General features: G+C 36.1%; 5 protein-coding genes, 1 non-coding gene and 2 pseudogenes across 8 annotated transcripts; 3 read left to right on the forward strand and 5 right to left on the reverse strand.

Moving 5' to 3' along the window:
- The first annotated feature begins 12,832 nt into the window (after positions 1 to 12,832).
- On the forward strand, positions 12,833 to 17,680 carry LOC124640889 (UDP-glucosyltransferase 2-like). Of its 2 annotated transcripts, none has more exons than XM_047178847.1 (9): positions 12,833 to 12,973; positions 13,721 to 13,876; positions 14,534 to 14,621; positions 15,199 to 15,391; positions 15,548 to 15,745; positions 15,989 to 16,208; positions 16,428 to 16,647; positions 16,832 to 17,051; positions 17,326 to 17,680. In XM_047178847.1, the coding sequence occupies exons 2-9, from the start codon at positions 13,724 to 13,726 to the stop codon at positions 17,597 to 17,599; spliced, it is 1,566 nt and encodes a 521-aa protein (XP_047034803.1). In that variant the 5' UTR covers positions 12,833 to 12,973; positions 13,721 to 13,723; the 3' UTR covers positions 17,600 to 17,680. The 2 variants fall into 2 exon arrangements, with proteins under 2 accessions (XP_047034803.1, XP_047034802.1); XM_047178846.1 differs by having other exon boundaries at positions 12,895 to 13,072.
- An 8,948-nt stretch (positions 17,681 to 26,628) lies between these two features.
- Positions 26,629 to 30,301, forward strand: LOC124640956 (annotated as a pseudogene).
- Positions 30,302 to 31,783: 1,482 nt separating this feature from the next.
- LOC124640755 (UDP-glucosyltransferase 2-like) lies at positions 31,784 to 38,408 on the forward strand. The gene is made up of 9 exons (XM_047178668.1): positions 31,784 to 31,877; positions 34,785 to 34,937; positions 35,120 to 35,207; positions 35,442 to 35,634; positions 36,375 to 36,572; positions 36,672 to 36,891; positions 36,980 to 37,199; positions 37,303 to 37,522; positions 37,838 to 38,408. Exons 2-9 carry the CDS (start codon positions 34,788 to 34,790, stop codon positions 38,136 to 38,138), a joined length of 1,590 nt encoding a protein of 529 aa, XP_047034624.1. The 5' UTR covers positions 31,784 to 31,877; positions 34,785 to 34,787; the 3' UTR covers positions 38,139 to 38,408.
- A 38-nt stretch (positions 38,409 to 38,446) lies between these two features.
- Positions 38,447 to 38,565, reverse strand: LOC124641072. Its single transcript, XR_006985628.1, has one exon. It is a non-coding gene; the product is annotated as a 5S ribosomal RNA (ribosomal RNA).
- Positions 38,566 to 44,904: 6,339 nt separating this feature from the next.
- Positions 44,905 to 52,611, reverse strand: LOC124640529 (UDP-glucosyltransferase 2-like). Of its 2 annotated transcripts, none has more exons than XM_047178308.1 (9): positions 52,443 to 52,611; positions 52,177 to 52,332; positions 49,558 to 49,645; positions 48,683 to 48,875; positions 48,275 to 48,472; positions 47,367 to 47,586; positions 47,012 to 47,231; positions 46,187 to 46,406; positions 44,905 to 45,925 (listed from the first exon to the last, which is right to left on the reverse strand). In XM_047178308.1, exons 2-9 carry the CDS (start codon positions 52,327 to 52,329, stop codon positions 45,655 to 45,657), a joined length of 1,563 nt encoding a protein of 520 aa, XP_047034264.1. In that variant the 5' UTR covers positions 52,330 to 52,332; positions 52,443 to 52,611; the 3' UTR covers positions 44,905 to 45,654. The 2 variants fall into 2 exon arrangements, with proteins under 2 accessions (XP_047034264.1, XP_047034266.1); XM_047178310.1 differs by having other exon boundaries at positions 52,538 to 52,554.
- Positions 52,612 to 59,262: 6,651 nt separating this feature from the next.
- Positions 59,263 to 64,001, reverse strand: LOC124640530 (UDP-glucosyltransferase 2-like). Its single transcript, XM_047178311.1, has 8 exons — positions 63,735 to 64,001; positions 62,543 to 62,633; positions 62,096 to 62,291; positions 61,660 to 61,854; positions 61,229 to 61,451; positions 60,525 to 60,744; positions 60,078 to 60,297; positions 59,263 to 59,769 (listed from the first exon to the last, which is right to left on the reverse strand). The coding sequence occupies exons 1-8, from the start codon at positions 63,879 to 63,881 to the stop codon at positions 59,502 to 59,504; spliced, it is 1,560 nt and encodes a 519-aa protein (XP_047034267.1). The 5' UTR covers positions 63,882 to 64,001; the 3' UTR covers positions 59,263 to 59,501.
- Positions 64,002 to 67,778: 3,777 nt separating this feature from the next.
- LOC124640531 (UDP-glucosyltransferase 2-like) lies at positions 67,779 to 79,629 on the reverse strand. Its single transcript, XM_047178312.1, has 9 exons — positions 79,472 to 79,629; positions 75,714 to 75,869; positions 74,030 to 74,114; positions 72,774 to 72,966; positions 72,191 to 72,388; positions 71,660 to 71,879; positions 70,379 to 70,598; positions 69,574 to 69,793; positions 67,779 to 68,790 (listed from the first exon to the last, which is right to left on the reverse strand). The coding sequence occupies exons 2-9, from the start codon at positions 75,864 to 75,866 to the stop codon at positions 68,526 to 68,528; spliced, it is 1,554 nt and encodes a 517-aa protein (XP_047034268.1). The 5' UTR covers positions 75,867 to 75,869; positions 79,472 to 79,629; the 3' UTR covers positions 67,779 to 68,525.
- A 6,878-nt stretch (positions 79,630 to 86,507) lies between these two features.
- Positions 86,508 to 90,746, reverse strand: LOC124640532 (annotated as a pseudogene).
- Positions 90,747 to 130,683: the final 39,937 nt, after the last annotated feature.

Raw genomic sequence — 130,683 nt, forward strand, 5'->3', positions numbered from 1 at the left:
GTATATAACAAAGTTCATAAGAGAGTATATAATAAAGTACACAAAAGAGTATATAATAAAGTACATAAGAGAGTATGTAATAAAGTACATAAGAGAGTATATAATAAAGTACATAAGAGAGTATATAATAAAGTTCATAAGAGAGTATATAATAAAGTACATAAGAGAGAATATAACAAAGTACATAAGAGAGTATATAATAAAGTACATATGTGAGTTCATAAGAGAGTATGTAATAAAGTATATAACAAAGTTCATAAGCGAGTATATAATAAATACATAAGAGAGTATATAATAAAGTACACAAAAGAGTATATAATAAAGTTCATAAGAAAGTATGTAATAGGTACATAAGAGAGTATATAATAAAATACATAAGAGAGTACATAATAAAGTACACAAAAGAGTATATAATAAAGTACACAAAAGAGTATATAATAAAGTACATAAGAGAGTATGTAATAAAGTACATAAGAGAGTATATAATAAAGTACATAAGAGAGTATATAATAAAGTACATAGGAGAGTATATAATAAAGTTCATAAGAGAGTATATAATAAAGTACATAAGAGAGTACTTAAGAGAGAATATAACAAAGTACATAAGAGAGTATATAATAAAGTACATATGTGAGTTCATAAGAGAGTATGTAATAAAGTATATAACAAAGTTCATAAGAGAGTATATAATAAAGTACACAAAAGAGTATATAATAAAGTACATAAGAGAGTATGTAATAAAGTACATAAGAGAGTATTTAATAAAGTACATAAGAGAGTATATAATAAAGTACATAGGAGAGTATATAATAAAGTACACAAAAGAGTATATAATAAAGTACATAAAAGAGTGTATAATAAAGTACATAAGAGAGTATGTAATAAAGTTCATAAGAGAGTATATAATAAAGTACATAAGAGAGTATGTAACAAAGTTCATAAGCGAGTATATAATAAAATACATAAGAGAGTATATAATAAAGTACACAAAAGAGTATATAATAAAGTACACAAAAGAGTATATAATAAAGTACATAAGAAAGTATGTAATAGGTACATAAGAGAGTATATAATAAAGTACACAAAATAGTACATAATAAAGTACACAAAAGAGTATATAATAGAGTATACAAAAGAGTATATAATAAAGTACATAAGAGAGTATGTAATAAAGTACATAAGAGAGTATATAATAAAGTACATAAGAGAGTATATAATAAAGTACATAGGAGAGTATATAATAAAGTTCATAAGAGAGTATATAATAAAGTACATAAGAGAGTACTTAAGAGAGAATATAACAAAGTACATAAGAGAGTATATAATAAAGTACATATGTGAGTTCATAAGAGAGTATGTAATAAAGTATATAACAAAGTTCATAAGAGAGTATATAATAAAGTACATAAGAGAGTATGTAACAAAGTTCATAAGCGAGTATATAATAAAATACATAAGAGAGTATATAATAAAGTACACAAAAGAGTATATAATAAAGTACATAAAAGAGTGTATAATAAAGTACATAAGAGAGTATGTAATAAAGTACATAAGAGAGTATATAATAAAGTACATAAGAGAGTATATAACAAAGTATATAAGAGAGTGTATAATAAAGTACATGAGAGACTATATAATAAAGTATATAAGAGAGCATATAATAAAGTACATAAGAGAGTATATAACAAAGTTCATAAGAGAGTATATAATAAAATACATAAGAGAGTATATAATAAAGTACACAAGAGAGTATATAATAAAGTACATAAGAAAGTATGTAATAACGTACATAAGAGAGTATATAATAAAGTACATAAGAGAGTATTTAATAAAGTGCATAAGAGAGCATATAATAAAGTACATAAGAGAGTATTAACAAAGTTCATAAGAGAGTATGTAATAAAGTACATAAGAGAGTATATAACAAAGTATATAAGAGAGTATATAACAAAGTACATAAGAGAGTATATAACAAAGTATATAAGAGAGTTCATAAGAGAGTATGTAATAAAGTACATAGGAGAGTATATAATAAAGTTCATAAGAGAGTATATAACAAAGTACATAAGAGACTATATAACAAAGTATATAAGTGAGTTCATAAGAGAGTATATAATAAAGTACATAGGAGAGTATATAATAAAGTTCATAAGAGAGTATATAATATAGTACATAAGAGAGTATATAACAAAGTTCATAAGCGAGTATATAATAAAATACATAAGAGAGTATATAATAAAGTACACAAAAGAGTATATAATAAAGTACATAAGAAAGTATGTAATAAAGTACATAAGAAAGTATGTAATAACGTACATAAGAGAGTATATAATAAAGTACATAAGAGAGTATATAACAAAGTATATAAGAGAGTATATAACAAAGTACATAAGAGAGTATATAATAAAGTACATAAGTGAGTATATAATAAAGTACATAAGTGAGTACATAAGAGAGTATGTAATAAAGTATATAACAAAGTTCATAAGAGAGTATATAATAAAGTACACAAAAGAGTATATAATAAAGTACATAAGAGAGTATGTAATAAAGTACATAAGAGAGTATATAATAAAGTACATAAGAGAGTATATAATAAAGTACATAAGAGAGTACTTAAGAGAGAATATAACAAAGTACATAAGAGAGTATATAATAAAGTACATAAGTGAGTTCATAAGAGAGTATGTAATAAAGTATATAACAAAGTTCATAAGCGAGTATATAATAAATACATAAGAGAGTATATAATAAAGTACACAAAAGAGTATATAATAAAGTTCATAAGAAAGTATGTAATAGGTACATAAGAGAGTATATAATAAAATACATAAGAGAGTACATAATAAAGTACACAAAAGAGTATATAATAAAGTACACAAAAGAGTATATAATAAAGTACATAAGAGAGTATATAATAAAGTACATAGGAGAGTATATAATAAAGTTCATAAGAGAGTATATAATAAAGTACATAAGAGAGTACTTAAGAGAGAATATAACAAAGTACATAAGAGAGTATATAATAAAGTACATATGTGAGTTCATAAGAGAGTATGTAATAAAGTATATAACAAAGTTCATAAGAGAGTATATAACAAAGTACATAAGAGAGTATGTAACAAAGTTCATAAGCGAGTATATAATAAAATACATAAGAGAGTATATAATAAAGTACACAAAAGAGTATATAATAAAGTACATAAAAGAGTGTATAATAAAGTACATAAGAGAGTATGTAATAAAGTACATAAGAGAGTATATAATAAAGTACATAAGAGAGTATATAATAAAGTACATAAGAGAGTATATAATAAAGTACATAAAAGAGTATATAATAAAGTACATAAGAGAGTATGTAATAAAGTACATAAGAGAGTATATAATAAAGTACATAAGAGAGTATATAATAAAGTACATAGGAGAGTATATAATAAAGTTCATAAGAGAGTATATAATAAAGTACATAAGAGAGTATGTAATAAAGTACATAAGAGAGTATATAATAAAGTACATAGGAGAGTATATAATAAAGTTCATAAGAGAGTATATAATAAAGTACATAAGAGAGTACTTAAGAGAGAATATAACAAAGTACATAAGAGAGTATATAATAAAGTACATATGTGAGTTCATAAGAGAGTATGTAATAAAGTATATAACAAAGTTCATAAGAGAGTATATAATAAAGTACATAAGAGAGTATGTAACAAAGTTCATAAGCGAGTATATAATAAAATACATAAGAGAGTATATAATAAAGTACACAAAAGAGTATATAATAAAGTACATAAAAGAGTGTATAATAAAGTACATAAGAGAGTATATAATAAAGTTCATAAGAGAGTATATAATAAAGTACATAAGAGAGTATGTAACAAAGTTCATAAGCGAGTATATAATAAAATACATAAGAGAGTATATAATAAAGTACACAAAAGAGTATATAATAAAGTACACAAAAGAGTATATAATAAAGTACATAAGAAAGTATGTAATAGGTACATAAGAGAGCATATAATAAAGTACACAAAATAGTACATAATAAAGTACACAAAAGAGTATATAATAAAGTACACAAAAGAGTATATAATAAAGTACATAAGAGAGTATGTAATAAAGTACATAAGAGAGTATATAATAAAGTACATAAGAGAGTATATAATAAAGTACATAGGAGAGTATATAATAAAGTTCATAAGAGAGTATATAATAAAGTACATAAGAGAGTACTTAAGAGAGAATATAACAAAGTACATAAGAGAGTATATAATAAAGTACATATGTGAGTTCATAAGAGAGTATGTAATAAAGTATATAAGAGAGTATTTAATAAAGTATATAAGTGAGTTCATAAGAGAGTATATAATAAAGTACACAAAATAGTACATAATAAAGTACACAAAAGAGTATATAATAAAGTATACAAAAGAGTATATAATAAAGTACATAAGAGAGTATGTAATAAAGTACATAAGAGAGTATATAATAAAGTACATAAGAGAGTATATAATAAAGTACATAGGAGAGTATATAATAAAGTTCATAAGAGAGTATATAATAAAGTACATAAGAGAGTACTTAAGAGAGAATATAACAAAGTACATAAGAGAGTATATAATAAAGTACATATGTGAGTTCATAAGAGAGTATGTAATAAAGTATATAACAAAGTTCATAAGAGAGTATATAATAAAGTACATAAGAAAGTATGTAATAACGTACATAAGAGAGTATATAATAAAGTACATAAGAGAGTATTTAATAAAGTGCATAAGAGAGCATATAATAAAGTACATAAGAGAGTATTAACAAAGTTCATAAGAGAGTATGTAATAAAGTACATAAGAGAGTATATAACAAAGTATATAAGAGAGTATATAACAAAGTATATAAGAGAGTTCATAAGAGAGTATATAATAAAATACATAAGAGAGTATATAATAAAGTACATAAGAGAGTATATAATAAAGTATATAACAAAGTACATAAGAGACTATATAACAAAGTATATAAGTGAGTTCATAAGAGAGTATATAATAAAGTACATAGGAGAGTATATAATAAAGTTCATAAGAGAGTATATAATATAGTACATAAGAGAGTATATAATAAAGTACATAAGAGAGTATTTAATAAAGTGCATAAGAGAGCATATAATAAAGTACATAAGAGAGTATTTAATAAAGTATATAAGAGAGTATATAACAAAGTATATAAGTGAGTTCATAAGAGAGTGTATAATAAAGTACACAAAAGAGTATATAATAAAGTACATAAGAAAGTATGTAATAAAGTACATAAGAGAGTATGTAATAAAATACATAAGAGAGCATATAATAAAGTACATAAGAGAGTATTTAATAAAGTATATAAGAGAGTATATAACAAAGTATATAAGTGAGTTCATAAGAGAGTGTATAATAAAGTACATAAGAGACTATATAATAAAGTATATAAGAGAGCATATAATAAAGTACATAAGAGAGTATATAACAAAGTTCATAAGAGAGTATATAATATAATACATAAGAGAGTATATAATAAAGTACACAAGAGAGTATATAATAAAGTATATAGGAAGGTATATAATAACGTACATAAGAGAGTATATAATAAAGTACATAAGAGAGTATTTAATAAAGTGCATAAGAGAGTATATAACAAAGTACACACATCATCAGCCTATCGCAGTCCACTGCTGGACATAGGCCTCTCCAAGTGCACGCCACTGAGATCGATTTTCGGCTTCTCGCATCCAGCTCCTGCCTGCCGTCTTGCGCAAGTCATCACTCCACCGTGCCTGAGGACGTCCTACACTACGTTTGCCGAGGCGTGGTCTCCACTCTAGAACTCGTTTACCCCAACGGTTATCGGTTCTTCGGCTAATATGGTCAGCCCACTGCCACTTCAGCTTGCTGATTCGGTGGGCTATGTCGATGACCTTGGTTCTCTGACGGATTACCTCATTTCTGATGCGATCCCTCAGACAAATGCCGAGCATAGCTCTTTCATAGCCCGTATCATAGCCCGCTGAGCGACTTTAAACTTGTGGACCAGCCGTACCGTCAGTGTCCACGTTTCGACTCCGTAAGTCATGACAGGTAGGACGCACTGATTGAAGACTTTTGTCTTTAGGCACTGTGGGATCGACGATGTTAGGACTCGACGTAGCTTCCCAAATGCAGCCCAACCCAACTGAATTCTCCTATTCACCTCGTCCTCAAAGTTGTTTTTACCTAACTGCAATGTCTGCCAGAGGTATACATATTTCCGAACAACTTCGAGAACGGCGCCGTGTATCGCAATCGGTTCCGGTAGAACATGTTCATTGAACATGACCTTGGTTTTGTCCAAGTTCATCCGTAGGCCGATGCGTAGAAAAGATTCAGCCAGGTCGTTCAGCATCTGTTGTAGGTCCTGCAGCGTTTCTGCCATGATGACGATTACGTCAGCAAATCGCAAGTGAGAGATGTGTTCGCCATTGATGTTGATGCCACGTCCTTTCCAGTTCAGCGTCTTGAACATATCCTCCATTGCATTAGTGAACAGTTTCGGGGAAATAACATCCTCTTGTCTCACTCCTCGATGCAACGGTATGGGCCTTGTTTGCTGATTCTGTACTTGGACGGACATTGTAGTGGCTTCGTAGAGACATCTCATCACTTGGATGTATCGCCAATCTACTTGACAACGCTGCAGGGACTCCAGAACAGACCAGATTTCAACCGAGTCAAAGGCCTTCTCATAGTCCACAAATGCTAGACACAGGGGCTGATTATACTCTTCGGTCTTCTGTATAATCTGCCACACTGTGGATGTGGTCTATGGTGCCGTATCCGCTCCGAAACCCAGCCTGCTCCAGTGGTTGGAATTCGTCGAGTCTTCGCGCAAGTCGGTTCGTGATCACTCTTGAGAACGGCTTATATACGTGCCTTAGGAGGGAAATGGGTCGATGGTTCTTCAGCTGGGTTTTGTCTCCCTTTTTGAAGAACAGGACGACAACACTCCTACTCCACGCCTCTGGAGTTCTCCCTTCAAACAGGACGGCATTAAAAAGCTTCTGGAGCTCCCCTAGTACGGGCTTACCTCCCGCTTTTAATAGCTCTGTTGTAATGCTATCCTCGTCAGGGGCTTTTCCATTTTTGAGCTGTCTCAGAGCAATCTCGATTTCGCCACTGCTGACTTCTGGCAGGTCTTCGGTGAAATGGCGTGTTAATGTGGCTCTAGAATCCTCATTTCCGGGATCAGGTCGAGATGCATGCGATGCGTATAACCGGCCATAGAAATTTTCCACTTCCGAAAGGACTGCCCGCACCGAAGAAACGACTTCTCCACTTGTTGTGGTCAGCTTCGTCAAGTGGCTTCTTCCAAGAGATTGTACGAACACCTTTGACCCCCGATTCAGCTCAATTGCTCTTTCAATGTCAAGAGTATTGGAGCACCGGAGGTCGCGTCGTACGTGCTTTTTGATCTCTTGGTTTAGAGCCCGCTTAGCTGACGAAGGGACAGGCGGGTTTTCACGTCGTTTCTTCATAAGCCCTAATGTCTCTTCCGAAAGCTTTGATTTCTTGCCCTTACGCTGCATGTTACAGAATCTCGAACCTTCCTCCCTGAGGATCCGAACCACATCTTCGTGGTTCTGGTTAACGTCTGTTGTGGTTTCCACGGGGGCAAATCGGTTCTCCAAATTTGACTGGAACGTTTCAGATCCTGTCATGGCTTGGAGCAGTGTTGGTCGGAGCCTGGCCTTCATCAGACGGAAACGTTCGGCCTTGAAGTTGATATTCAGAGAGCCTCGGACAAGTCGGTGATCGCTACCGGTATTAAACCTATTGATCACGGAGACGTCTCTGAATATGTGCTTCTTGTTCGTCATGATGAAGTCAATCTCATTTTTAGTCATAGTGTCGGGGCTTTGCCACGTCCACTTCCTTTTGGGGCTGCTTTTTGAAAAAAAAGTTCATCAAAAAGAGCCCCTCGCGTTCGAGGAAATTGACGAGCATTTTCCCCCTATGATTCCTTCCTTCCAAATCCATGGGATCCTACTGCCGATTCGCCGCAAATCTGTACCCCCACTTTAGCGTTAAAGTCCCCCATGACAACGGTGTAATGGGTCTTTGTAGTGAAGTGGAGGGCCCTTGATATATCATCAAACATATCCTCCACTTCATCGTCTGAATGTGTCGAGGTCGGTGCGTACACTTGCACTACCTTGAGGCTATACCTGTCGATGAGCTTTATGATAAGGTACGCTACCCTGTTCGACACACTAGACACCTCCACAACGTTATCAGCTAGGGACTTATTAACCAGAAACCCAACGCCACCTTGGGATTGTTGGTCTCCCTCTCGGAAGTACATTAGGTGACCTGATCCGAGGGTTATGGCGTCCTCCCCCCCTCTTCGAACTTCACATAACCCTAATATATGCCACCTAATCTTCCCAAGTTCCACCTCGAGTTGCGCCAGATGCGAGTCAAGCCGTAGCGTGCGGCCGTTGTATTTCGCAAGAGTCAGTTTAGTTTGGTGGCCTCCCGTAACCCGGAGATTCTTCGCACCCCCTGTCCCGCCGTAACCGCGGTCGCCACCGTGACCGGGAATAGCGGGACTGCCGGGAACTAGGGGCCGTGGCTTTCTCGTTCTGCACATGAGGAATTTAACCTACTGCTATCACGCTGGCCAGACGGGTTGATAGAGGGTTTTTTCCGAGTTTTCCTTCTCTCGCACTGGTGTTCGGGGCATTTTTTACTCCATTAGTCGACTTCTACGACACCCACTGGAAGAAGGGGTAGCGAGATATGTATTCTTAAGCCGTCGCTACACGGCTAGTACATAAGAGAGTATATAACAAAGTACACAAGTGAGTTCATAAGAGAGTATTTAATAAAGTATATAAGTGAGTTGATAAGAGTTTATATAACAAAGTATATAAGTGAGTTCATAAGAGAGTATATAACAAAGTACATAAGAGAGTATATAATAAAGTATATAAGTGAGTTCATAAGAGAGTATGTAATAAAGTAGATAAGAGAGTATATAATAAAGTACATAAGAGAGCATATAATAAAGTACATAAGAGAGTATATAATAAAGTACATAAGAGAATACATACGAGAGTTCGTATAGAGATAAGATAAGATAAAATAAGATAAACCCTTTATTTCTCTGACCATTTGTACAAAGTTTAAACTTACTTAAGAATAATAAAAACTGAAAATAATAAAAAGAAATAAGAATGTTTTATGTACACTTTGCAGCAACTGGATGGTCAGGCTGTCCTTCGACATAGGCCTCCCCTAATTGTTTCCAGGTGTCCCTGTCCCGAGCTAACTTTCCCCATCCCTTTGGCAGGTCATCTTCCCATCTTCTTTTTTGACGGCCTTGTTGTCTTTTCCCATTTCTAGGATACCGTTCTATTACATCCCTCGTCCATTTGTCTTTATTTGTTCTAATAATATGTCCAGTCCAACTCCATTTTAGTTTCTTTATTTTTTGTATGACATCATTTACTTTGGTTTTTTTCCTGATTTTTGTAAGGTTCCACCTATCTTTTAGTTTGATATTTAACATGCTTCTCTCCATACTGTGTTGACAAACGCTTAGTTTTTTGTTGTTTTTAGTTGTAGCTGGCCATGTTTGGCATCCATATGTAAGACAGGGAAGAATAGTTGAGTTAAATAATTTACTTTTCACTGCTATAGGGATTGATTTATTCTTGGTTATTTCTTTGAGAGACCAATAACGTTTCCATGTGTTACTGATTCTTCTGTCAATTTCTTTTGTATATTGGTCTTTAGTTGATATTATATAGCTGTCCTAGATACACATACTCATCAACATATTCAATTGTAGTTTCTCCCACATTTATATTATTTGTAGTGAATTAGTCATTAGTTTAGTTTTTTCGGAGTTCATTGACAAGCCGGCTTTGATGCTTTCTTGATCTAATTGATACATCATGACCTGAAGTGTCTCAGGGTTTTCAGCAAATAGCACTAAGTCATCGAGTTTCGAGTTCGTATAAGGTTCATTTAAATAATATAAGAAGTACATCAAACAGTACAAAAATAATAAGAGTATATGATAAAGTACATAAGAGAGTATATAATAAAGTACATAAGTGAGCATATAATAAAGTACATAAGAGAGCATATAATAAAGTACATAAGAGAGTATATAATAAAGTACATAAGATAATACATACGAGAGTTCGTATAAGGTTCATTTAAATAATATAAAGAGTACATCAAATAGTACAAAAATAATAAGAGTATATGATAAAGTACATAATTGAGTATATAAGAGAGCATATAATAAAGTATATAAGAGAGTATATAATAAAGTACATAAGAGAGCATATAATAAAGTACATAAGAGAGTATATAATAAAGTACATAAGAGAGTATATAATAAAGTACATAAGAGAGTACTGCCTATCTGACATCCTCAACCCGGTTACCCGGGCAAACCAATACCCCTTGGTTAGACTGGTGTCAGACTTACTGGCTTCTGACTACCCGTAACGACTGTAGTATTTAATGACAGCCGGCAGTCATTGGTGTCTAAAATATTATACTTAGAAAATACATCAAAACTTAAAAAAGTTGCATTGGTACTTGCCTGGCCTGGAATCAAACCGTCACTCATATTTGAGAGTTTGGTTCTTTACCCACTAGGCCATTACGACTTACCTTACCTTACCTTACTAAATAAAACTGCAAAATTTTGGACAACCTATGTACGCTTCATCGAGAAAATAAAATATCAATACCATGTAAACAAACAATTATCCAATCGTGGTCCACTTTAGTTCGGGACAGTGATGATAAATTGTCTGTCCCCAACAATTTGTCCTGGCTGTCAATTCTCTATAAAATATGGGATAGTGCGGGAATTCCATGTGCGGAACCCAGGTGGGTTTTAGGATTATTTTTCCTGACCCTTATCTTATGGTATTAGTTTGCAAATGTGGTAAGAATGTAATTAGAACAACATTTTTTTTAACTTATCCAAGATGGCTTACGTTTCGCAATGCTTCTGGGAAAGAATTGCCAGCTTACCGATAGAGTATCGACTGCTTCTTTGGTTGTTAGAGCGGCTACTGAGCTCGGCTTCTCGGGCTTAATTCCTGGCCCTAAACGCTCTGTAGGTTTTGAGAAACTTTTAGAAAACAACCCGGAGTATATATATGTATAAAGAGTTCCTAAAGGTCACACAAATTGAAGGAGTCGCTGTCAAAATTTCACACCCGAGGCTGTCAGGTGCATTTGAGGGAATTCGGAAACTTGGGCCTGTTAGGTGATTGAACTTACTCGAAGAAAGGATATATTTTCTAAACGTTTATCATAACAATTACATAGTTATTGACGCATTGCTGAATATAATTTTTACGCAATGAGTGTAGGTAGGTAAATTATTGATAGGCCTATGTTTAAAAACCGGATTATCATTACCATAATATTGTCCGTAAGTATGTTTATAATTTTTTGAAGTTATCAACATTGTTGTATAAATAAGAGATGCGCTAACTAACGATGACAGCACATTTATCATTTTATCACTTAATTAAACGAATATTTTAAAGAGATACTTACTTACAAATTTTTTGTTTGTCCCATAGATAGAGGTCCTTGTTTTTCCCGGCAGGTAAACCTGCATCCCAAGAGAACTGCTCAGCTGAATAAAGTTATCTTTAGTGTTCAAACGTTTTGAGCCTCGATATAGCCAACGATAGGCCACAGCCACAGGCCACGATCAATGATCGCCCATGGGCCTCGATAAATGGCTATCTAAAACTGAAAGAACTTTTTAAATCGGTCCAGTAAATCCTGACATTTGCGCGTTCAATCAAACGACCAAACTTCGAGTTATAACATGTAGACAGCAAATAGGTAGCTTCCGCTCATACTTATAAATGAATGATCTATTAATAGATTCAAATTATTGCACGACTGACAATACTATGATAATGTGTATTAGATTCCAGTGTGCTGTTTAGAGCGCAATCGTGAATTGGTTTATAAATCCGCAATTGATATGTCATCTCATCCTATATTCATGTACTGATCAAATAATGAGCATACTACCTTTTGCTCACGACTTCGTCCTGCGGAATTTAAACCAAAGGGCAAATACTAGGTCGAGAATTTTCAAAAATACATACTTAGGTCCATTTGCTGTGCGTGCAGCAGATGGGAGTATCAGACCCTAAACTAACTAAACCCACCCATGTCCCTATTTAACCCCTTCGTAGTCCAGGGTCACGGGAAGCCCTTTAGAACAATAATACAAGGATCTAGGTATGTCTATGAAGACGTGGTCTTAGCAGCACGAGCAGTACGTGATGTTAGTCTAAGACCATCATAGTCTAGCTTCCGCTAGACTTTTCTCCCACGTCCCGCAGGAATTACTACTTACTTGTATAAAAAGTAGCCTCCTACCTAGCCTTCTTCTACAACTAGCCCACCTAACAGTGAAAGAATTTTTCAAATCCGTCCAATACGACGCGCGTGTCTACGTTACGCAAGCGGTGTGGCCTGTCTCATACATTTCCATACATTACAACTCATGGTTACGCATACGCATCCGGTCTGCTCGAGCCTTAACCAGTTCGCTGTCCTTGATCTAGCCACTGACCGCCTAAATTGGACACACCAGTAATACGTATTTACAGTAGTAGCACAGTAGTACCGAATTCACAACACAAGTGGTTGCCTCCATTCGATACGCGAACTAAAAGTAATCTTTAAATAAGATAAAATCGTTTTGGAAATAGGTACAACTATATAATTACATCAGTCCGAGTTAGATTCTTATTAAGTAATCAGTTGATATAGGCTTTATCTTGTGTTTAATCTAGTGATAACTCAGTATTTGACGTATAAAATACTCAGATGGCTGTTCTATTATTCACAATATTGTTAGTGTCTGCAGTACTATGATTTTCAACTACAGTCAAAAGTGCTAGTTGGTAAGATATTAATGTTGTAATAATTTGAACAGCTGAGAACGTGGTTGTTTATTTTGTGATCAGTTTTATTTTGTGATCATTGTGTTGCAATTGTATTAGGTGAGTTATTTTGTTAATGAATTATTTAAATCATTAGTGGTATTCACGTCTTTTTCGGTAGTCAAACTTATTAATCAGTAATTGATAAATGTATTTACGTTACGTCAATGTTTAATTAACAATGGAAAACCAGATGGTTTTTCTATATTATTGCTACAAAAGAAACAAGAGGTTTTTCGTGAAATTAATTGATTTCAATTACAGGATTTATTTAGTTTATTTTCCTTAAATAAACGTGTACATATGTAATCATGACATTGTATTTCTATTTTTAAATGTCCGGTAAACACATAAGAATAGCAAAGATAATTATTGATCGAGTCATGTTTTAATAGTGATATAGGTATTTTGTATTTATATTATTCACTATTGTGATGTATAAGTAGGTAATACATAATTATTTTTTTGATGAAACTGAGAACATGTCATTTCATTTCATGTATTTTAATATTTGAGTTGAAAATTGAACGAGGAAATACATAGCAAGCAGTTGTTATAAGAAAACTGGCGTTATGTTTTCGGTGTACTCGGGGCTAAGCCTAAATATATCAGTTTAATAGGTGGACTTATTTTTGAGTGATACTAAAATTTCACACGATACCAGTAATTAAATAAAAATATATAAACAACAACTTTCCATTTTTCCAGAATATGGAGAAGATGAAAATATGCTGGGTGCTGTTCAGCATCATGCTGGCCATAGGTGACGCATCAAAGATCCTGGTGGTATACCCGTTTCCATCGAGGAGTCATGCCAATTTAGGAGATGGAATTGTGAGAAATATGCTCAAAGCTGGTCATGAGGTAAATGGTTCTTCTTAAAAAACCAGGAAACATTAGTAACTCCAAAACGCAAAGAAGGAAGTTTAAAATAAAATATCGCTGTTTGTTTGTTTATCTTTTACACAAAAACGACTGCATAGATTTATATAGATCAAAATTGACAGTTATATGCTAATGCATACATCAGAATAAAAAGGCTACTTTTGAGTAGGACGCCGGAAGCAGTTCAATTTTGAACGTTAAATTAGTTTGATAACCGAACATTTAGGTATTAGGTTCATATTTATATGTTTATTCAGATTATATACTAATCGCTTCCGATAACAAAATATCAGATATGAAATACCATAGCAAATTAGCTTAGTATTAGTATTACATTGACCTATTTTATTGGGATATCAACACATAAACCTTGTTTAGAACTTCCTGGTTGTACAAAAATCCATGGTGACTCAGAACAAGATAAAATAATCGAATTATCATAAACACCATGTTCTAATGATATCAGTACACCTAGTATTTACTTTTCATAAGAGCCTGCAAATCCTACTCGAAGGATGTCAAGAAACTTGGCAGTAATTTGTAGCGTCTATATCAGAATAACATAGATACATTTTATCTATGCGCGGGAAAAGTTTTAAAAATATGTATTCAAGAAGTGTCTCATTTTTCTTCCAGGTAACATACATCACACCATTTGAGTACAAGAATGCTCCCCCGACTCTTCGTCAGATCGATGTCAGCAATCTCATAGACCTCATGCCGAGTAAGTTTTCATTGTCCTTTTGACTTGAATTTCATCTGTGACCACAAATAAGACTGACTGAAAATGGCGTTCAGACCGATTCCCGACCACTGTTCTCTTGAACAGGAGCAGCCAGCTACGTAGGACATATACATATAATAGTCCACCAGCATTTGCACACAGGTGGACTTTATATTCCTTCTCTCTCAAAGCCCGATGGAACGGAAACTTCATAGTGTGAGGACGGTCTAGAGTAGGAACGTAATTCGTAGAATATAGATGAAGATTGATAGATGATTGAATAAAAGTGAATAAAGATCTAATTTTATTGTGAACGGAGAGGAATATGTTGTCGTGCTTTAGGATTTATATGACGAGAACGAGAACTGAGTTCACACGGAGAAGTCAAATTCGAAGCTTGATCTGATTTTGCAGGAGACCATCACTAGGAGTCAGTGTATTCAGTTTGACGATCTAGCAATTGCTATTTCTAGACCGTATCCAGCTAAAATATGATTGGGCTTAGAAATTGATGTCTTGAATGAACGTGTCGTTTGGCCTAAGAATTTGACAAATTATTGTTTTTATGCTATTTCAGAGGACTTGCTGACGATTAAAAAATTAATGGACGGAAACAACATCAGTTTAAACATAGCCTTCATGACTTATATGGTAACTGAGATATTTAAGGGTACGATTCTAAACGAAAACGTGCAGAAGATTTTGAACGACCCCAATGAAAAGTTTGACTTGGTCATAGCTGAGTGGATGATGAGTGAAATCCCTGCTGGGTAAGTCAAAAAAGGCAATTCCTGTCGATTCAAGTTCTAAATATATCCACTGAGAACTTTTAGGAATTAAATGTAATCTCAGAGAGTAAATGTCGATGATATTTAGTTTTGTATTCATTCTTAAAGCAGACTAAAGTAACTTATCCTTAATTTTAGAATTGGTGCAGTTTACGACTGTCCGTTCATTTGGATATCATCGGTGGAAATTCACTGGATACTCCTGCGGTTCATCGATCAGGTGCCGAACCCTGCGTTCACGGTGGACATCATGACCACATACACGCCACCACTGAACTTCATACAGAGAGCTATAGAACTGTGGAACCAAGTGAAACTTACAGTCTTGAATTACGTGTAAGTACATTTGCTATCAATTTTACGAGTTTCGTTGGCGTTGTCTCAAGCATCTAATTAAAGAGGTTTGGAGAAGAAAATGACTGTGTAGAAACCCTATTAATTTATAATTTTCCATATTAATTTATAGTTTTCCAGCCATCCTACTGATACTACTCGATGCGGCCTTAATTTTTTCCCTTTTCATGTTGTCTGTTTAATGAGAAATGGCTGTAGAATAACGAAATGTGTGTCTAATTTCAGAATATTAGACAGAATTCAAGACAATGTATACTCAACTCACATAGCTCCACTTGTTGAAAAGCGAGGAAGAAAAGCACCGACACTCGATGAGCTCAGATACAACGTTTCGATGATATTCTCCAACGCCTATGTGGACACTTCTAGCGCTTTATCTTTGCCACAGAGCCACAAGTATATTGGTGGTTACCATATTGACGAAAAAGTGAAACCTTTGCCCGAGGTATGAACTCTCTTTATTGAAGTAGTTATTTTTCCCAGATTATTTATTATTATTGACGAAAATAACTAAGAATAGAAACAATGTATGAGCTGCTTCTAAGTTTTTTCCGAAATCAATTTTAATAAATTATGAGTCCACTATACCCATAACTTGACGAGAACCTTACCTACTTGTCAATTTTTCATATTGTAAGTTCATACAAATGAAAATATTTTTTAGGACTTGCAAAAATTGATGGACGGAGCTAAGAATGGGGTGATCTACTTCAGCATGGGTTCAAACTTGAAGAGTGCAGACATGCCAGACGAGCTCAAGGCTAGTCTGGTGGAAATGTTTGGAAGCCTCCCATACACTGTGCTGTGGAAGTTTGAAGAGGTCTTGCCGAACCTGCCTTCAAATATTCACATCCTTAAATGGGCACCACAACAATCTATTCTTGGTGCGTTTGTAAACATTTTTTTTGAGTACTTTAAGTGTTTCGTGTTCTAGTTTTTTGAAGGTTCAATCTATCGACAACATATTCAGATTATGTCTGGCCTTGGGGTCTATAATTTAAGATGATAATACCTCTGTATTCTAATTCAGCTAATGTTGGTTGACTCATTAAACTTTTTTCTTTTCAGCTCACCCGAACCTTCGCGTGTTCATTACTCATGGTGGTCTCTTATCAACGACTGAGACTGTCCATTTTGGAGTACCGATCATTGGTATACCGGTCTTTGCAGACCAGTTCATCAATGTCCATAGAGCAGAAATAAGAGGCTTTGCGAAAAGGGTGGATCTGTCGTACACAATGGCTGGAGAGCTTAAAAAAGCTATACTTGAAGTTGTTACTGACAAAAGGTTGGTTCTTAAAGAGGGCGTTAATCAAACATGTTATAATTAAGAACTGTTCAGGCTGATATACTTTGTAATGAATAGGTATGGTTCACATAGAGAGAACCTGTCGTTTTGGGTCATGAGAGTATTTAGCTAAGTTCCTCATGAAAGGCTGGATTTTAAGCGTTATTGTTATTTTTTTACCTATCCTCAATTCTGTGGATCTTATTATAAAGTGTAGGTGCTTGAAAGTTAACGAAAACAGCCCATCACCTAATTATTTAATTTATAATTTCAGGTACGCCGAAAGGGCGAAGGAGTTGTCCGTCATCCATCACGATCGTCCTGTAAAACCGGGAGATGAGTTGATTCACTGGGTGAATCATGTGATTCGCACGCGAGGCGCCCGCCATCTCCGCTCTCCCGCGCTGGGCGTTCCATTCTACCAGAAAATGTTCTTGGACCTTGCCGTGGTCCTCACAATCGTTTTAACACTTTCATACATTCTGTTAAAACGTGCGTGGAGGTATTTCCGCTCTGGGAAGTCAAAAAGCTCGAAAAAAAATAATTAAGAATTAGTTTGTTATTTATTTTATAATATGTGTAAGAATTTTTAATGTTGTCAGCTGTTAATAAAAAAATATCAGTGAAAACTCTAGTTCTTTTCTTTTGTACCTTAATTCAAACTACTAGACACTTGAACTATTTAAGAAATATATTAATAGAGAATTGTTTAATTACTTGGAAAAATACGAAATACTTTGTGGAGAACAAAACAGGATTCAGACAGCATCGAACCATCAACATGGCTATGTTTGACTTTTCGAATAATATCATTATTATAGTAACAACGATATGACGAAACCCTATATGTGGTTTATTCGACGACATGACTCAGGCGATTGATTATGTCCATTACAATACGTTACTCAATAAATCAGAAATCTAATGGTATTAGAGGTAACGTTCACAATTAGGTCATATTTAGAAAATATAACACAAATTACGGAAGTTAGCCGTATAAATATTGTCGATAGGCAAGAGATAATCAGATCAAGATAACGTATTTTATTCGGTGTACCACAGGGAAGCGTTATGGGACCATTTTTGTGGATGACATGCCCTTATCCCTTGAACAGTCTATAACAATGTTTGCGGATGACAGCACAGTTACTATCCCTTGTAAAAAAAAATAAGTAAATATGAAAATGACATTAACAATTCACTTGAATCAATAATTAAATGGTTCGACAAAAATAACAAATATTATATAGGACGAGGGGCGTTTTGGCACCCTGTCCAACAGTGTTGATTATAGTGCCATTGCGTAGGTCTTGGCAAGGCAATTTTTTTTTACTACGACGACTAGTCCCAGATCCTTGTCCATTTCGTGTGACAACGACGAATAAAATGTGGAAAGTTCATAAATCATCAACATAGCTGTAAAACATTCTTAAATCCAACTGTAACCAATAAAACTGGTAAAGTAACTTGTCGTGTGTTATATTATTAACATCCACCATAATAGCATCCAGCATCTTACCCCTAGTTTCCCTTATGTGCTTACCCTATATATTCCCTTATGTACTGTCCTTATATGTATACTCCCTTATGTTATGTCCTCATATACTCCCTTATATACTCTCCCCATATACTCCCTTATGTACTTTCCCCATAGACTCCCTTATGTACATATCCCATGTACCCCCTTATGTACAGTCCTCATATACTCCCTTATGTACTTACCCCATATATTACCTTATGTACTAACCTCATATGCAGAAACATAATTACGTCCTTGAATATGGCACAAATACAAATCAACAACACCTTGTATGAGGTTAGTACGTACATACTTCCCCATATACTCCATTATGTACTGTCCTCATATGCTCCCTTATGTACTTACCCCATATACTCCCATATATACTTACCCCATATGCTCCCATATGTACTTACCCCATATGCTCCCTTATGTACTTACCCCCTAGACTCCCTTAATTTTTTTTTTACGACTAGTCCCAAATAAACTACTAACTAGTACTAACATAGTTTATAAGTATAATTGTTTCTAACACTATGAGTCATGTTGCTCGAAATAAATGTTTAAATAAATAAATCCTTGTCCATTTTGCGTGACATCGACGAATAGACGTATAATTTGCTGGTTTTCTTCATGTTGTACGATCATTTTCTTAAATAACTACTCGAGTAGAGTAATTATAAGTCTTGTTCTGCAGTAATTAAGGGATTTTGAATTATTTGAAATAATTCATAATTCATTACGCTTCGAGCAGAAAGCCTGTGGAATTTTCTTACTGTTGCAAAAAGCCGTTTCAAAGTCTTAAGTAAAATAACTTATTGAGCTCTTCCTTCCATTTCTTTGATATCAGAAAATAACCAATAAAGACACTTCGCACTGTTATGCCTCTTACAATCAAGCTAAGAATGTTTTATCGATAATGGAGTGTGCGTAGACAGTATTTATAGTTAGCGAATTTCGAAAAGTCATCTATTTTTTTAAACAGACCTCGTATGGACGCCTTAACAACGATATGATAAAATTGCAATCATATTTATGTTATTCTGATTATCCAGATACCAGTCTTCAGCGTTTGCTGTCGTTTTATATAGGTATGTTCTTATTTATTTTCATATAATAAGATTATTTAGTGCATGCAAGTGGTGATGTGGGAAGAAGTGCCATAACCATCGATCACCAATTACCAGATGCTGGCAGATGCTTTACCATGTTCTACCTTTATGGGTCCTACGGTGTCGGTCCACACCCCGAGTAAAGAATTGGGTGAAAAATGTGTCATGTTTTTCGTTTTTATGTAGGTATCAATTAATAGTTAATTAAATGAAAGACTTCCATTCAAAGGACAATGCCAGGGTCTGGGCTCATAGTTTGCCCAGCAATGGGAGTAGTTCCAGGGGGTTCCTTAGTGCACTCTGAACACGTAATGCAAATATTTTTGAAATCGCTCCCTGGGGTCCCGAGGAAAACCGGTTCAAATATTCTCCATGAAGAGTCACTTTACAAGGCCTGAGCCATTTGCCCAGTAGTAGGAGTGGTTGGAGTAGGTTCTTTACTCTTAACACGAAATTAAAATATTTTTGAAATCGGTCCCAGGGGTCCCGAGAAAAACCGGTTCAAATGTTCTCCTTAGATAGTCACTTAACAAAGTCTTTGGCATTTGCCCAGTAGTGGGAGTGGTTGGAATAGGTTCTTTAATTCACTCTTACCAAGAAATCAAAATATTTTTGAAATCGGTCCCAGGGGTCCCGAGAAATTAATCTGATAAGACTTTTCTGCCAAATAAGTCTTACTCATATGTATATTGTCAATCTCAATGCTCAGGATCTCGCTGTCAGGATCCAGTACTGGAAAATGTTGGAATGCGTTATTTTTTTTTACTGTGATTTTCAAATAAATTCTAAAAGCGTTGAATTCTAATAAGAACTGACAATGATTTTCTGAAAAAAAAGGCAATGACCACAATATTTTTTTGAATTTACGGTTTAAATCTACAAGGCGCCTGCGCTATGAGCTATCTTCTAGAAACATCTTATCAAGATGAATAAAATAAGCTCGAACATGAGGTAGTTAGTAGATACTGGATGGGCCTCGCTGGAGAAATTGCTGGCGTTACTGCAAACTCCGTTGAAGTCCCCGTTGAAACCCCGTGACCCTCAATGTAGGTGAAAAAGGCAAACTTACCTGGGAAACAGGGAAGTGGACAGGAAGGCAGTCTGCCGACGACGGGACACTCGAGATGCCGGCCGGCCAGCGGGACACTTTCTCTGCACTTGCTTCGTATTGTCTTTTCACGAGTCCGGGTGATCGAGGCACTAACAGACAGCACTTCTAGCGAGGCTTTTATGGGTTTTTCTTATTTTTATCGCGCGACGAGCCGCGGGCGATACCAATTTTTTGACTTTCCCAAAGAGAAGTGAAAAACAAAAGCGAAACCCGTCATGGCAGGAAGAATAAAAAAGATAGAAATGAGGATATGACCATGAAGTCTGAACATTTCCCCCCACTTGAAAGCCACATGGGTTTCACGGATAAGTCGAACGCAACGAAAGCTATGCTCGAAAAATATACGTTAAACTAAAACTTAACTTCTAAGAATGAGCAATACGACATGAAGTACTGAAATCGATATTGCTCAAGTTATATCTAGTAGAATATCTAATTAATTGCCAAAGAGCAGAGCTTGACGACAGGTTGTCGAAGCGTCTTGCCATTAGCAGCTCGGAGAGTAAAAACTCTAACAACATTATCGGCACCTGGGTGCACTTGTTCTATACGGGCCAGTCTCCAGAGCAAAGGTGGAAGATTTGGTTCGTTGACAATGAATAAATCATTAACTTTTAAATTAGGCGTGGTTTGGAACCATTTGTTCTTTTGTTGAAGTGTGTGAAGATAATCACGTTGCCAAGCTCGCCAAAAGGCGATTTGATGACAAGCTAAGCCATCGTATACTATAGTAGATTTATTTCTATAAAGTTCATTAACGAACTCTTTGAGACATTTATTCGCGCCTACGAAATTTATACGACAATCGGTTAGAACATAATAACACATATCGCGACGAGGAACAAATCCGATTATCCAGAATTTACATTGTATCAACGATCGCGATGTTCTAGGACCGCAGTGAAGATATTTTAAATTAAAATGTTCAAGTATCATTCGACATAGTGGACTTAACTTAGGTAAAAGAAGAGGGTGAAACGAAGATATGAGTAAGTTAACCTCATCAGTGCGTCTCCCCACTCGCAACAAATCTTCCTCATCTATAAACGGTGAAAAGTTTTGAATAGATTTGGAACATTGTTGCTTATTGTACACTTGATTGAATTCTGTTGTCATGTATTGACTTCGAGTATCCTTCACCAGAGTTCTCAATGACTTATTAAGTTCAGCGCTAGAACGAGGAGAAGTGTCCCAATTTTGTTTGGGACGTTTAAAATTAGAAATAATGCGAAAACACCAGGCTAAAGTTCCTTGATGTTTCATAAAATTGGAATGTCTAGAAATTAAAGTTGTATTTACATCTTGAACTTGACGAGAGTGTAAATTTTCTGTGATAACGATTTCACGATTAGCTGCATGCATTTTTAGTAAATGGGGATCAGTATTAGTCCAAGAGAGAGTAGTGCTACTATCAGAACAAGCACGAATAGTTTGAATAGGAATTTTATCCTTTAACAGATTATACATGTGAGATAGCACACGCGCTAGAAGCACCGCAGCGCTTAGCTCGAGCCTATTTACTGTAGACAGCTTTAAAGGAGCCACTCTAGACTTTCCTATCAATAGATGCATTACAGTAGAATTCGTACATGTAACAGCGCATAAATAAACGCAGCATCCATATCCTTTTGACGAACCGTCGCAAAATCCTACTAAGTAGATATCAATAAGATCAGGAGGTATGACTAGCCGCGGTAAGATTATACTTTTCAAACTTAATAAATTCGCGGCAGGCGAATGCCATTGTTTGGCTAAATATTGAGAAATAGCATCATCCCAAGATAAATAAGGCAAACTCGTTACTTCATAAGCAACTATGTTGAGCTCATATTCTACGAGAGCTTCGGTAGGACTGTCTCGCCATAAAATATGTTGATAGCACCTTTCTTCAGGCCTTATCAGAATCTGTCTGTGCATTTTACAAGCAGGAGAAAACTCAGCAGTAAACACGATTTTATAAAGGCGAAACTTAGTAACTAAATCGACTATATCGATTTAAAGTTTAGGTCCTACATGAACAATATTATTCAACGAGTAATTATTTGTAGTTCGACTACTGGCGTCGAAGACTACACGCAGTCGTGTCGTAGTACTTTCTAGACGCACGACGCAGTGATGCGGAATAAGGTACGGACCAGTAGACAAAGTATCAATAGGCTGCATATGTCCCAAGTCTTTGTATTGCTCCATGGAATCCTGATATTCCGTTTTTAACTCAGGTTGAGTACATAAACGTTTCTCTAGGTTGAGAAATCGATTTAAAGTGAGGCGATAAGAATCACAACGGGAAGGGGCATCATCCTTTAACATCAAAGGAACTACACACCTATACTCCGGAGTACGATATGTACCGGATTTATATATTTGTCCACAAACTTCGTGAACTTCGTCTTCAGGGCCGGAAATTCTACGTTTCGGCGGCTCCTCAGACTCCCAGAACCGTTGAACGGTATCGTCGAGCGCACTGGATGACGCGACGAGTGACGTAACGGATTGATCTGGTGTACGAGTTGACGTGTTATGAAGAAACTGACCTGTTATCACCCAGCCGAATACACTCGATAACGCGCAAGGTAACCCGGGACCGGGAGTGTAACGAGAGCCAGTATATATCTGGTCAAAACACTCAACTCCTAATAAAAGATCGATCGGACCCGATTTATAAAAATCGCAGTCGGCGAGATCTAAGTGTGCGAAATGATCCTTGACATACATCGGCAGCGATGACGAAGGCATCATTCCCGCAATCTTTGGTAAAACTACCAAAGAGATGTCAAACTGTGGTGACTCACTCAACCGAGGTATTATCGAACCAACAGTGTGACCCTTGATATTAACGAAATTTTGACCAAGCCCAGACACGGTTAAGTTGCATTTTCTAATCCGCAAACCTAATCTGCGTGCGCACTCATTTGTGATCAACGAATCCATCGACCCGCTGTCGATGAGCGCACGAGCATACTGCATGGAACCATCTGAGTGACGCAAGCGCACTACAGCAGTACCTAAGATCTTTGTACTCTTGAACGGTTCAGCTGTTGTAGATGAGCAGGTAAGCGTGGTGCTTGAACCCGCTCTCACAGTCACCTTTGAATCACCCGCCTGTGTTTCTTTACTTTGACGTTCGATATGCAGCAGTGTATTATGTCTCTCGTTACAAATATAGCAAGACAACTTTGATTTGCAGTTAACATTATCGTGACCAGGACGCAAACAGTTAGTACACAGACGCAAATCTTTAACTAATGTTCTGCGTTGATCAACCGACATTGAATGCATCTTTCCGCAACGGTACACAGAATGACTTTCATTGCAACAAACGCATATTATCTGGTCTGACTTGGTATTATTTGAGGTAGGTTGCTTAATATTTAAAGAAATTAATGACGTTCGATTCGGACGATCATGATTTTCGACCTTATTAATCCGAACGTTAGATTTATTAAAATTAGAAGAGCAAGCTAACGCGGGTGGCTGACTTACTTCCAGAACTTTTATATAATTTTGTAGATAAGCCAGAAAGTTATTGAACGTAGGAAGTTCGTCCTTATTCTCTAACTCGAACCTTCGCCTAGTGTCAAAGTCAAGAGGTCGAGACGCAATGTAAAATAAAATAAATTCACTTAAATCGTTAATATTTAGAGCACGAAGAGCATTGACACTTTCATACAGTGTATTGGTTAACTCGGATAGATTCGATAACGATGGTTTTTGAATTGGGGATAATTTAAATAATTTCTCTAAATAAGTTGTCGCGAGAATGCGCTTGCTGTCGAACCTATCGATGAGCGCGTTATATACTACAGCGTAATTCGCTGATGTAATAGGAACGCCTTTCGTGAGCGACAACGCACTGCCGGACAAACATGGAATTAGATAATGAAATTTTTCTATATCGGATAACGAGGCGTTATTATGCACTAATGGCTCGTAACTATCTTTAAACGTCTGCCAGTTTTCAATCTGGCCATCGAATTTTGGAATTTTCAACTTAGGCAGCTTTACAGCAGCAATCGATGATTGTGTACCAGATGCTACTGCCAGTGGCGCACACGAACTAGAGTCTAGCGAATCGGCAAACTCAACGGCCGCGTAATATAACTCGTCAAACGACACCAAAACGAGATTATCAATTACGAACTTCGGATTAATTTTTAATTGTATTTTATCAATTTCTTTACAGACTTCAACATAAGTATCGCGAATTTTTTCTATTGACTTATATCTGGCCTTGAAAGTAGATATTTTTGCTTTACTTTCTTGGCAACTTTTAACTAAGTCGTAAATAATTTGCATGTTCTTGAACGCATACTCGCGTTCTTTAATCAAAGATTTCAATTCTACTTCCATCTTGCTCAGAGACTACTGAATGAAGAAAGAAAAAGTTAACTGATTGGTTTATAGTTAAAATAAAATCCTTCGAGCACAACTGTCACTACGAACTACTTATAAGAGATCAACGGCGAATGCAGCAACAATACTCTTAGGTATAAGAAGTTTTGCGAGTGGAACAGATCGAAAACTCGATAGGAAATATTATTTTGAGAAAATATTACTAAGAAATATTAGTATTTACGAGATTTTGTGAGGAAATTCGTTCCTCACAGGAGGCACCAAAAGAAGAATGGATGGGCCTCGCTGGAGAAATTGCTGGCGTTACTGCAAACTCCGTTGAAGTCCCCGTTGAAACCCCGTGACCCTCAATGTAGGTGAAAAAGGCAAACTTACCTGGGAAACAGGGAAGTGGACAGGAAGGCAGTCTGCCGACGACGGGACACTCGAGATGCCGGCCGGCCAGCGGGACACTTTCTCTGCACTTGCTTCGTATTGTCTTTTCACGAGTCCGGGTGATCGAGGCACTAACAGACAGCACTTCTAGCGAGGCTTTTATGGGTTTTTCTTATTTTTATCGCGCGACGAGCCGCGGGCGATACCAATTTTTTGACTTTCCCAAAGAGAAGTGAAAAACAAAAGCGAAACCCGTCATGGCAGGAAGAATAAAAAAGATAGAAATGAGGATATGACCATGAAGTCTGAACAGATACCGTTGAGGAGTTCCCTCGTTTCTCTGTCGTCTCCATTGTCAGGTCAGATCTTAACCTTTACAGTTTTGTGGTGTCTGACACATATACCCGAATGACAAGGTTTTACTCGATATGTGTCTACAATTTTCGAGAGTCGCACCCGATTTTTTTAGAGATTCCATCACCAGACCCTGGGCCGGATGACAAAGGTGGTTCCTTTGTCATCCGGCCCAGGGTCTGGAAGGAGAAGAGTTGAGGAAGTAAGCCCTTTCAAACAATAAAATAATTGTTGAAATCGGTTGGTAAACAACGGAGTTATGCACGTTCAAACGTAAAAAGAATACAAATGAATTAAGAACCTCCTCCATTTTTGGAAGTCGGTTAAAAAAAAGTTGTCGTGTACAATACCTCGTATTTGTCAATAAATAATATAATTAATTTCATTTAAGGTAATAAAAGTGGAATAGTTAAGAGTTCGTAAGCTTATTTTATGTTATATTGAATAAGAGTCAAACCAGTTTTTCTCAGGACTCCCGGGATAGATTTCGAAATGCTTTGGTCTGGGACCTAATATAAGCCTATGGAACATAATACACTATGCAGTTACTGTGGGCAACACTTGAGCCCAACTTCCATGTAAAGAATAGCATTGTCCTTTCAATGTATGGATGTTACTCTTTCATCATCACAACTCCTTACTTATGAGATGAGAATTAGACCCCAGACGTGAGTGAAACCGCGGGCGGTAGTTTTTAGTAAGTTATCTGAAGATAGGCCTTATATGCAGTTTAATCTACTGATTACAGATTAAGACATAGTATATAATTCATATCTACGATGGTTACTATATCATTCACAATATTTGTTTTCTGCGCGTGAGTACCTATGCTGATATTTTACAACAATTAAATGAGATTGATAAGAAAATATACGAATATAAGTTTGTGCCTAAGTGCTGCATAATATTTTAGGAGCTGTTAACGTGAGTGTATTTTGTGATCAATTTTATTTTATGACCATCGTGTAGTTTTTGATTTGAAATTATATTCGGTGAGATGTTTCTTGAATTTGTTTAATGTTTGTTCGGGGGCATTAATGTAAAATTGCATTGCCTTGTTATCAAACTTTGTAACTTTAATTAAAGTAAACCACATCTTTTAAAAGCACGTTAATGAAGACTTAGATCTATATACTATTATGTTGCACTTACATGCAACTCCTGTTAGAAGGGATTCCTAATTGTCAGGGCTATCATTTGGCACAAGTTTCATGATTGGCTAGGAATGCCCATTCTAACTCAAGTAATTCTTTTAAATATCTTTTAATTGAAATATTCTCTTTATTTATTGATTTCATACTTATCTAAATTGTTCAACCACTTTTCATTATAGACCATGGACGAAAATATGCTGGTTGCTGTTCAGCATCATGCTGGCAATAGGTGATGCTTCAAAGATCCTGGTGGTGTACCCGCTTCCGTCCAGGAGTCATGCCAATCTAGGAGATGGAATTGTCAGGAATATGCTGAAAGCTGGTCATGAGGTAAATTATTATTTAGGGTAGTTTAATGTGTTAGGCCCTTATAAACCCCATGATTGCTTTTCGAGTAGATGTGTGCCACACACCACCTATTAGGATCATTAGAGCAAAAATTTATACCTCTAGACCCAGCAGCCAGTTATTTTATAATACATTTACGTTCGTATTATAAAATAAAATGGAAAATTTTCGAAATCAGCACTAGATTTTTTTTCATTTTAATACTATAAAATAACAATACGAAATTATGATACAATGACTATTGACTAATCACTCAAGATAGCAAAATATCAGACAGATAGTGTAATTATTATATTGTGATAAGCCACTCTGGTTGGTTATCATACTTGCATTAACCTTTTGCTTAGTATTGAAGTTGAATATTGTTTCTTTGTTGTCTTCCAGGTAACATACATCACACCATATGAGTACAAGAATGCTCCCCCGACTCTTCGTCAGATTGATGTCAGTAGTCTCTTGGACCTCTTGCCGAGTAAGTCTTCATTTCCAGTTTATCTCTAAGTTAAAAGTCAATTAAAGCTTTAGGCTTGAATAGCAACAAAGTCTAAGTCTTAGCAAAACAAAACTAAAGCATAAAACATTTCAAGGCAAACTCAATACCCTTATAAATTTATTGAAGATAAATGGACCTAATATGTGTCCGAGACCTCCCTAATACTTAGGAATAGAACCAACTGAGTCTAACAAACAATAAATTTATTCTATTCTAGAGGACTTGATGACGTTAAAATCATTGATGGAAGGAAACAATATGAGTTTAAATGCATTGTTCATGTCTTATATGATGACTGAGATGTCTAAGGCAATGATTCAAAACGAGAACGTGCAGAAGATATTGAGTGACCCCAACGAAAAGTTTGACTTGGTCATAGCTGAATTGGAATTTTAAGTACCTTCCTCGCAAATGGGCCGCATAGTGATTACCAATACGCATGTCTAGCACGGTGAGTATGGTCAGTTAGGAGTGGACTTCATCCAACACTCGACCTTTTTGATGTTGAAGCATTGTTGAAGACAATATTGTCAATTTACTGTCGATTTCAGTTTGAAATATGGTAATCGTTTTATCTGAAACAATCGACTTATTAATCGTTAATTACAGATTTGCTGCAGTTTACGACTGTCCATTGATTTGGATATCATCTGTGGAAATTCACTGGATGCTTCTGCAGTACATCGATCAGCCGTCAAACCCTGCGTTCACAGTTGACATCATGTCTCCATACACTCCTCCATTAAACTTTATTCAGAGAGCTTCGGAACTGTGGACCCAAATAAAACATATGGTTCTTAATTACTTGTACGTAAGCAAATATTTTTTCGTCGAAACTGAGTATTCGATTTTAAACTATATCCCTCTAATTAACCGTTACTGTTTAAAATAACTAATTCTGTTTCTACTTGCAGAATTTTGGACAGAATTCAAGACTATGTGTACTCATCTTACCTAGCTCCATTTGTTGAACAGCGAGGAAGGAAAGCACCAACACTCCATGAGCTCAGATACAACATTTCAATGATATTCTCCAACGCCTATGTGGACACTTCTAGCGCTTTATCTTTGCCACAGAACCACAAGTATATTGGTGGTTACCATATTGACGAAAAAGTGAAACCTTTGCCAGAGGTAAGTCATGAAAAATTATTATTACTGAGAATAGAAACAATTTACGGGCTACTTTCAAGATTTTCAGGAAATCTATCATAATAAATTACAAGCGAGATTACCTGGCTCAGTATTAAATTATTTTCATTCACCACTTCTAACATACAAATGAAAATATTGTTTCAGGACCTGCAGAAATTGATGGACGGAGCTAAGAATGGAGTGATCTACTTCAGCATGGGCTCAAACTTGAAGAGTGCAGACATGCCAGACGAGCTCAAGGCTAGCCTGGTGAAGATGTTTGGAAGCCTCAAGTACACAGTGCTGTGGAAATTTGAGGAGGTCTTGCCAAACCTGCCTTCAAATCTTCACATTATTAAATGGGCACCACAACAGTCTATTCTTGGTAAACAACTTATATTTTTGAAACACCTCAGTTGTCAGGATTTCATTTTGTTCGCCGTTTCCATCTATCGTATTCAAATTATGTAGACACTTTAAATACCCATTAATTATCACTTTAATTGAGTTATGATCATGGGAGAGTATACTGACCCCTTCAATTGGTTCACTCAATAAACCTCTTCGTTTTTCGTTTTCGTACCTTTTCGTTTTCGTTTCAGCTCACCCTAACCTTCGCGTTTTCATAACTCACGGTGGTCTCCTATCAACGACTGAGGCTGTCCACTTCGGAGTACCCATCATTGGTATACCGGTCTTCGGCGACCAGTTCGTGTTCGCGATTTATCGTACACAATGACTGAAGAGCTTAAGAAAACTATACTTGAAGTTGTCGATGACAAAAGGTTAGTACTTAACGAGGCTTTAATCATAGGTGCTATGCGACTTGTGAGGCATAAATGGCATGATATTTGTTTCAAAACCTCCTGGTTGTGGTTCATGAGAGCTAAAATAAAGCATTTATCCAGCTACATAATATTTTTTTAATTAATAATTTCAGGTACGCCGAGAAAGCGAAGGAGTTGGCCGTCATTCATCACGATCGTCCCGTGAAGCCGGGAGACGAGTTAATTCATTGGGTCAACCATGTCCTGCGTACGCGCGGCGCCCCTCACCTCCGCTCCCCTGCGCTGGGCGTTCCGTTCTACCAGAAAATGTTTTTGGACCTTGCGGTGGTCCTCACAATCATTTTAACACTTTCATATGTTTTGTTAAAGCGTGTGTGGAGGTATTACCGCTCTGGGAAGTCAAAAAGCTCGAAGAAGAATAATTAGGAATTAGTTTGTTATTTATTTTTTACCATATTATATAAGAATGTTTTATGTTATCAGGTGTTAATAAAAAATATCAATGAAAATTTTACTTATTTTCTGCAGGATCTTCAAAACTGTGACATATTTGGTTACTTATTTAGTTAGTATCGAAGGCATAATTGAACATGGCGCAGTCGGAAACAAACGACGTTTACATTGGTGCTAAGCCAGTGACTATATTAGCAGATAAAACAACGACGAGTATGACGCTTACCCAACCACCATCAGTATCGTTCGAAGGGGACCTGGCTTTTGGCTCGCTGAAAATTTCGATAGTTGGTTGCGACAAGTTGAAATATACATGGCCTCAAAAAAACGACTGAAACAATAGAACATTTGTTCGGATAAGAAGGCCAAGATTTTGCTAAACCCGAATTGTAAAGAAGATAATAAGTTATTGGTTTCTAAATTATTGTCCCATCCAGCCGCACTATCATCTTTCAGTGCGGACACGATTTGCTCTATTTCGATTTCATCCGTATCCAAAAGTTGCAACTACATCTCTTAAGAGAAATGTGATAACGTGTGACAGACTGATAATGATTGTCTTAGAAGTCCTATGTTATGTTAAAGAAATAGTTATTTAGATACATTATTAGGCGACGATAGGGCGGATGAGTTAGTGAACAGTAAACTTGATACGGGTTCCCGTAGCTTTGATCTGTGAGTTATGTAAGTTTTTAATGTTTCCAAATCTGTCCTGCTTTCTTCAATTCGTTTTTATCGTTCCTCGATTTTAACTATGAGTGATTGTTTAGCGTAATCACGCCTCTATAATTTAGATTCTGGTTAGTCGTACCTTTGCTTAGTACTTTTTACCCGCATATATTTTACAGCAGGCATATTCTTTATTTTCCCATGCATCGGAGAGCACGTAAATGTCGGTCCTGCCCCTGATCTCTCCCCGGTTACCGTCCCATCGGGCTATGAGAGTGAAGGAATAGTGAGCAAATGCTTGTGCACTATAATATGTCCTGCGCGGTTGGCTACTCTCCTTACATGAGAACAGCCGCCGTAGCCGATAATCGGCTAGGAGGACATCATCATCATCGTTACAGCAGGAGAGATCATTTCGTGATTTCCGATCTATTGATCAAAATGCTGCTTAAAATATAAGCACCTGACGTAATCTTAACCTTTCTGGCTATGATGGCTTTGGAAAGTTCAAACAATTCTTAAAGGTTATATTCGTTCGGGTACAGGTACTATTCGTAACAACTTGAAATTAAACGACTGGATAAATTTTGATGACATTCCTTATGAAAAAAGCCTGATTTAACTCAAGGATACTGGAACCTTTTATAAGTACCAAAATTATAACGAAAATCCATATATACCGAATCAACGCGAACAGTCTCGTGAACGAAAGCTAGTAGGCACGGATTATCATGCTAAGGTTATTTTGCGAATAAGATTAGATAAATATTGCAGGGCAATGCAAGGTGACTGATAATAAAAAAAATGTACTTCACCCACACAGTACGTAGATACCCATGTTTACTACAAAGTGCGAGAGAGATGATATAGGTACTCATGCAACCCGGCTTAACAACAGTACCTGATCATCACTGGCACAGTTGATATTAAGTCATGAAAGTGAAGTGGTGAAAGTACATAAAGGTAAAAATTTAAAAATTATTTTCTTTCATTTTTTTATTAAGTTTTATTTATTCAATATTTACAGTTACTATACATACAATACAGCCTTATTTTTTTTTTTATATGCGTATATGTGTATTAAATTAAGAAGTCGTGGTGGCCTAGTGGGCAAAGAACCAACCTCTCAAGTATAAGGGTGCGGGTTCGATTCCAGGTCAAGCAAGTACCAATGCAACTTTTCTAAGTTTGTATGTTCTTTCTAAGTATCTTAGACATCAATGACTGTGTTTCGGATGGCACGTTAAACTGTAGGTCCCGGCTGTCATTGAACATCCTTGGCAGACCTTACGGGTAGTCAGAAGCCAGTAAGTCTGACACCAGTCTAACCCAGGGGTATCTGGTTGCCTGGGAAACTGGGTTGAGGAGGTCAGATAGGCAGTCGCTTCTTGTAAAGCACTGGTACTCATCTACTCACTGGAATCCGGTTAGACTGGAAGCCGACCCCAACATAGTTGGGAAAAGGCTCGGAGGATGATGTGTATTAAATTAAGCTCCTACTTAGTTAAAATATTTACTTGAACGCAGTCACAGCCTAAGCCTACCTTTAGAATAAATAGAACAACAAGAAGACGACACTCATCGCCTTTTTAATGAGCTTGTTGCAGAAAATTCACTAAATATGAGTCACAAAAATATAAAAAATATATTAGAATAAACAAATTGATTCAAAAAATTAAGAGAGTGTGTCATAAACAAAAATCTACATATAAATTAAATAATTTACTTAAAAACAAGGTTAATTTAAAACAACAGTTAAATTTGGGCACTAATCAACTTTTGCAAAGTAGGCTAATGTATGACCAAGATACACAGGTTCTGCAACAGGAGATGCTTGATCTGCAGCGTGAGTTAACAAAAATTACACACAATTATGAGGCAGCCAAATATCAAATTAAGGCACATATTCTGGCTACCGATGAGCTGCTCCAGTTAGGTAGTAAAAATACCTATGGACCGTCTTGATTCTCTTAAAAACAAATATAACAACTGTACTTGTTCTCAACCAACAGTACAAGCTGACCTACAGTTAACACCGCCTAGTACTATGCAGTCAGCTGTGAACAGTGACACAATTAGGGATTGTAATCCCGCAGCTTATTAAATCCCGCGGGATTGATATGCGGGATTGACCAATCCCGCGCGGATCCCGCAGGATCCCGCAGTTTTTGATTTCATTTATTAAAACTACAGGTTTTTTATACAAATCAAGTTTTATTTTATAAAATCATATACTTATCTCACATATTGCAACAAAAGTATTTGTTTTCTAACAAAATATCAATAAAATTGTAATTACGGAAGCAAGAGTAATTATTTATCAAAGCAATCTTACTTAAAAGAACTTTAATTTTAAAGTTATTTATGTCTCACATAATGCAACAAAAGTATTTGTTTTCTAACAAAATACTAATTAAATTGTAATTAAGTAAGCAAGAGTAATTATTAATCAAGTCAGTCTTAAAAAAACTTAAATTTTAAATGTTGCATCAAAAGTTTTTAAATTCAGTCTTATCCACTACAATGACTAATTATCAAATTACAACTTCCTCTTATCTTTATGTTATTACTGCAAGTCACCTATGATGATACATACTGATAACTTTTGCGTGATCCGCGGATCCGCGATTTGAATGTGCGGGATCCAGCACTTAGATAGAGGGTGCGGGATCCCGCGGGAATGCTGGATCCCGTTTTGCGGGATTGCAATCCCTAGACACAATACCACCTCGTGTCGCTGTTCAGTGCAATATTCCACCATCAAGCATTTCACATAAACGTAGTTCAGGAAATCAAAACTCATCACAAATATTTTCTGATATATTTGGTCTAGGTTTTGGTAAATTAGTCTCTCAATACTGTAAAAGTAATATAATAAACAATTGTTCACCCGGTGCCAGCTACAATGAGATTATAGAAATAATTAAATTGACTAATCTTAATACCACTTCAACTGCCATTATGCTATTTGGAGATAGTCTAGCAGTCAAAAACAAAATATAATAGATTGAGTTCAATTAATGATAAAATTAAATAATGAAACAAATTGCAAGTTTATCATCTGTGCCTTACACTAGGAAGTGGTGAAAGGGGAGCGTTTTGGGGGTGCTGTCCTTTTGTATTATTTGACGTGAAAAAGAGCTAAAAACTAGTCTATTTTCAATAAACGTTTTTGACTTTGACTTTGAATTTAATAGATCAAGATCTCAGGGCCCCCAGACCTTACTTATTTTCTGATGGACAAAACATATACCTATGATAGATTAGTATAAGTGTGTATAGTGAACGAACACACGGCTACTGGAAGCGGGTGATACCGCGGTGACAAGAACTCTTCTCCTGGGTCTAAACTACCTCTCGGGATGAAGCAACAATGTATTATATAAATATATACTTAGATTATCAATTATCACTACACTTAAGAGTGGAATAGCTGAGTGCGACAACGTAAACATTGTGTAAATGAAGAGTTACAAAACGCTACAGCTAGCTACTTTGGAATAAATATGTTACACTAGCTTCTGTCAGCAACTTTGTACGTGTCACATTAAGATTTTGTGTTGGTAAAGAAATAACAACTCAACATCAGGTCAATGCCTAGTGCCTATTACACAAATGATGTGATGAAAAGATGGACACTGGACACATCATCCTCCCTTTCCCCAACTATGTTATGGTCGGCTTCAAGTCTAACCGAATGTAGCTGAGTACCAGTGCTTTACAAGAAGCGACTGCCCTGCTTGGCCTATTCAACCCAGATACCCGGGCAACCCAATACCCCTTGGTTAGACTGGCTTCTGACTAACCGTAACGACTGCATCAGCGTGTATACTTACTTATAATCTAAAATTACAACCAATATGTTTACAGACAATGGCAGCGGCTACATACTTTTTGCTGTTCATATTATTAAGTTCGTCGTGCGAGGCTTCTAAGATCCTGGTGGTAGTTACCATGCCGTCCAGGAGTCATGGAAATCTGGGCAATGGAGTTGTGAGAGAATTGCTGAAAGCTGGTCACGAGGTTGGTGAAGTAGTCTTTGCTTGATTTCTTGGTATTTTTTATTTATTTAAAGAAGAAAATGCTCTCTTTAAAATGCCTAACAAATTCTGGACAGAACACGATGATATTTGAGTGACCAGTGACCTTATAATGAGTAAATTGAAGTGTAAAATATGTATAAGAGTTATTCTCTAATATTTCAGGTGACGTACATCAGAATCTTTGAGTATAAGAATCCTCCACCAAACCTTCGCCAGATTGATGTTAGCAGCAATATTGATTTAATGCCAAGTAGGTATGAAATAATTGAGGTTTGGTAAAGTTAGACTGCCATGTTTACATACATCAAATTTTAATGTCTATAGGAGTATCATTATCTTCCTGACTGGAACCACTATGTTTCTTCTGGAGCCCTTCATGATCCAGGCCGGTAGTTCTTTCGAAGAATCCCGCAGGCCCTAGTCATCAATTACCTTCAGTAGAAAAAATTACCTGCCACTTAACAGTATTTTTTATGTTTTACAGAGGGCATCATGAACATCAAGAAAATCATGGACAAGGATGTGGCAGCAAATGATCACATCACAGTGAAGATGATGATGCTGGAACTAGCTACTAAAACAATAGAGCATCAAAATGTTAAGAAGCTTCTAGAAGACCCTAGTGAACATTTCGACTTGGTCATCGTTGATTGGATGCTCGCTGATGTTCCTGCGGGGTAGGTTGATTATATTATTTACCATTTTTTAATATTTTTTTTTTATAATCTAATATTTAAAAATATAAATGATATGTTGAAAGATAAATAAATGCACTAACTACTGTTACTAGGCAACATTTTTTGTTGCCTCGGTAGAAATTTCATTAAATCTGTGTAACATGAAAGTCCCATTAATTTTAGCTGTTTTTCTTTTAGCTTTAGTCATCATTTTATTTTCGAGCTCAATCTATCATTTTATATTTATTTATTTACAAAGAGTATAATATATTGTGGTATATTTACCACAGGGCTGTTATTAATCTTATAACACATATTTTGTTTCGTATGAGAATGATACAAACAATGCTTCTGTTTACTTTAAAAAATAACACAACATTCCTAATTTCATATGAAACCAATACGTGAAAATATGTTAACTAAGAGTGGGACATGACTTGGATTTCCTGGGATTTCATATTCCTCTTTTTCTGGTTCATAAAATACAACCTCCTGTAGCACAGATAATTGGACGGACGGACAGACAGTAGTGGCATTGACACCTTGGGAATGAAATCCACTGACAGACCCTGCGATGACTCGCAAGGCAATCAATAACTTAAATTATTGAATTTATAACAGTAAAAGATAAAATTATCATACAACGCAATGCCAGAGATAACTAGATAGATCGGATCTTTATTTAATTTAGAATTTCTTAAGTTAAGTTACAATTTTTTTTCGTGTTGAAATTGTTCCAGCCTAGCGACAGTCTTCGGTTGTCCTCTGGTCTGGCTGTCCCCCATGGAAGTCAACTCATTAGACATCAGTCTCATTGATGGAGCACCACATCTTGCATATTCAACGGGTGCGTTTTCTTCAAACATGCCACCATTTAACTTCTTGCAGAGAGCTCAAGAGTTGTGGACCAGAATCAAAGCACGATACTATGAACTTAAGTAAGTAGATCCTATGATTAGGAAAAAATTCAAGCCAATCTCGACTTAGTTGTATAAGCCTGAAGGTTCATTATCAAATGGAATTTCTTTTTTGTAAAGGCATTTCGATCGTATGGAGTTAGATGCTTATGAGAGGCTAATAGTGCCTTATGTGGAGAAGAGGGGTCGCCAGGCCCCATCCTTCTATGATGTGAGATACAACGCGTCCCTAATACTGGGAAACTCACACGTTTCTATGGGACAGGCTCTTGCATTGCCACAGAACTACAAGCCTATAGGAGGATACCATATCGATGAGGATGTGAAGCCTTTACCTGAGGTAATTACTCTTTGAACCCATTTAGTAAATTAATCAAATCCTATGACTTTCAAATATCACCATTCTGATACTCACTGACTTTTTGCAGGATTTAGAAAACATTATGATGAGTGCCAAAAATGGAGTAATATACTTCAGCATGGGATCCCACTTGAAGAGCAAAGACTGGCCTGAAAAGGTGAAACGAGACCTACTGAACATGTTCGGCCAACTGAAACATACAGTGCTTTGGAAGTTTGAAGAAGACTTGCCCAATCTGCCCAAAAATGTTCACATCTTAAAGTGGGCACCACAAGCGAGCATTTTATGTATGTTATAATATTTCTTTTTCACATTTCGTAACGTCTTCAGCCTGAGTTTAATCACTTTTCGGTTATTTTCTCTAATAATATTATTTTAAATTTATTCCAGCTCACCCAAAATGCGTGCTCTTCATAACCCATGGAGGTCTCCTATCCACTACAGAAACCATCCACTACGGCGTCCCCATTATTGGCATACCTGCATTTGGAGACCAATTCATAAATGTTAAAAGAGCTATCAACAAAGGCTTTGCTTTGGAAGTTAAACTATCATACACTGTGGCTGCAGACTTAAAAGCAGCTATTGAAGAAATACTTCACAATCCCAAGTAAGTCATAATTTGAAACATGGTGGTTAGAAAACCTGGTAGCACTTTCCAGATCCTACTGAAAACAATATCTCAATACTCAATTTTTCATAATTTTCTTTTTTTGTTAGTTTCCGAACAACTTGATTGATTGATTGACACAGGCGAATTTTTCGAGCGATACCGTCCGGTACATAAGGGCGGTGTCGCGCGTATATATGCGCAACAGCAAACAATTGACACTGACTGCCAAAAATGACGTTGGAAACCGCGCGACACCAAATCCACCAGTCATAAAAGGCTGTACAGTAACACATAATATTGCTATTCTTACAGATACAGACAAAAGGTGAAAGAGCTTTCCTTCATATACCACGATCGTATCGCGAAGCCTGGAGAAGAATTACTACATTGGGTGCATCACGTCATCAACACAAATGGTGCCCCCCATTTACGATCCCCAGCGCTTCATATACCACTATACCAGCGCCTATATTTAGACCTACTAGGCCTAATATCAGTTGTCGTACTACTGTTTTTCATACTGTTAAGAGTTTTATGTAAACTTGTATGTTCTAAGAAACAGAAAGAGACGAGAGTGAAGGCAGTTGGCAAAAAGTTGGCCAAATTAAATTAAAATGTTAATGTAATGGAAGTATCTGCATACACCTACTGTTCAGTCAGTTTGGGATCAGGTTATGTAAAAAGTCTCAATCATAGGACCTAAAGATGATGTAGTCCCCATATCGGCAGTAACATTAAATTGTGTCATATTTAGGTGATAGCAATGTGTATCGACACACATTGCTATTTGATTTGACACTGTCGAGGCCATATTATAAATAAAAATTCTTTATCAATATCTGTAAATAACAGCTTTAATAAATAAATAAATGCTACTGTTTAATTTGGATTTATATTAATTATCGAATTTAAAAACAAAAAAGCCAACGTCACGCGGTGTTCCCAGGCGGTCACCCATCCAAGTACTGACCGCGCCCGATGTTGCTTAACTTCGGTGATCGGACGAGAACCGGTGTATTCAACGTGGTATGGACGTTGGCGTAAGATTGGGTGAAATTAACGTTCAGTATCGAATGATACCGAATGACGTCATCATTTGTCACGTTAATGTAGAAGAAAAAAATATTACTAGGCACTGGGTATCACTAAACCCACAATTGTTATAAAGCGTGAAGGTAGTGATAATTTTAAACATTTTTTGGAAAGAAATCATACTTAATCAAAGTTAGACTTTTATAATAAGTATATTCTTAAAAAACTTTTAAGTCAAACGGTTTTATCTTATGTGCACTGAAAACTAGAAAATAAAAAAATAGTTACTTACCTGTCAACTAGACATGGGCGCCGCCCCAGAATTTTGCGGCGGCGGCGCGCTGATGAATTTTACACAGCGGCGGCGTGACGCCGGCGGCGTGGATGATATACATGTTAATAGATTTGCAATTTCTAATAAAATTATTCTTGCTGTCATCCTTATAGTCATTGCCATTTCCCTCCAACACTCATACTCCTTTCATTCATATCTCCCATTTCAATCATCTAATCTACCACCGCATTTCTAAATTGCTCCGCCAAATCGGCCCTTTCCAACCTGTGCCATTTTATGTTTGGAGGTAACTTTTCTTTGCCCTTTATTGACTTTATTGTAAACGCCACTTCCATAACAAGGGGTCTGTGTTGCGAGACTACACTTTCACCCGGTATAACCTTACAATCTTTTATGTTCTTCAAATTACTGCGTCTAACCAAAAAGTAATAAATTTGTGTGGCACGTGGACCGCTTTTATAGGTGATCCTGTGCTCCGAGTTCTTCTGGAACCACGTGTTGACCACTGCCAGATCAAACGCAGTAGCCGGTAGCAACAGGGCTTCACCCTGTCGACATATAGCTTACATAAGGTGTTCGTTGACCTTGAAAAGGCATATGACTGGGTACCTCGTGAGGTTTTGTGGTGGGCCCTTAAGGAGAAAGGTATGCCAGGCTCGAATCAACTGCACATACTTCATGTGCAGTTGATTCGAGCGATGTACGGCAGATGCAGTACACAAGTCCGGTCTACAGCCGGCACTACCGCCAGTTTCAGTGTAGGGGTTGGCTTACATCAGGGGTCGGCGCTCAGTCCTTACCTCTTCCTGTTGTTAATGGACGCCCTTACAGCGGACATACAGGAGGAGGTTTCCTGGTGTATGCTTTTCGCCAATGATTGTTCTGGTGGGGGAGAGTGGGCCAGAGGTCCAGAGCAGATTGGAGGCATGGCGGCTAAGACTGAAGACGGTAGATTTAAAGGTCAGCAAGAGCAAAACCGAGTACCTACATTGCGATTTTGGCGGTATATCAAGACCCATGACCATAACCCTAGCCGGCATGCCCCTACCAGTCTGCTCCGACTTCCGGTACCTTGGTTCACTCGTCCAAAGTGACGATGAGGTGGACAGGGATGTTACGCATCAGATCAATTCTGGATGGATGCAGTGGCGACAGGTAACTAGCACTATTTGTGACCCACCGGATGCCCCTCAAACTGAAGGGCAAAATTTACAAATCCGTAATAAGACCTGTCGTCCTGTATGGATCAGAGTGTTGGGCATTGAAAAAGAAGGATGAGAATAGAGTGCATGTAGCAAAGATGAGAATGTTGAGACGGAGGTGTGGGGTTAACAGAATGGACAAAGTCAGGAATGAGTATATCAGAGGAAGCCTTGAAGAGTTTGTCGTGGTATGGGCATGTGATGAGACGGTGTGAAACGCATGTCACAAAGAGTGTGCTAAGTAGACCGAGGAAAAGATGGATTGATTGATGACTGAAAGAGGACGTGAAGCAGAAGGGAGTGGATGTAAGTATGTCTGACAGAGAGGAATGGAAGAAAAAGACATGTTGCACCGACTCCAAATGACTTGGGAACAGGGCAGGAAGATGATGATGACTCGGAGTACTTGTAGCGGGTATACACAGCAGAGCCCTTGCAAATGTAGACAGCCATGGAAATTCTGTCTTCTTCTCATTCCAAAATGATGGAAGGTCCGCATTTTGGAAATGGGTCGATCCCCAATAGCAGAAGCAAGATATTGCCAACATTCTTGATCTAATGGATCATCTTCGATTCCATGACCAACAGCACTATGTTTTTTGGATAGTTTACTCAAAATTGATGAAAACTACTGATATTTAAAGAAACTGAAGTGTCCATTTCGTTCAGATAAGCAGTCGCTCCTTGTAAAGCACTGGTACTCAGCTGAATCCGGTTAGACTAGAAACCGACCCCAACATGGTTGGGAAAAAGGCTCGGAGGAAGAAGAGTATTGCCTAAATAATTGCGAACAAAATGGCACGTCTTAACCTAACTCACGCCGCGCAGCTAATGTCGGCGGCGGCGGCGGCGCGCGGGCGTGTCGCGGCGTGGCGACGCCGGCGCGGCGCCCATGTCTACAACCGATTAATCTGAAATTTTGTATACACCTTTTATTCCGATGACAATACAATATAGAAATATCAATAACATTGTAAATCTAATATGGCCGCCGGCACAAAATGGCGGATTACATATTTTTCCACAACCCCCTCAATATGGGTATCAAATGAAAGGGCTATACAAGTAGAATACTGTCAGCAACCCCAGCGGGGCCCAACAGGGCCAAGCCTGCCTGGGCTGCGGGATTGTTCGAAAGAGTTACCGTGGCCCTGGTACATAAAAGGCCTACGACGAAACATAAGTATTTTTAGTCAGTAAGAGTCTGGCACTCCCTTACCGCTGCTGACCCAGGGAGGGGTCACTTGATGATTTTTGGCGTCGTTAAAAAAATTGACTTTTAAAAAAATTAGATTGTAATAAATTATCAGATAAGAGACCGTGTAATAATGATGCACTAAATGAATTAGATAGAATGAGGAATATTCGGTAGGCATTTTCATTAAATACTAAAAACTAGAAAATAAAAAATCGGTAAAAAAACTTTTAAGTCAAACGGTTTTATCTTATGTGCACTGAAAACTAGAAAATAAAAAAATAGTTACTTACCTGTCAACCTACGTAGGTGGTCTTGGTCATATTAGACTTAAATAAAAACGTGGGGCCCCTCTGAAATCCTACCTATGGCAAAGCATATCTTTATACTTTGGTAGATCATGAGCTCGGCGTTCGCTGGTGAAGCCGCTACGGCTGATTATTGATTGTCAAAATCTCCAGTTACGATTACAGTAAGTCGATGCAATCCACACCTATTATACCTCTAGAAGAAAGTACTACAGCAACAGTTAATGGGCCCCACGTTTTTATTTTAGTCTAATATGACCAAGACCACCTACGTAGGTTGACACTCGGTTGACAGGAAGAGGGTGAAATTTGAATTACTAAATTTGACCCAAGAATAAAACAAACGGGATGAGCTAAATAAAACCGTTTAAAAATTGTTATCAGCCATTTGGTAGCGGCGGCCATCTTAGATTTCAATTTTTCATAGTAAATTGTATTCTACTTGTTGAGATCTTTCATTTGATACCCATGTTGATGGGATTGATAAAACCTAAGTTATCCGCCATGTTGTAGAGGCCGCCATCTTGGATTTGAATTTTATATAGTACATTGTATTCTACTGGTTGAGCACTTTCATTTGATACCCACATTGACGGGATTGATAAAACCTACGTTATCCGCCATTTTGTACCGGCGGCCATCTTGGATTTGCAATGTTATTGATATTACTATATTGTATTGTCATCGGAAATAAAGGTGTGTACCAAATTTCAGATCAATCTGACAACAGGAAGGCACTGAAATTTCAATTTCTAAATTTGACCCAAGAATGAATAAATAATAAAACAAACGGGGTGAGCTAAATAAAACCGTTTAAAAATACGTTATATTTTTAGAGGGAATAAATAGAATGTGCATATTAATGAAATGGTCAAAAGTTATCTTGTTTATAATATGAGTTTTGTCTGCATTTTAGTCTCATAGGACTTTGAATGTGTGAAGTTTGAATTGGCTAGCAGAGGTCATTCACCTGATGACAAAATGCTTGTGTTTCTACCTGCAATTGTTTTTTTGTTCTAGTAGTAATGTAGGTAAATGCTTTTATAAGCATACGACATACATTACGACGCAATGTTCTTGCATGTAAAAACTTTACGAACTTATAGATCAACTAGGTACTAAAAGTTAAGTCGCTTTGAATATTTTCAAAGTTCTCCATTTCAAAATTTTGGACATCAATAACCAACTTGAAATTTTAATACCATAGTTCGTGCCATGTGTTCGAAGTTGACTGGCCGAACTGCAAGTAGGTCAAATCCAGACCTGTTCAGACTTCCAAACTCAGACTAAGGCTGTAACTTTGAAACGTGACATCATGTCCTGCCCATTATTCTTAAGGACTAATTAGACTGTGGAGTCCCGACTTCTTTGTTTTTAACAAAGTGCCAAGGCCTTAACCGACCTTTATGTGAATTTAGTAAAATTACGTTTGGAATCAAAATGTGTTCTGAATTCAAATAAGTAGAAGACGGTTGAATAGCAACAGATTTTATTACCAACCGGTTGTTCCTCGTGGTTTCACCTGGGTACCGAAAGGACTACTTCCTGAATGCGTAAAAAAATCGCTTAGGTATATCCTTTCGTAGATTCTGTGTACCAAATGTCATTCAATCGATTCAGTATCCATATAAATATATGAAGTTACCCTGTCCGTCTATCCAACTTTTAGTCCGTTTTGGACTAAAAGTCGGATAGACAGACAGGGTCGGGATACTTTCACATTCTGCCCGGAGAAGGTGAAACATGGCCCAGAGTTTGGACAGCTGAAGAAAAAATAATGCCGTGGAAATTCGAAGAAGATCTACTGAATGTGCCCAAAAATGTTCACAATTTCACTCCTTGAGCCCACTGCCGAACATATTATGTAGGTTCTTGCATATTTTTACTGCATGCCGATTCCGTGAGGCTTGTAAGCACCCACTTGGGGGATATTATGAAAATGGGATACATTCATCAGTTGTTCTAAACGTTCCCCATCGGTGTGAAACATACGTGAAACTGTTGTTGTTTTATGGAAAGTTCAACCACGAAACGGAATACTTATGAAATTTTATTTGGTAAACAAAAAAATACGATGTTTTGCTATACATACATATCTTCATCGATGGAAGGCGTAGGTAGAAGTCCCTTTTTGTTTCTTTGGTTTAAATATTCCGTTCCTTGATATAAAGATTTGTTTGTGCTTTTGTGTGTACTAAGAAGCAGAGGAAACAGAAATTAAAAGTGTTGGTAAGAAGTAGAATTACAAAATAAAAAAGTGAAATGGCTAATATTCCGATCGATTTGAACCTTGTTTATGACTAAACATTTGCTACAGATTTTGGACTTCTAGTGCTTCTCGTGAAAGCACAGACACTTAATTTCTTTTTTGCATTCATAAGAAGAGAGACAGGACATAATAAAAGTCTATTCATGATGTGACTTTTTGACGAACCTCAAAGGCTTTTATTTTAATTAGCCCTATTTCAAGTATTTATGAAACGGTTTAAGCTGGGAGCACGTTTCCAAGGAGTTTGTCATACAGGGAAAGATACAGGGAAATATTATATATAATAGGTAGGTCTATAGGTATAGCAACATCTACATTTCTGGTTTATTTATCATAAATAAACATACCTACACTATGCTGTATCTAGTGTCTATATTATATGTATTTACGGATGAAGTGAGACTAGACACGTGAGCGAACACGTTTCACCATGAACCTAAAACAAATATAGATATTTGTTGCAAACATTATGATGTATTTGCTCACCGCAATCAAAATCTTACTTAGATATTTAAACCTATTCTTCTTCTTTATGTCAAACTGATAGTGCTGATGTCGACGATTCTGCCACTGCCTAGAGAAATGAGGAGCAATTTGTGATGTTATTAAGAAATGCTTAAAATGACGTTATGGTTGAACCTATAGAGTTAGTAGGACGAAAAGATACTATCTAATCATATTTCATTGGCATAGTTTTATGATTATCGTCATACAAGAGGTTAATAGTTGTACTACTAACCACCTGATGATTATGAAGCTTATCCATCAATCCCATAAAGATGGATCCCCTTGCAAAGTCTTTGACTCTGAAATTTGCAAGAACCGGTAATGTCTACTTAATTAATGATAACACTCGATGATTTAATATCTGTTGTTATGACAACACATTAGAGCGGAATTAATGTGAATATATCACTCGATTAATTAATAGTAATGAGTTTAATCGTTAATTAGATATTTGAACTTCTTAGTGACGGTTATCTTGAAGATGTTTTTGATGTTTACGTATACCTATAATAATTCAATTTTCTCACGTAATGTAAACAATACAAAAAAATATCCATGAAAAAAACTATAGTTTTGTAACAAATTGTTATATTTACAATAATAGAAAAATACAGTCACAATTCACAAAGTTCAATCAAACATTATATAATAATTAATATCAACATTAGGGCCCATTTTGACCGACAGAATAAACGTTTCCTTTTGTCTTAAATTCGTCCTCCGTGGTCTTAAAGGACTATTGTCTTTGAAAGTTGATTGTGGAAATTAATAATCACCAGTTGTTTTAAGAAAACTAGCTTTTATGTTGTCTGTAAACTTGGGTTTCAGACAACACATGTTTTCATTATTTACCAAATTTTTTTATGTGTGTGTGTATAAGAACGTAAAGAGTCATCATCATTATAAAATGTTCATAAGAAGCCATATCACTCCAAATTAACGAAACCACAAAAGTTAGGACGAACTATAATTAATTATTATACAACAAACCAGCAGTTGACAACAAGAAAAACATTTACACCTTAAAAACTTCACTGCTATTGATAACTTTGAACCTTATCTTTGGTGAGTATAAGGTTAAAGATAATAACACAACAGTATTCAAAAGAAGGCCTTGACTCTTAACACGATTCTTATGCTTCAAGATATTTCAAAAATCGATAAACTAGTACCTATATCGGAACTTCTTTTTCATCAAATAATGTGTCTCACTGTAAATTTCAATAAATCCACATATTTGTAGATAGGATATTGAAATCATCCGTAAGTATATCGTCTTTCTCAATTCAAACTTGTCTCACAGCACCAAATGTCTATTAATCTAATTCTTCTTTTGCTTAACACTCTTCTTCGATGTTAGGAGACCCAAAATCTTCTTTACTACTACCAATAGTACTACTAAAGCTAGAAGGATTAAAGCTAAGAGATCTAGGTACACTCGTTGGTAGAGAGGTATGTCGATGGCGACGGAGCGCAAGTGAGGAGCGCCACGCGTGCGCACCACGTGCTCCACCCAGAAGTTTAAGGCGTCTTTTGGCTTTTGGGGACGATCATGGTATGCTATTGATAGTGCTTTTGCTGTTTCTGCATATCTGTTGATAAAGAAATAATACATAATATTTAGTTTTTGAGTACTTAGAAAATTTGAATTAGATGATGGATTTTGGAAATTGAGCCTAGTAAAAGAGCAGTAAACATTCTCAAACAGGTCCTGATGTATGAGCAGATAGTAGGTGCAACTGTAAATACAGGAGGTCTTTGGATGGACAGTAACTTGTCTTGGTAAGTAAGTAATCGAACTAGCCAAAAAAATCATTATGATTATTTGTATTCAAAATCAGTATCTGACTTACTTCTTGTTCCCAAGGACTTCATGCAAAGCGACTTTAAGATCCTGGTCCATTGTGCGTGACAGGTCGACTTTAATGGCGAACCCTTTCTTTTCGATCCTGTTGGCGTTTAGGTATTGGTCAGCAAATACTGGGATGGCGATAAGGGGAACACCAAAGTGGACAGCTTCAGTGATTGACAGGAGACCACCGTGTGTCACGAAGAGGACTAAGTTTGTATGGGCTGGAAAAGAACAGAGGATAAATTAATAAATAAAATAAAATAATCTTTATTTCGGATAAGTGACATTCATATGGGTTAGTAAACAAAGAACACTAAAACCTATGTTAGTAAAACCTAATATCTAACTATTTAAAATTATTTTGACACAAGGTGGTTGTTCACGATGCATCTGTGAACAACATCACCTAACAGAGGAGAATCGTACCTCCCCGCTACTTATGGTCTTCAGGATGGAGTTGGAGCTAGCCCGCACTCTGCAGAGCAATATTAATGATAACCGCCAAGCTTCTTTTGGATTTTGAAGCTACGAGATTCGAAATTGCTATAAAGCGTCATAAACTACATAATGAAGATTGATTAAAAAGCATTCAGTTGCTCTAAATTGTTTAGATGCAAGTCACGATTTGATGTCGGAGACGCATTCTCCTCAGATTACGGTTATATACGAGGATTAAATTGTTAATTGATGTCAATTAAAAAAAAATCCTCTCCAAGGAATCGGCTTCCTTATCTTTATTGCTGCGGTGTTCAATAAAGATCAAAACTTTAAGATTATTCTTCCTGTAAGTTGCTTGTTTGAATGAAACGAATATCAAAAAACTCACCCAAAATACTTTGCTGTGGTGCCCACTGCACTATATGAACATTTTTCGGCGTGTTAGGCAGATTTTCTTCAAACTTCCAAATCACAGTTTGTTTTAATGCACCAAATACTTTCAATAGACCTTGCTTTAATTCATCTGGTAGATCCTTGCTCTTCAGATTTGATCCCATACTAAAGTATATAACACCGTGTTTGGCAGAATCCATAATTTTCTGCAAGTCCTGAGAAAAGGGTACACATGGGTATAGATTATAGCTTAAATTGATTAAGGTAATCAAACTCTGGGTCTCATCTCCATCATCATCAGAAATTCAGAAACAAGGCATATCAAAGAAATAACCAACAAGTCTACCAACCTCAGGCAAAGGTTTGACCTCTTCATCAATATGGTATCCTCCAATATGCTTATAACACGGTGGAAGAGGTACTGCGCTTGAAATAGCAACGTGTGTGTTACCCAACAAAAGAGATGCATTATACTTCAGTACATTGAAATCAGGTACAGGCTTCCCTTGCTCCCTGGCTATCGGGGCTATCAATGTCTCGTAATCAGACACTTCTTTCGCGTGATAATCACTGCAATGAAAAGAAAATTATGCTTATCACAAAGGTTATCAGGGCGTCTGGCGATACAAAAGATTGCAAACACAATTATGCATAATCACTGATGGAAATCCTGCATAATCATGGCGTCTATATAAATACGGATTTATTTCCTAACGTAAATAATAATTGATAAAAAATTACATTCGTTACTGTCAAAGATAATCGGCATTAAGAAAAGATTAAAATTGAATAATAATAATGAAATGAATGATCAAACTGGTTTGACGTTGGTACATGACACATAGAATTTTGTAATACATAGGTTTATCATGACCCTGAATTTTAATTGGGCAAAGTTTTTTGTACCGTAAGATATTATATAATTTGGTGAGTTAGCAACAAATGTACGGTTTTTGTATAGTTATACTCTCATTTTCTACAAAACATGCATCGTAACCCATTTTCAAACATCCTAAGATGATTGTACATGAATGGCACGGTAATGATAGATATTCTTTTTTTGCACAAATAGAACAATACAATGATGACTTTGACTCTACAAGTCTATTTGATTATTTCTAAGCAAATCTTGCAGCAGTTCTACTCCAGTACAAAAATCATTCACCAAAAGTTGATTAAGGAGTATTCGATCATTTTAAATTTTGATCTTAATTTAAGCACGAGGTAAGGTAAATAGCATTTCTATATCAATACTTACAAGTTATGATGATATAGCCCCACCAATAAAGTCCATAGCTCATGTACTCTTCCATAGAAAGAAAATGGAGCAACCCTCGCCACGAGATAGTCGGCAGTGTAAGCTGGATTTAGAGGACCGTGTACTTGGTTCAAGATCATGGAGTGAGCTTCAATGGTTGAGAACCAGATGAAGGGACATTGAAGCACAGCTGGCAGCCTGGAAGAAAGAAATGCTTTGATTATTGATGATTTTAATGACATAAATTCTGAAGACCTCGAAGCTGACAAACATGATAGAATTTCAGATTGACAACATTTTGGAATTTCGATAGCCGTGTTGCTGGAACTGAGGGTTATAACTGTAGTAGTTATTCAAATATTTATATAGAAAATTATTATAAGACAGGGTAATTAATTATTTACTTACGCAGAATATAAATCAGAGAACATAAATTCGCCAATGATCACATCAAACTTGGTGTTGGGATCTTTCAACATTTTCTGTACGTTTGGGTTGCCCAATGTGGAAGAAGCAATGGAGTTCATCAATACGAACAAAAGTGCATTGTCCTGCATATACTTATCTCCATCCATTATTTTCTTCACGTCCAACATATTTGCTATAAAGATATTTAACATAAGAATCTAGTAAATAATAATGTCGGTATTCCTTCAGTGTTTTCGAGATGACTTTTGTATCAGCTGTAGTTTTGTTTTTGATTGTTATCACAACTTTGGGGAAACCAATGACTGTGTTTCGGAGGGCACGTTAAACTGTAGGTCCTGGCTGTCATTTAACATCTTTGGCAGTAGTTACAGGTAGTCAGAAGCCAGTAAGTCTGACACCAGTCTTACCAAAGTATTGGGTTGCATGAGTATCTGGGTTGAGGAGGTCAGATAGGATGTGCTCGGGTAGATGGCTGTATCATAAAATGTACTTGTGAATACATGAACACCCTAGCTATTGGTCCTTATGTAGTAAAATCTATTTTCCGATCGTTTGTAGTCAATATAATTACTATTATTAGAACGTTTCCTAGATTTATTATGCTCATAAAATCCAGTTAGTGAACCGTAAATGGTTTTATTTGACCTTGAATTTAATTTCAACTTTATGGATTCTATTCTATTCGATGATTGTTGAGTTTTCCATGATATATTGGTTAGAAATTGTATGCATCTAGCATGGTCATTTATAGTCTTGTGGAGTATCGTGTATTAGCCGAAGACTGGTCATTAGGCATAGTTTAGAAGTGCACAAAAGGAATATTGGAGTTTTATTTTTAAGGTATCAATACTTACGGTCAAAAAGTTTCATGTTCGCAGATACATCTATTATATGCAGTTTTGGATGGGGATTCTTATTTTTAAAAGGCGTGATGTATGTTACCTGTAAACAAAATAATTGTTATTTTATACGATGCTGCGTTTAGCATTATTTAGCACATAAGTGTGAAAAAGTAATAACAGTACAAAGGAGAGGTTATTTGTAGGTATGCCATCGGGTCATCTCTGCTTCAGCTACTCTACCGATATAATCTTTGGTTGAATTGGTTTTATGGCATAGGTACATACTAGTTGTTCTCCCGCAGTTTCACCCGAGTCCTGTGGGAACTAATGTCCGTACTGGGATAAAATATAGCTTATGTTACTCAAGATTAGTCTAGCTTTCTAACAGTGTAAGAATTTTTCAGATCTGTTCAGTAGTTTCGGAGATTTTAGGGTACAAACAAACAAGAAAAAGAATGATTCTTCTTTGTTATATAATTACTAGCTTTCGCCCGTGGTTTCACCCGCGTCCCGTTGCCGGATGGTGACAAAAACTTTCTCCTAAAACCTTCTCCCGGGTCTAAGTTACCTCCTCTCTACTTTTCAGCCAAATCGGGCAAGCCGTTTTCATGTTATGTCGTGACAACGGAAAGCGGGTTTCATTTTTATATACAACATGTAACGTAGGTAATTAACGCACACCCTCAAACACCCCAATTAGAATATTATGTTATAATCATAATACATACACTGAATTTTTAATTTAACATGTATATGCATTGCTATTTACTAAATAAGTTATACCAATTCTTGGAGAACTTTTTGGTCATACTACTACGCACGCAAATATCGCGCCGCGCGCCGCTCTACTCGACACAACATAACGAAACTACGGAAAAAGCCGACAATACACGAAGTCTTATTACTTTGAGTTACGGTCTATTTGAATTTGTTTTGACTGTACAGGGTTAATATGACAATAATTTCCGTAGTTTTAATTATTTTTGGTATAAAAATTACCTATATTAAAAATGATATAAATCGATTCAGTAAACGATTCTGAACAAACTAATTTCAGGATGTGCGTTAATTAAGTTACATGTTGTATATATATATATATATATATGCACGTTACAGATATGTATAGATTTAGTGTTATAGTGCACGAGGTGGTTTCTGAAGGATCCGTGTTTACACATGTATATGGTTGATATAACAATTCTATTGAAAAGCGGGTATTCTGTTGTTTATGAACTACTGATTTAAACAATGTTTACATTGTCGCACTCAGCTATTTTGGTCACAAGTAGTGATAACTTGATAATAATTTATTTATAAGTTGTATGCACTTCATATGCACGGAAATGTACAGACTGACTGACAATGCATTTTATTTTGATGGGAAATCTTGAAATTGTTGTTTTAGAAAAAAAAATACAGGTTAAGCTTAGTAAAGATATGCTAATCTCATGACTTCTGTATTTGTTATCATAGGTATAAGTAATTAAAATATTGAAAAGCACTATGAACTAATTATTAGGTCTATTGAATTATATCGCACCGATTCTAACGCTTTATGACCGTTCCCAAAATACTATAGATGGAAGTTTGACATTACTTGTACGAGACTAATATCAAAATTAAAATTCTAACTAATCAACAGGTAAATATAGACCATTAGGAACGGCCGTTCGCGGACACAGGTGCTGTGGGCTGTTTTGTGTCTTAATAAAACAAAAAAATGCTATCAAATTATTACCTCATCATTGATACTTAAAGTAGATGATGTTGATATTCTCACTAACGACTCTTTAGTTACTAGTTAATCTTAGAGGTCATAGTCTCTTTTCAAGGTCTATAAATTATCTATTATTTGACAATGTTTTTATAATTTAAATGCGTTGTTTGTCTTTTTTACACAGACATTACGATAGTTATGTCGGTATGTTACGAATTAATAACTTAAGAACTCTAATATTTACACGTTCATATAAAAAGGATTACGAAGAATCTTATGATATGTGTTGTGCATTTTCTAGAGAACTGTTTACTATGCGAGTGCACTTGATTATGACAAAAGATGACGAATGACTGAATATTTGTAAATACGTTATATAGCTGTCAAACTGTTATCAAGCAGATAGGTACTTACTTACGACCAGTTTCTTCATCAAAAGTTAAAGTTAAAGAAATGTCTAAAGTAAAAGTAACGGTCAAATTCGTTTTTTCAAGGCTAAAGTGACAGCAAAACTAATAGAAAAATTGAATTTGACCGTTACTTTTACTTTAGACATTACTTTGACTTTTACTTTGGCTTTAACTTTTGATGAAGAAACTGGCTGTAACTAACCAAAAGTATATTAAGCAGTACCTAGATTCTCAAAAGGCGTGATAACTAAAACAAATGTGTGATACTAAAATTTGAGATGTATTTAATCAATTGACTTACGACTTTTTAATAGTGAAATTTAATACTAAACAAAAAATATATAGGTACCTACCTAATCACTATCATGCTAAAATTGAATGATTTTGAACATTAATAAAATTATTATAAAGTCGAGACGAAAGAAAGATAAGGTAAGGTCACCATCATGCTAGTATTCGAAATTAGTCTTAATTTCTACGACATTAAGATCTAAAATTACTTACTTCGTGTCCTCCATTGAGAAGATGTTTAACCATATTGTCACCAAGTATTCCGTGACTGGGACTTGGGACTGGGAACACGGTTAATATTTTGAGTCCATCACACAAACACGAACTTAGAAGTACGCCAAATAACAATATTTTTAGTTGCTCCATTTTCTGAAAAAAAAAAACAATCCCTTTTTTATTTATTTTTTTCAAAAAAAAAACTTATTTTATTTTTAAAATGAATCTAAATTTAAAATAATGCACCAAATATTTTTAATTACCACAAAAAGTCAACTGTCTTTCGTTTTTATTTTAATTTTTAACGAAAGTTCGATATTTAAACCATTCGGTCGCGGAACGAGCACTGGTCACATACCGTGGAAGACACGGAACTGACTGTTTAAATTTAGAACCCACAACGTGCGCGTGCGGGACCATTCATTCAATATTATTGTAAACTGTTCCCCGCATCCATTATATTATTACACTTCTATACCTACTACTACGATTTTGGGTTCCACTAAATAAAACAAAATATGTATTTAAGTGCTTACGGATTCGAACGGTCATATGGAAGTAGGTACACGTGTTTTAGAAAATAAAAGGGTAGGCAACTTTTTGCAATTTTTTGACTTGCTTCTGCCAGCAGTTTCATGGTTCACCTACTGCCTGTGGAAAATACAACAAACAGAAAAATAAAAAATAAAATAAGAAGGTACATCAAAATACTCTGATAAAAAAACTGGCATTTTTCTGTGTCATAAATAAATCTATCGTTTGAAATAATATATACGGAACCCTCCAACTTAGAACACCTCCTTTTGGCGTGGAGTGCAATATTAATTATATAGCAATGATTACAACAATAAAAACGGTAAATTGCACAGTTGTGTATGCTGTCATGGTATATTATAAGTGGGTAGTAAGTACGTAAGTACAAATGAAAATAACGTAGCAGTCTTAATTACGAGCATTATTAAAAGCACATAATTTTGAAAGACAGTGCTACAAGGATGCTTTTTTGGAAATTTATTTTTGGCTCAATTTGATGCAAGTTTATCTATAGGTACCTTGTTTAAAATAACACCTGGGTGAGTAACTCTTCATACCGCGGGGAATTCCTATAAAGCAGAATCTGGGAGAAACAGTGACAGGGAAAAATAAAATGATGACATAGTTATAACTTTGACGCAACTTAGTACCTATACTCTAACGGCCGTTCGCAATATTATATCGTCTATTGCCTAGGTACTTGAGAGCCTGTACGACTGGCGCGAGCCTGTACGACTGGCACGAGCCTATACGACTGGCGCGAGGAGGCTCAGCGCCGGGGGAAAACCCCGTTGCCGCGGCAAGTTGTCGCGCAGCGGGCAGAGCTCCAGCGGGATATCATGGTGGCCTGGAGGGAGCGACTGTCGCAACCCAGTGCAGGGCACGCCACCATAGTGGCGGTAAGTCCCCTCTTTGAGGAGTGGGCTCGGGAGGAGTCACGGCGCCCTCACGTAGCGCATGACGCAGGTCCCCACCGGACACGGTTGATTCGGGAGGTATCTGCATCGAATCGGTCGTGAGGACGCGCCCGGGTGTCACCACTGTGCGGATAGCCCCGAGGACACGGTGGACCACACAGTCCAGGAGTGCCCTGCGTGGGAAGGGCACCGCCGGGTCCTCGTCGAGGCTTTAGGCGGCGGCGACCTCTCGCGTCCGGCCCTGGTTCAAGCCATGGTCCGGGGCGAGAGGGAATGGGATGCCGTCGCCTCCTTCTGCGAAGCAGTCATGCTCGAGAAGGAGGCGGCGGAACGTCAGAGAGTTCGCACCTCTCATCCCGGCCGCCGCGCTGGAGCAGGTAGACACCACGGGCGCCGGGTGTCGCGAGACGACTCCCGGCCACCGTAGGCGTGGGTCTGTGGGCGGTGATTTGGGTGGCTCATCGCTCATGTCTATTTTTAGACAACAGACCCGTGTCGGCGGTGCGCGTTATTCCACGCGCTCCTCAAAGAGATGTCAGCAACCCCAGCGGGGCCCAATAGGGCCAAGGCCTGCCGGGGCTGCGGGTTGTTCGAAAGAGATACTGCGGCCCTAGCACATAAAAAGGCCTACGACGGAACACGACGGTTTTTAGTCAGTAAGACTCTGACACTCCCTCATCGCTGCTAACCCACAGCGGCAGGAGTCATTTGATGATTTTTGACGTCGTTAAAAAAAAAAGGTACTTGAGATCTTTATTAAGCAAAACAAACAGTCTTACCCAGGGGTATTTTGTTGCCCGGGTAGCTGGTTTGAAGTCAAATAGGCAGTCGCTCCTTGTACAACACTTGTACTCAGCTGAAGCTGGTTAGACTGGAAGCCGACGCCAACATAGTAGGCTCGTGAGATAATGATTAAGAAAAATAAAGGTTTGAATATTGGAAACGGCCACCGAAAACGGCCCTTACATCATTATCCATTATGGTCACGGCCCATCGTCATCGGCTACATTATCGTCCCAAATGAATGTACTTTGGAGCCTTACAGTCAACGCATCGGCAACTGCGGCTTCTCAGTCCCAAATAAACAAGTTCAGTTGAAAAAAAAGCTGCCACCGCAGCGTAATGTGTAAACATCCAACGTTTCATTGAAATAAAGTCTTCTTTCGCGTACTATTGCGATTTACTTTATACTGGATACCTTTTCCCCGTTGTTTTAATGGACGCAACTTTTTGTTATGTGCTTGATGAATCTCGCCGGCGGGCGTCATGGTATTTGCAGTTTGTGGTTAGTGAACAGTTAAATAAAGAACAGGTCAGATTGCGGTTTTAATCCTCAAACAATCCTGCTCTAAGCTGGCCTTCATTAATAGGGGAAACGGCTAAAATAAAGTACTTACTGATTTTTGTAAAATTAAATTCTTGTTTATCATTCTTTTGACCTTCAGTAGAATTTTAATTTACCAACATCATGGCAGGTAACTAATGTTATATAAGACCTATATTATATGGATAAGTAGATAAGAAAACGTGATCATCACCATTAGCTTAAAAACAAATTAATTTAATGACATAATTTCCGAAGCATGAAATTCCTAAAGCATTATATCAATATTTTACACAGTAAAATATTGGTTCCGCTCATCATAATGACTTGCACTTTACTGCTCAGATTAGAAACAGTGTAAGATATAACTTTTAATTAGTTTGTTTTCCTTATGAGATCATCATTATATCGTCTACTACTAGTAGTAGATGAAATAATTATGTAAATGGTACTCAGTTCATCATCTCCGGAGCCTTTTCCCAACTATGTTGGGGCCGACCAGTATAACCGGGTACAGCTGAGTTTCAGTGTTTTACAAGGAGCGACTGCCTATCTGATCTCCGAAATCCGCAAATGGCACTCAGTTTGAAAGTAATTATTGCGTATTATATCAATCGTGCATACTTACGTGCTTGTCATACCTGTTGTTACTTGGTAGTAGGTATAATATAGGTAGTAACAAAAATCCCAAATGTATAAAAAATGAAATACATTCTTGTCTAGGAAGTATAATGCATCCTTCTTCATTCTTCTCAAAATAATATATTTTCCTTCTTCTCATATATTTTTTTGATATGATACATAAAACGATTACTTTCAAAGTGATCCGTTAACAGCTTGTTGATCTAACGTCAATATTTTTAGAAAACCTCGTCGTTGGTTGTTTGATGCTAGCAAACAGCTGAATAGGCGATAATTTTTTGCAACTGACCTTGTGTCTATTTTTTAAATGACATTTTGTTAATGCTCTTTTCAATTCTTTTTTAATTATTGGTATGAATAAAATGATTATTGAAAAATAAACATTACATTTATCAGTCTTTTACACTAATCTAATAAAAAGTTTTTTTTCTGCGTTTGTTTTTACCATGAAGGCTCAAAAATATACTATTACCGAGTAACATAGGCTATATTTTATCCAGGTACGGGAAGAAGTTCCCAAGGAACGCGGGTAAATCGCGGGAAAACCGAAAAAACAAGTTTTTAGGTTTTAATATGGTATGGTCGTGAACAGTAAAATTCAAACAAGCGATAGGTTATTTGACTACTCAAAAGTTGCAGTCAGTGCGCCATTACGGCAAATAAATTGCACAGTAGCCGTTCGAATTGATATTGCACTGAAAAACGTGCGAATAAAGTGCTCTTTACTTTACAATATAGTTATTTTTAAACGTTACAGCACTGTATGAATGAAATTTGTTTTTCTTTCCAGTTCAACCAAATGGTATTATATTGAACGTTTTGCTTGCTTTTCTATTCCAAAAAAAGTGGATGGTTTCTAGGTACATCTGTCGTCATATTTACTTTATGTATCTATCTATGTTTAACGCTGTAAGTGCATGGGAACGAAGATTTATTAATGAAAAGAGAAGGTTATAACGAAAATGTAATGGGAAAAAATATTTACTTATTTTTTAGCGTATCAAAATTAATTGTAAACCTTCCGTTTGCCGCATGCCTAAGTGACGGTAGAATGAACAAGGATCCCAAAAAGTAAAACACCTGTATTTTTATTCTATTATGAGTACATTCGGTGTAATTACCTATTTGTACTTATTTTATTCTTAAAGTTTAAGCTTGATTTGACAGTGCAAAGAACTGTGCACTAGAACTGCTTCGAAAAGTCACGTTGTCTCAGCGCATTTTCCTTAATACATAATTATGACTAGTCATAGTGAACTCTGCTCGTGATGAAATCGGCGTCAGACATGATTTTGTGCTAATTCACAATTCTCTCTCTGCTCTCAAATTTGAAGGAGAATAATTATTGATTTGTATAAGTTTCACTAAAAATGACTTGATTTTCCTTGAGCATGAAAAGACATATTTTATTTATATTTAGATGTTTGAAAAAACTCTCGATGCCAAAGCTAAGTACTGTCTGAGGGTAAGAAATCTATTTTTAATGGTCTAGGTGTTGATTCAAAATTATTACGAATATTTAAGACCATAAAAGTTTGCACTGTAAATGGCAGTGACTTTATTTTATACCAGGTGTTTGAAGTTGGCAATTCAGTTATTTTTTTTGCAAAAGAATTCGTTGGGGAAACATAAGGCAATAGAAATATCTAAATAGGCACAGTCAACATATAACCGAGCGGAATATCCGCCAGTGTGGAAGGGCTTCTTAGAGTTTTTGATGATGCTTACTGCGTGATAGCCTGATGACAACACAAAATATTATGAACCGGTTGGCTTCAAAATGCAAGTCATTTTGCGTATATTTGATAAGTATTTCCAGCATAGATTTTAATTTATGTGTCTAATAATTATGATTGATATGTTCTAAAATATTTAATCCTAGATTATTTTGAAGTGGTAAATTTTTATTTTATCCATTCAAGTGATGTAATTTTCAATTGAAATTAAAATTCAAAATCTTATTTCCGAACTAATTAGATATAGATGCATCCATGTAGGTTTTATGATATGCAAATAAAATGTATTATTATTAATATTTATTTAATTTATACATGTAGGTAGGTACTTTACCTTTTTACAAATAATAAAATCAGGCGTTAAACTTTATGTTGAACGTTATTATTATAGGTTTCTCTTAAAATAAGGGGTGATTTAAATAAATTTCTGACATTGAAATGCTTAAAATGACCGGAGATGAATACGAATATTGGAGAAGCCTATATTCAGCAGTGGACGACGACAGTTCAGCACATAGACAATATACCAAAGCAAAATCGTTTAACTAATTAAGTAATATCATCCTACTCATACTAAAAGTAGAGACTTCAAACAAAGAGTGGCTACTTACGTACAGTGACTTGCATTTAAGCCCGTTATTAGTCTTCCATAATGACGCTCGATGACGAATGGTACTCATTTTGTACATAATAACATTCAATTATACATGACAAGTATGTATCTAGTTATGTATTATGTATCTAGCTCTATACCCACTAGCTTCCATCAGTACTTTCAGTGGCATCTGATCGGAACTACTCAGTATATCCGGATAAAAAAAAAAAGATTATATTCTGCCCCGATTAATTTACTATCCAATGCTTACAGAATTTTCAAATCGGACCTGTAATCCCTGAGATTAGTGTTTTCAAGGGTAAACTATAATAATATCGAGGAGTCTCCATTTAGGCATAGAAATGCCTGCAGTTGAAAGCTCCGCTCAGTCCCACTACATTATTAATACACAAGTATGTAAGTCAAAAAAGGGGGAAAAAAAACTAATCTTAAAAATATCGACGGCTGGCAATCCGTATCTCCTTTTGAATTCGTTATAGCAAACATTGCTCATACGCATTGCCATTTCAAACACAAAAGATAAACAGTGCCGGTTGCTACATTTCTTTAGGTAATAGATCTAGAACTAAGTATGAAATATATGATCGTAACTAGCTTCGGCAAGCGGTTAAACCCGCGTCCCGTGGGAACTATTCTACGCTGCTTCACGCTTTTTGTCGATAAAAGGGCTAATAGTGTTTTTCAGAGTGATCGGATAGCACCTAACAAATAAACTCAGCACAAACTCAAATGAAGCAAAGAAGAACTTAAGGCGACGAATTGGTAAACAATAATTTCATAACCGGCACGCGCATCTAAGGCGCCAAAAGGGGACGGAGCGTCTGAGCGGGGCGAGGATTACAATAGGCGCGCTAGCTTATAACTAAAAGTCGTAAGCGACAAAATGGTTTTGTAATTTTATTATTTAGAAATGATAATTTGATAAAAATTCCTTCCACAATTTTAAAGAGTACAAAAAAACTACTAAAAAAGTTAAGAGGCTTAAATCGGTCCCGTTTGCCCATAATATGTGAATCTCTTTTTAAGAAGAGGTATGTTTGATATATTTTTCTCTGTTATAAAAGTTACCTAATCATGTTTTGAAATCTAACAAAATAAGGTTTATATAATGAACTTTCAGGTAACCAAGTTGTATTTTGATCCGTTTTGTATTTACTGAGAAAAATTGAGATCCTTGGCGCCAAAGTTTCCAATTCGTCCTCTTAACAAAGAGAGACAAACAATAATAATCGTCCATTTCTCCTAACCATAATTTCATTATGGCAGCAAGTTTAAGTAAGATTAGGGAAGGGGTACAAAATAATTGAAAAGCAATTTTAAATTAAAACTTTTTATAAATCAAACTCAGTTCAGACTTTATGCGCGCAGTGATTTTATCATCTTGTACATTGTTATTTTATCTTTAATTTGCATTTATATATCACGATAATCTTACATTTTGCTGTTTAGTATTACGTCAAAGTAATCTTTAAAAAAACTCTGTATTATTTGTGAATTCTTCTTCATTATTATACCTAATTACTAAACTTAAATTAACTATTCAATAATTTACTCTAATTCTTTTTCTTCTGAGACTGTTTCTTAGCTTTCTTTGTGTCAAAACTAGCAATGATATACTTGACCAGATACAAAGCAGCCAGTATTATCGCTAGCACATCTAGGTACAGTCGTTGGTACAGTGGTACGTTGAAAGCAGGTGAACGGAGGTGGCGAGCGCCACGCGTGCGCACCACGTGCTCCACCCAGTGCACGATCTCATCACCAGGTTTTGTAAGGCTGTCATGGTAGATTGCAGACATTTCTTTGACTTTTTTGGAGTACCTGCAAAAGATTATTCTTGTTAGAAATGGAATAAGTATTATACTATGAGTGAGTATTTGATATCTACAAGAGCCCCGGGGTTTAGGTAGGCAGCCGCTCCAAGTCAAACTGCTGCTCGTTAGATTCAAAGACGAGACCAACATAGTTGGCAGAAAGCAAGGCAGACGATTATTAAAGCGAGTCATTAGTATCGTTTAGCCAGTTCTACAGCCTCTATAACTCTCTGTAATCCGACATACTAACATTCACGTCCTTCTTATTCACAAAACTATATTTTGCCAAAAATATGTTCCATGTCAGAAACTTACCGATCATCATTCAACATAACATCGATGGCAGCACTAAGGCCCTTGGGCAGGTCATAATTCAGGTTGACCCTCAAAGCGTAACCACTAATCACAGCCTTGTTAATGTTTGTGAACTGGTCAAAGAACACAGGAACTCCTATGATTGGCACTCCGAAATGGATGGCTTCCATTGAGGACAGCAAGCCTCCGTGTGTGATGAAGATTTTCACATTTGGATGAGCTGAAAAAGATATTACAAAATCAGTATCATTGGAAGAACCTGTATGATCTAATGGCTATTGTAAAATAATCTTATCTGTTTTTAGTTATACAGTACTATCACTTGGCCGATTAAATAAATACCTTCTCTTTGAGAACGTGATCAACTTAATGATTATCATTCATCAGCTTTGCTGTAGGTGTATATATGCGTTTTATATAAAAAATTAAGAGGAACTAAATTTTTACCTAAAATACTGGGTTGCGGAGCCCAGTGCACAATGTGTACGTTCTTCGGTACATCTGGCAAGCTTGTTTCGAATTTCCAAATAACGGTCTGTTTGAGTTGTCCAAACATGTTCAGGAGTTCCTGAACCAATTTTTTGGGTAAAGAATTACTTTTCAAAAACGACCCCATGCTGAAGTATATTACGCCATGTTTGGAATTTTCTATGAGTTCTTGGAAATGCTGAAAAATAATTTGAACCTTAGTTATTGCTAATAGAAGGATAGCGAATAATCTATGAAAGGGCTTACGAAAAAAGGCATGATATAAATTTGAAATAGATGAGTGATTGACTTCTTTCATTTAAACGACTTATAAAATATGAAGCACAGAAAAATTTGATGTCTGACGAAGTAAAACAGGAAAGATAAGAAAAAACTACAACACGGTAAGAATTGTAAACAAAAAAGTGTCGTAATCAGTAGGGTCAGCGGCTTATTGAAGAAGAGCAACCGATAACAATGTAATTAAGTAAGGCGCGTGATATTGTTATTGAAGTTATTATCTGTTTATTTCAAAACATCAAAACCTCTTTACTATCATCCCTGATCATAAAAAATAAATTCAGGAAGCTTAATTATCGCATTGATATCTTGTAGTTTATTTCCATATTGTTTAAAGACTGTATGAAGTTTCCTTGGTTGTGACTTAGATTAACTGTTTTTACCTTAGGCGGTGGTTGCACAGGATCTTCAATATGGAAACCACCGACGTACTTAAAGTTTTGAGGAGTAGCTGGCCTGTCTCTGATTGCATGGTGTTCATTGGCGAAAATCAAGGAGGCATTGTACATAACTTCTTCGTAATCTGGCAGTGTTCTACCACGCTGGGCTAATAGTGGGCCAAAGGTTTCTTCGTAAATCTTGCGCTCCTCTGGTTGTGTGATGAATCTGGTAAATTAGAATCAAGTTTAAGTGCCTTTTTCATATTTATGGGTAGTAGAAAACTACATTCAATCTCTAAATTATGCACCTTGGCAATAAGGTGTAAGTAGCAAATCAACACTAATACTATATAACTACTACTAATGATAATCTTTATCCTGCCAATATTCTTTCTAACGTAGGCACCAAACAAAACATCATTAATAGAACTTACGTCTTAAGGAATTGCCATCTAATCCTGGCCCATAACTCTTCTACTCTCTCCAACAAAGACAGTGGAAGTTTGTTAGGAGACAAGTAGTCTGGAGTGAAAGCAGGGTTTGATCCATGGTCTATCAGTCTTAGCACCTGCCAGTGGGCTCCCATAGAGTACAGCCAGATCATTGGGCAATCGTATAGCACTGCTAATCTGAAAATACAAAAGTGGGAACATTAATATAGATTTTTTATAACAATAAGAGTTCTTTATAAAATACCCTAACCAACTGAATGGATATTGCTGGAACGAAGATTATCCTCTTAAAAACACTGGTTATTTTTGCAATTTGAAACTTTCTGTTTTAGTAATTTTAATCATTTTTTGAAATAGAGGCATTTTCAATTCTGGACATTACTTATGGTGATCGTAATATTATTTTTTGACTAATTACCCAGCATATACTTCAGACTCAAGCAAATCACTGAAAACAACGTCAAAGTGTTCGTTGGGGTCTTGTATGAGCTTCTTCAAGTTTTCATTCTGGAAGGTCTGTCGAGCATTCTCTTGTGAGAACACTTGCATCTGGTAAGCTCCATTCTTCTCAATTTGATGTTCTAGGACGTATCCCATTGTAAGAGTTTCATCATCTGCAATTATATGTTGTCAAAGTTAAAGTAGTAGATTCGTGGTTTCTTACGGGACTCGTACACGAGAACTTCTTGTAATCGGATAAAATGTTGCTAATATATGATTAAGTCTCATTCAAGAAGGAAGTATACCTCTCCAGTTAGATCTTAACTTAAAATTTAAAAAAATATGAAATTATGTTTCTCTATAAGGAGATTTTTTTTTGGAAATGTTTAAAATTTTTATAAATATTTGCATTATAATAACTTACTTGCAACAAGTTCAACATTTTTGCTGATGTCAATTTGTCGAAAGTTTTTAGTTGGCGGGTTCTTCAGAGGATACACAGTTACGTATGTCACCTGAAAGCAGAAAATATTTTTTTAGCCAAGGTCTTTTTCAAAATGTATCTAACTAATGTATTTTTTTGAAATTTAATGACTTATATATTTATAAAAATATTTGGTTAAGTACCTAACATGATATTGAGTTTTGAATATTAGGTATATGTATTTAAGAAAAACAAATATTAGAGCAACCTATTAACAATATTATGAATTCGATAATATCACAAACAAGAATCTATTATCTCAGTATAATAAGCAAAATAATACCTCATCGCACAAAGTAGGGTCAAGTTATGCAAATGAGTATGTAAACAGCAAAATATTCGATTTATCTAAGTACACACTATAAATGTACTAGAAACGAGATAATTGCGTTGTCTGCTACGTTCTTTAGATTATATAACGTAATTTATACTGGTTTCCTCGTAGATACAGGTTTATCTATTTATAGACGAATCAGACATCAGACGTACATATGATAAAATAATATTATTACGTTAGATTTGACCTTCTATGGAACCTATCTCAACGTACTATGAATCTATTTTATGGAAGTGTTCTAAATGTGTTATTGATATCAGTCGAAGGATGCGGGCTATTAAACTGAAGGTCGCGGCTGTCATCGAACGTCTTTAGCAGTCGTTAAGGGTAATCAGAAACCAGTAAGTTTGACAACCAGTCTTACCAAGGAGTATTGGATTGCCCGAGTAACAGCCAGATAGGCAGTTTGTAAAACACTGGTACTCAGTTAAATCCGGTTAGACTGAAAGCTAACCCCCAACATAGTTGGGAAAAGGTTAGGCTGATGATGACGGATAGATGCGGGCGGCCTATGGTAGGGATAGTTGGCGTTCGTTGTGGGAGGCCGACGTTCTATTGGCAATTGGCAGATATGATGATGATGACGATGATGATAGTAAAGTAAGGTCCAAACATTTTTGGACCGAAACAACGTGATAACGTTTAGTATGCTATTAGTGTTTGTAAACAAATTAAGCTTTATCAGTCAGTATGGTATTTTTTATCATGGCTTATCAATATTTCGTAAAAGCTATTAAAGAAGATTGTATTTATTTTTAGAGTTAATGTTTATATAGGTAAATGGTAGGTAGGTACCTCGTGTCCAGCATTCAGCAGATGTCTGACCACCCCTGTTCCTAATATACTTAAACTTTTAACGGGCATATGAAATAATACTAATACTTTCAGCGATTCTACACTACACAGAACAAAAAACAAAGAAAATAACACTAAAAGCTTCATTTTGAAACACGTCTTTATAAAACAAATGCGGAAGAATACATTTACTTTTTTGAATATGGAATATCGAATGTGTTTTGTTTTTTAAATATTCAAAGCGCGTGTTTAGTGTGCTCGCGCCTGATTCCTTTTGAGCGCAGATGATTGAACTATAGCAGCTTATTATACGTAGAGTTATCTTTGTAGGTATAGGTAGATATATTATGTCATCTGACTGAGTACCGTTGAAATAAAGGCGAGATTCCACCGGCGTGTGGCACTGTGACGCACACAAATTAATGTTACTGGTCTTCTGCGCCGCATTTGCAAACAGTAACAAATTGCGTGAGCACATTTTTAAAATGTGTGTGGACTATGTTAGTAGAATCTCGCCTTAAGAGTATAGAGGTATGTATTTTTAGTTATTTGGGTATTTGTTTTTTGATAATGAGTGGAGGTAAAATGTTCCAAATTAATATTATCAAGAAAGATTTGGTCTAGCCATCTTATTGACATGATTTTGATGGTCACATGCTTATTCTACATATTTATATACCTACAAACAAATGTTTTAAGTACTCTGTTAAATCCTAGAATAAAGGAAATTACTAACTCAGCAAAAAATTACATGATACTGCATTTATAGTAATTTATCTTGACGGTTTTTTTGCTTTGCCCGACAGCCAAGATGTTTTTTTAATTACAGTTTTTCAAACAAAGGTAATGCATAAATAATGCTTATTTATCGTGCTAAGAAAACATACTCTATTTTGTTGACTTGATGGTCTCTGCACACAGCGGGTGCGGCGCGGCGGGACGGGACGGCGACGCGACACAATGTACTAGATCGTCGCGTCAGGTCGCGCCGAGCGGGACGGCTCTGTGTGGCGGCCTCCGTAATATCTAGTACATTACAACTGCTCAGTGTCGCGTCGCCGTCCCGTCCCGCCCGCGCCCGCTGTGTGCAGAGACCTTTACTGTCATTGGCTGAAGGGTAACTTCTGATAGGAATATACATTTGAATCAATACTCGAATGAACTATTTTCGCTGGTTTAAAATCTATATACCTAAATTACAATATTCATCAAAATCAGTTCAATAGTTTTTTTTTTTGAAAATCATAAAAACTAAATAAATCAATAATTCACTCTGGATGTTGGATGAAAACATCTCGAGGAAACCTGGGTCAGAAAGTCTGAAATCACCAACCCGCATTGAGCAAGCGTGGTGATTAATGCTCAATCCTTCTCCGTGTGAGAGGGGGCCTGTGCCCAGCAGTGCAACGATAAAAAGGCTGATGATGATTATCTCTTAGGGATTCATAAAATAAATGAACGGAAACCCAAAATCGTCTCCACCTATCAAGCCTTTTTCAAGTCATCTTACAATAAAGTTAGTTCACAATAAATTTTGGTCCCCCTCCTATTTTTTCGGACGCAAATAGACAGACAAAGTGTATGGTTTATAACCTTCAATCGTGTTTAAATTGACGCTGCAATGAATCTGACCGCTTTATGTGTTAGCTATATTATCTACTGGTAGCAAGTGAATTGCTCCGCAGTTATTCTGTCACCATGCTATTACTTTATAGCCACGGAGGAAGGAAAGATGAGAGGAGCTGCCATAAGGCTGGTAGGTCAGGCGCCTTCTTGTAGGTCGAATACGTACGGTGGGCATGACCAAAATGATTAGTTATAAGTAAACTAACCAGGGGTTCCTTGATACAACTTTTTGGTTTAACAAAAATGGGCCTGTTACAAAGAAGCTGTATGAAGGCAGAATCTGTCACAAGCTGTCTTCCGAACACCCGCATTTAGGTGATGCTACTTTGTTAGATTTTTCATTATGACATATCGTCATTTTGTTCTCCATGGGCATCTATACATATAATATGGCTTATAAATGTGGGATAGCCAATGTTAATATTATAAAGCTGAATAAAATGCCCTTCCCAGGGTCCCAGGTTCGATTCCGATCAGGCCCAAATCAGATCCACAAAGCGGGATTTTCAGAATTTTTCACAAAGCACTCCGGAAGCTCCGAGTCTGGAAGTAAGTAGCAGGCCAGCTTTCTGATAGATATCTATGACTGATACCCGGCAATCTTTCTCAAAGGTTCACATCAAAGGCCGTCGTGTAGGTATCAAAAATTCTCTGACACTAGATTTTGATGAAAGGTAAGGAATCTTTCATCCCCTGCAGCTCCATAAGAAAAGATAATTTATTTCCAAAATGCATTTATTCAGCATTGACTATTTACAAATTAAGGCCTCACTAATTATTTACAAAATCATAGGAAATCCCTTACAGAAGCAGAAAACAAATAAGTAGGTATTAATATGGCTATCTACGACTTTTTGTATAATATAACGTGTAACATGGATAAAAGGAAACCGATCTGCGGCGTATTTTGTGACATGACTCAAGCATTTGACTATGTACACCATGATAAACTAATAAATAAGCTTGAAGATTACGGAATTAGAGGCAATATCAATGAGCTCATTAAATCTTACTTAAATAATAGAACTCAAATAACTAATATAAATCAAATAAACAACAAAAGTAAACATGAAACAGTTTTTGAATCTACTGAACGCAAGGTTTTGTATGGTGTGCCACAAGGGAGTGTATTAGGACCTCTTTTATTTTTATTATATATAAATGACCTTCCGAGAAACATCCCACAAAGTATGACACTGTTCGCCGATGACAGCACCATAACGATTCCATGCAAAAATACTGATACATATGAAAAGGAAATTAATGATTCCATACATTTCATAGTTAAGTGGCTAGAGGAGAACAACATAAAAATTAACCTTGCTAAAACTAAATTAATACACTTCAGTCAACGGATCAACACCAAGAGCAATTTAAATACAAGCTGTTTATTTGCATCCGTGCCATATTCAAGGAGGTAATTATGCTAATGATTCTCGACCCAAATCAATAAAAAAAATTGGTACGTATTTTTTTTTCTTTAATTTTTTTTCGGAATTCCGTATATGTCATCTAGCCTTATTTAAACTTGACGCGTACGTTACTGGCGTTAAAACCGTGCTGCACCCTCACACAAACGCAAACACAAAGCATACGCAACGATTACTCATAAATTTCATTCATAAAATTGGATTACTTCGGAAATACTACGACATTACAATGACAAAAAAAGCAGTGCATATTAGTTATTTCCCATCTACTGTAATTCCAATCGATTATTTACGTATTGTATGTCCTCCTCCTGAACTATGGCACAAATGCAAATCAACACCTTGTATACATTTTCATGACCAACCAATAGCAGAAGTAGATTCAATAAAATTTTTAGGGCTTCACATAGACAAAAAACTGAATTGGAAACCGCATACCGAAATCTTATGCAAGAAACTTAGTAAAGCTGCTTACGCCTTGCACACTTTGTCGTCTATAGTAGGTGTTGAGGCATTGTTGACAGCCTACTATGGTCTAGCAGAGTCCCATCTGCGTTATGGAGTCATTTTCTGGGGCAACTCTACAGAACGGGAAATGGTGTTCAAGGCCCAAAAGAGATGCATACGTTCTATGTTTAAAATCAAACCTACTGATAGTTGCGTTCCTTGCTTCGAAAAATATAAGATACTTACTTTGCCATGTCTTTATATCTTAGAACTGGCGCTCTTCGTTAAAAGCAATCCCAGTCGTTTCAAGCTACAAAACGAACTGATTCCCCGAAACAGACGAGACAATGGAAGGATATGCCTTCAGTCTGCAGGGACAGCCCTTATGCGCAAGAGTGTGTTCTGTATGGCTCCAACTATATTTAATACACTGCCAAAGAGCTGGAGAGCGCTGCCATTGCCACTTTTTAAAAATGTACTGCATAAGTTTTTAGCGAGCAAAGTATATTATAATATTTTAGATTTCATAAATGAAAAAGACTTTATTATTCCTAATTATATTTTTCCTTGTTCTTCTTCTTAATCCTATGTTCAATAATTTTTGATTTATTAATATTATATTGCATGCCAATTGGTAAAATATGGCGGATCTTTTTACCCTTATGTAACAACATCATTGTAACCCGTATTTGCAATAATAAATATCTTTATCTTTATCTTATCTTTATCTTAGGTAAGGAATATGATGATATCTACATACCTACTATAGATATTAGAAATAGAAAAACAAATTGTCACTTCTTGATAAAGGTAGATATATACCTAGATATGAATTATAATTATAATTTTAGAATATAAATTCCCAGTACGTATTAGATAAAGATATAGATTGATAAATTATGTCATGTGACAAAAACAAATAACATGATGCCTTCCTGTTTCACTATGAAATAAAAAACATTATCTGTCTTTGACTATGACGGATTAATAATACTAATTGCGATTTTAATTTACAAATTCATGTGTGGACTTTATCCATCATGAATGATATTATTATTTAAAAAATACAATTTAAAAAAATCGCTCCCAAACTAACACTAGGTACAAAAAGAAATAAATACTAATCCTACTTAGAATTACTAAAGGCCAGTTGCACCATTTTAATTTGATTATAACCAACCAGCAGCGAAATTGCCACCAATTGGTCACATTTGACAACTGAACATTGTTTGTTTTATTATTTTATTGTTATACATAGTTTAATGGTGTAACTCACCGAAAATATAATTTAACTTCTTTTCACTTTCTGACTGTCACTTTTCTTACAGCAGAATCTCTTAAGTACTAGTAACAGAACAACAGGAGTTAAAAGGATTAAAGCTAAGAGATCTAGGTACAATCGTTGGTAGAGAGGTATGTCGACCGCGACGGAGCGCAAGTGAGGAGCGCCACGCGTGCGCACCACGTGCTCCACCCAGAAGTTCAAAGCGACTTTCGGCTTCATTTCCAAGTCATGGAAAGCTGCTGACAAAGCCTTTGCATTTGTGGCGTATCTGTGGAAAAGTGGAGAAGGTATGTGATGATAATGTCCTCCCAGCCGAGTATTGGCTACGGCGGCTGTTCTTGTATAAGGAGATTAGCCAACTGCGCAGGACATACCTATACCTCTAGTGCACGAGCATTCGCGTAGACTCAGGTGCACTCTCTATTCCTTCACTCTCATAACCAGACGGAATTATTTGAATGTTTCTATTTTTCATTGTTATTTATGAAACTGAAATTTTATTTAATTAGCATGTCTATGTGACGGTAGAATATGGAGAATTTTTATAAATGTAACACCTGTACCTGTACCAATGTTTGCAAATAATAAATGACTTTGACGGCACCGTAATTTTAGGTAGGTAACACATACATACGGTCTTCAGAACTAGATAAGTATTAAATAGTCCAAATATTTTTCCTTATATTAATGCTGAGTGATTTCCGTTGACATAAGAGATAACGAGTTGATAGACATAAATGAGTAAATTAGTAGATAATAATTATATCAAATACCTACTGCTGTCATGTGATTATTATTATCGATAGGTTAGATCTTTACAAATTAGATATCAAATACTTTACATATTTGCTCTTCTAGAAGGACCCCTATGGAGTTTCTTGTCAGTTCTTTTCCATAAGACCCCTTGGAACCATGCACCTAGCAATAGAAGTTTCGAAAGTTCCTGTGATAGGTCTGTATGAAATAAAAACCTTTGACTTTGACTTATATACCTTGATGAGAATTGCTTGAAAAAAAAAAAAAAATTTTTCTTTAGGTAATTATTACTTACTTTGTATCACCTAGAACTGTATCCATAGCAACCTTCAGTTCGTTATACATTGTATACGACAATTTGACTTGAACAGCGATGCCCTTCTTTTCAACCAGGTTTGCGTTCATAAACTGGTCTCCAAATACTGGAATGACTACCAGAGGTACTCCAAAATGGACCGCTTCGGTGGTGGACAATAAACCACCGTGTGTGACGAAGAGGACCAATTTTGGTTGAGCTGGAGAGAGAAAAACAAAGGTTAACAATCTTTTTGTACCCGGTTTTGAAAATTTTCCTGTCTCTTTCCTTTCCTATCTCATTTTATTACCTAATAACTTCTTGGTATTAATTAGTAGTCACAGATCAGAGATAGTAGTAAGAAACTGAATAGTAGGTCATAGTTACGAGTTGTTGAGACAGATATCTTGATCGATTACAATTGGCTGACTGAAAACCTAGACTACAAGGTCTAAGATAATTTAGCCGCGTGGAGCAGGTGATAAGCGGTAAATCCTGTCTTGCAGTGGTAAGGTAAAAACAGGCTGATGATGAATCCCTACTAATATTATGCATGCGAAAGTAACTCTGTCTGTCTGTCTGTCTGTTACGCTTCGCACCTCTAAACCACTGAACTGATTTTAATAGAATTTAGTACAGAGATAGGTTGACCTTGAGAAAGAACATAGGATAGTTTTTATCCCGAACTTTTGAAGAATTCTCTTGGAAACTCGATATAACCGAACTATATGCGGGCGAAGCCGTGAGCGGAAGCTGGTATTCTATAAAAGTCCGCTTGTCGATAGACATAAAAAAAAAAACTCACCTAAAATACTTTGCTGTGGTGCCCACTGCACTATGTGAACATTCTTTGGTGTGTTAGGTAAGCTTTCCTCGAATTTCCAAATGACAGTCTGTTTCAATCCTCCTAGCACTTTCAAAATACCCTGTTTCATGTCTTCAGGTAAGTCTTTGCTCATCAAATGTGATCCCAAACTGAAGAATACAACACCGTTCTTGGCATTATCGAATATTTTCTTCAAGTTCTGAAAAATTAAATGTAGGTATTGTCCATTTTAATTAGATTTAATTATAATGGTGGGGTTGTATAATCATCGGCACGAATCTTGAGCGCTGACCTACACCTGCGCAGAAGTGATTTATTGGGTCTCTTTTGTGGTATGAAGTGAGGCGCGGGGGTGGGGTAAAGCGGTGATTGGCCCACAGCGCATCGCGTCATAACCGTCACTCGGGATTGGTTCTTTGCTAATAAATCACTTCTGCGCAGGTGAAGGTCAGCGCTCGAGATTCGTGCCGATGATTATACTATGTAAAATTTATAACTGTAACTATAACGAATAGTAAATAAAATAAAACCAGCCATCAAATTGGCGATTTCACCAATTGGGTTTGTGAGTTTGGTTAAGGCCAATTGGGTTTATAGTTATACATGGTGCAACTAACCCTAAGAAGGTTATGTAAGGGTTTGTAGTTTCGTAAAAATCCAATGAGCTACTTCACAATAGTAATATGCAGTACCCGTAGCAACAATTTAGACATTTCTATCAAGTCATCTTATTCAACAATTTGTTTATCTCATAAAGTTCAGAGGTTTGATTACATTGATTGTAGCGCAAATTCATTGGTCATCTTACTTGGTCAATATTACTCAGCATCATGTGACACATGATTTTATATCTATTGAAAACAAATAAATATTTAAATATTATTATTATGTTTATAGTTATTATGTCAACTGTTTAACGCGGTTTCACCCGAGTCATCATGAACTTCTTGCTGCTCTTTTTTTTTGTTGGTGATCATCATAACAGGGTTAATTTGATAATTTCCAACATCGCCCACTGTAGGTGCAGCGGGAGGAAGTGTTAGAATCTTACTGACTGACTAAAACCCATCATGTTCCTTCTTAAGCCCTTTATGTACCAGGGCTGCTGGATCACTTCCGAACAATCTCGGCTGGCAGGCGCCGGCAGGCATTGGCCACGGTGGGCCTCACTCAGATTCAAAGTAGCCAACAGCCGTCCCAATACGTTCAGATTCAGCATAACTTAACATTATCAATATCAGTAATAATAATAATACAAACCTCAGGCAACGGTTTAACGTCATCATCAATATGATATCCGCCAATATGTTTGAAGTTCGGAGGCAAAGGAACTGCACTTTCTATAGCCACTTGAGAGTTACCCAGAACCATGGACACGTTGTATGTAAGGACCTTGTAATCAGGAATTGGTTTCCCTAATGATTTTAAGATCGTAGGTATATGTTTGTGGTATATGGCTTCTTCTACCGGTGGGAAGGTGCTGAAATGGAACAAAAGATTTCGTTCATTTCTCGTTATGCTATCAAGATTCTATACTAATAAATTGATTAGAATAACCCAAGAATAACTTTCCAAAGAGACCTTGATTGAGTTTTTCTGATGTTCTTTGGCTATTAATCAAGTCAAGTGGGTTTGAAGAGACATGAAGTCTCACTCCTTAGATTAGAATGCAGTTTTTTTCAATAAGTAAAGTTTGGGTTACAAAAACGGTTCTCAATAATATAAATATTCTACCCTTGGAGAGACCATTAATTTTGCATTCACAAGTAAAGACATTTCAGCCATACTTACACATGTAGATTGTACAGCAAGCTCAACGTAAAATATAGTCCACGAACTCTTTCCACAAAGGAGTACGGAGCGATCCTCGCTTCTATGTAGTCACTGCTGTAGGCTGGGTTCATCGGCCCATGGATCTGGTCGAGGATCAAAGTGTGAGGCACTATGGTGAGGAACCAGATGAATGGGGCATCGTAGACTGCTGACAACCTGGAATTTTATTTATGTTGAAGTTGAATATGGAGCTGGTTTTCTTCAAAAGAAAATAATCTGTGTTAGAAAGAAATAGAAGTGAAATTGTTGCAATTTTGCCATTTAGAAGTCAAATTTAGGTAAAAGATGAATTTATTGCCCCAAATCAGTCATCCAAACTTGTATAAATATCAATATTTATAATATTGAGGAGTTGTGGATTAAATAAAAAATATTACTGTTATTGGTTTTTTTCTTCTTTACGCTTCCCAAAAAGGTGCATTTGGTTAATTTAAAAAACCCTTTCGTATTCCTTTTATTACTAGTTGCGTCTGAAGGCCATATGGAAGCAACACTTTGAATGGTCACGAAAAAAATCGAATCTTTTATGAAACCTACTTACGCAGAATAAATATTATTGAAGAAATATTCAGCTACAATGACATCGAACTTTTGGTTTGGGTCTCTCAATAGCTTCTGGACATTGGGGTTAGCCAGCGTCACATCCGTTATGGTTGTGATTATCTCGAACAAAACTTTTGTGTCTAGTAGATCCAGACTTCCATTCATGCATTCTTTAATGTCGACATTTTTATCTGTTGGTATATAAGAAAATATTAATTCCCTACTTGTATTACACACATGCTTGCGGTACCTACTACTTCCCACACCTGAATGAAAAGTATTCTACAACCTTCTTTGTTAAAAAGACTATCTAACATTGGAATATTTTTTCAAACTGTTCTCAAGGTCAGTCAGTATAGTTCTATAAAAAAAAATCGTGATTCCAGCAAGAATTGCGGGCCCATTGATTCGGTTCAGATGAAACAAGGAAAAAGGATTCTCTAAATTCAAAGCATAAACAACTTTTTTTTATGAAAACCTTCTTGTTGTTGTTTAGCTTCCTTAGGGGACCACTTTACAAACTCAGATAAAAAGTATGTAGGAAGTACCTATCAACGACCTTTGCAAGGGCATTATTATTATTATACCTACTTAGAACTTTAATTAGCAACTTGTTATTTAGTTGTAATTGGTGAGCCAATTAAATAAACAACAGGGTTTCGATAAAATAACATAAACAGACCGACTTAGTGTGGACATTTTATTATCCACACGAATACATATAATAAAGAGGAAAAATTACCTTTATTGTTTGATTCCAAAACTATTCAACCGATTTAAAAAACGTTTTCACTTATGGAAACTACACTCTTCCCGAGTAACATAAGCATTTTATCCCGGTATGGGTAGTAGTTCCCACCGGATGCGGGTGAAACCGCGGGAAACCGGCTAGTTGTAAATATAGTAATTGTTGTTCATCAATGAATTGGCACTTCTGGCTTTGTGTCTGTCATTTTAGAATCGTAAACAAAATGACGGCGTGGCAATCAACAATGACTTTGCTTGCATTTATTTCTTTATACAAGATCGAGTAATAATATGAACTGTCAAGTCTAGACTGTAAACTAGCAACTGTTTTTATTATATAGGTCATGAGTTGAATAAAAATCGTAAGTACCTAACTGATGACTTGGTGGGTCATTTCCGTAGTTTCAGTCATCTCTTTCTATAACTTATCGAAATTGGTTCATCGGTTTACATTAGAATAGCCCTAGAAAACAACATAGGCAGCGCAGACATAGGTTTTTAACTCACCGGAAAATAATTCGAGGTTTTGAGAGATATCTATTATCTCCAGTTTCGGATGATTTACATTTTTATATGGCGATATGTACACCACCTGGAATCAATTAAAATATATTTAGTTTTTCGTTGAATACATAATTTTCTATGTGCTGTAACTCAAATTAGCAGCAGACCCCAACATATGTATTTGGGAGAAGAACGGGCAGATGATACACAAATATAAAAAAACAACCAAAATTGCTTTGTAATCTTTTGATTACATGAGTAACGTAATTTAAAGTTTATCTTTATATGAAGCTCAAGCCAGTGGTTTTGCCTGAAGAGAACTACTCCGGAAAATATTTTTTTAAATCAGTCTAGTAGTTCCTGATATTAGCGTGTTATATGATAAAAACGGGGATATGATAAAAACGGGGATTTGATCAAATCCCTTAGGGAATTGACATGAAAACAGGCACAAGACAAGAACTGACATGTTTTTGTCATTTCACTGAACCAATTTAGGGATTTGTTCAATTCACTAGATTTGTTTATAGAAAAGATAAAATCGTGTTGTTATTTTAACATCCTCCGTGATTTGATCGAATACCTTAGGGAATTGATCAAATCCCCGTTTTTATAATATCCCTGCGACATAAATATCATTCTGATCAGCTGTGGTACTCGTAGCATAATGGTTATGGCACATTATAGCGGCACCGCAACAGCACGACTCCACACCAGCATTTAAGTTGTCATTCAATTTAGAGCATTAAATCGTGTATATTATAATATATTTCGTAATGTCAATATGAAAAAGCCAACGGCGAGCAGTCAGCGTGCTTGCCGCTTCCACACAACTCGACTCGCCGCCCGCGTGCTGCAAGCGAGCGCACCTCATGCGTACAGCGCGCCGACGGCGGCGTGCTAATTGCGCGCCGACTCCGAAACAACGTCATTACGTCGTGTGCAATCATAACACCAATCATAATCGTCTTAAAATAATATTGAGTTTGCGGTGACAGCAAGCTTACACCTCGCGGCCGGCGCGCCGACGGCGAGCGGACAGCGCGTGGTTGGCGCGCTGGCAGCTAGCCGTAGTCTTAATTCGAGGCGACGCCATGCTGCAGCCGTGCTGTTGCGGTGCTGCTATAATGTGCCACAAGCTTAATAGATAACAACAGCAACTTTGGTTATGGTAGAGTGACATAATAGTAGGTAAATATTGTTATCATATCCTTGGTACTAATTTAGAGCTTGTGGCTAAGGCCATGCTGGGAGGATCGACTGATTAGTCGATTCGTGGATGGGTATCATGATGAGTTCTTCCATGTTTCGGAAGGCACGATAAATTGGTAGGTGCCGGCTGTCATTTGAACATCTTTGGCCAGTCTTTACGGGCAGTCAGCGAGAAAGCAGAAAGCCGAAAGCGAGAAAGCCTGCCAACCAGTCTTAACAAGGGGTGTCAGGTTGTCTGGGTTACTGGGTTGAGGAGGCCAGATAGGGCAGTCGCTCCTTGTAAAACACTCAGCTGCATCTAGTTAGACTGAAGCTGATGATAGTACAGTAGTTCAAAAGAATACTCCCTTAAGCTTTGTGTCTTATAGATGCTTTTTAATACTACTGTTAATCAATTTGGTCTTAATTAAATTTTTGACGCGTTTTAGTTATAGGTAGTGGTTTTTTTAATATGATTTGGTCTTAAGGTACTTACTTCGTGTCCTGCATTGAGAAGGGTTTTCACAAAATTGTCTCCAAGAATACTGTGGCTAACACTTGATGTCGGAAACACTGCCAAGATCCGATATCCATCACACAAACACGAACTTAGCAGTAAACTAAAGAAAATTAAATTTAACTTTTCCATTTTCTGAAAAATAATAAATACAGAATAAAAAAAAAACATGAAATTTCAATTTCGATTTTATTTATAAAAACAATATTAATTGCTTTACAAATATTTTACAAATAATAAATATTTGAGATTAATAGAAATAGTTAGTTCCAATCTAAACACCAATATTTGCTCGAATAAATGAACAATTTATTTACTACTAGCTGTTGCCCGCAACTTCGTCTGCGTGGGCAATATAGAATCGTCAAAATACTACTTAAGTGCATTCTTTCACGTGACAGTATAATTAGGATTACCATTTAGCAGTCGCATAGATTCATTGATCAAGGTTGTGTTGTGGATGTGTGAGCATTTATCTAAACAAAAGAAGTAAAGTTTGTGACGTTGTGGAAATCTCTGGATCTAGTCAGCCAATTTGGAAAATTATTACGTATGGTGCGTAAGTAATTCTTACAGGAAACAGCTATAATCTATGTATATATGCTGTGAGTCTGACAAAGCTGTCATTTGTACATTTTTTGCAGCTGCTTCGCCTAATCAGAATCCAGAAAGTCTGTCAGTCTTACCATGGATAACGTCTTGTGTAGTTAACTGGATTGAAGAGATCAGATAGTTAGTCGCTCCAAGCAAAATATTGGTACTCGGACAGATCTGGAGACTGGAAGTATACCAACATAGTTGGGGAATAGCTGGATGGATGATGACATGAGTCATCATCATCAGCAGGCGCATAGGGTAGGATAGTTTCACTACAGGGGAGAAACACTTGTATGACGGGGATTTTCTGTGCACTCACTCACTATGCTAAGGCGGGACTCCACCGAAATGTTTGCATTAGTTCACAAATAGGCAAAATATACGTGTATCTGTGAGAGTCCACTTCATGTGTTCGTACTTGAAACCCGCAGTTTTGCCAAGATTTTCAAAATGTACGCTCGCAATTTGTCACTTCTTGGTGGAGCCAGCAAATCAAAAGAAACATAAGTGTTGTGTACTGTGCGTCACTACCGCACACCGGAAAAAATTCGCCTTTATGTATACCACAAACGATCGCTCTCTTGCGGAGGCCGTTTAAATACCATATTTTGTTTCACACGTAAACAGGACGACTGTAAGTATCCACTGAAACACTTTCAAAGATCTGATCGAACGAACTAATCAGACCTGACTTGGTCACCTCGGGCCAATCAGAGCTTTATGAAGCGATCATTCGCTTTGACTCCTACTGTTATTGTGGTTTCTGAAAATGTATTCACTCATTCCTTATCTGCACATTGGGCTCGTTTTTAAAGCTACAGAAGCCTACATTACCTCACGCTTAGCAGCGCTTGCGAGAGATAGATCCTCCTTTCTTCTAGGATTATATGTAAGTACATATTTTGCATCACCAAAAAAATAATTAAGGTCTACTTAATACGTATATATATACATTCAAAGTAATTTGTTGGAAGATAAACTAAACTATGTTTATGAAAAAATGCACAACTCCATCTTTGACTTTAAATAATAATTAATTGTTCCACTAATGTCATCATTTTTACATGAATGTTCAAAAAACAATTTAGATGGCACCGTTTTAAATTTGGCTAAGAACTATAGGTGATCTTCACACTGCCCCGCATCACGCTGCATCTTGCGTGTCGACGCACCTACGCGCGTTCCTGCGGGAGTGCAGATCTGCATCATCGTGCGGGTTTTTTGCGCACTCACGCGCGTAGGTGCGTTTTGTAAATTCACGCACAGCGGCTCTCATCGAGTTCCATTTTCAAATATACACGTCACGCCCATTCAAAATCACGCGCGGCACTGCGGGATTCAGTGATTCAGATTCAGTCCATACCTTGCGTCTCGCCCCGCACCTACGCGCGGGGGTGCGTGTTTCTCCGCGTGTATGCGCGTGATCCGCATGAACGCGCGTGGATGCATTTTCAGTGTGTTGGACTATGCGTGTTTTCCATACAAACGGAGATATTTACAAGCAACAGACAAAAACGCATCCACGCACTACGCTGCATCATGCGGGGCAGTGTGATAATCGCCATAATTCCTCTCATCAAGGTAATAATTATAGTTGGATTTTGATGTGGCACAGCAAACTCAAAAAATCAAAATCAAAATCAAAAGTCATTTATTCAAAGTAGGCTGAAAATCAGCACTTTTCGAACGTCAATACAAAAGACAGCCCCCAAAACGCCTGCCCTTCACCACTTCCTATGTGTTTTTGCTGGGAAGAAGAAGTGGTGGAACAAACTCCCCAGCAACACAATTCTGTCTGTATGGTTTGAAGAACCGTATACAAATATTTAAATATCACTATACAACATTGTGTACATAAATTTGTATATAAAATCAATTCAAATAGTTAATCATGTTGGCTAGTACACACCTTACCCATACCTATTACTCAAGCAGTTACAAAATAAATCTATTAAAAAAAGAGTGAAAAATATAAAAAAATATAAAGCCTCCATTCAGTGAAGATAGATATAGTTTAGGGTGCACCCACCGACATGTCAAAGAGTTTTTATGAAAAAATAAAATAACAACATTAACAATGAAAACGGTGAACTAGGACTACCGTTCAAACCAAAATCATATACATTAGGTATATTACGGGTGTACAAATATGTAGTCAGCAAGACGACCTGGTACCACAAGCAGCACCCGTTCACGAGCATAACGCGAGGATCAGCCATCGCCCCCCTCGCACATTTTTGAGGGAGGGAGGCAACCCGACCACCGACGCTACCGCAAGCAATACCGTCAAAGGGAGCATGACGACTTGCAGCTACACTACAAGAAAACAGTTAATACTAATAGATTCGCAGTCGCTAGTAGACCATTTACAAAATTAAGGAACAACTCATCGTAAAAACAGAACGATGATGGTAATTAGTCAGTATACATACTGTATACATACTGACAAACACTATTGAAATGTCTATCGAAAAATTACACCCCTGTTTAAAATAAGTCAATTACGGAAAATGCACAACTCCATCTATGTAAATGGTAATTAATTGTTATTTACCACCTCGCTCCTTTGACAAATTTAATGTATTTTTTTTACCACAGATGGAGCTACTTTAACCTTGGCTAAACTCAATTTTCATAAAATTTTATTTTTCTTTCGAAGTTAATAAAGGTGTGGTTTTCTGTGTTAAGATTTATAAAAGGCCGATCAACTAATATAAGTACAACATTCAAATGTACAGTTTTCAAATTTTTAAAAGTAAACAGATTGCGTGTCGTAATAATTTACTTCTTGAATACCTACTTAATATAATCATATCTTTTGATAGAGTGAATCGATTTCGATGAAACAAAAACTAAGTAATACCCCAAGTTATTTTTGTATATAAGCATTGTCTGCATTGAATTAGTAGATTTTACGTGAATCGCGCACAAACAAACAGATAAACAGACAAACAGACAAAAATGATGGAAATGGGTTCTGTTAGTTATCCTTTAACATGCTGGCTATTTTTTTTCTCAATTTCTGCAATGTACAAAAATTACTCCTCTACAGATTTATTATATGTATAGATTTAGGAGGTAATATCACAAATAACTACCTAACACTATTTAACTGCGTAAAATATTAATTTAATTCTTACCTTATTTAATTAATAATATCAATTCATTAAAAAAATCCCAATAGTTCCAGCCAGTTTCACAAACTAACTTTATTTACTTTTTCTATTTTAGAACAAAGTGTGTGGTCTACAGTCCTTCGGTAGACGACTGCACACGACTAAACCAGTTTTATATAAGAATCTATATTTATACAAATTATGATTCACGTTGCTTGTAGACGTAAATCGGAATCCTATATCAGCTTATCGAAGATTACAAGATAGAATGATAGTGTAGTAATCACCTGTCATAACATGTTATAACCTGTCATTTTAAAAGTAGCAAAGATTACCTTTGTAATAAGGAAAATAATAAAAATCTGAAAAAAAAAAATATTTTTGTTACTTTTGAGTTTTTGTATGATTTTTCTAGCATTGATTCATTAATTTCTTCAGATAAGATGCAAAAATTCTATATTACTGTAGGTGTAAATGAACTCTGGTATTTACACCTGCAGTAATATACCGTTATGTCAGACTTTTTCATTAAATCGTAACAAGCGAATCTGTAAATCTGACTCATACGTAAGATGCATTTTCCTCATACTAACCGACTTAGTGAATGCACAGACATTAACTTACACATTCAAATAGTGCGCACCTATTAAATCTTAGTTCATTTTTACAAAAAAGAATTATTTCTTATACAGGGTTACTTGTAAGTAGTCCGCATCCTTTCATGAGGTAATAGTATAGGTCAATACGGAAAAATTTGACCATGGGATACACTGGGCAAAAGTTAACTCGTTTCAAGATAATTGAATTTCAAGATCTTTTCTTAAAAAGTCGTCTAGGTACACGTATAAAATTTTATTATTAGTCGAAAGTCTCGTTTTTGTGTGTTTTTGGATAGAAGATGAATCACTTCATAATAACAAACCATAAAACTGTACAAATCACAAAGAAAATTATAGCGAACAGCAATTACTTTTTTAGTAGCTATTTTCTCAAAAATATTACTTTTCATTTTTTTGTGCAGAATACTTAAAAAACATCTACATTTATCTAGCTATCCAAAAAGGCACAAAACACACAAAAATCCGCAAAAACGAGACTTTTAACTAATAATAATTCATACGTGTACCTAGACGACTCTTTAAGAAAAGATCTTGAAATTCGATTATCTTGAAACGGGTTAACTTTTGCCCAGTGTATCCCATGGTCAAATTTGTCCGTATTGACCTATACTATCACCTCATGAAAGGATGCGGACTACTTACAAGTAACCCTGTATTTATTCACTGTTAAAACTAGCTAAACCCCTTCAATATTTACGACTTTCCCGTCGTCTTTCCATCATCCTGAGGGAACTTCTTCCCGTACCAGGATAAATTAATATAGCCTATATAGCTTACCGACAGTGAAAGGTTCAAATCGGTTATTTACTATGCAGCTTTTACAAACAAGCAAATATTCTCTTTTATATATTAAAACAGATAACGTCTTGTATACGATTTCGATAGTGACAGTTCCTCAGTATTTTTCCTTTTCACAACAAACAAATGCTTACACTACAATATTTAACATTGATAGCTAAAATCTCCGCTGTGTGACTCAAAATTATACCAGATTATTAATCGGCAGATTTCCGAAGTTCACGTTACTAAGTTCCAAGGTAAGGCTGCGGCTCCACTGAGGCGGAGACGAGCGGAGCTGAGAGGAGACGTGTGGGGATCGACCAATCACATTACATGCAAAAGACGAGAAGATTTTTATAATGTTATTGGTCGAGAGGAGAAGAGCTGTGAAAAGAGGTACGTGATACCACTGAGGCCGAGACGAGCGCAGCGCTTGACTTTTTCCATCGGCATTGGACCGGAGCGGAGACGAGATGTGGATTTCATGTAATGTGATTGGTCGATCCCCACACGTCTCCTCTCCGCTCCGCTCGTCTCCGCTTGACTGTTTCCATTGATGCGGGAGATGTAGATTTCATGAAATATGATTGGTCGATCCCCACACGTCTCCCCTCCCGGCTCCGCTCGTCAGTCTTGACTGTTTCCATTGAAGCGGAGCGGAGACGAGATGTGGATTTCATGTAAAAATGATTGGTCGATCCCCACACGTCTCCTCTCCGCTCCGCTCATCTCCGACTCAGTGGAGCCACAGCCTAAGATCGCGTTGCCATGAGCTAACATTTTGCACCTGTATTTTGTCGAATAAAAACTGCAACGTAATCGAGTGAGACGAGGATTTTGTTATATTTTTTTATGTAGCAGTAAGCTTTGAGCTAGATATCTTGAATGCTGTTTTAATTCAACAGTCAATGGTTGCTTGAACAACTTTCGTTTATTCCATTTGTGTTTTGCGTATGTGTTGCACGCGTCGTGTGTCGTCGTGTCGCGTGCACATGTGACAAAATAAAAGTCAATTTTGCTTAAAACGACAGTTTAGTATGCTATCTATACTAATATTATAAAGAGGAAAACTTTGTTTGTTTGTTTGTTTGATTGTAATGGATAAACTCAAAAACTACTGGACTGATTTTAAATATTCTTTCACCATTAGAAAGCTATATTATCTGCGAGTAACATAGGCTATATTTTATCCCGGTGCGGGCAGTAGCTCCCACGGGAAGCGGGTGAAACCGCGCGAAAACGGCTACTATTTTTATAAATAAACAAATTTTCATGTCAAGAAAAAAAACGTTAATTTTCTTTCTTTCTAAATGGAAGATCTATTGCTATATACTCCACTTCATTGTATAAAACAAAGTCGCTTTTTCTTTCCCCATGTCCCTATGCATATATATTATATGCATTTGTACGCTTAAATTTTCAAAACTACGCAAACGATTTTCATGCGGTTTTATGAAAATCGTAGAGTGATTAAAGAGGAAAGTTTATACGTATAATAATATACACTAAATAGTGGGGAAATACTGTTATCGAAGCCGGGGCGGGTCGCTAGTTTCATTATAAATGCTATGATTATGTAAATCACTATTAAGACATCACCAAATTCACAAATCAGCCACACCTGATTGATGTTATGATATGAATGTTGAATGTTACATATACTTTATCAGATTATATAAATTCATGCTTCTTCATACATGGTAACAATATTTTGATTTGACTTGTCATGGAAATATTACTGATAATATGTATTATAGTACAATTAAGTAAGTAATTAATCATCTATACTAATATTATAAAGCTGAAGAGTTTGTTTGTTTGTTTATTTGAACGCGCTAATCTCAGGAACAACTGGTCCGATTTGAACAATTCTTTCGGTGTTAGATAGCCCATTTATCGAGGAAGGCTATAGGCTACTTTTTATCCGGGTTCGTGCAGAGGTTCCCACGGGATGCGGGTGAAACCGCTGGCAGAAGCTAGTACATGATATAAGTTTACAAATATCACTAGTTTGCACGTAGGTTTACCCTTTTCCGAACAATTCCTTCCTCCATGCACACAGATAAAAAGTTGCCTATTAATTTTCATCTCTAAATCAGATTTAGTTTCTAAGACAAACAAACGTGAAGCTGAAGTCTTCATTTGTTATACATATTTTTTGCACGAAAACAATCATGGAACAATTTTTTGCTAAATATTGAGATCGAAACCACAGGATGACCTATGTACATTATTTCAGGGGAGTATTTTGTACTTATCACTCTGTGGTACTTCATGGTGGTATTTCATCGTTTTTCTCAACTTTCAGGACATGATGACTGGAAATCAAACAATTATAAGAAATTGAGCATTTTATTCAACATTTATTTACAACTAGCTGTTGCCCGCAACTTCGTCTGCGTGGCAATATAGAAAAGTCAAAATACTACTTATCCCGTAGGTGCATTCTTTCACGTGACAGTATAATTAGGATTAGCACTTAGCAGTCGCATAGATTCATTGATCAAGGTTGTGTTGTGGATGTGACCATTTATCTAAACAAAAGAAGTAAAGTTTATGACGTTGTGAATATCTCTGGATCTAGTCAGCCAATTTGGAAAATTATTACGTATGGTGCGTAAGTAATTTTCACAGGAAACAGCTATTATCTATGTCTATGTGCTTTGAGTCTGACAAAGCTGTCATTTGTACATTTTCTGCAGCTGCTGCGACTAACCAGAAGCCAGAAAGTCTGTCAGTCTTACCATGGATATCGTCTTGTGTAGTTGACTGGATTGAAGATAGGTAGATAGGTAGTCGCTCCAAGCAAAATATTGGTACTCAAACAGATTCTGTGACTGGAAGCCAACACCAACATAGTTGGGGAATAGCTGGATGGATGATAAAATGAGTCATCATCATCAGCAGGCGCATAGGGTAGGATAGTTTCACTTACTCACTATGGTAAGGCTGACCCCACATTAGGCGTGCGCGATCCTCGGGCGTGTGAGTAGCGCGGGTGTCGTAACGTCGCGTTTTGCTGCCCTGCGGCATGTGTGAAAAGTGCAAGCGACGCGCTCGCGGCGAGCACGCTCGAGTTGCGTTCTTACCCCTTCGCCCGCTATCCCCGCCGCCCGCTAAACGCCTTATAAAACGTCAAGAAGAGCGGTGCGTGCGCGCCGCGAGCGCGCTGCAAATGCCGCAGGGCAGCAAAACGCAACGCTCACGCAACGCGCTCGCGACGCACGCGCGGCGCCCGCGCTACTCACACGCCCGAGGATCGCGCACGCCTAATGTGGTGGCCTAAGCCGGGACTCCACCGAAATGTTTGCATTAGTTCACGAATAGGCAAAATGTACGTATCTGTGAGAGTCCATTTCATGTGTTCGTACTTGAAACCTGCAGTTTTGCCAAGATTTTCAGAATGTACGCTTGCAATTTGTCATTTCTTGGTGGAGCCAGCAAATCAAAAGAAACATAAGTGTTGTATACTGTGCGTCACTACCGCACACCGGGAAAATTTCGCTCTTGCGGAGGACGTTTATATACCATATTTTGTGTCACACGTAAACAGGACGACAGTAAGTATCCACCGAAACACTTTCAAAGATCTGATGAACGAACAAATCAGACCTGACTTGGTCACCTGGGGCCAATCAGAGCTCTATGAAGCGATAATACGCTTTGGCTCCTACTGTTATTGTGGTTTCTGAAAATTTATTCACCTCATTCAACGATGAATGTAATTCTGATGGTACTATTAAGAACACTTGCTTAGCGCAGAAGCTGACGTTGGCAGGTCAATTCTTTTGACTTCTCGAATAGGATACCATTGGTTTTTGTGCAATGCACATCTGCAATGCATTCTGGATTAGGATAGGATATAGGTGGATAGGATTTGCAACAGAGAACAATTCTGTCTTTGTGATTAAATGAAATCAAACGTAGTTTTATATAAAAGGTGTTTTTGGGTTCCGTAGCCAAAATGGCAAAAACGGAACCCTTATAGTTTCGTCATGTCCGTCTGTCCGTCTGTCCGTCTGTCCGTCTGTCACAGCCGATTTACTCGGAAACTATAAGTACTACAGTGATGAAATTTGATGGGAATATGTGTTGTATGAACCGCTACAAAAATATGACACTAAATAGTAAAAAAAAGAATTGGGGGTGGGGCCCCCCATACATGTGACTGAGGGATGAAATTTTTTTTTTCGATGTACATACCCGTGTGGGGTATCAATGGAAAGGTCTTTTAAAATGATATAAAGTTTTCTAAAAAACATTTTTCTTAAAGTGAACGGTTTTTGAGATATCAGCTCTCAAAGTCGTAAAAAGTATGTCCCCCCCCCTCTATTTTTATAACTACGGGGTATAAAATTCTAAAAAAAATAGAGGTGATGCATGCTAATTAACTCTTTCAACGATTTTTGGTTTGATCAAAGTATCTCTTATAGTTTTTGAGATAGGTTGATTTAACTGTAATTTACGGAACCCTTCGTGCACGAGTCCGACTCGCACTTGGCCGGTTTTTTTATACTTGGCTCGGGTCTTACTGAGACTGTTCGTAATCGTGAACAGTGTATTTGCGATCAAAAGTTGAAAGTAAGCATGTCTCTGGTATGCGGCGCGTACCTAATTTATACGTTTTCAGACGCATAAAGCATTTTACGTGTGTATGGTATTAAATAGAGAAAGCTCCCATTTCTTATCTGCGCTTTGTATCTGGGCTTGTTTTTAAAGCTACAGAATCCTACATTACCTACCTCACGCTTAGCAGCGCTTGCGAGAGATAGATCCTCATTTCTTCTAGGATTAAGTTTACATATTTTGCATCAGAAAAAATAATTAAGGTCTACTTAATACTACTCACTCAAAGTAATTTGTTTTAAGGCCACCACATTAGCGGAAGATAAGCTAAACTATGTTTATGAAAAAATCCTGATATGAACTCCATCTGTAACTTTAAATGATAATTAATTGTTCCACTAAAGTCATCATTTTTGACATAATGTTCAAAAAACAATTTAGATGGCACCGTTTTAAATTTGGCTGAGAACTATTAATTTTCTTTTCATTAAGGTAATAATTATAGTTGGATTTTGATGTGGCACGGCAAACTGACAAACACTATTGAAATGTCTATCGAAAAATTACACTACGTGTTAAAATATGGTGAATTACGGAAAATACACAACTCCATCTGTTGAAATAATAATCCTCTATAAATAATGTATGGTAATATTGTCATTTACCACCTCGCTCCTTTGACAAATTGGATGTATTTTATTTACCACAGATGGAGCTACTTTAACCTTGGCTAAACAAAATTTTCATTTTTTTTTTCTTCCGAAGTTAAATAAAGGTGTGATTTTCTGTGTAAAGATTGATAATAATAGGCCGATCAACTAATATAAGTACAACATTCAAATGTACAGTTTTGACAAATAGATTGCGTGTCGTAATATTTTACATCTTGAATTCACAAAATTAATCATATCTTTTGATAGAGTGAATCGATTTCGATGAAACAAAAACTAAGTAATACCCCAAGTTACGTAGAATTTTTGTATATAAGCATTGTCTGCATTTAATTCGTAGATTTTACGTGAATCGCGAACAAACAAACAGATAAACAGACAAACAGACAAAAATGACAAAAATGATGGAAATGGGTTCTGTTAGATATCCTTTAAAATGCTGGCTATTTTTTTTGTCAATTTCTTCAATGTACAAAAATTACTTTTCTACAGATTTATTATATGTATAGATGTTCTAATGACTATGAGGTTCACAACAAGATAATGCTTAGAAATTCATTTGTCCTTCTCAGTGTTACTTCAATCTATATTAAAAATATGTTGGGTACCTACTAAATTATTACAAAATCAAGATTCATCCTCTCAAAACACCAACAACACATCAACTGCTTTTCTCCTTACTTTGCTTATTCGATCGCCTATTCAGCACGTATTTCACCAATTTCACAATAAACCCTATTAATATAGTTAAAACTACTCCAAGGTCTAGATACAGTTTCTGATATAAAGGTACAGCAATTGCCGGTGAGCGTAGGTGGGGGGCGCCACGGTTTCGCACCACGAACTCCACCCAATGGGTAAGCGCAACTCCTGGAGGCATTTCTCGGTCGTGGAATAGGTCTGATAGCTCTTTGGCTCTGTTTGTATACCTGTGAAGTTAAGGAAAGAATATGTTTTTTTAATCAGTACAATGCCCACAATCTCTTCTGTAGAATTGGCAGGCGCTGAGTGAAGTCTGTGGACGTGGTCAAAAGGCTGGCCTATACTTTGGCCACTGAATCTGCATTGCCATCCAGCTTGGCAATGCGGCCAGCCTTTTAGGCACGATGATACGTAGTTATGTTCGTACAAAGTATGTATAATGTGCAAACCAACTTTTATTATTTTGAAAGTTAGCTATGCTATGTACAATGCAGGCTAGCATTGTCAACCAGGTTATTGATCTCCCGTTAATTTCAACAGACTTGTTAAAAAATGCTAGGTACTCTTGATTTTGTTACTATAAGGTCACAGCTCTACATTGTAACTCCCAATTCAGTTCAGTTGTTGTCAGTCAGAAAAACTTACGTTTTATCTGTCAGTATCTTCCTGACAGCTGCATCAAGCTCAGGAACCATATCTTCGGCCAGGGTTACTTTAATACCAAATCCCTTTGCCTCCACGGAGATCATGTTATAATGCTGATCAGCCATCACTGGTAGACCGACCAGAGGCACTCCGTAGTGGATTGCTTCTGAGGTGGAAAGCTGACCTCCATGGGTGATGAAGAGTTTTAAGTTTGGATGAGCTGGAATGTGGAAAAGCAATGCTCATCTTTTGTGGATATTCAAGTTAAGTCCGAAGTCCTCATCAATAAAATGGCTTTTTGCAGACTGGGTCAGAATTTTATTTAACCCTTATAAAATCACTACTAGAAGAGCACCAATAAAAAGGGATTTATAGTACATTTCGTAATTAATTTGAGAAATTCGTGATCCAGATGTACATAGGTCCCTTACAATTGTAATGAAAAAAAAAACTCAATCACGATTTGAATCAAACTTGCATATTAGAGATGTGACTTCATTTTTTAAAATAATATAGGTATGAAGAAAATCATAGCTTACCCAAAATACTAGGCTGAGGTGCCCATTTGACTAAATGAACATTTTTAGGTACATCAGTCAAATCACTCTCAAACTTCCAAATTACTGTCTGTTCATATTTGCTGAACATGTCCAGTAAAGACCTCTTCATTTCTTCCGACATTCCATCGCTCTGAACTATAGAACCCATGCTAAAGTAAATGACGCCGTTTTTAGCTTCATCCATTAGTTTTTGGAGATTCTGAAATCATAATGAAAATATGTAAGCCATCGAATTCGGCAGATGATTAAAGTGATGACCAACTAATTTTACGGCAGTGGAATTTAAAAGGTGTGTGGCCATTTCATATCTCAACTACTTGTGAGAGTCACGTTTGATAGGCTAAGATTATAGAAGGTAGGTATAGGTTCTAGGAGTTATAAGATGCAAGTATTAATTATAAATAAGCACGTTTGCACTATTACAAGTTTCTAGCACGCGATGAAACAGCTGTGATCTCCAAAGATTTCCTGCGAATATTTGGGGCAACAGACTAAACGTTTAGCACGTGCCAAGCAAGCAACTTAGTTTCGCTGCAGTAAGCAAACGAAGTTAAACCAAGCAATTCCGCAGTATAAGATTATAGCTGGATAAAAATCCACAGAGACCTAGCGTGCCGCTTGATTCCCTATTGTTGTACGTAAGTCCTTTGAGCGGGTGCAAAGATTAGAGAATAAATTCCGTCCGCGTTGCTTTTGGCCCAGTTCAAGCGCTCAGATTTTATTTTACCTAAGGGAATTGGCGTGATTACGTATTAACAGCGTCGGTAAGGTTTAGGCGTGTGCCGCACTGGATAATGTCTGTCGCCTCGAGATAATCGCCCAAAAATATTACGCCTCCATGCGACGCTTTCGCTTGTGATTTTGATAAAAAGGCCGCGATATTGTCATTTAAATTCAGTGCAGTACTTATCGGTAATGTCAATCCTTCTTTAAATATATTTAAAAGGCTGCTTCATTTTTATTATCATGTTGTATTAAGAATGTCTTTACTACCATTTTATTTTTATAAGCGCATATTACTTTTACCAGCAAAAACAAGGGCTTACTTTTGGCAAAGGTTTCGTCTTTTCTATGTGGTATCCTGCAATGTTAGCAGCATTTTGGGGCAGTTTCATCCTCCTCCGATATTTCATCCTCCGATGGATGGATGGGCATTTAGCAACATAAAGGATCCGTTGTACATAGCTTCTTCGTATGATGGCATACTGACTCCTCTTTTGGCGGCTATCTCAGGGTAGATACTGTTGTAAGCCCACTTTTCAAATGGATAGTATATTGCTCTACAAGGAAAAGGATCATAGTGAAAAGATCTAACGAGTTCTTGAATCAATATGGCTGATGGAAAATTATTCGTAACATGTTTGGTTCAGATAAATATTTCAAATCTTGTATGGTGTTTACAGTTAAAATAGCTATGTTCAAACATTGATAATAATGATTATGAATAAATTATAAGTCATCATGACTTATTTCTTTCTTAATTGCATTGATAACATATTGCTGCTTACCCTAAACATTTGAACGGTTGGTTGGTGAACTGTCTTTCCTGACTCATTATGATATTTAACAACAGTGTCATCACTTATTCGTAATTGATGTAATAAGGTCTTCATTACTAACATTTGAATGACTAGACAAATTGTAAAAATACTTACTTTAAGCATTTTACGTTAGTTAAAAATCATCAGTTTAAATATCAGCATGATCAATAGAAACTATACGTCGAGAAGGCTATACACTTGTACATTACACTATTATTATTATTTTACTTACAACTGCACATTTCTCTTGACTATCTTCCAAAGTCCTTCAACTCTTTGCCAGAAAGTCAAAGGAATTCTGTTATGTGAGAACAGGTCCAAAGTATAAGCTGGATTGGAGATTTCGTCTATCAGCCTTAAGGCTTGCCAATGTGGTTCTGTAGAACATGCCCAAATTAGGGGACATTCGAATAGCGCTGGAATTCTGTAAACAATTGAATAACAATAAAAGAAAATATAAAAAAAAAAAGTTGATGGGACAACGAGGATATTATCTAGGAGCGTTAAAAATAACTATATTTAAGAGCCAAATAAACGGTCGGCGGACAGTTGATCCGATGAATAGCAATATTTTTTTAAAGAGAATCTTGGTTGGGTCCATGTTTTCAGTCAGTATGATAGCGGCTAAATCCCTGATCTTAGTAATGTGGTCACTACCGTTCATTTTCATACTGACTAAAAGAGTGCAGTGTTCGAGTACCTAAGAAAACGCACGAGGATACGCTGTTATTGAGAACATGCCTGACACTATGATTGAACCATTATAAAAACTCTAATTCGAGGTCACTGCTTTGCTTGAAGCTCGAAATAATCAAGCAATTGTTTTAGGACTTTGTACAAAGTCCCATTTGGCCATTTTGTGCAAGTCATCGTTATAAGCGATCTTTGTGTTTAAACTTATTTATGAAGTTGTTTTTCCTTACCCAACAGATATTTCTGTGAAGAACCATTCTAGGACAACAGCATCAAACTTTTCTTTGGGATCACTCAATAACTTGACGACATTTGGGTCAGTCAAGAAGTTCTTATGCATCGTGAAAACGAAGTAGAAGAAAAACACAGACTCCTCAAAGTTCTTTTTGCCAATCATATTCTTGAGTTTGAAGGCATCATCTGGAACGTAATAAGGCAGCATTAATATCATCATCATCATGTTAACACCTATTGCCGTCCACTGCTTTATAGCTATAGGTAGGTCTTCCGTCGTGAGTGCCAACCATCCCAGTCTTAAGTTCAAGTAGCAATGTTACTAAATTACAAGATGTTGTAATTTTACCAATATAAACTGGAAATTAGCTCCATTAAGACGCCACCGTGATTTTGATAGCCGTTTGCCATGCCAAATTATAGGACTACCCGCTTACCAATGGATCTGAAATTTTGATATAGGTAAATTGATATCTTTATCTAGATTCTGCCAGAACGAAAACACGATACTGATAATTTTACTCGATCATAATTAATTCCGAAAACACGTCTAAAAAAGTACTATTTTTGAAATTACAAGGAAGTTACACTATCTTTAAGTTTCAAAATTACTCTAATATATTCTTAACATCAATATTAACGTTCTGTCAAAGTCATTTTTCCATAACTGTTACCAAACATTTTTAATTAAAGTTTTAAGATATTGGATTTTTTGAGCGGCAGCGATCATGATAGACGCTACGCAATTCTGAACCTTATGTCCGTGCTCTAGCGATTGATACACAATGTGTACGGAGACGAGCCAGTCCGGCGATAGCCCTCGTCGAGGTCGGACCTGCGCATGTTGTCGCTCCGGCCGTAGGTATAATAATTTGTGACGATAACTCAGATTTGCGCGCGGCCCTGTGTGCGTCGGCTTGTAAATATACAACTTTCGCTCGTGTGACAGTGACGTCGTCCGAGCATGACGTGTTCTTATCGCTTTTTGTTATGGGTACAGTCGTTTACAAAAATGTCTAGTTGTTCACGAAGAAAATGTTTAAGGAGTCAGGTAGCGTTTCAAAAAATGAAACAACATCCAAAGCTTTTTATTATTACATCTTACAGTTTTTCATTCTTTTCTCATAAGTTTTTTCAAATTGACATTGACAGTATCTAAGAAATAAATGAGGTGAAATATCTAAGATGAATTAAATACTCCTTACATATTTTCTAGCTCGGGGTACGAGGACAATAAATAAAAGTGTGGACTTGATTTTTCAAGTAGCGATTCAGAATCATTATAAATAAATGAATATTTTTATTGGGTATTAAACAAATCAAAAACTAACTTAATAATTTCAATAGATATTTACACAGATAAATAAACATTAAATTACGTAATAACTGTTTTTCCTTAAACAGCCGTAACCCCTAAATAACTGTATTTGTACCCGACTGTACCTCTTGTCACGCACACAAAGTCACTGTATATGTACAAGGGTTACCCACACATAACCGCGCGCAAGACTGAGTTGAACTTACTATAAGCACTCTGAGAACAAAAAATCTATGGAGACCGTGTTATACTATAAATTCTTTTTTTTTACATTATATTATTATTTATATTTCAGTTTTAATAAATATGTTTAAAAATGAATTACTTAGCTTCATTACTTCTTTGATACCTTACAGCTTCACTACATACATTTATAGCATACATAACACACAAGATCTGCGACGCTTTTATTCCTTAACCACTTAATTTTTACTAGCTGTTTAACGCGATTTTAGCCGCATTCCCGGGGAATTTCTTCCTGTGCCCGGATAAAATATGGCCTACATTCACTGGGGATAGTGTAAATCTCTAATTGTGAAAGCAAATCAAATCAGTTAAGCAGTTTCAGAGCTTATACAATCCACAGAAATAAACAATCAAATCTTCCCTCTTTATAACATTAGTATAAATTATTTAACACTGGTCAAACGCTTTCATTTGATACCCATATTGAGAGAGCTATAAAAAAACAATGCAATTCAGCATTTTCTGGTGGTGGCTATCTTGGACTTTAAATAATATTATACATGATTCTACATACTAATCAAGCCCTTTCATTTGATATCCATACTGAAGGAATTGTAAAAAAAATATGTTATTCGCCATTTTGTGGCGGCGGCCATCTTGGGCCGATATTCACCAAATAAAGCTAGGAACACTCCCGATTAATTTCATTTCAAACAAAAAAACCTAAATACATATCGATTCATCCGTTCTGGATATACAAACACACATACACGACACACCACACATACATACACACAACCATACGCGTCCAAATTATCATATTACTCTTCATAAAAAGTTTTCATTACAAATAATTTTTGTAAGTACAACAAAAAAAAAATCCGATCAAAAAATAAAAAACTTAGGTAAGTTGCGGCTCCCTATCTTCCCTGTTCGGTTCTCCTGACCCCGCGCTGACCTCGGCGTGTGCGATTGGCGCGAAATTCAAATTTTACACATTGAGTGAAGAGTATAGCTTGCGCGACGCGATAGACGCGGAAGTGTAGTGGGCGGAGCTATCTAAAATCAAAAAATCCGCGGTGCGGTCTTAATAGAAATAAATACGCAATTCATTAGCATAGTAAGTATTAGCATGGTGTAGATGTATAGGAAGACATGTTTTAAACGTGTCATTGATTGGAACCTGCCATACATTTTAATCAGTCTTGAACCCTTCCTTGATTGATTACAAAGAAACAAATGTAACGATACTTATCTATTTATGTCATTTTTTTAATGAGTAAAGTTTGGTACTTTATCCGGGGCGGGAGTTACAAAATGTAAATGACTTAGGGACCGAATGAAAGCTAATCTGTATGAAAGCTGTTAAAATAATTTCTGAATCATATACTTATTTTTTAAACGAAGTTAGAATAAATTCATCTACAAATTAGTACATTTGTATTGGTTATCAAAGTTATTTTATTTAACGACATTATTTTAATTATAATTATTTACATTGTAACGGTTTGACGCAATATTCTCAATGATGATAAAATTATGGGCTCGATTTATTTGGTCGACATGGTTTATATTATTTATTTGCATTCCACAATGTATAAAGTAGGTGTTACAATTTGGCTTAGAGCTACGTACAATTGTGGATCCTGTAGTGCACAAAAAATAAAATAAAACTTATAACTAAAATTATTATTATTAAATCTGTAGAAAACAATATATGTATATAAAAAGACCATATTCTTATAGGAACAAGCGTGAGACTAGTTTCGACCAATTGCCTAGCGAGGCTATACTCTTCCTATCGTAAACACATATTCCTTTATAGACCTTCAGATAGGTACAATATTTATTTGATGTATTTCGTTTCAAGAAACAATAAATTAAAAAAAATAAATACAGATTTTTGCTCATAAGTATGAAAAGGTAAACTTTGTTAATTATTAAATTATTTAATTCATAATAAGCCGTAGTCTACTATTATGTCTAAAGATAAATGATACCAAATCATACCGGCAAACTAGCATCATCTAAGTTCCAAAAAATTAACAAAATGAATTATACTAAAAATACTTTGTAAAATCATCTTACTTTATACTATTTAACACGCACACAAATAAATCACTTAATTTTGAACTCAATTATTAATCACATAAAGTTTATTTTGCTTATTATTTTACAAGTCATCACACAACATGGACCACGGTTGATGGTTCTAACTGAACTGAATACGAGAGCAACACATTAATATAAGTATCGTTAGTAGCCCACGGTTGATAATTTACGAGATGAAACATGACACAAACATAAAAAAACTAATTGGAGTTACGTCATAAGAGTTTGTTAATTATTGACTGATATGGTTCAGTTCATTATTTTTGGAAGACTTTGGATTATTAACTCATTTGGAGAGATTAGCGACTGCTTTAGAATATTTTATTTTTTGGTAAACAGCTTTCCGTAGCCGGATGAAAAATAGCTGATGTTTGAACTACTAGTAAGATCAATTAGAATCAGTTGTTTTTGCATGATAAGTAAAAATAACACAAACTTTCTTCTCTTTTTTCTTTTATAGTGCGGTATGCCCATCAGGTTTCTATGCAAAATTGAAATCAACAATGCTGTTTGACACCAATAGTCAAATAGGTATGGCAGAACAACAAAAGGCCTTTCAATCAAATGGTTTGTTCTCTGTGAGTGACGTTGACTATAAAGTTCTGTCTGTTGTCTTTGCTATCTTTGAAAATTGACAAAGCTATGAAAGCTTCGGAACAAGCTGTATTGAAGAAATGGTGGAGCTTTTCCGCTTTCTGTTAATAGATTGGTCACTTTAAACCAGGCTACTATTAATTGCCTATTTTTTTAATATTATTGAAATAAAACGTGTTCCTCCAGGTTTTCACCAAGCCCTTAGGGAAATATCGGAAATAATAAATTTCCAAACTGTAAAAGTAGCCCTTGGCACTAAATGAAAAATACTGATATTTTTCCGCTATTGTAGGGTCCTAAAAACAAAAGTGTTGGAATATTTTTATTTTCGCCTGAACCCTTACTGAACTATGTCTTGGAACATATGCATACATTTTAAGACACCATGATCCCAAATTGAGGTAAGGAAAGAAACGATGCTATAAACTAGTTCATTCACCCCTTCACCCGCATCTGTCTTTCAAACTCCCAACCTTTCATCATACTTAACACCATAGAGACTTCAAACAACCGGAGGCGTCATTGTTGTTTCTTCTCTTAGGCCAAAGGTACCCGACCACCGACTCAAGCATATGTTTACATGTGTACATCGAGATTAGGTTTGTGGTGGTCAATTTTACGGTGTCCGTGCGTAAAGATGGCATCGCAAGATGTTTGAGTGAGCTATCATAATGCTGTGTACTGTACTACTGACAAAATTATAATGACGGTGTTCTCACATGCTCGCAATTGTGCCCGGAACTTCTCATAAAAGATGGGACACCAGCGACAATTATCACTGCGGAGTTGAAGCAGTCGCCGTGGCCGAGAACGGTTTGGAGTAATCATGAACATCATTCAACTAAGTCATAATTTTAATACTAACTATTCTAAAAACTATTCTAATAATTATAATAATCACTACAATAAATATAAAACTACTTCTAATCCAACACAGCAGGAAAATCACAATTTACACGTAAATGAGATGGCACCTGCCAACGATGATAACAATAAAAAAAACGTATACTGCCCTAGATGTAGATCTCAAACACATTCTTTGGGTTCATGTCAAAAGCCTCGTTTTCTTATCTGTTTTAAATGCGGAAGGAAGGGTGTGAAGTTTCCTGACTGCCCTAATTGTAATGCAGGGTTAGCAAAAAACTAAATCACGCGGGTTGCAGAGGCAGTACTATCTCCAATTTTGATAAAAGTGATTGGGAAAATTGGCTTAGTACCGTTACTAAATTCTTTTCTTGCTATACTGTTTCTTCAATCCGTGATACTCAAACAGATTACACTCGACCGTATGTTTCTGTTAGGGTTAATGGTAAAACTATTACTGGGTTACTAGATACAGGTTCTGCCGTTACTATAATGGGGAATAATTTTGATAAGAATTTCAGTTCCCTTACCCAATGGAACATCTGTCAACCTTTGACTTTTGTTGCTGCAGGGGGACAAAGACTTTCATCTATGGGTTCTGTCTCCTTAACTTTTGAATTTGAAAGTCAATCGCACAATTTAAACGTGCATATTATATCAGAAATCAAAAATAATTTAATTCTAGGCATGGACTTTTGGCGCAAATTTGGGTTGTTTCCTAGCCATTTAAATTCTATAAAGTTTTTAAATTCATCGGACGCTCAGTTAGCTGAATTAAGGTCAGATTGTTCTGAACATCTACAGTCGTATGATCATCTAACGTTAAGTCAGAAGACTACAGCTGACAATATCATATCTCAGTTCCGAGAGATATCATACGAAAAGCGAGGTCTGGGTCGTACTTCTTTGATAACTCATTCCATTGACACTGGGAATGCTGCTCCCATTCGTCAAAGGTACTACAGAATGTCTCCAGAGAAGCAACGAATTTTAGTAGAACAGCTGGATGAGATGCTGAAGGATGATGTGGTTGAGCCTGCTGAGAGTCCGTGGTCATCTCCAGTACTACTTACACCTAAAAAAAATGGCGAGACGGCCACTAGCACGACACCGCGAGCCGATACAGTACTGGTCTATGTTGGTTTTTAACTCGCTGGTATATCGCATTTAATTTTATCCTAAATTAACTATTGTGCTTTTAAAATTACTATTAGAATCAGTGTATACCCCAGATCGGGGTTCAAGTAACAGACTACCTCCAGTGCACCTACCGTAGTGCACCTACCTAAAGTGCGCCTATCTACGTGCTGTGTCTACCTACGTGCCTGTGCCTACCTACGTGCCTGTGCCTACCTGCGTGCCGCGCCTATCTACGTGTCCTGCATCTACCTACGCGTCCGGCATCTACTAGCGCGCTGCACACCTACCCCGCCTGACCGCTGCCGAGCTGCCTGACTATACAGGATAGTGGTGTTTCTATAGCGGGCCAGAACTTAACGCGTGCTCGATATTTCTAAACTCACTCCCGGCTCTGCCCATATCTTTTTATAGAATATAGACTTATACTAAATTACTAAATTTCTTTTTTTATTTTCTACCTACTAGTCTACCTACCACTAATCCAAACGTCACAGTGACAGATTTATTCGCATAGAGATTAGTGACCATAGCGGTTCCGGTTAGTTGCATGCTCTAAGTTTAGTACTTAATATTATGGGCTCACTATATGAGGACCGGTTTACGACTGGCTGCTGGAGTAAACCGAGTAAACCCTTTTTGTTTCTGCGCATCCCGAATCTACCGCAGTGGAGCCCGCGTTAATGGATTCCGAAAATTCTGATTTAAGTTTTAAAATGTATTTTAATGTTAAAGTCTGTAACATGAAAGGCCGATCAGGCCAAATGAGATGTTCCTCTTTTTTTGCAATGTAAATTTTCTAGGTAGATTTTACTTTGATAGACTTCAAAGTACGACTTTTTTCTACAATTGTCTCTTATTTTGGCAAGCTGTTGTATGCAATAGGGTTGCTTCTGTATCAACAAATGAATTGTAAGAACCATTCTTGCTACTGGCACAAAACGTAACAAAGAGTATACTACCTATATAAGTATGTACGTATGCCTTCCGTGGAAGGATTACTTCGCTACTTTGATGGTCTCCTTCTACACTGTTCGACCAGGTTTTAGAAGATCTAAAATGATCATTCTGTTGAAGAGCTTTACAATTTTGTCACTCCATTATTTAAAGAAGAAAACGCTCACTTTGATATGACAGAGTATCTTAAATTCGGCAAGCATTAGACCACCATGAGACCTAATCATACGTCGAACAACTGTGGGGGCTATGAATGAAAAATGACAAGGTATAATTTAACCTGCGGATTACGTACTGTTGGTCAGTTTAATTAAACATCCGGTATTCGTTTATATCTAAACACTCAAAGGCTTTACCAGTTCTATTTGCATGGAGCGTCATAGTGGAAAGCAATTGGAAGCGCCTGGCACTCCGTTCGTAGCAATCTGAACGGACGCCGCTGTTTCACGGTGCCTTATAGTTCGTAAAGGCTCTAGAATTTCTAGATGTTCCAATACAATTTTTGTATTTGTTTTTTTACAATTGTTTTCTATTGATATTGTTTTTAACCGACTTCCTAAAAAGGATGAAACCGACTTCTAAAAACACTAAAAATCTCTTAATTGCATCCGTCTTGAAGTCGGTGTCGAAATAAACATAGCTATATCCTCAAGACACCGAATTCTAGACCGATGTACTGCCTAATAGACTTTTTGTTGCTTTTGAATGTTGTTAGAAGTCATTTATTCTTGTAAAAAGTTTTTTGCAGTGAAACTGTTGAAAATGTTCAATTAAATAATTTAACTTAATTATTTAATTGAATTATTCAAATGAATGTTACACATGTATGGTATAATAGTAACGTTTTTACTACGAAAACCTAAGAGAACTAGATGTGCCATTGGTTTGTTAATAGAAGTCAAAAATCTTTGTCAGCGGCTTCTAGTTTATAGGATTTTTACAGGCACTTGAGAACGTTTTATAGCTCTTTACTGAGGTTTATAGTGTACGGAGGTGCTAACAAATCAACTATTGATAACAGTAGTAGTTTTGTGGCTAGCAAACAACAATTTGCTATCATCTCAGAGATAGGTCAAGAAATCAAGGAAATGATGCTTTTTATTTTGTCATTTTTGCTAAAATTAGACAACTAAAAACCGATAATATATCAATCAAAGTTAGTCATATTAAACTAAGCCAGAAAAAAGTAAAAATAAAGAAATTACTCAAGTATTAATAAAATAATTTATTCAAATGAATGAAGTTTTTTTTTGTAAACTTTAAGGTTCAACACTCGTAAATGTAATTTATTTAACTTTCAAACCAATTTGATTAAATATTTAATTCACTTTGTTTGATTTGTTTTCAATAAAAGAAACTCAATTTGTTTATTTATTTAGACGTTTACTTTAAAACGCAATTATAAATACCACACGAATTCAAAGCTCTATGTCCAGAATTAAAAAAAATATGATATTTTTAAATGAAATAAGTTTATTTGAAAATCTAAATAACCTAATCTATATTAATTAGTTTTGAACCATAATTTAAAAGTACGGGAGAGGCCTACTTTCGAAACATCATCATTTAAAAAGCCTTAACCTAATACGGTGAAATTGAGTGCTGAGGGAATATTTTAATCTAAGTAAAGGCGGATCTTAGAGAAGAAGAGTCTGGGAATTAACGAAGAGTAAAACATCAGCATAAGCTTAATCCTTTTCGATGTGAGAGGAGGCCTGTGCCCAGCAGTGGGACCATAAAGAGGCTGTAACAGTAACAGTAAAACATTAGATTTTTTACCTCTTATCCTTGGTATTTTATATCAACTTTTGTAGGTACTTCTAGTCAAAATAATTCCATGTCAAGGTGCAACATTTTAAGCATTCAAAGACAGGCAGCCTGTTAAAGGTTTGATGAGCTAAGCACTTTGTTTCCAGATCTGAGATTCCAATACAGTTAACGTTTTTTATTTGATTACGAGCGTCAGTAAAACGGATTTTATGTTCCAGTTCAGATTCTTTGTTACAACTCGTGAGGTGTTTTAAGTCTGGATAAACAAGTTTTTCCATGTGTTTGTAATCGTCAAAAGGATTTCATGATTTTATCTCTCTAGGTATGTGATGGGTGCATTTGTGTCGTTTATGATGTAATATTCATGGAAAGCATATGCTTGCATGCATATATTTCTTGATGTTCACTGAAGTTATCTTGTACCTATTTCCATCAAAGAAGGACTCCTGTTTCTATTATAATATAAATAGAATTATCATCAGCAGCCTTTTTGTCGTCGCACTACTGGCCACGGGCCGACTCACACAGCGAGAATTCAGCGTTAATCAACACGCTTGCTCAATGCAAGTTGGTCATTAATGAATGTTTATTATCACATGAGGAACGAAAAATTCAAATCTAATTTAGTGACGTGCGTCACACATCAAAACTAGACCTATCATAAAGCTACTAGTAATACTTATTGACAAAAAACTTACAAGAACATTACAACGAAAATTCAAAATCAAACATGCATAACATCTATAACTGTCAGTTTAACAGTAACAACGAGACTTGTGAGCCGAACCGACACTACGTAAATACGGAGCAGAAAACTGATGTGGTTCATCGTCTTGTGTTATTGAGTTTGGGTGTGATATATACAGATCAATAGAGTCACCAAAAGTTAGGAAAAATTGAGTTTGTGTATTAAAATAGCTCTAAATGTAAAAGTAGCTCCACGTATGTTCGACGGAGTTCAAACTAATTTGTTTCTTATACCGACAGATAAAATTCCAAAGAATAACTGAAGTACTGTATGGACGGACACTTCGATAAAATAAAACTATTTTATTTCATTTGAAAGTGACAAAGATATTAGTGCCTTTGGAATATCAATTTTACAAAGGACAGCCGAAAAGCACACATCTTTCACCACAAAATATGCCTCGTTTATAGGTGAAGCATTGCAAAATTATTTTTTAATAATCATTGACATGCTATATCATGAGTTATCAGATTTTACTTAATCAAAAATACAATCAACAGTTGTCCATCCATTCTGTCGGTATGTCACACTAGTGTAACAGACATTTGTATTGATGAGTGAGCACGGCGCGAAAATCCAATGTTTTCATATCAGCCCATTGAATAACTCGACCTGAACTAGAAAATACACTCTTTCAGCTCAGTTCAGACTCTATTTATGCCATAGTTCGGCAACGTTCGGAATTTTACTGAAATGGAAAAGGTACGCAAGGATATTATAGAATATAATAAGATATAGAAGTTTCGAGACGCCGAACTTTATTCCTGCATTTTTATCTAGACAGCACAAATATAATGAGATCATGAGGCTTCTCGTTAGGAACAATATCGGGTAACTACATTATTGGTTTCATGTCGAAATGACTGGTTATTTTCATTGGAGCGGAAAATTGGGAAATCTTTTGATGTTTATTTGTTTTTTTTTCGAAAATTGTAATCGTATTATTTGTGGCGTATTGTTAACGTTAAATTATATATAAGATGTATATATGTACCTACTACGTCGATGAACTATGTAGAGATATGGTTTCCCGCAAATGACTGTAGGTATACCAAAATAAAAAGCCTTTTTGATTAAACCTGTAAGAAAGACATAAAAATATTTGTTCTGCATCGAAATTGTTCCTCTACAATGGTGATTGAGGCATCTGTCCACAAAAATACCAATTCCGGACATTTTATTAAAAAACCGAACATTACCATCCAAAACTCATTAATGGACCGTACCTAAAAAGTCTTTCTAAGGCCTTAATTACGTAACACGAGCACCTCATATTAAATTCCCACAGAAAACGTTGTCCAGTCCTGTGCAAACCAATCGGGCTGCCACAAACTGGCAATCTCTCGATGGCGTTTAAATTAAAACGGCGGCCGATTGAATCGATACGGCTGTTAGGAATTCGTTCACAATGAACGTGGTGATATTTTAATCGATGGATTCATTTGTTAGAGGTATGGATGTGGGTCAAGCATGTTATCATCTGCCTAGCCTCTTTAACGGCTATATCGGAGTCGGCTTCTCTAGTTAAACTGAATGCAACTGAGTAGGTATCTGCCTTCTGAAACAAGGATGGGTCAAACATATCTAATACGCACCTACTTATGATAGACGTATGCTTTAAACTTGTCAAGATAGGAGGTAGCATTGTAAGTTTACTGTTTTGGAGGCTAGAATCTTTTTGTAGTTCTGCTGCTATTTCTACTGTTCCTATAATTTTCACTTGTGAATAAAATTATATTATATCACCTGTTTGTAACATCACTTGAGTCGTCTCTGTAACGTTCATTTGTTTTAAGTTTCTGTCATGCTATCCTTAATGAATTTCAAGTCTCGTTTCCTTTCGACCGATTGGACCATGTGGATTTGTCCCAAGCGAGGCAACATGCGACCCTTTGCATTTCAAATAAGGAGTCCGTGTGGCTGGTTGTTTTAGGGCGGGTTCGGTAACCGCCTAGCGTCTAACTACGGTCGTTGTGTAACGGGAGGGACGATCTTATTGGAGACAAGAGGAGTAAACCAGTTTGGGGTATGTTGATTGTTGTAATGGGTAGGTAGATCGGCAGGTAAAGTAGGTTTTAGGTTAGCTTCATAGTAAGATGTCATAAGGAAAGTAAAAAATAAGCGACTTCAGAAAACATAAAAAAGTCGAAATTTTATATTGAAACAACACTTCTTATTAAATACTTTCGAAGTCAGCCTGACGTATAAAAAACAGTGCATTTTGTGAACAAAAATAGCTACATTCTATTTTAGAACGTCCTCCATTTTTGGAAGTCCGTTAAAATAATTTTTTTACCTTAGATTTATAGCTGTGGGAATAGAGTTTTAAAGACGAAGTCAAAACCAATAGTCTTCCTTCGAGTTTTATTCGACCGAGGTTCGCCCAGAATTTTAAGAAAGGTGGTTTTATAGTACTAGGAAATAATCAGCCCCGGTTTACTTGCATCTAGGTGAAACTGCATCACGTAACCTCGTAAAAGCAAACTACGTAGGTAGGTACCTACCTAGATTCCTAGTGTTTGAGAAACGTTCATTTCAAATTACATCAGCTACGAAACCATTCGACGTTATTTTACTAGTTTACTTATCCAATCCGTCCATATTGTTTCTTTCGACTTTATAATATTTTCTTGATAAATTAACAAAATTAATTTCAAAAGCAACAATAAAATTCACAAGTGTTTTTCTTTCTTTTAAAGTTGTTTCGCTCTTTAGACTGACTTTGAACTCTCGGTGTGCCCCCATCAGTTGACACACTCGGCGATCCTGTTACCTCATGCGGTTAGACTCAGTTTGAAGCCTGCTTGTCTCGTCTCACTCCGTTTACATCCACTATTTGAAACCAAACTGTCTTCATAATAGTGCGTGAACACTGCATACCATTTACTGGGCCCTTGGTAGGTTTTTTTTTTTATAAAATCGTATCCAATTCAATCAAAGTTTTTAGTCGGTCTCATACTGAACAAATACCTAATCGTTGTTGCGTGTGTACTTCCATTCATTCATCTTCATACTGATTTATGAGCAAAAATCAACTTTCGGCCGACTAAATCTTTGTAGTCTGCGCGCGGTCTTACATGAACTATTTGAGGCCAAACTGTCTTCATTAGAATAACTTATGTACGACCTACCTTGTTTTCAAGTCTATTACAATAAGGATAATCTTGATTTAAGTGCCTATAAATGGTAATTTTGTGCCAAGAGGTGTTATCACGATTTCGGGTAGTTGTTCAAATGGAACAGAACGGCAAGACAAATTTTTCAAGGGATGTACAAAATGACAGCTAGACATACAAAATAACACGCCTTTCAAAAAAAAAAAGATAATTTATGTCCTAATGTGAAAATGAATCTTTTAACCCTTTGTATGCGAGCGTTGATATACGCGAGACACAGTCGATTTTCTATTGTTTTATAATTAATGCAATACAGGAGGATTAAAAGCCTAACTCTCCATAATGCAATTCAAAAAAAGCTTGATCAAGCTCATAAATCCATTCAAGTAGGTACTGTTAAAAGTTGCCACAAAAAAAAAGCATTGGAAAAAATTTCAATTTCCGAACTCTAACTAGCTCAGTTAAAAAACTACGGGCGAAATATTTCGACGACAATTTTGAAAAACATTTTACCTTGTTATTCTGTTGCTAACTACTCTGTGGTAAGACTGGACTAATGAAATTGCACCGTGACTTTGACAGCTGTCGACGACAGTACTTCGTAGGTCAGGAGCTCGAGTTTTCGCATTGGAAATCAATTGTTAGAAATAGGCTGAATGGCTTGGTCTTTCTGAGATGTCAGAATTGTTCGGTTTTAGTGTAGATGGGTGCTATTTTTGACTTGTTTCAGACATTCCTGTTTATCAAGCGTTAAAAACAGATTTGCTTTGAAAGCATAAGTACATTAAGGATATTCTGGAAATAACCAAACAATAATAATGATGTAATCTGTATTTTTAATATGATTGACCCAAAAATACGTTCATAATTTCATCGACGCGAAGATCTATCTTAGCAATTCAGAAAATAAAACGATAGCATTAATAAGAAAAAACTGAGGTCCACACCATTGGTAATAAAGTATAAGATTAAAATATCTTAATAGGCAAATCGTTTAAAGTCACTTAAAATGCATTGAAATTACTATTCATGGTATCGAGAGAATTTAATTCGATTGAATATTGATTTGTCGACTGAGTCGAGTTTTATTCGATTGTGCTCGAATGCGAATTAATGTGAAATCGTTTTTGATTGTATTGATAATGACTGTTGTATTATCAAGTTAGTGACGCATAAACTCGACAAATATTTTCTCTTAAGTGAATTTTGGGTGCAAATGTATTTTTGTAGGTGCACAATTTAGTTTGAATGGAGTTGGTAAGGGCTTAGTATAATAAATGTTACAGTAGATATATAAAAAATGGCTTATTGAAATACAAGCAAGCAAAATATTTATATACCTAATCATTATTTTAGCTGTACTACATTTTAGCTGAATAATTAAACTCTTTTAATTATTAAAAAAACACGATTTCAGTGCCTCATTGCATTTTATTTGTAATTAGATATAATATATTTCAAATCATATACCGTCAATTAATTTGTTTCTACATAACGATCAGTCATATTTCTATTTGCATGAAACGTTAGTAGCCATTTTGATTAAACGATATTAATATTAGATTAGTAGCTGAACTCCTGTACTATACGCTTCAAAGGCGGACGGTCGAAGTTCCAGTGACGGAAATGCGCTCCACCAAATACCTCTCATTTTGCAGCAGCGATTTTACACCGTTTTCTTCAGTCTGCGTCAAGAAAACGTCAGATGTCTTGTAGACTTATTAACTTAATATTCTTTAAGAAAATAATATGGGTCACAAACGTATCCGTGGTCGTGGTCAAACTATGTTGGGGTCGGCTTCCAGTCTAACCGGATGCAGCTGAGTACCAGTGTTTTACAAGGACCGACTGCCTATATTCTGACCTCCTCAAACCAGTTACCAGGGCAACCCAGTACCCATTGGTATGACTGGTTGTCAGGCTTACTGGCATCTGACTTCCTGTGACGACTGCCAAGGATGTTAAATGAAATTCGTTAAGTAAATAATATGCGACAATAATATATCTGTATTGTAACAATATTAGCATAAACAGGCCAAGCGTTAAAGAAATAGTTAGTAGTCCAACGTTTAACTAATTTTCATGATAGCAATTCTGCTTATGCATATATTTACTCAATAATAATGTGTACCTATTATACTTGTACTTACATGTAGGTTGTGTTGATATATGATCGTTAACCCCTCTGCTCGACAGGATTTTGACACATGACATATCAGCTGGCTCGAGAGGATGTTGCGAGTTGCGTCGACCAAACGAGACACTTTCTTTCACTTTTAATTTACGAAAAATAAGTGAATACCAGATATTTACTAACTTCTAGTTACTAAGTAAGACGTGAAATATTGTGATCTATGCGTTTCCGTTAGGGAAACAATAATTTGATTACGTAAATTACATATAATACTTTAAAAACTGGAGGCCTTCTCAGTCTACTGATTTGCTAGCTAAAAAATATAAACTAAACAAGAAAATTTGATATAACATTACATGATATTGAACAGTATAAATGTATGAATAACGTGTAGATATTTTGATTATTATTTTGCCCCTAAAATATAGGTAAGAATTCATGTCAAGAAAAAATTATGAACATTTTTATACACATTCGTGTGTTTTGACAGTTGGTCATAGTGCTGTACCGTAGGTATCGTAAATGATGTCGATAAATCACTTGGTTTCTAAAATAAAAAGTAGGTAAAATAAAAACTAAGCGAAAATTATACATAATATGTATAATTTTCGCGAAAATTATACATAATATGTATAATTTTCGCTATATCGCTACATATTATGTATACAAATCGTACAAATTAGGCACGGATTGATGTAACCTGCCTAAGCCTATAAGTAGTAAGGTATAAATAGGTGCATACCTAGGTACTTATATTATAACATGGTTTCAGATTTTCCGATGACGTTCACACAATTTGAATGAACTTAGATGCTTGCTTACTTTGGAAAAATTTAAAGGTACATATATTTTGACTAGTTTTTGTGTTAAAATAATTAGTCTTTTACAAGGTGGCACAAAAGGTGTTAATCTTTTGTAGGTGTTGCACATATTTCACCCTCACTTTGGGCAGGAGGTTTCTAATAATGCATTTAACACAATAATACGCAACGAGGGACATTCTGGAGCTATCGACAAAACTTCCGCGGCTGTGAAGCTAAATAAAATATAAGTGGATATCAGTTATGTACCTACCTACAAGCAAAATTATATTTATGACCACGGGACTACCTCAAATTTTTGGAGGGCGAACTTGGGACAAAGCTAACATTGAAGCCCTTTTGAACAACTTTGACGATGTCGTCGGGATTAGCATTTTGCAGGATCCTGCATGCGGTTTGCTCGTGTGAACACTAGTATTTACTTAGGTAGGTAATCTATTTTACGATCAAACGGAATTCTGTAAAAAACTGGGCTGCCGTGAGAAAGGGCTGTTAGTTTGAACGGGAATAACAATGATAAATACAAACCTGTTTCATAAATACGTTACAGCATCATTCGTCCACAGCTTCAGTGGAGGTACAAGTACAAAATAAAAAACACAACTTAAGTATAGAATATTTTTATTAGATCATGTTAAAAATAAAACCACTTATTCAAGAAAAAAAATTTTATTAAAAAATATATATATACCTATAGAAAAATTGATAATTATTAACGCCTATGTTTTACGAGTCCTATGAACAGCAACTGACAATAAAGCCCAAAATAAATTTTCCAAGCAAAAGGGCTAGGCCGATTTTTTTGAAATGTAGTAGCCAAATGATAAAAGCCGGACGAGACGGACGTCGGACGATCGTGCAATCTAAAACTTACCTCAAGATGTCAGAAAAACAGGGAAACACAACAATCAATGTCAAGTCAATAAAGTTTATCCCTACTAATATTATAAATGCGAAAGTAACTCTGCCTGTCTGCCTGTTACGCTTTCACGTCTAAACCACTGACCTGATTTTAATAAAATTTGGTACAGAGATTGAGTTGACCTTGAGAAAGAACATAGGATACTTTTTATCCCGGACTTTAGAAGAATTCTCTTGGAAATGCGATATAACCGAACTCTATGCGGGCGAAGCCGCGGGCGGAAGAAGTTTAGACGTGAAAGCGTAACAGACAGTGTTACTTTCGCATTTATAATATCAGTAAGGATATTATACTTACCTACTGCATTGCCGATAACCTTTAGCAAGAGTTATATCAAGCTGACTTACATTATTGCTTACTAGGTTAGGTTGAACACATGGATTATTTTTTGGAAAATTAAGGCTTTGTATGCATTGATGTTAATTATTGCTTATAATCTATTTATACAACACATATAGTACTCATGCAGGCATAGGTCACAAATAGGAATAGGGACTTGGCCAGGAGTTATATCAAGCTGACTTACATTATTGCTTACTAGGTTAGGTTGAACACATGGATTATTTTTGGAAAATTAAGGCTTTGTATGCATTGATGTTAATTAATTATTGCTTATAATCTATTTATACAACACATACTCATGCAGGCATAGGTCACAAATATGAATAGGATAGGAACTTGGCCAGGAGTTATATCAAGCTGACTTACATTATTGCTTACTAGGTTAGGTTGAACACATGGATTATTTTTGGAAAATTAAGGCTTTGTATGCATTGATGTTAATTAATTATTGCTTATAATCTATTTATACAACACATATAGTACTCATGCAGGCATAGGTCACAAATAGGAATAGGGACTTGGCCAGGAGTTATATCAAGCTGACTTACATTATTGCTTACTAGGTTAGGTTGAACACATGGATTATTTTTGGAAAATTAAGGCTTTGTATGCATTGATGTTAATTAATTATTGCTTATAATCTATTTATACAACACATACTCATGCAGGCATAGGTCACAAATATGAATAGGATAGGAACTTGGCCAGGAGTTATATCAAGCTGACTTACATTATTGCTTACTAGGTTAGGTTGAAAACATGCATATTAGGAGCCCTACAGGCGGTCACTCTGAAACCCTATTACAACGTATAAAAATGTTAAGGTATCAATACATATGAACGTCATGTATACTTCTGTCATGCAAGAAGGTGGAATAGCTAGTAACCGACGAACTTCCTGCCGAATGCTCAATTTTAGAACTCTGTAGTAGCAAATAAACCAATGACTGTATACATCACCCAAAGAAATGTTTCTTGTTCTATTTTTATGTTTGTTCGATTCTTACAATATTATGAGAATAATATATTTACGGTTGACGAAGAAACGCACAATGACAAAAGACATAAAAGGGATGGACAGACCGAGGTACACCGTTCATATCCTGCACGATCATCCTTTCCTTTTATTCATCTCCTTTCATTCATCATCATACAATGCCAAAAAACAATATTTAAAAAATACTTTCCAATGGAACAGGAACTTATTGCCAATAGCCGATTTTCATGAAATTTTGTATGCAGAGTATTCGAGAAATGGCACAAACGATTTTCATGAAATTTTGTATGCAGAGGATTCGAGTAATGCCACAAACGATTTTGATAAAATTTTGTATGCAGGGGATTCGGGTAACGCAACCAACGATTTTGATGAAATTTTGTTGAAAATTATGGTTTAGTATGGTACTCTTTAAAACAAAAATCTAAACATAACGCCATGCCACATTCAGCACACTCATAGGTTGTTTTCGTACTGGTTCCCCTTCTATCGGCACACCACACGCATTTTCGACGTGATGTCCGATTTTTGTCGGCATACTCTTTATTTCCAATGCGCTGGATAAAATGCCGCTCCGTCAGACGACCGAGTGGATACGTGCGACGTCGTCCAGAAGTAGCTTCTGAACGAGCCTTTGGGACGTGGGGTAAATGTTTGTTAGCAATGGCTTCTACGAGTTTTAGACGAAACTGTAGAGCCTGGTGCGCTTTCCCAGTCGATTTCTCAACTAGAATACGGCTATTCTGGATAGAAATATTGAGAAATCGTTTAAATAATTTCCTGTTCCATTTGATGCACTGCTTTCGCTCTACTAAATAGGGCTCAAGCATTTGGTCTAAACGATCAACGCCACCCATCCCTCGATTATAATCGTCTATAAGCTTGGGCTTATAGACCGATATTCGGCCTGGCTTGGCAGCAGTTTGAATTTGAGCCATGTCATGATACGTGGATAAACAGGTCAACCGCTTACGGTCTTGGTAAGCCATTACCATGAGGTCACCACATTGGCGTCCCATGTATTCCCCTTCCACTAGCTTAGCTTTTTGAACGGCGATAGGCACGTTTTTCCGGCACGCACGTAATGTGCCAACGCAATCCGTTTTTCGCCTTTTCAAAAACCTTGCTAGTGATGGAGAGTTGAACCAGTTATCCATGAATAAGACATGGCCAAGATTCAAAAGTGGTGCTACAAGCCTCAGTACGGTGCTGGTACTCGAGGGCAAAGTAGAGTTGGTCGTTCTTTTGCCAAGGTAAATAAAAAAATTCCAGAGATAACCTGTGCTGGATTCACATAAATTTAAAGTTTTCAGTCCAAAACGTGCGGATTTCGTTTTTATATATTGTTTAATTGACAGAGGTCCTTTCCAAAGAATAAGGGATTCATCTATGCAGATATCTTGGCTAGGAGAATATAACTCTTTAAATTTTGCGTTTAAATGGTCTAAAATTGGCCCCATCGGGTATAAAACATTCTCCGGATCAGAAGGATCCGAAGAACCCCTGGCAAAATGAAGGGCTCGATTCAAAAGCCAATACCTTTCTTCTTTAAAAAGGTGCCTAAATGCATCCGTCTTCAATAAAGGTATGTTGCTAAAGCAAGATTTTATTGAAGGCATTTTAATGATGCCAAGCATCATCCAAAATGCGAACAGTACCAATATCTCATGCACATTCGTATCATACCATAACCTGGCAAATCTCTCACTCGTTCGTTTTATTTCATTCGCGTACCTATTGGTTTCGTCCACAATGTGATTTAAGATGCTATCATCCCAAAAAGACCTGAAGGCATCATAAGGATCAACAAATTCACGACAAGGACCAATGGTATCGCGGAGAAAGGTCTCTTTTTCATTTTGCCAGCCATCCATCGCCTCCCACCTAAAGTCTTCCCGATCAATCTCATGAAAGAGCGCTTCCTCCTCACTTACACTTTGTCTCTGTTCATTCGACGACACCAAATTCCTATCACGCCTAGCTTGAATTCGCCTTACTTCCTCTGTCAAATTTGGAGGGAAGTCAAGGTCAGAAGGATACTTCTCGACTAATTCCTTCCCTCTTTTCCAACGTCCAAAATTACCTCGGCCTCTCCCAGAATGACCACCGCGGCTACTAGCGGATGCTACCCTCCTTGATGCTGTCGCCACCTGATCTAGCCGAGAAAAGCGAGGTAACATTAAAGGATGTGTAGCCTCCAGCACTGGCACGGACGATACTCCTTCCGATCCATCCTCGACATCGACTTCCATCCTAAGTACATGAAAAATTGATGAGAGGTAAGTTACAACACTAAGTAGAATATCAAATATTTTTCTCGGAGATGGGCAGCATCATTCGAAGCTAAAAGCTATGTGGATGTTTTTAGACAAAAAAGTCATACAAATGAATTATGCACGACGCTGCAATGGCGAAATGTGTAGTGCCCTAATCACGTACAAGATTATGCTATTAAAATAAATAGGAAGAAATATATATTGATTAGTGATTGTATATACTCATTCGTACTGAAATTAATATTTATTTTAATCGGAGCATAATATCTATATATATGTATAATAAAATACGCCTTCATCGCGTACAAAATTATGCTCCGATTAAAATAAATATTAATTTCAGTACGAATGAGTATATATATATATACTCATTCGTACTGAAATATTACTCGTACTCGTTATTATTCGTACTGAAGTATTCGTATATATATATACTAGCCGTTTTCCCGTGGGAGCTACTGCCCGCGCCGGGATAAAATATAGCCTATGTTCTAATGGTGAAAGAATATTTAAAATCGGTCCAGTAGTTTTTGAGTTTATCCATTACAACCAAACAAACAAACAAAGTTTTCCTCTTTATAATATTAGTATAGATTACGACGGATATATATACATATATAATCACTATATATAATGGCGTCCAAGGCCGATTTCGGCCACGGCGGCTGTTCTCATTTAAGGAGATCAGCCAGCTGCGCAGGACATATTATAGTGCACGAGCATTTGCTCAGACACAGGTGCACTCCCTATTCCTTCACTCTCATAACCCGATGGGACGGCAATCCGACACGACTGGAAAGAGATCAGGCGCAGGACCCGTTGCCGAGTTCCCTCAACCTTCTCTCATCTCCATCATCAGGTCAGCTCCAAACCTTCAATATTGCATAGTGTTATCAGACATACACCTCAGTGTCAAGTTTTTACAGTACGCATGCCTTTAAATTTTCGAAAGTTGCCCTTGATTTCTCAGGGTCTCCACCATCAGATCCTGACCTCATGATTATGGGACCACCTGGGAGATAAACCCTATCAACCAACAAAACAATTTTGCAGATCGGTCCAGGCGCCTTCGAGTAATTGGTGAACATACATATTAAAAAAAAACCGGCCGAGTGCGAGTCGGACTCGCACGAAGGGTTCCGTACCCTTATTTATAAAACGGACAAAAAATTCACGTTTGTTCTATGGGAGCCCCACAAAATATTTATTTAATTCTAGTTTTGAGTTTTTGTTGTTATAGCGGCAACAGAAATACCATCATCTGTGGAAATTTCTAACTATCACGAATCATGAGATACAGCCTGGTGACAGACGGACAGAGGAGCGAAAAAAATCCCGTTTTACCCTTTGGGTACGGAACCCTAAAAAGCATAAGTAAAATAAAATAATCAATTGCAAAATACACAGGGTACACTGATCACTGACATAGGTATTTTGTAACCGTAAAGATGTCATACCTAATAGTAGCAGGATGTTTTTATCTTTTTGTCATTAAAAAAATATCTTTTTCAGAAACATTAGTAATCAGAGCATCAGATGACACAAAATTAATAAAAATTAAGCATCCTCAGTAAAGGAAAACCAAATTTTTATCATGTTTGATTGAAAGGTTTCGAACACATTTTCCTATAAGGTATTATTACACTGTTAAATATTTTGCTCAAACTTAGGTTTGATCACTTCCTCAAAAGTACAAAAAAACTGAGAAGTTATAAAAAAATATGGGCATGGTAATCAAAATACTTAAAAGCAATAAAGCATAGACATTCAACAACTATATAACATGAAACAAATGCAATGGGACCCCAAGTAACTTAGGCTTTGCATATTGTATTGCCTGTAAGTAAAGAAATTTTACTTAGACATTACCGCAGGAAACAGCTAATTACATTTTTAAATTACTCACCTTTCTGTTATTTGTACAGATCTTACTGACCCGGAACAATCCTAAAACATGAAGAATATAGTGAATTTACACAATAAAAACAAAAAAGTTTAATTTATAGTAATTCTAAGTATTTATAATATTTTGTTTAGTAAATCTAGAACCTTATAATCACTTTTAAGCTTTTGTATATTTGAATACTGGGGGTAACTAACAAAAAAAAACATTTTCAGCTTTTAAGGTCGAAGTAGGTTATCATCGTCATCTTCATCATCATCATCTCAGCCATAGGACGTCCACTGCTGAACATAGGCCTGAAGTAGGTTTTAATTACCTATATTGTCATGAATATGCTAGAAACATAACTCCCATGCAAATGTGTAGGAAATACTTTTATAATTTTACTTTATACTCCTACCTTCCTTAAAAATCTTATCTCCCACTATTCTAGCTGATTTAGAAAGCGTTCACTATTTATTATGTTTGTAGTTGTGAGAGAAATTTAGGTTTGTTAGTCTACTCAAATATAGTCAGTAAGTGTAAGTGTTCAAGTGTTAAACATATTGTTTTATCAGTGTTTTTTGCTAGCCTAGATCTGTATTTACACACAGATATTTCCTATTATTGTCTAGCCTATGTTCCTACATGGAAATAGGTACAAATAAACTTATATAGTAACAACTAATAAGGTTGAATATAAAAAAATAAATAAATAGAATAATAACACCTTGATTATATCTGCAAAAAATATCTGAACCTAAAGTTACAAACCTCCACATCCAGTTCCTCCAAGTCCAATACCTCCACATCCAGTTCCTCCATGTCCAGTTCCTCCACATCAACATCGATTTCGAAATCACGACAAGGTGAGTGGAGGCATGGTACGGAATCGTCATCAGAGTCTAGAAAGTCGGAGTCCTCCATTCCGCCAATCTGCAGGGGCTCAGGGGGGGAGTATAGGTCTTCATCAAAATCATAATCAAATTCTGATTGAAGATCTTCCAGAAATTCCTCCTCCATATAAACTTCTGAGCTCCCGGATGACTAAAATAGTAAAATATCAAATAAGTGTAAGCTGTACCTATTTTATTATGTGTTTTGAATGTTATGTAGATATTCATATTCAAATTCATAAAATCTATATACTGAAATAGTTATTTCCATAATTGAGCCACAAATCAACAATAGGGCATCATCTGTTTTGAGATTTTAGGTTAGAATATATTTGCTTTACATTTACTATGTACCAATATTAGGTAAACCGGTGTCATATATCTATCGATATATGTTATCGACTATGCCCAACTATGCTCACACTATGCTGAATACTTGAGGAGGCCTGCTATAACTATAACATACAATTGTATGAACTGGACTGTTCCTTGCGGTATGATTCGTAGGAAAGGTGAAAACTTATTGACTGTGGAATCAGATTTAAGTATTTATGTATTGTTTTATTTCCTATGTCACCAAGAAATCAAGTCCATGGACCACAATTATTTCATACAATAATATGGAACAAAACATTGATCTGACAAAGCATATTTACTGTACTACATACAATTTTAAAAGTAAAATATACGAATAACACTTGCTACTTACCATTATGGATAATTAATAATCCTTTTACACTAAATAGTAAACTTTTCAACACAAGCACTCGCGCGTTCCGCAAAAATGGCTGCCGACAAGTTCATTGACCGAAAAAACACACCACAACAACTATTTTATGCGTTTATTTAAATTTGGCGCGCATTATTTGACAGAATAATAAAACATACTCTGGAGCGTTTATTGCTGCGTTTATATTTAGTTGCCATAATAAGTATTTTTTTATAAATGCTTTGTAAATTAATAATATTAAACATGATAATGTATGACCGATTTGAAGACCCCAATTGGGGTCTAAACCGAGCTTACGGTGACATTGATGTTCAGACCCCAATCGGGGTCCGCTACGGATTTGACGGTTAAGTGACACCCAGTAGAGACAAAAAAGAGAAGAACAAGATTTATGAAATGATTTACTTTCTATCGTCTATGAATTCAAGCCTGCCGGTAAAAATAAGAACAAATTAATGTACACAAAAATGTGCCTGTCAACTGTTGCTTTCTAGTTTATAGGTCAAATCCAAATCTGAATAAAAAAACCTTTTTAAACATTCAAAATCCAAAAGAGGAATCTGTAAAGAAATCTATCTCGGTTCATAATTATGAATAACAGAATAAGATCTTTGGTAGCTCGGGTTTATCTTACGAAGACGAATTTTTTGGCTACAAAAATATTTTTCTTAGAACTTTGGTCTAGACTTTTTGCCTAAGAATTCGTTACATTATTTATTGGGGTTCTAGATATTGGTGAATATTTTTACGTGTAAACATGGGTGCTTGATTTATGCATGCCCATAAATCGTGTGTGTGTATTTGTAAATATTACCTATAATACCAAAGCCGGAAGCCTGTTTCTTTATGATATTACTTGGAAATGTTTTTGATTTATGTGAACTGTAGTACCTATGGTAATAACTTAGAATTAAGTTTGTCATAAGAAGTTACAAACTGACATTAATAATTCTCAAGTTTTTATGTGCATTTGCTACAACTGCTCTACATTTGCAATCAAGGCTTTTCAATTAGATCAAAATGGAATGTCGCTGACGCTTGTACTATACCAAGTATAATTTAGCAACCATCACTGTGCTTATAGTACAACGAGAAAATCCTCACACAACTCACCACAACAACATAAGAAATAACAAAAAACAAACATAAGAAATCAACTTACTACAGTCAAACACAAAACCAGACACAAATCGCATCAAAACTAAAAATATTTCAATAAACGAACCCAGTATCAAGTCCTCATAGTTTCGCAAGACCTGCAGCCACACGAACCTCACCGCAAATAACGAGCGACGCCGTATTTCCCTACAGAGCCTGCCATAATATTTGCCTAACTCCTCCACTCCTCCACTCCTCCGTACATAGTCGATATTCCTCCCCCGAGGGGAAAGAAACAATCTCCTCGTTGAATCTTAGAAGGATGTTGTTCTAACTCTTCAGTATAATGGAAAAATATGAATAAAACAGCTCGGTGCGTCGAGGTGTGCAATTATAAATACGGTATGAGGTTCGGATTGTGGCTGATTTGCTTTGGGTGTTGGGTAATTTGAGGATTTTGCCCCTCCAGACCTTAGGCATTGGATTAAAATATTTTTATCTGGCTCCTTAGGCTTAGGTATGCAAATTGTAGTTACGTATGAAAAAAAAAACAATGTTTTGAGATATTTATATGATAAAATACCTCTTTTTGTTAACGCTAACAACAAATACAAGCCAATTTGTCCTAATTTTAAACCTTGGTCAGATTTAAGTTGACAAGAAACATAGGTACCACAATAATGTCATTCGTTAGCATGGTAGCCATATCGAGGTAGTTACATATGTCTCCATCATTTTGAAAAGAAAACTACAAACATGTCTATACCTATGTATAGGTAACAAATATTTGCACAAAAGTAAACATTATACCTCGGTAAGTTTGAATTCCGAGCCAATAAACAGATAGCCGAACTTAGTACCAATAATCCGTCCATTCCAAATAATATTCGGCCACGGTCCAAACTCACACAAACCCGTGTTTAACAACTAGTCAATAAACAGAATCGATAAGGTTATCTAACGAAGTACTAAAGTTTGGCACAGAGTATAAATACGACAAAGCATTTACTGAAACTGTTTTACCAAGTACGTTTACAACTCAACACTAGCGGCCACAGCTTTGAACGCGACTTAGGACATTCGGATGAAAAAAAGTATAGTCGTCTCAGTAAATTTAACAATCAACTGGTAAAAAATATATTTAGCACTGGATAGTGAAGTATGTGAGGAATTGAAGTCCAAAAAACACAAACTTCGTTGGGTGTCTTTTGTATAATGAGCTTTAATCATATATTATTATATGATGGCGGGACGAACTGGATGCCTACTGTCGGGACTGGTGGACTCGATCGAGGGATCGAGAGATGTGGAAGCGGGATGGGGAGGCCTTTGCCCAGCAGTGGGACATTATAGGCTAGTAATAAATAAATAAATAAATATTATATGTATATATTTTTTATTGTATATACCATCATAATGTACCTATATTCTGGTAAATAAATTTCATTTAATTTAATTTGCAAAACTAGTCAATTAGATATGCCGTCGGTAATAAGACTTTCGAAATGAAATACTACTTGACTTTCGAAAGGTTGTCGACTTCTTCTTCCCAGCAAAAACACGTAGGAAGTGGTGAAGGGTGGGCTTTTTGGGGACTGTCTCTTGTAAATTTCTAAAGTTCGAAAAGTGCTGTTTTGCAGATAAGTTTGAATCAACGAATTTTGATTTTGTAAGAAATTCATTAGACACAGTGCATCACATCCGTATAAAATGGAATTTTGGATATTTTTAGCTTTGTCTAAAGAAATACTCAGAGGTCTCTTCATAAAGCGCGCAGAGGTACATAAATTAATTAATCTTGATTAATCTGTTTAGTTGTTAATGTTTATTGACCGTTAGTTTTGCTGACAGTTGCTTCATTACAAACATCAATTTGAATTTGTCTTTTGATTGAATGATTGATACAACAATATTACCTATTTTGTAAATAGGTATGTTCGACCGAACGTTGTTTGGTCATAAATTCTGAAATGGAATCGTTTATTATGTAGTAATTTGGTTCATATACATACAAAATAATTTAATTGCAGTATTGCAATATTTTGAAATGAATGTTATTTCTGGTAACGAGTTGATTTTGTAAGCGGTAGCAAATCAAAAGCATTTATTTGGAGTAGACAGAAAAACAGCACCCTTCGAATCTCAAAATTAAATGATGATGATAAAGATAAAATAAAATGCTAACTCTTAATGGAAATGAAGGTACTAAAATAAACTTTGGAATTCGTCTAGTCCTACTTCCACGAATTGCCTTTGTTATAGTAATTTCAATTAACTACCTTGTAAATTACGTGAAATTGTTAAGCAAACTACAAGGATTAGGTACTTGTCTTATCTTGTTAATCAAGAGGAATGTTCTCCAATAAATGAATTATTGACATTCATGGGCTCAGTGGATCCATTATTTAGCAAATTCGTCTGTGATACTTCCATGGTTCACAAGGGATGGAGGATGAAGTCAACATCTACGCAAAACCAGCAGACATCCCGCTCAGGTAACCACGTTTTAACATTCTTGCTATCTGCCTCCCGGCACCTACCATATCATAGTAGTGCTCAGTATGAATTTGCCAGGCTAAATAGTTTTAACTTTTTTACACGAAATAATCAGAAAAAAAGTACATTTCACCACAAAATCTATTAGCTATACAGCCATTAAGGATATATTCGTACATACAACGGTACTAGGGCACCCTAATAAAATGCTCAGTTTACTTTTTACGATTGAGCCTAACGTTGGATGGGTTTGCGATGAAAATGAATGGCTTTTTATATTGCCGACTATACTGTTAGGGTATAAATAAACTTCGGTTTTAATCAAAATAACTGGTTCGGTTTTATATCTTGACGTTATTTTTAAGATAATGCTGTATTCGAATGGAGGTGTAAGAGTTTTAGGACTTGTTTCTGAAATAGTACCTTTCAATCAGAATATCGTATTAGTACTTGACTATAAGCCGTATTAAGTAGTAGGTATAAAATCGCAGGGTTCAAGGAGAGTAAACCAGGTAGGGCCTGTAAGTAATTACTGCCTACTTACTCTCAGGGAAAGCCACATTAAGTACAAAAATAGTAGTGAGAAATAAGGCTAATCTTTTAGCTCTAAGCCAAATTCGGTTAGTACAGCCTTATATACTACATAGTATATAAATCTGTACATAATGTGTGTAACTAAAAATCGTAATAGGTAAGCTTAGCAAAAATATCTTAGGGCCGCTAGTTTCACTTGGGTAAAGAATTACGGGTAAGAATGACTCGCACCCAAAAACAGTGGTCTATAAGCTTTTTATTTATTTATTTCTCGGTACATCTAATAGCCTAACTAAAACCGAAAGAACTTTTCAAATTGATGTCGTAGTTCCTGAAAACCAACTTAGAAACTATTCTGTTTTAAATGTGATGAGTAAGTTAAATCAATAATAGAAAGATAGTAGGCGTGTTCTATTTTCTCCTCTAGTATGTGGGCTGCATTAATCACCTTAGTTCCCCTAAATCCCTAGTTCAGACTTTTCTCAATCATCTCTTGAAACTTCAAAGAAAAAAAAACAAACTTCAAAAGAAACACTTCATACTATTTCAAGATTTAATATCTACAACTCCTACTACACATAATTTGTTCGTCTTTGAAAAGAAAAATATATCTTAAGAGTTCTGTAAGCTACTTAACTGACTGTAGTCGTAATACTGGACGGAGCAAATGCGTCGAATAGCTTGCTTTAGTACTACTTTGTAACTTTTGCTTTATTAGACTTTAAAGTCAGTGTTTATTTTCAAGAGACTTCAACTTGTTAGTGAGACATCTTCGCTAATGCTGTGAAAATGTCTGCTTGTTTCTTTGTAAGGTTAGGTTTCAAGAATGTGAGCGGAGTTGCAGTTTAAAAAATGACTGTTTAAACTGTTTAGAGGAAACGACAAACATCTGAAGCTAGAAGAGGAATTTAAATTATTTTAATTTACTTAAACGAAAGTTTTCTAAAAAAAGTCTTGTGAGCACCTTTACGTGTACATGTATTGTGTATAGTAGAGAGGTATTCATTATACTCTATAGTTTTCTCTCATTTCATCATTCACCTGTATGCCTAGCTCACGAATCTGCGCCTACGAGCTACTATCGAAATATTCTTCATACCTTATCATACGTAAGGATCTTACGATATTTTCGTAAGATCCTTATAGATTTCTCAGAATCCCTACATTAGGCAGGAAGACTCAAGACAATAAAACTAAGGTAACAGGACACTTCTCACTAATTCACGCACAATTACCAAGCAAACACCACCTATGAATGTTATTGACATTTATTACACATCGCTACAGAGGTTAATATGACCGCATTAGGGCGCACTAGCGCTCAATTGCGCCATAATTGCCAATATTCCGGCAGGCTTGTCTCAGCCAACTGTCGTTTACATGCATTATTAATTGATATTGGCTCTTAGTATCTTGATGTTATGTGTCTTTGTGTTATATGAAGCAGTAATGGTCTTTGTTAAAGAGTATAAAGTCACCGAGGCCTTGGAAGTCAAAGGGTTCGAGAAGGAACGCAATGGTTGGGACAGCAAGGGACACTCCTTCCCGACTTTACTCACAGCTCATTATCACCTGCTCGCTGTGGTTCGATATGATGTGCTTGAATCTATAGAGTACCCGCAAACTACAGGCTAAACAGTCAGCCAACAGTTGACCCGATGGTTGGCAAAAATACTTTTTAAAGAACATCTTGAATCTAATCAAACTTTTCAGTCGATCTAACGCCGACTAAATATCTAATCGTTGTTTTTTGCGCACTCCCATACCTTTCTGTACTTATCAAGCGCCGGTCAAACAGTCGGTCGACTAAAAGTTTCCAGTGTGTGGGAGTTCATAGGCAGCAAATACAAGCAACATTATTTGATCTTTGATTCTTAAAAGAAGAAGATTTGTCAACCCAAGCTTGCCCACCCAGCTTGGTTACACGCGTTCATTGATATTCATACTTCATGGCAAGTTTTTGGTAGGACGGCGTGTTCTGCATACATTGGCTGAAGGAAAACTTTTGGTTTTCATAATATTGAAAATCTTGTAGCTATCGAAGATCTGAACTTTAAATTCTCAACTTTTAGACTGAACTGTGGGTACCTACTTATGGTCGCAGAGCAATTTATTCGAAGACTAATGGAATAAATAATTTACATTGGGTGCATGCAAGGATTTAGATCCATTCACAGGTGTTAATTTGTATTTTTTTTTTTCAAGTGAAATTATCTATGTCAATTCCTAGTTTATCGTAATGAACGACTAAAATCAATGCTGTTTTCAGACTTCCTTTACCCAAAATATCATACGAAAAAGAACTCAAACCAAGCATCACAAATGGACACTATTATCAGACGTTATGACCCATGCTATTGGTAATTTCCTTCTATAGGTATAGCCACATCGTTCGATGTTGCGTGAACAAGGAATATTCAATCCCTTACGTACGGGGGTGTAAATCGCTAAGGCAGTTTGTGTTAGCACCAATTACTAGTAGCATACGTTACGGCTGACAGTCTAATTACGCTCCAGATTTGCAGATACAGCTAGAAGTTGTCGTAACGCAGACAGGGCTTCGAAATTAGAATATTAGAAATATAAAAATAATACCCTTTCGAAGTCTAGGTGACAGAAGAATAAAAATAAAAACCGTTCCTAGTCCAGGTGATTAACAAAGTCTACAGATACTTAATAAAAGTGACTTAAAAATACGCGATGACATGATAAATGTATTTCTTGCCTTAGTTTTGTATGATCTGAACTATTTGTTTATTTTTTAAACCTAATTTGTGTTTGATCTAAACTCACTCTACACACTGCCGCAAAACGCGTGGGGATAGAATGAGCATTCAACCGTTGGATGTAAATTCACTGTAACCTGTAGACAATATAAATATTCTAAAATGTAGTTTTCCTATTTACTGTGCCACCAATCTCACAAGCCACCTAAAATTCCTGTCAACCCATAATTTAAATGTCAAATACCACCTATTATTACAAACAGAATACCTTAACCCTTCCCTTATAACCCCAAAATGGTCAGAAATGACCGCAAAATGATACACCAGGACGGTATAGGTACCAACTATATTGAATATCTGTAAAATAAGGCTCAACGGCCTCTTATTAAGTGTCGGCGCGGGGAGGCATGCTAGTAATTTCAACGTCTTTATGATCTCCGAAGTTAGGTAGATACGGTATTTTATTTTGTACATTAAGGAGGGTATATATTTTATTGTTGTGTATTTTTGGTGTCCGGATAAATGGTATAATGCGATGAGTATCTACATATATTAGTTCGAGTTGGTGTGGATTTTGTACATACGTAAATCCATCAGTGGGATTTATTTGACAAATGCAAAATGAAAGGCTGTGTCCTCATTCAGTATATGTATACCTAAATAATATCAAGAATCAAATTTCCAGACAAATCCAGTCTTAACTAAGCAGCTACTAAAACAAGAGCCAGACAAAAGGACAATGGGCACTTTGTATGGGATTTGGTACCCGCTCCAACAGTAACGTATGATATATCATTAGAAAGGTATTTACGTGAAGAATAATAAAAACTATGGGGCTTGCCTCAATAAGCTGTCCGATCCGAGTGACGATAAAAATTGAATCGACATAGCAACAAGTATATCATCCATATATGTAAAATCATTAAGAGGCATATGTCGTCAGTGTAATAATTTTAAACTAAGTTAATATACATCTTACATTGTTTGAGATACACTCTATTATAATCTAAAGATTGTAATAGTCTATGGAGTCTTACTACGGAAACACAATCGTCATCTGATTTGACGAAAGTTCAAAACATTTCTATACATCTTTTTTTAAGAAGAAATTCATCATTTTCTCAGCACCTCTTGAGGAGCAAGATTGAGTCGTAATATGTACTATGTAAACATCGTCTTCTGACTTTTCAACTTTAATTGATTGTAGATACTGAAAGACTTTCATCAAATACATAAGCTAGTTGTGCGTGAACTGCAAAGGTTTTGCACAGTCTTTATTTAAAGCAGTGGGCAGGCAAACATTCTAAGAAGGCCAAATTCCTGTTTTTTTGTTACTTTACCAGTTTTTATTCAATACAGTTGGATTTAAGAACTACATCTACTTTGACGATTTATGAACATTACACATTCTATTAGTCGATGCCACGCGAAATGGACAAGGATTTGGGACTAATCGTCATAGTAAACATTTTTTGCCTTGCCAAGACCTACGCAATGGTACTAAAATCAACACTGTTGGACAGGGTACCAAAACGCCCATCGTCCTTTCTGGTGACTTTGGCTAACTAAACAAACACGTCTAATTCGTACACACGGATATAATGTAGCTTATTTCCTCAATAATGTGTTATCAAATACTACATATTTTTTAAAATCGGACTAGTTATTCCTGAGATTAGCAGCTTCAAACAAACAAGCATATAAACGAACTCTTCACCTGTACAAAACGGTAACTTTGTCCATCAACCAGAGTAAAACCACCTCCAGTTTCCCCAATTTTCTTCGTTAACCTGTAACCGGTCGGTACGCGTGACCCCGCACGTCGCCCGGTCACCAATAAAGTAATTACTGGCCCCCTAATTGCATCCGACGGGTTAGCTAACTTTATTCCACAATCTTGTAGTTTGTATTGTAGATTCAGCTCATTGTGATGCGGGTTTGATTGATAGAAGCTCTATTGGTTTTCAGTATAAATTTGATTTGCTTTTGATATAGTTTTGGGGGTTTGGTGAAGTTTTTTTTGCATATATGGGACGTGAATTGTTAAAATTCAAATATAAGTGAACATAATTGAATAACGAAAGTTTTTTTTGTTTAAAAGCTTACAGGTATGCTATTATCGGTTCCATTGTCTCTCTCAACTGTAAAAGAGTCTGTGTGGCATGTTCGAACACAAACAAAATCTACAGGAAAAATACAAATAAAGTACATGCAATGCTTCCACTGCTATGTCTTCTTCGTATTCATTTTTTCATTGGCATCACAGAAGACAATTCACTCCAACAACGCCATCCAACACACAGAAAAAAAACAAAAGAACAGAAAACCCAACTTATTCACAAATTGTTCAGCACAGAAGCTGTTTGCATTCTCTCACGTCTAAATCTTCTAGATCCGAGCAAACAAAGGGGGATTTTTCAACCAGACCGCTAGTCGACAATTCTGTAATCTAGCGCAAACAAGGTGAAACATTAGTTACAGGCGTGCAGACGTGTTTCTCGATTTATAGCCACTTACTATCTTCTGCTGACATTGAAGGAGATTAGTATTCTTTGTTCGTAATTCTTGGGATGCACGACAATTAGACTGGTGTGTTTTTTTGCGTTTTTGTACTGTTATTCTTTTTTATCTTCTGACAAAGCATGATACATTTATCAATAACAATACATTTACATTAATATATTAAGCACTAGACATCAATAATGACTTGGTCCGCATGGAACAGTTGACTTTGCGGAAATCGATGGAGCCATTTTTTGCAGTTATTTATAAAAACTGTAGGATCTAATTACGTACAAGATCTGTTTTTCTCAAATTCCATTGAAATATAAAAGCTTATTAATTTACCTGCCTAATTATAATAGGAAAACTTATCAACTTTAAAAAATATTCAAAAATAATTAAGCTAGTTACTAAAACTCGCTCAAACTCCAAACTATGCAAATCAATATTTAGCCGCATCATACGAAAGTTTAAAAGCTGAGCCCAACATAGTCGGCCAAAAGTTCGCCTTGGTTTTAATAACCCTAAAATTAATCCCTTCTAGCACTAAGTTGGTCGTTCACCCCGTTCCCTTTCGCAAAACGGTTCGGGAGGGCAATATTTTTATCAGGAATAATATAATTCGCATTTGCAGGGTTGGAAGCCTATTTTTTATGACCGTTCTACCCAAAATTTGTTAACTGCCAGCAATAGTTGGGTTGTTGACCCCTTTTCGAAATGAGGTTAGGCCTAAAATTAGAACAGGGATTGTATAATTTTGTTGGTTTCTGTAAATTGAGGGGAAGGATATTCAGCACGCAAGTAAGCTCTCTTCATTGTCAAATTACACAAATTCAATAACAAATAATATTGTATCCCCCAGCTGTATCACCCGCGTCCCGTGGGAATTAATTCACGGAAAATAATGTATAGAATATTCAGTCGTATTTTAAATCGAACTATATAGTAGTCTTTTAGATTAGTGCTTTGCAATCAAACAACCAAGGTAACTTGAGAAAAAGAAATGCTGTAATAAAAATTGGATTTAGGACAGGAGTACGATAATTCATTAAGTCATAACCCAAAATAGTAACTATTCTTACTCTTTGCAAAATTCAATTTCCTTGCCTACCATCATAAAAAGACAAGTTATCTTCCACTCCATACGCCAATTAACTTAAAGTACCACATATTAACCAAAACAATACAATGTATCATACAGCTTTCAGCGAATTAATTAAGAGCGTAAATAATGAAGCAACACAAAGTCACTGCTAAGATTTCCACCTGTTTCTGCTAAATGTTTAATGAACCTTTTATGCATACAATTAACTAAGTAACATTTGCCAGTGTTCTTAGTATACATTCGGCTATTTTAGTAAACGAACGGGTTTAAATAATTGCACTAATGAATAAGGTCGAATTTACTCTCTCTCTACATTTCAGTCGCTAATTATTTACTCAATGTTGGAGAGGTTTTATCCTTCCAAGAATAATGTATCTTTGTTTCTAGAAGGATGGTCTATTTTTGGTTGGTGTATTTGACATCTATATAATTTCACCAGTTTAACACAGTTCAACAGTGAGTCAACCAAGCTTGAAACATCAAATTTTAGATTGCTCGAAACTTCAAAAGGTACCAATAGGTACATTGAGTACACGTCACCTTGATATGTACTTACAGTGCGGAAAACGCCAAACCTTGTAATTCATCTGTCTAGCCTTTTCCCAACTACGTTACAACCAATGTCATCAGCCTCATCAAACCACAATAAAACATACAAAACACAGAACAATCACTTACACAAAAGCTACATTACATTCGAGCTGTTAGGCTAAGTTTAGTAGTCAGGTAACGAGCCAAACCACTCCTGTCTTACAAAAGTGTGCTCTCACCTTTACTGAACCTTTACCGTAGCGAGGTACAGGCACTTAATAGTTTAATGAGCCGTCCAGATTATATGAGCACTAATGGAATACGGTATATGGCAACATTTTACTTTCAGTAGCACTAGTGCTTGTACAGTGACAAAGATGCATCTGAGCGGTAGGTATATTATGTATACGTTAGATGCACCTTTGTCACACTAGCTCTGTAGGCTGAAGGAAGGCCTCTTCTTGAACGGAGATGATACCAGCAATGATGATCATTTCTTTGCAACAGGAGTTACGATACGGTACGTAAGGGTTACGTCAATACTGTAAACCTAACCAAAATTGGTTAAAAAATGTAATTAATTTTTAACTAATTTGTCGAGTGAAAGTTGAGAATCTTACTTTTATAAAGAACTGTTCATTAGATCAAGATAAAAAAGACTTAAATCTAATAGATATTTTATACAACTCTTTCACTTAAAAATCTTACAACATTACCGTTTTAATCTAATTTATATAATCCTTCTGTGGAAAAAGTCCCAGCTAGTATTAATTAGGGAAATTTGATTCGTTATAACAATTAAATTATTCAAGTAAATTGGAAACCAACTGTTTCCTCAAAGTTTCGTTAATTAGACCAGTAATGCTATGAAACAAGCTTTGGTCTTTCAGATGGTTTTTTATCAAATTAATTGCTTCCAGTGAGTTTCACGAATTTTGAGTGACGTAACCTTAGGACTTTTTATTTCTGGTAGAATTCAATGGTGATAGTCTATTCAGGTCAGTGGTAGGTTGGTGGTATGTATTTTTTTCTACGTGTAGTTTGTAAATGGTTGAAACAAATTTGAGATCCACATATGCCGTATACATTTTAAAGTCAATAAAAGAACAATTCTATGTTTCTCGCTTGGATCTGTCATTTTTCTAGGACATATTAGATACGCTAGAGATGCTAAATTAGAATATATTCTGAAAAAAATATATATATTCGTGTGCAATATACCTCTATGTGCCTTTGTATTTTTTCACATTCGTGGTATTTTGTTTCATAATAAAATCCACACAATAAAACAAAAACATTTCCAATAAAATGGTGGAATTCAGCATTCTATAAGACAGAAGCCATTAAATTTTATGCATTTAGATAATGCAAACATTATCTTTTGGAACAAAAGCAAAAAAATATAGATTCTTTTATGAGTTGAAGTGGCTGCCACTTACACCGAACTGAACTCTGAAAATTAAGACCAGTGCGGAAAAAGTAGGAGAATATTTCTACCAACTACTTTCTTAGTAAGTTTCTGCTGTCTTTCGTTTTCTGTTCTTGGAAATAAAAAGGCTTTTGGTTTCCACATGCATTACTTTTGAAAAAATCCATATATATAAAGGCTTCCTTTCTAAATAAATCCCCTCTAGCCCTACACCACAGCGTTAAAAAAAAACGAAGTTAATTTCACGACAAGCAAAACAAACGAAGATCGATCAACGGTCATTAGCTGAGTGTGAGAAAAAAATATGAAATGCAGTGAATTCCATTCCATGTTACAAGTCGGTGTGACGAAAGCAAACAGTATAATCTCCCATGTTCATAGCTCATTTAACAGGGACCTTTAACATGAAAGAACTTTCGATTTTCTGATTTCCCACGCCAATGAACACAAAATAAATTCGCATTTCTCATTTTTTTTCCAGCCAAGAGGAACTCTTCACTTGCAAGAACTTGAATATTTTTATATCAAGAAAATCATATTTTCATCTTTAAATTGTAAGCTTCAGATTTGCAATTTCAGTGGCAAACACTTTAGCCCATCTTCGTTAAAATAATTTGCAAATCGTATTTTTACTAAAAACTTTAAAATGTTACTGGAAATGTTTAATGTACTGCTTTATTCAAGAAAAGCACTGAAGTTTGAAATTGTTTTAAAATAATCGACCATTTGGTTTCGCATTTTTTATTTTCATCGACGTATTGGCCATTGAATACATATTTGTTACTAAAATAGCCCATAAACATCTGAATCAGACGAAACCACAGACCATACAGTACTTAAACATAATACCTATTATGTAACCCCAAAAATTACGAAAGAGAAAATAATTCCTACACACATCAGCTGTGGTTGTTACGAACAGAAATAATGTTCTTGTTTTATTATATTAATAAAAGACGTAACGAGCGTAATGTTGGCGACTCCTGCGGTTAAAATAAACTTGCCTAACAGCGTTGAAGAGTTAGCGACGACTGTCACAGAGAGAAGATCGAATTAACTGGTACTGTGAAGTTAAATTGACAGAAGGTTCACTTGACACACGCCTTGTATCAGCATTATAGCAGGAGCTTTGTAGATTGATGGATCAAAGCGAGTAGGAGAAGGAGCTCAAACTGTTTACCTAAACATGTCGTTGAAGGTATGTGTTGGGTTTATGTAACTTGAACTGTCAGAGGCACATCCTTTTATGTGCTTAGCATTGTACCAACTATATTAAGGCCGGCTCTACATCTAATCGGATACAGATGAGTACCAGTATTATATGTATAGGGTTCTTACCTATACTTGTCTAACCTCCACAATCCAGTGACCTGGGCAATTAGATAAGACAGAAGTTCTTAAGACAGATTACATAAAAGCCTATAAAAGCCATATAAAAAGGCAGATGTTTTTGTACTTACGTGTGGGAAATTATAAAAAATCTTAACCTTCTGGCTTTACTTCTTTTTTATGATCCCTTTCTCTGTGGTAACGAAACAATTTAATTTGTGAAAATTTTGACAAACTCGACGAGTACTTCGGATGGCTAGAAGTTGTGTCAAAGTTGCATGCTGCAGAGTCAAGTACAAAGTTTCTTAGTAACGTTATTTTGACAGTTGAAGGAATTAAATGGGTTACGACAAATTACTAATTGGTTTATAGGTCTTTTTTCAATTTGCTTCACGGTTTTCATCGAACCAATTTGGCACAGAGATAGATGGTACTTTGGAGACAGATAGGATGGCTGTTTTGCTATCAATCCAGCCTATTTTGCGAAACTGATCGGTCAATACAAGTGTCATAGATAGTCAGTATGTAAGATTGAAGTCGTGGTGGCCTAGTGGGTAAAGAACCAACCTCTCGAGTGTGAGGGTTTGGGTTCGATTCCAGGTCAGGCAAGTACCAATGCAACTGAATTAGCAATAGTATTGTTAAATATTCTTAGTTATAGTTATTAGGAGATTTTATTGTGTTATTTTTTTATAATTTTGGTATAGTTATTTTGATTTCCAGTTTTGTTTTGTGTTAGATTTAAGTAAATTTTAGGTATTATTTTTCTATTTGTAGCTATTGCGGACACCACTATCGAATTGGTTAAACTGAAATGGTAGCGTGTATGTTTAAATAAATAAATAAAAAAACAAAAAAACTTTTCTAAGTTTGTATGTACTTTCTAGGTATATCTTAGGCACCAATGGCTGATAAAAAGGTGAAGGAAAACATCTTTGTGCAAGCGTGGTGATTAATGCTCAATCCTTCTCCGTGTGAGAGGAGGCCTGTGCCCTGTGGCCCTGTGGCCTGTGCCAAAAAAGGCTGTAACAATAACAAGATTGAAGTAAAGACAATCGACTGTGAAAAACGCATCAGAATGCATGGCAGTGTGTGATCCCCTTACCAGTAAGACGGTTCAGTTAGCTAATACCTTCAAAGCCAAAGTAGTTATCGGTAGGCTCTGTGAACTAGCCGAGATCGATCTCAGAATATTAATGCCGTCTCAGAGAAACCTAGCTGGAATTGTCTGTAGTACTTTGATTTATATGATAGGTTGAAATCTATCTACGCCTAGTTCATATTTCTGGATACAATATTGATAGGTAAAGCCATAAGACGTAAGTATTGTGATTTCTTGATCTTTCTAGCAATGGTTTTGAATCTAGGGTTTACATATAATAGAATGAATTTCTGAAAAAAATAGTGGGGATTGAATTCACGACCTTTCGACCATCAGGCCGATGCCTCGATCATTGGACTATTGCTGATTATGATGATGACTATTATAGCCTGTCTTCAAAGGAATTATAATTATTGCTTTACGTCTTGTAGAATTTAAATAGATTACGTATAAACTAAAGACATCATATAATATTACGGAGTTCAGTAAACGTAGGCTTTAAATGCATACAATAATAATAAAACAAAATGTAACAGATATTTATTTAGATTAAGTCAATTTGTTTAGTACGATTGAAATCTTTCTACACATTTTCTTTGGATTTAATAATTTTAACCATCTTTTATTATTGTTTGGATTAAGTTTGTTACCCTTTCACATATAAAATGGAATAGAAATTTCATAAAGCTTATGAACTGGTGAAATAAATTGATACTATTTATCAGTCTTAGTACTCAGAAAATATGTTTTAAGTATTTTAGTTTTCTAAGAAAGTATGTTTTAAGTATTTTAGTTCTTCATTAATTAATATAATTTAATGGACAATATACAAAACAAAATTTTGGACTCGTTCCAGTTCTTGCACACTAACGGACTTAGCGTTAATATCGTAAGGTGATTGTCATGGGTATACTCGTGACAGTTCCAAACATTTATTCGATACATCTTTTGTAAAGATAGAAGATGCCGTCTTACTATGCACGACAAATCCGCTTGTGTGAAAATATTGTTAGCTGACTAGTCTATGTTGGTTAATTCAGCCTACTAACCGAATCCTGTCGGCCATGTTTTGGCTCTATTCAGGACCTGTCAATACTAGTTTTGGAATTCGGATTGAGTACATGCTGGTCTAGTTGATGAAGAAAGTTTGCATGTTTGTTCATCAATCATTTGATATAGATTGGGGATTGACCTAGTGTGGAGGTCAATTAAGACTAGATAGGAAACTTTTATCTAACTATATTATGTTGTAAGTAAGTTAGCAATCTATTCAGAGAGAGATGAAATAATACGTTACGAGAAGTACTTATTTATATTTCTACTAATAATATTACCTCATAAATGTGAAAGTAACCAAATAAATATGTGTGCGTCTTCCAACACAAGGTCTCGAGAAGGTCCTCAAGGAAGATTTCTGGCCGAAGGGTGTTGTGTACCGCCGGTTTCTTCTTCCCAGCAAAAACACATAGGAAGTGGCAAAGGGTGGGCGTTTTGGGGTCTGTCTTATGTAATTTTTTTTTGACGTTCGAAAAGTGCTGTTTTGTAGCCAAGTTTGATAAAATGAGTTTTG

Source organism: Helicoverpa zea, chromosome 21 (genome assembly GCF_022581195.2).
Source record: "Helicoverpa zea isolate HzStark_Cry1AcR chromosome 21, ilHelZeax1.1, whole genome shotgun sequence".
NCBI lineage: Eukaryota > Metazoa > Arthropoda > Insecta > Lepidoptera > Noctuidae > Helicoverpa > Helicoverpa zea.

Excerpts from the sequence above, each read along its gene's own strand:
- LOC124640889 (XM_047178847.1), top strand. The coding sequence starts at position 13,724 with ATGGAGAAGATGAAAATATGCTGGGTGCTGTTCAGCATCATGCTGGCC. Across the intron at positions 13,877-14,533 it reads TGCTCAAAGCTGGTCATGAG|GTAACATACATCACACCATT; the intron begins GTAAATGGTTCT and ends TTTTTCTTCCAG. Across the intron at positions 16,648-16,831 it reads ACCACAACAATCTATTCTTG|CTCACCCGAACCTTCGCGTG; the intron begins GTGCGTTTGTAA and ends TTTTCTTTTCAG.
- LOC124640755 (XM_047178668.1), top strand. The coding sequence starts at position 34,788 with ATGGCAGCGGCTACATACTTTTTGCTGTTCATATTATTAAGTTCGTCG. Across the intron at positions 36,573-36,671 it reads GCACGATACTATGAACTTAA|GCATTTCGATCGTATGGAGT; the intron begins GTAAGTAGATCC and ends TTTTTTGTAAAG. Across the intron at positions 37,200-37,302 it reads ACCACAAGCGAGCATTTTAT|CTCACCCAAAATGCGTGCTC; the intron begins GTATGTTATAAT and ends AATTTATTCCAG.
- LOC124640529 (XM_047178308.1), bottom strand. The coding sequence starts at position 52,329 with ATGGAGCAACTAAAAATATTGTTATTTGGCGTACTTCTAAGTTCGTGT. Across the intron at positions 48,876-49,557 it reads GAACATGAAACTTTTTGACC|CAAATATGTTGGACGTGAAG; the intron begins GTAAGTATTGAT and ends ATATCTTTATAG. Across the intron at positions 47,232-47,366 it reads AGGTCAAACCTTTGCCTGAG|GACTTGCAGAAAATTATGGA; the intron begins GTTGGTAGACTT and ends CCCTTTTCTCAG.
- LOC124640530 (XM_047178311.1), bottom strand. The coding sequence starts at position 63,881 with ATGAAGCTTTTAGTGTTATTTTCTTTGTTTTTTGTTCTGTGTAGTGTA. Across the intron at positions 61,855-62,095 it reads GAGTCTGAAGTATATGCTGG|ATTAGCAGTGCTATACGATT; the intron begins GTAATTAGTCAA and ends TTGTATTTTCAG. Across the intron at positions 61,452-61,659 it reads AGATGGCAATTCCTTAAGAC|ATTCATCACACAACCAGAGG; the intron begins GTAAGTTCTATT and ends CTAATTTACCAG.
- LOC124640531 (XM_047178312.1), bottom strand. The coding sequence starts at position 75,866 with ATGGAAAAGTTAAATTTAATTTTCTTTAGTTTACTGCTAAGTTCGTGT. Across the intron at positions 74,115-75,713 it reads TTCTCAATGCAGGACACGAA|GTGGTGTACATATCGCCATA; the intron begins GTAAGTACCTTA and ends AATTGATTCCAG. Across the intron at positions 71,880-72,190 it reads TTGCTGTACAATCTACATGT|CACCTTCCCACCGGTAGAAG; the intron begins GTAAGTATGGCT and ends GTTCCATTTCAG.